We start from the raw sequence: 116,538 nt of genomic DNA on the forward strand, positions 1-116,538 counted from the left end.
AAATAAACTCAGATCTTCTAAACCATCTAAATATAGAGGGATGAAACAGTCCGGCTAAAGATTGTGGGTTGACAGAAAGGCCAAAAGTGGAGTTGTGCCTCAGGTATGCAACATTAAAGGTGGAATACACGCAATACGACATCCTGAAAAGAGCACAATTACTCAACAGCTGAAAGGTAAATTGGGCAGATGTTGGGGGAGATCAGGTGACGTGGGCAGGGTGAGCATCAGGCTGTTAACCATGAGTTTCCATGAGGCAGAGAGGAGGCCGGCTCTCTTTCAGAGGCAGTCTTTCAGGCAGATGTTACGGAACCTGTTCCTTGTCCAGATGCATTGGCAACTTTTGGCTCTCCTCTCCCTTGTTTGTCAGACGCTTATATTGACATTAGCTGCGAGAAAACGAAGTGGTAAGATCATATCTGCTTTTAAATGATAATGCTTATGTGCCATCAACTATACACTTACAAAAAGTACCAAATACTATAGTTTATGGACATGTTACAGTCTCAGAAAAAAGGTACAACATTTTTAGTGGGGCGCTACCTTTTCAAGAATATCAAGAATTACGATTAAGGTTCCAATATGTACTTTTATGGTACTAATGTGTACTCTTTAGGGGTAAATAAGACATAAAAGTGTCTCTTTGTTTCTGAGATTGTACCATGTTATTCTTCAAGTTCTTCTATATGAACCATGGCGGTGAAATTAATGCGCTGTAGGACTTTTTTTTTTTTTTTGTAATGGTAAATGCAAAATGTGTTCCAATACCAAATATTGCATGTTTACACAAATGTTGATTTGTTTAATGCAAAGAATAGTTCCGACTCTCATGTCTGATTGGATGAGCCAGATTCAAACTGTGATTTATACAAATACAGTTGTGTGATTATTGGTAGAATTATAAAGTAATATGAGGATACTTGTGAATTATTTAGATTTTGTTTCATTAAATATGTATATTTATTGAACACCATTTAATGACATTGATAAGTTACTTGAGGCTGTGTGTGATACAGTGATTTTCCCTGGCTATTTGAAGCATAAAATTGTAATATGGCACAATTCTATTCTAGTTGTTGTGATTTGGCATCCTGTTGAAATAAGATAATTATAAGAGATTATAATTTCACATGGAAATCACTTTCAATCTCCAGACATTTTTTATGATCCCAAAATATATATTGTAACAAGACAATAGGTTTTATTTAATATTACTTGGTGCAAATCTAAAAAGAGAACAAGTTAATTGTGATCTGTCATTTAACTCAACACTCAACATCAAGAGTATAGTTAGTGATATTGTTTATTTACAGAGGCAATAGTGAATAGCGCACTTTTAATCTGAAAATACGTTTGATAAAGTAAAATAGTCATTAGCTGCATGAATCTACACCATTGATTAAAAACTCTGAAAGACAAATGTTTGTGTCTACATGCAGTGACATGATGGAGCAGGAAGATTTTGATGTGCGTTAGACTGTTGTTAGGAAAGAAAGAACTGGTGCTGTGTGTTGCTGTTTAGTGCTTTTGGCACCATTATATGCTAGGTATTTGTTTCTAACTATTAAGACTTCTGTTTATTCTGCATGAAATCTTTATTTCCATAGTGTTCATCCAGTGGTTCCTTTGTATTGGATTGTATATAATAGGCTTGTTTGATTTTGGAGTTATATTTTACTAAGTTGTAGTAATTATATAATATCATATGTTTGTTATTATATTTTATATAAAATGAAATATGCCGTAAGAACCATTGTTGACTCAGTGACTCCTGAGACAGTAAATAAGTGTTAAACATACAGTATGACTTTACCAGTATGAAGTGTTACAGTTATGCTCTGAAACTTTATACCTGCAATTTAAATGGAAAATAAATAAATGAAATGGTTTTGCATTTATCTAGTATCAACTGACAGTTGTACACAGGTGCATCTCAATAAATTAGAATGTCATGGAAAAGTTCATTTATTTCAGTAATTCAGCTTGTGAAACTTCTGTTTTAAATAAATTCAATGCACACACACTGAAGTAGTTTAAGTCTTTGGTTCTTTTAATTGTGATGATTCATCTCAACAAATTAGAATATAGTGACATGCCAATCAGCTAATCAACTCAAAACACCTCTAAAGGTTTCCTGAGCCTTCAAAATGGTCTCTCAGTTTGGTTCACCAGGCTACACAATCATGGTGAAGACTGCTGATCTGACAGCTGTCCAGAAGACAATCATTGACACCCTTCACAAGGATGGGAAAGCCACAAACATTAATTGAGAAAGAAGCTGGCTGTTCACAGAGTGCTGTATCCAAGCATGTTAACAGAAAGTTGAGTGGTAGGAAAAAGTGTGGAAGAAAGAGATGCACAACAAACCAAGAGAACCACAGCCTTATGAGGATTGTCAAGCAAAATTGATTCAAGAATTTGAGTGAACTTCACAAGGAACGGACTGAGGCTGGCGGCACCACACACAGACTTGTCAAGGAATTTGCTGAACCACAGACAATGTCAGATGCGTCTTACCTGGGCTAAGGAGAAGAAGATATGGACTTTTGCCCAATGGTCCAAAGTCCTCTTTTCAGATGAGAGCAAGTTTTGTATTTCATTTGGAAACCAAGGTCCTAGAGTCTGGAGGAAGGGTGAAGAAGCTCATAGCCCAAGTTTCTTGAAGTCCAGTGTTAAGTTTTCACAGGCTGTGATGATTTGGGATGCAATGTCATCTGTCATCTGCTGGTGTGGATCCACCAGCCAAAGTCACTGCATCCGTTTACCAAGAAATTTAGGAGCACTTAATGCTTATTTTGGCTGACTAGCTTTTTGAAGATGCTGATTTCATTTTCCAGCAGGATTTTGCTCCTGCCCACACTGCCAAAAGCCCATGACCATGGTGTTTGTGTGCTTGACTGGCCAGCAAACTCACCAGACCTGAACGCCAGAGAGAATCTATGGGCTATTCTCAAGAGGAAAATGAGAAACAAGAGACCAAACAATGCAGATGAGCTGAAAGCCACTGTCAAAGAAACCTGGGCTTCCAGACCACCTCAGCAGTGCCACAAACTGATCTCCTCCTTGCCACGCCGAATTGAGGCAGTAACTAAAGCAAAAGGAGCTCCTACCAAGTATTGAGTACATGTACAGTAAATGAACATACTCTCCAGAAGGCCAAAAACTCACTAAAAACTTTTTTATTGGTCTTATGAAGTATTCTAATCTGTTGAGATGGGTTTTGGTTAAATGTGAGGCAAAATCATCACAATTAAAAGAACCAAAAACTTAAACTACTTCAGTCTGTGTGCATTGAATTTATTGAATACATGAGTTTCACAATTTGATTTGAATTACTGAAATAAATGAACTTTTCCATGACATTCAAATTTTTTGAGATCCACCTGTACGATGTATTATACATGATGAGATTAGGCATGTACACCGTGTGGATCATATTTATGTGCATATTTTCAGCAGAACTCAGAAGACTGAAATATAGACCAGTTGGTAATAAATCTTGATGCACTGCGGCAAGATCTGTCGGTTTATTTACAACTGATTTTCCAGAATAGTCACGAAGCATTAGATCTAATTTATGATGGCTGAGACTTTACTCTGCTTCAGTATGGGTTGCTTTAGGTATTGATTTTTTTTTCTTCTAAAAAAGCTAAAGAATAAACCCCCCTGAAGTTTTGCTTGAAAGCTTGAAATTAAAGCAAAGATGGTTATATTCTGCATATACTGTATCTCTCTCTCTCTCTCTCTCTCTCTCTCTCTCTCTCTCTCTCTATTTATCGTAAAAGCACAAGCAAAATAATTAAATTGCAAAATAGTTTGAAACCCTTGTTACTCTTTATTTTTATGTAACTTACCATTTATGTGCCTACACAAACTAGCACTATTTGTTTGTAAAATCTGCAAAAAACGTAAAGTAAAATAAAATAAAGAATAGAGATGTTCTACAGAGCAAAAACACACAGACTTTTCTCAGTTCAGTACACTGTATCAGAGCACATTCAGTCACTCATAAGTTTTGTAGAAGTATCTGGCCTTCATTTCTCAACTGTATTTTCCCCATATTTTCTCCATTTCATTTGATTGACATCCATGCAGAAAATAGTGAACAATATATAATCGAGAACTCAGCAGAAGCATCTCTGCTTGGCTCAACGACGTCCTTTGAGACTGGTGTCTCTCTTTATTTCCCAAATGAAGGACATGAAGATAAAAACCATCTGGCAGTTTCCTCACATCTCCCCCATGCAAACCCTCTCCAGTGGCTCAGCGTGACACAACACACGCAGATGAGAGGCTTCAATCTCCAGTCTCGGGCTTTAGCATTGGTCGGATTTTTATCGTCTACCAGGAGAAACTTGATCGAGTCTTGATTGCATCATTTATCACAATTAATCATGATAATGCACACATCAAAACTCAAATCCTGCATTGCTTGAATGCACACTGCAGTAGTTTCTTGAGTTTAGTTAGGTGACAGAAAGAAGCTGGGCCCTTTTCAAGAAGCTACAGAGACAGACAGACTTATGGTCTTTAGAATGTCATCTCAAAACCCTCAAATGTCACCACAGAAAGTGTAATGTGTCACATAATGTGACTGCACATAAATCCCAGTGTGCAGTCTTAGGCATGCTCCCTGTTTGCTAATAATGACTTGAAATGTTTTTCAGAGAGCTGGCGACAGGACTGCAGGAGCTGTCTGGAGTGTTCAAAGGAAAACGGCTGTCTGCGCTGCTCTGAGCGCCTCTTCCTGTTCCTGAACAGAGATGGCATGAGTCACCACGGCTCTTGTGTTCACTACTGTCCCTCCGGACACTTCGGCCTCCGAGCCAAAGATCTCAACCGCTGCATGAGTGAGTCCATCCTAGAAAACAGTTCATTTATATCAAATAATTGTACAGTAATATTTGTAATATACACTATATGTAATATAATATCAGTAACATCCAAACCTCTTAGAAGATATGGAATTCTTTATTATGGTTATGTTTATTTTATATTTATTTCAAATTAATATAGTATAATATTTAGTAAAATAATAATAATAATAATATTTGTAAAATATGGCCTTATTATTAAATCATACATATATATATATATATATATATATATATATATATATATATATATATATATATATATATATATATATATATATATATATATATATATACAGTAAAGACCAAAAGTTTGGAAACACCTTTTCATTCAAAGAGTTTTTTTTGTTTTCATGACTATGAAAATTGAAGATTCACACTGAAGGCATCAACTATGAATTAACACATGTAGAACATGTGAAACAACTGAAAATATGTCATATTGTAGGTTCTTCAAAGTAGCCACCTTTAGCTTTGATTACTGCTTTGCACACTCTTGGCCTTCTCTTGATGAGCTTCAAGAGGTAGTCACCTGAAATGGTCTTCCAACAGTCTTGAAGGAGTTCCCCGAGAGATGCTTAGCACTTGTTGGTCCTTTTGCCTTCTGTCTGCGGTCCAGCTCACCCCTAAACCATCTGGATTGGGTTCAGGTCCGGTGACTGTGGGGGCCAGGTCATCTGGCGCAGCACCCCATCACTCTCTTTCTTGCTCAAATAGCCCTTGATGCCTTCAGTGTGACTCTACAATTTTTATAGTCATGAAAATAAAGAAAACTCTTTGAATGAGAAGGTGTGTCCAAACTTTTGGTCTGTACTGTATATATTCTCACTAATATTTGGTATTTACTCACATATTAAACTTGGTCTGATGTGTAAAAACAATATATATCCATAATATAGAATTTCACAATTGTAAACTAAAAAAAAAAGCCTAACAATACCACACACCTTATATAAGACTATAATCCTCAAACATATTTCTCCCAGAATGCAAAGCTCCCGAGTGCGAGAGGTGTTTCAGTAAAGACTTCTGCACCAAGTGCAAGGGAGGATATCTGCTCTTCAAAGGCAAATGCTTCAAAAACTGTCCAGAGGGCACATTTCCTCAGTCCACAGACTGCGTTGGTAAGCACTTGACTTGTTTGCAGACCTTCTTTATGGGGAGATGGCATTAAACTCTCATTACCATACTGAAAGAAAGCTATCAGTCATGTTTTATTTGACACAAATAAATTCACAACAATTACATCAAGATGTTTTCTCATATGTGGCAATGAAAAGCAGCAGATACGGACTTGTATTTGGGTTGCATTTATCAGGGTATTTATATGCCGTTAACTTGATGTTGTGCAAATACTTGGATACTTACTCACACAGTAGCTTTGACCCCCAACCTAAAATGTATACTAACTGTAAGTTATCTTTGATGATAGTGGTCCTCACAGAATTTTTTTTTTATCGCACAATTCTGACAATAGCAATATTAATGTTGCACAGTTCTTCATTCATTAAACAAATGCAATTTCAGCAGTTAAATAGCCCTACAACTGTTAACCTAATAACAGTTATGTAAAACTGTTATGTTATTATTCAGCTCAAGTCAGTTCAGTGCTGATTTAGTTCAGTTCAGTAGTGTTGATTTTGCAGAGTTCATCAAGATCAGGAGTAGCTCACCCAAAAAGGAAAGCTGTCAGTCAAAATAAAAGAGATTTCACAGAATAAGTATTCTTTATCTGTTTGTACTCCAGAAGGCTGTGTGCTCAGTCTCTTTGGGCTTTGGGGTGAATGGAGCTCATGTCAGCACAGCGGCCTGAGCTGTGGTGTCAGATGGGGGCAGCAGAGCAGGACCCGTGAGGTGTCCAGAAACATGCCTGAAGAGACAGAATCACTCTGCCCACCTCAGACTGAGAGCAGAAAGTGCAGGATTAAGAAAAAGAGTCCAAAAGGTGATTCATATTTTTAAATGTTCATGCCAATTGCAGAATAAGCCCCACTTTTAGCTGATCCTCTTTAAACTATCCACATCAAGCCTCTTTATTATATATATATATATATATATATATATATATATATATATATATATATATATATTAATTAGCCACTCACACTACACTTAACTGAAACAAAAAATCCAAACATTGTCACTATAGAGAGTTAAAATGGTTCCATGACTAAATTTGGGAAATTGTGTTTTGTTTTCATTTGATGATCTGCTGGAAATCATTTGTTTGTAGCAATCTTCATTATGGCTGGCAGATCAAATGTCTGGTGGCATTAAGAAAATGAGGCGTGATATTTTCTCTTTCACCTTCACTTGCCCTTAATGGCACTCATGTGTGACAAAAAGACTGCATGACTATCATTGTAATTTCCTTTGCTGTCATTTTCATACGAGAAAACACTTTCGAATGGCATACTAGATGTATTTATGGGAGAATATAAGGTACAGTATACAAATTTTCTGCATGCATGCAAGATGTGCACTACAAAGTACAATGCATAAGAATGATGTATCCAACAATACAATGCACTCAACTTGATATCATTGGACTAATAAAAACAGTTTTAATTGGAATAATGATTGGCAAATAATATTAATATTATAAATAGTGGTATAAAGCAAAAACTATATGTGTATGCTATAATGCTAAATAAAAGGTTAATACACTATCATTTAAACATTTAGGTTCAGTAAGGTGTTTTTTAATTTTTTCATTCAGCAAGGATGCATTTAATTGATGAAAAGTGACAGTAAATACACTTACAGTGTTACTGAAGATTTATATTTGAAATAAATGCTGTTCTTTTCAGAATCCTGAGAGAGATTAAAAATCCCAGTTTCCACAAAAATATTATAGTTATATTTATTAATTATTTTCAACCTTGATAATTATGGAAAATAAAATAAAATCAGCATATTACAATGATCTCTTCGGGATCATGTGACACTGAAGCCTGAGTAAAGATACTGAAAATTTAGCATTGCATCACAGGAATAAATTACATTTTTACATATGTAAAAATAATAATAAAAATAAATAAATAAATAAAAAAGGTTTTAAAAAGTTATTTTAAATAAGAAAAATATTTCACATCATTATAATTTCTAGTGTATGAGATAAATGCAGCTTTGGAGGGCAGAACTCCTTAAAACCCCCAGACTTTTATATAATATAATACCAGAGAAAATCTTATTGTAGCAGAATTCAACAGAAAGTCTACTCAAAAACAGTATAACAAAGTATTTCTACTTACTATCCACATCAGATGTTCTCCATCAGTACCATTGTGGTTTATCTCTGAAGTTGACACCTCAAAGACTTACTTATGGTGTGACCAATGAGAACCCCATGATTTAATTTAGTCCTAGGATGTCCTCTAGATCATTTCCTTTCTTCTCAAGTTTCTTGGTCTTCAAGTGTAACCCTGAGAGTTAATGAAAGTCAGGCAGCACATCTCAGAAGGGCTCACAGCAGAAGATTTGCCAGTGTTTTCTGTTAGGACCCAACAGATGACCAAACTTACCTGCCTAAATGAGAACCCACAAACCTCTGATCTTAACATGGAGATAGATGTTGGGTTTAGTGTTAAAGGGTAGAACAGACCGCAGTGAACCTAAAACTGATGATTCGGGGCTCTAAATATCACATGTTAGTGCTTTGTGTGTGCATAATCAGAGAAAATAATGAAAAAGTTAGGAAGCTTTAATCATAGCAGGTAAAACACAGGTTAGAGAATATCAACAGATAAAAAAGACTGGAGAGAACCAAGAGGAGAAAAACAGGAAAAATTGCGAAAGTGGCTTTCTTGCCTAACCGTGGTGTTTCCCCGACCACAGACCCCATTCCTTAGGCCATAATAACTGTTTACTCCTGTTTTATGATGCTCTTATTATGTTCCCTTTAAAAAGACAAACATGGATTATGATTTGGTTTTAGCGAAATAAAATGTTGCATAAATAAACTTAAGCACCCACCTCTGCACACTATTTGTTCCGCTTTTGCTCCAGAATATTTTTTTCTGAGGATGACAGTACATACCACCCTGAAGCTCCTCTGTTGTGGATTTTGAATCTTAAAGTCAAACCAGACATGAACATTTGAAGCACTGTGAGGAACTCAATGAAGCATTCTCAGGTCATGAGCTGTCCATTGCATGACAGTGACAAATTGACCACTAACACAAAAAAATCAAGATCAAAATCCTTTGAAAAGTCAACGGCTACCTTTTATATAAATAAATCAAAGAGGTTTTTTGATGTTTAGATTTTTTACTGTTTGTTTTATTTTATTTCAGGAGTGTAACCGGTCACATTTTTAATCAGCTCTTTGTTCAGGGTATTCAGGTACTTGACACTATGTTTCTAACTATTAGAAAATAAAAGTTCATTTTGCTTATTATTTCTGGACATCTCTCTAGGGATTCCCCATTAAAAATAGATTTTGTGAGTCACTCCACATGACTCAGTAACTGGTGACAAAGTAATATTTAGAGACTGCAGTGCAAATTTTTTGGCAATGTGTAAATTCATGGCCCATCTTTTTCTTTTTTTTTTATAGAACCCAGAAATCCACATTTCATTTTGATATGTTTTTATACTCCACCGTTAAATATGAGGAGAGTCACCATAGGATAATTTATTTGTGGTTTCTTCCTTCCTTCATCAATGGCTTTTTTCTTTGACACTTAAATGACGTCATGTCAACATGTTCAAAACAGAAAAATAAAAAAATATATATATCAATACACAAAAACATCACACAGAATGTCATTTCTGTAATGTATTAAAAATGTCACTCTGGCTAGATTATAGAGGTGATGGACATACTGAAGTACTGAAGTGATCAAACTGAATTCTTAATGCTGTACATCAATAATAAAGGACATATATGGTGTTACTGCCTACATTATTTAACTTGAATATGATTGACTGTTTTATATGGTTTTATCTTGACAGACAAAAAGAAAAATGTAAGGAGAGAAGGAAGAAGAAAGGCACAGAAAATGCTGAAGCTCTTTTGGAATGAAACTGTCACAGAACCTCCATGGCAAATGTAAAGAAACGTTTTATATATATATATATATATATATGATGAATAACAGATGAACAGCTTTGTGTGGTTTGAGCTGTATCTCCACAGCTTTCTCTACATGCCTTGGGCTTTTCTGTGTTTTCCAACCACATACTCCTCCCTATATTTGCACTTTTTTGGTATAATTGCATTAGAAAAAATAAAGAAGAACAATGTAAAGAATTGTGTGAAGAGATGCTAAGATCATGACCTCGAGCCATATGATTGGCTGTAGACATTTCATGTGACCCATGAGTGGCAAAAATTTATTTTTAGACATGAAAAGTGATAAATCAATGTGTGTGTATCTGTATACATGTATATTTCTGAGTTAACTTGCCAGTATTGTGCATACTTTGTCTAAACAGCTTAAATTAAAGTATAATATCGTATTATTTTCTTAGAGCCTCAAATGTACCACTAAACTCATTGTCTCTGTTTTTTCCTCTTTTGAAACTGATTATTGTTCCTCTGTGAGAACTGAAATGTTCTACAACATGCTGCTTTTGATTTGAGAAGGATGGGAATGTGCTGATTTGAGTGGGATTTATTTGTGCTTTCCTACGCAGTATTCTCTCAGGCGGCTGAAATGTATTTACTGGAGAAATCACAGTTTTGCTCAATAAAGCAATTAGACCCAAAAGAATGTTTACTTTTTTCCCTCAAGACGAGGAGTTATGAAAACGATATAGAAGAGATAGGGATCACGTTAAAATAAAAGCTCTTTCTGAAGTGGATTGCAGCTGTTAACTTGTCATCATACGGCATTTTATTAAATAAATAAATTTAGGTAAGTAGGCTATAATCTCTTAACAATTTATTTCTTTCAAATACTAATTCATTAAAAAATGCTTACATTTTGTGTAACAAAATTCTGTGATTTATGAATTGTTCCATAATTTTTTTTTAATATTTCTTTTTCTTTTTTGAAGGCTCATTAAGAAACCTATAATAAATATTAAATGCACACTTTAAGTTGAATTAGATTTTGTTTAAGTGTCAATAAACAAAGTAAAAATGGAACAGCAAACCCCGACTCCCCCTCACATGTTAATAACCAGAAGTGTGTTTCAGTGTGATCTGTGTATAATTCTCTATTATAGATCAGTGGTTTCAGCCAAATTTTAAATTGCTTCTAGTCTTTTATAACGGTTACAGTATTAAAAAAAAAAAAAAAAAAGTATTTTTCAGCATTAAATTTATTAATTTCAGCATTCAGTCCCAGTAAAATATTTATTACATTTTTTTACAATTTTTTTTTTTTTTAAACCAACATTACTGTACCAGCCTCGGTCGCCGTGATTTTGCCAAGTAAGACATGTTCCTGGATCAACATTATTTTTCCAAAAATATAGACTTAACCCAATCCCTAACCCTAATCCTAACCCGAACTATAATTTTTTCCTAACATTAGTGGGAAATGATAGCTGATTAACAAGGATGTAGAAACACCTAACTCTGGTTGTAAAGCCTAAAACAGATATTTTCTGAAACTTTATATCTCAATTCTGATTGGTTGATTGGAATTTTGTTCCAGGATGAACAAGGATGTTGATCCAAGACCATGTTGTACTTGTGGTGAAATCACGCTAGACTCTCCTCTTAAGAGCGTGTCGTTTCATATTCAGCCACTAGATGACAATGTTCACCTGAAATATAAATCTACAGCTACACTACATTCGATGAGCTTTCTATTAAGAATGAACTTCATAGGTTTGGTTTCTACATTCAACAGAGGAACCCAGTTAAGAGGTCATCCGCTCAGTGCAGGGTCACCAGCTTCCAATGAAACTTCGCAACAAACCTTAAACATCTCAGTGGGAGTCTCAGAGAAAACATGCCAAACATAAAGTGAAGTGACACATTATATGCTGTGAGCTTGTTGATGTGCCAACAGCATCCAACCTCACACAGGTCTTCTCAAGAATGCAAACACACTACATATGCTTAAAGCACCTCACGTTTAACTGTAATTAGTTCTGTTTGCTAAGAGAAGCATCACTTATGCACATAGGCTACATTCTACTAATCGCAAGTCAAACCTTTTGTGCAACAAACAAATGATGTTGTCTGTTAGTTGCATTTAGACAGGTGTCTCTATGTGCTTTAAGTAAACTGATTGGACGCCTGTAACATTGTAAACCTACACCCACCCACCATGAGTTAACTTTCAACAAACAGTGCTATTAATAATCCCCTTGAATTTAATGAATATGATCTAAATTTGGTTTAGACATTGCTATGCTATGTGATTGCTAGGATATTTGGGGAAGTTGGGTTGTTTCTCAGTGCCCCAGCAGTTCTGATACTGTGACACTACTCACTTAGAAAAGTAAAAGATTTATTAATAACTAATTTCAATACATTGAAGTTAATATTGCAATCACTGATCTTTATATAGGATAATGACTGGATTGCTCATTGCGTTCTAAACTGCTGACAGACAGTGAAACTACTGGAAGTGTTCAAGCCCCCATCTTACCCCATCTGCCCTACCGGCAGAGAATTAATCAGTCACACGGAATAATTTATTTTATTATTTTTTTTTTTTTAAGGTGCATTGCATGCAATGAATTTTTATTTCAGATGTTATCAGCAATGCTTATGGTCTTTTTGGGGTAGGATATGCAATACTTAAGTCATTAAAGTGGCCGTTTCTGTTATAGACTGCCAACATCGTTAACATTAACGGATCCAACACTTTTTTAGGTAATATTACGTAATTAAGAAATTATTAAACATGAATGAACATTAGTAACATTAATTGATTTGAAAATTCAGTGAATTCAATAGCATCAATTTACTTCATTGCTATGTTGTACTGAAATGAAAATCTTAACTTACCATGCATCATCTGTCATGGAACACTAACAAAACAAGATGACCCAAGCACAGCATTATAATGAAAAGTAAAAGGCAGAGTAAATCTGCATGCAAAACAGAGAAAAGAGTATGTCGTAGTAAAAACCATCAGCCATCAATTAAAGACAAAGAAAACCGGGTAAATGAGAGACAGCTGAGTGAAATGAGACATGATTGTCAAAGCAAAGAGTGATGGGAACTAAAGTCCAGAGAAACAAAACTAGAAAGTGAGCCCTCTAGTGGCTATAAAGGAAACACCTACTATACCCTGTAATGCCCTCACCCCCTACAGAGCGGATTCCTGATGCTCCACGAAAAGTCAGTGAAAGCCAGGAGGGACAGGAGCTTGGCAGACTGCACAGGTGGAGCAGAGAACCACCTCAATGGAACTTACAGGGCCGATGAACCTCCTAGCAGTTCAGGTGGTACTGCAAAGAAGAGCAGAGAAAGGTTAGTAGCAACCTTGATGGGTGTAACGGAACAGCCAGAGTTCCACCACAGTCTCCTTGGTCATGAAAAGGCAGACAGATTACTGGAATGGACACCACTGCCCAGAGGGGAGTTGAAGTGGATGTCACCTCCTCAAGGGGCTCCACAGCAGAACCCATCACCTTGGGAGGAACTAGGGCAGACTCTGTCGTAGACAATTAGACTGGAACGAGTTCAGGAGTGATATAGAAACGTGAGTAAGCTCTGGAGTGAATTCATAGACTAGAGTGGGTCCAGAAGTGAATTCTGAGGACTCCCAGACTGGATTTTAAATCCGGAATGGATTTTAGAGTGGACTCCCGGACTGGAGCAGACTCTGGAGTGGACTCTGAAGATTCCCAGACTGAAACAGGCTCTGAGGCAGGCTCCTGGGCCAACAAGCAGGAAGATTACATGGGACCAGCAAAACAGAGAGCTTAGGTGGAAGGGCAAGGAGCCTGGTAGGAGCTGGCAAGGCAAGGAACATGGGTAAAGCCAGCAGGGCAAGGATCATAGATGGAGCTGGCAGGACAGGGACCCTGGGAGGAGCCAGCAGGGCAAGGATCATGGGAGAGACAAAAAGAGAGGAGTGTTCAATAACTTCTGGGACCACCAGGGTCAGGTCCTCCAGGACCACCTGACTTGAGATCACGAAGTCGACTTTGCTGCCCTCCTCTTCTTCCTCCGCTTAAGTGTGGGAATAGATGACTGGTTCTTGGCTTGATTAGATTAGTGAGGTATGGGTGGGACGGTCCTGCAGAAGGACTCTGGTGATGGTGACTAACTTCCAGAGCTGCAAATATCTTAAGAATTTCTAGAAATCCAGACACTTCAGTTCCATCTCCCACTGTAATAGGGTTTCATCAATGCAATGATTAAAAATGTCCTTAATGTCCTCTCCCTCGTACTGCTAGATCTGTTCATGACTGGTTGATTCTGTCTCAGAGCACTCACAAAACAAGATGAACCAAGTGCTAAATCAGGCAAAAAAAAAAAAAAAAAAAAAAAAAACGCATCATAGTTAAAAAAAAAACGCATCATAGTAAAAAAAAAAAAACTTCCAACAACAAACAGAAAAACCGAAAACAAACAGAAAAACAGAAAACCGTGCTTATATGGAGATATGTTAACAAGGTAGACACAGCTGAATAAAATGAGATATGATTGTCAAAGCAAAGGGTTATGGGAACAAAATGGTGGATATAAAGGATACACCAACTAGACTCTGCAAAGTCATCTTGGAAATAAAGGCATGTTTCTTTGAGTCCATACTGTATTATTTCTCTGAATAAATTATGATGTTTATATTTTTAATATCCTGATTGAGCTGATTTCAAAATTAGCAGGAAAAATATTTATTCAGATTCACTTAATTTGTTTAATGAAACTTTTTGTTGATTATATAATTACACCAGTTGGTGGTAATGACTACTTTTTGTGTGCTATAAGCAAGCCATTTTCATTCATTCATTTTACAAACCTAATGAGAGGCAAAAACTGTTTAAGCATCATAATCTTTTTCCCAGTTTCTCTTCCAATCGGTTAGCATTCATGTACGAGGTGCTTAAAAAGGGAGAGAGAGACCTCAGTGAACATGTCAAAAACAATTTGTGCACACACTTTTAACCTAGAAAATGTCCTCTTTACAGTTTAAGTCAAGGCAATGTTAAACTATACAGGTACTTCATTAGAAATATGCAGTTGATATTTCCTTGAAAGTACCCATATATTATACACATACATATAGATGCACAGTACATATACATACAAAACATAATCTCATAGATGATGAAAACATGGTATATTAATATTTTAGAAGGAATGACTTTTGTTTTCAGGATTCTTTGATCAAAAAAGAAAATACAGATATTTTGTAACATTACAAATGTCACATTTAATGAATTAAATGCACTTTTGTTGTTGAATAAAATTCCCACATAAATATAAAACACTGATAACAATAAGAAAGGTATCTTGAGCAGCAAACGAGCATTTTAAAACGATTTCTGAAGATAATGATGCTAAATTCAGCTTAACAAATTATATTCAAATAGAAAATAATTTTAGATTGTAATAATAATATATCTGTATTTTTACTGTATTTTTGATCAAATAAACGCAGCCTTGGTGAGCCTAAGAAACTTATTTCAAAAACATTATAAAAAATAAAATAAAAAAAACAGAAAGGATTTAAACGTCATTAAGATTTATTCAGCCTTTAAGCACTTAAATATGGAAAATGTATATCGGCAAGTATACATTTTTATTTAGTTTAGACCTTGACATGTCAAAGATTGCGCAAATGCATGAACATATAGGCTATAGACACACCCATACATAGACAACAATGCAAAGCCTCTATTTGACTATAGGAATATAGACATTCATGAATTATTATCATTGCTCACCCTTGTGTTGCTTTTAGGGCAACATTCTAGAAAATGTTTTCCCACTGTCAAAATGCAAAGTGTAAAACAGCTCTTGTGGGACAGTGTCAGCTTTGACCTGACCAGACATCAATCGCGTGCTGCCCTTTTCTGGGGGGTTAGGATGTTTCGGTGTTCATGTTTATGTTTGTGTGCACATGTGAAAGAGAGAATGCTGCGGACAGCGTTCATGAACCAGTTGTGCTGCAGTCTGTAAATTACGTCTCTCTGGGGAGCAGTGCTCTTAGCTCCAGGAAGTTTCCTACTCAAAGGAGGATTAATGAGGGAAGTTTGAACACTCCACAGACCCTAGACCCTTAGAAACTCTGACCGTATTTAAACATGCCCCTTCAAACTTCTCTGAAGAGACTAAGGCAGATTTGGTTTCTGTGTTGACTATGCTGATGTGAATCTGTAACTTTGCAGGTCGTCATTTAGCAGAGCTTTTTTAATCCCAAGTGACATTTATGTGCAAGCTGATATAATTTGTAAAAGTAAAAAAAAAAGAAAAAAAAAACACATTTAAAGGAATAGTTCACCTAAAAATAAAAACTTGCTAAAATTTACTCAATCTCAGGCCATCCAAGATGTAGATGAATCAGAAATTTTGCATTACATCATTTGCTCACCAATGCTGGCAATGAATGGGTGCCGTCAGAAAAACACTCCAAACAGCTGATAAATGCATCACAAGTAACCCACACCACTCCAGTCCATCAGTTAACATCTAGTGAAGTGAAAAGCTGCATGTTTATAAGAATCAAATCCATCATTAAAGAGTTTTAACTTGAAATCATCACTTCTGGCCCAAACAAGTCCATAATCCACAATCATGCTTCCTCCTGTGAAAAAGTCCATCCCCTGTTAACACTGACATTGATTTTATATACGTTTCATCACTGTCCCACTAGAGCAAAAGCAATATAAATCAGAATAAACTAAACAAATCCCTCCCTGGTGTTTTGTGAACTGGAACAGGGAATTACTATAATATCATGTTTGAACAGTCATCACACCCACCACTCCAGTGAAATATTCCTCTAAATTTAAAATGATACTTTCCTTAGCATAAATATTAATCTTACTATTTATGCAAGCTATTTTACAGCTCTTTCGTCCTGCTGAGCTTGTATTCTGTTATGCAAATAGTATGCCATTATGTTCATTTGTTTTTCATGATACTGTTTATAGTATAATGAAAACCTTATACTATACGACACAAACATGGCATTCTTTTGTAAATCACATATTGGCTGGTAGTCACATCTTTCTTTTTAACAATCCTATTTTTCCCTTCAGTCTATTTATAGTGTTTGTAATGCTTCCTCGGAGCAGAAATGTCCTAATTTAGTGTTTCTGAACAATTTACAGCCTCCTTTTGAATCATAGCATTAAAAAAATATGGTTTTGGCTACTGTTTAAACATGCAAATGACCTGTGTTTTGACTGGATAACCTCTTTGAAGGTGAAGTGAAGCAACAATGATTGCTAATAGTTTTTCTGACAGGAAAAAATGTCACAAACAAGTTATGAATATATTCATATAATGATATCTAAAATACAATCATTATTACAAATTCATCATGTCATCCGTTAACATTTTAGAACAAGGCCTTTTTTTTTGCAGTTTAGTTTCGGTGAACCCCTGGGAAATTTTCAGTTCTTAAAGGTACAGTATGTTGTATTGTGCAGGGAAATGTTTTTTACCCCTCTTCAAATTCAGCTGAGATGATTTTGGATGCTTAATGTATCATCCTCAAATGCAATCAGCATCTACACTAAATATCAGGGAAATCTAGACTAATTAAAACAGTCACTAGTCTTGACTTTTCTCATGCAGCACATACATTAAAATGCCGCTCCACAGTTGCACAATTGAATCATAGCTGAACAGAAGATGAGAGATAATAAACATGTCCTGCCATTCCCGGACACTTTTATCTCAGATGTTGATTACTATGACACATTCATTGTTTTCAGATCAACAGAACACATGTAAGTGTAGCTTTTCCACATAAAATTAATGATTTGCCGAATGATATATTAAAGGACATATAGTGTGCACAACATCACGTTTAAATTGCTGATAGTGCACTCCTCCAGATAAGATTGATTGCTTTTTCGTTGAAACTGTTTATATTTTCTCTTTCGGTATATTTAGAAGGTCATTCCTTAAACCTTAAACACATTTCTCGCTGGCTCGCGTTTTGAGATTGCAAATCTGGTCCAAGCTGCCAGCTCCAGTGGTCACTCCAAAGGAAACAAAGCTTGTGGGGAACGTGTTTACGAGTGGTTCTGATTTCACAGACTCCAATCTTGTAAGAAAAACAGAGATAAGATAGGATTTACGCAGACCTTAAACACAGCCAAAAAATCCAAATGGCAACACTCGACAAGTAGTTTAAACACACCAGCTTTAATTTGTTTAAGAGGACCTGATGGAATCGCAACAGTAACATGCTGATTGTTGGCTTTCGGAAGATAATTGCGATTCACAATCAAGTACCTACTGCTTGATAAAACAGCACCAAAGGCTAAAATAAACAGAATAATCAAAATGAGTTATTAAGAAGACGAGCCCGAGGTTGCAGTTAAATAACAATGGGTTTGTGTTGTCATGGGAACTGAGCGCTGTGTTTATGAGAGGACTCTAAAATTGTCAAGCTCAACACGGACATTTGCTGCATGGTGACCTTCTGAAGTTTCCCCTCTTACAATGTCCAGCTTTAAAGACATCCAGGCTAGAGTTCATGGTCATTTCTTCCTTGTGCATGTTTTATGGTGAAAATCCAGTCCAATAAACGCAATGGACGATGAGAAAGACAATCGCCACAGTGAAATAACAGTAAAAACGTTGATGTTAGTGTCTTATTTCGGTTATATTCTCTTGAAGTAAACATGGGTCGTTTTTCCCTATTGTTATATAGGATAAAATATTAAATTGACATTTTTAAAAGATTCACCTGTTTGATTAAATAACATATGTTGCTATTCTTACTACCATGGAAAAAAAAAACTTTAAATGTGACAATATTATCTTATATATATTATATAACATCTAATAATATTAAAATGAGAAACTTTGAAACTTCCCCAATATTCTGTTAATTTCCTCTCCACTGTTTAAATAAATAATTATGATAAAATTAATGAATTTGAAGTATTTGAGATTGACTATATCATTAAGAGCACTGTATAGAGATCATGTATTTTTGTTGGCCAAAACTAGGAAACAGGTTTATATTTTACTATGTCCTGAAGTCACTAGATTTTCTGAATGGGTTTTTGGATAAATGTCTGAAATAGATATTTTCATGTTTTATTCCAAGGCATAAAATATCAGTAATATCCAATTGTATTTGTTTTTACTTGTCTTGAAAAAGGCAGCTCTGCAGTAATCCGAAAGTAATGGAAAAATCCTTTTGGGTTTTCTTTGAGGAAACCTTGATGATGTAAAAAAACACATAATCATAGCAGTTCCTGTGGCACATATACAGTACTTCCTTAAAAGTGCACAATGGAATTCTGTGCTCTCCGTTCAATTATAACACATGAATATTCATTAAGACTAAAGTGAGTTTTATTTTAAAAAATTATATCCAAGGACAAGAAAACTCAACACACTTGTCTTAAGTTTTAGTATAAGGGTTCACTTCTATTTCATATCTCACCGTATAAGCTGTCACATATCATCATTTGTGGAAAACCTGCTCAAAAACCAGTCTAACTGCAATGCCAGCGAGCCCCTGAAGAAGTTTGAGGTCAAAACCAAAGCTAAGGCTCCCTCAGGAGTATTTGACCACTGTAGATCCCATACATGATTAAACAAGCATGACAATGTGATTGAAAACACGTTCTAGCTCTCTGGCTGCAATCATCACCTTGACTTGCTGCAAGCTTCGGACTGAGGATAATGATTAAAAAGCAATCTAAAGCAATTAGCCATATAGCTACTCTGTTTCAAAATATATCAGCCAATTTGTCAAGATTTCATCATATCTGAATGATTGGGCCAAATAGCATCCAGTTGATTGAACTTTCTGAGAACTGAGATATGCATCAGGGTATTGGGTGAATAATTGTTAGGGTTTCCGTTGGCAATGAAATTGGACTTGCATAACGAAATGCAATCACAAGGCAGAGTTCAGCTTTAGACATTTTAACACATTTTGGGATCATCTTACCTAAATGTTTTACAGTTTACATCTATTCATTAATCTAAATGTGTTTTTATTCAGAGTATATGAAGATGCATCGCACTAGGTTTGACCTGATGATTTCAATCTCATTGGTTCTCATATTTTTTAGCAAGTTGGGATCATATGAGTTTCAGAAGCCTTTGAAAGTAGAGCACAAGCCAGATTTGCCTACTTTTTTTATTAGTATTGTGTTGCTTTTGTCCTTTCAGAGCCTGAAAGCTGAGAGTTTCAAACAACGAAAAAATATTACAGAAATGTACATTTTGAATGAAATCTTAGCAAATAGTAGACAGTTCCAAGTAATAGTTCCAAAAATGAATAGATGCTGAAAATATATGCTGAAAATACACTCACCCTCTGCAGTGAATGGGTGCCGTCAGAATGAGAGTCCAAACAGCTGATAAAATCACAATGATCCAAAAGTAATTCACATCAGTAAATCCATCAGTTAATGCTTGTGAAGCAAAAATCTGCATGTTTATAAGAAGCAAATCCATCATTAAAAGATATTAACTTTAAACCGTCACTTCTGGCCAAAATGTGGATGGATTGAGTTCACAATCAATTACAATGTTACCTCCAGTGAGAAAGTCCATCCCCTGTTGTGCTTTTCGATCAAAATCAATCAAACATATTTGTTAAGAGCTGTTTTAGTATTTTTTGGCTTGTACACGGTGCATGATCTGTGCATATTTCTGTCCTGATTCAGACGAGACAACATTTTAACTATAGAAAGCAATATTTTGGATTATGGAGTCATATTTTAGCCAGAAGCAATGTGATTATTTGTTTATTATAAACGTGCAGCATTTGCACAAGATGTTAACTGCTGGACTGGAGTCATGTGGATTACTTGTGGATTATCGTGATTTTTTTATCAGCTGTTTGGACTCCCATGGCACCCATTCACTGCAGAGGACCCATTGGTGAGCAAGTCATGCAATGCTAAATGTTTCCAAATCTGTTCCGATGAAGAAACAAACTTATCTACATCTTGGATGGCCTGAGGGCGAGTACATTTTCAGCAAATTTGTATTTATCGAATGAGCGCTGTAATTCTAGCCCTTTAATAAGATCTCTTTTTAAAGCCTGCTCAGCAAGTTTCTGCCAGCCTAATGAAGGCTTTTATGAGGTCTTTACGGCACTTCCATGGGCAATCATAAACGCTACCGAATCATCACAGGGGAAGTGAATTAATCATCCTTATCATCACACTCAGACAGGGCAAACTGAGAAGTTGTCACACTGTTCTGATGGTTTTATTTTTGTAAGGCTCCAAGAGTGTGTGTGTGTGTGTGTGTGTGTGTGTGTGTGTGTGTGTGTGTGTGTGTGTGTGTGTGTGTGTGTGTGTGTGTGTGTGTGTGTGTGTGTGTGTGTGTTTGTGCAGGTGGAGAACATTACTGAGAGAGTGAGGCACGTCTTGACCTTATCTTTGAAAATGAGAGTGAACAAGAGTAAAAAAGAAAGAGCAGATGCCAAAAAAATTTAGAATTATGGATTATACCACAATATTGCTTTCAGTTCGTCTAATCTTACAGACATAAATGCTATCTGAACTTTTAAAAAATTGCTAATATGTAAGCAAATATCTACTTAAAATATATCTAATTAGTTTTCAAATTTGACCATTTATCACATTTGGAGTCCTACTAAAGAAACGTGTGTGTATGTTTCTGACACATGGTGCCAATTTAAGGAGTTTCTCAAACATTTTAGCTGTGTATTTGTAAGGTAATTCCTTTGAAACCAGGATCGTTACAACAAACCTTGCACATGCTTGCATGACCTAAATGTCATATGTGCCACAAAATCACTGTTGAGTTTCAACAAAGCGCGCTTTGATTCAACAGAGGCTGAAAGAGCGAAATTAACCTTTAGGATCATTAACTATTATCATCATCTGTACTATAAACAATGTCGTAACTTGGAACCACGAACACATACATGATAAATCAGCAGTTTACTGATAAATTATGCAGCCAATTTCTAGTTGGAAGCTGGCGGTCCCTTTAGGCATGATAAGAGCTTTCATTATGAGTATCAGCAGTGTTAATGCTGCAGAGTCAGACGTCAGACGTCAGACCCCCAAAAAACATAACATAACATTTCCCCCAACAATTACCTTGGGCCGGAGTAGTTTGGGTCATGCCTCAAAGTTTACTTTGTGGGACAACGGGTTGTGTGTGCCTTCAAAAGAGAAAATGGAATGTTTGTTTTTAATAATAATAATCATAATATTTGTAGTATTTTTAAGTATTATTTCATAAATATTTTTATTTTAGATTTTTTTTTCATTTGAGATTTTCTTTATTTTAGATTTTATCTCCCAAAACACTTATACAGATAACAGACAAATGCAAAAAAAAAAAAAAAACGTGTAAGATAAAGAAATAATTAAATAATAAGTAAAATAATTACAATAAAATAAATAAATACAAATAAAATGAGTTATCTTAAAAAAGTTTTAAGATCTAATCTTCAATAAACTAATTACATCTAAGATTAAATTAAATATATTTGCATTTCAATTTAGAAAACAACTCAGTGTGAAGTCTACAATGAAAATAGAATGAAATTAAATCCATATAAGTATAGCTTTTAATAATACTTGTTCTCATATATCAAATTGATCATATGGGGAATTTCTTAGATTAAACGATTTAACATCAAATGACCTTAGCAAAAAAATAATCAGTATTTAAAACTTATTTAAAACGAATCCAACCTTTATAAAGAAGTTTACATAAAAAAGGCAAAGCAGCATCAGTGAAAGTGGCTTACAACACCGTCTTAACAAAGCTGCAGGGCAAGAGGTCCTCCAGACACCAGAGACGCCAACCAATCACAGGGCTCGAGCAATGTCCGACAAATCACATTAATGAGTATCCATTTGGACTTTTATCTCATTCTTGACCTGTGCATCATCCTTTTTAATTGACTTATTGCATATATTTTCTGGCCGTGAAAGTTGAAACACCCTATTAGGATTATTTCTACAAAATCAGGTCTCTATGATTCATTAACGCCTTGTATAACTGGTCTGTAGATTGCAAACAATCTACACAATTAATGCAATTAAACGCTACAGTTTGAGGGATGACAGGGGCTCCATAAAAGGACAACGCTGGAACTGTCCAGAGAGATGACTGTGAGTGAATTTTCAGGGCAGATGATTTCTGACAGGGAGCTGTTTTCTCTCCCCTGGTCATTTCTGGTCTGAATTAAGCTCTTTTTATTGTTGTAAAACCGAAATTCTACATTAGGTAACTAAATCCAGTGGCACTGACTGAATCAGGCCAACAGCCAAAGCAGTGCTCATAAACTGCTATTGTACTGTATAATGTGACATTTCCTGATTAAACTGTAAGTGGGCGGCTGAAAAATAACATGAACTTTTGTTCAACATCAAGATTTTAGGATAAAGTTACGTGCATGTGTAAGGGAAAATATGTATTTTAGGTGCTTTAAAATGTTCACCATGTCAAACTCAAATGCCATTTGTGTGTCCCCATGATTTACTGATATAATGTACAGGATGTTAAAATGATTCACATTATTTGACATATTATCTTTTAACTTAAAACATATGTAAACATCTGTTTTTTAGTTAGCATTTGCAATTAGCATTTAGCATTTCTTTGGTTAATTGTTTTCTTTTATTGAAATTTCAATGTAATTCACTGCTTATGTTTATTTTCATGTTCTCGTATATGTACAAATAAAAATATGTCTTTATGTATTATTATTTTATTTTTTTGCCACATTATTAAGACAGAATTAAGTTTATTTTATTTTAAAATAAAAAAAACTATATTCACTAAACAGTATGTGCTATTAGAATTAAAAAAGTAAAAAATACTATAAATAATAAAATAGAAAATAGAAAATAAAACTACTCTTTAAAAAACTGTAAATAATAATACCGAATTTTTTTATGTGCACAAAAGGCACGTCTAATATCATAAAAAATGCATGCATAAAAATGTTAAACTATTAAAAAGTGATGTTTTAGATGTCGTGTAACATGTTATACTAAAGGACACTACATGTCACCCACACAGTTTACTCCTGCTAAACTACATAACATTTATTGGACATTAAAATATAGTTGATCCATGGCAATATCAAAGGGTCAGGATTACACAGATGCTGGAAGTGGTTCAAAAACCCTGATCCGTATCATAAAAGTGCTATGTCAATCCCGCCAAACACTTCACATAAAACTGAGCTGGAGTTCAATAAAACACAGCTACCCTTGAGTGGAGGAGAGCTATGCACAATGTGTGAAAACAAACATCGGATCAATCCGGCTGTGGTATTCCCAAAGGAAAGGTGAATAGCAACGTGTAAAGTTTCACCTACAGAATAAGGGCCCTTAAGTTTGCATGATTGTTAGGAACATTCTGGCATTGGCTCTCTTTTTCGCGTGTTTCCCATGAGAATGATTTCAGTCAGGGCAAAGAGTCACTCGGTTTGACCTCTTTCCCCAAGAGCACAGCCTCACCACAAACTGAACCAAAATAAGAATTAAGAAAAAATAAACAAGTTGGTAAGGGGCATAGTGCATTAAAAAGTCTCATGAAAAGTAACATCAATTTGCAGCATGAAATGAGTCTGCAAAAAGATTATCTGTCAGCTCATAATAAAGTTAGAGCCACAAACAATTTTTTGTGCATCTATCTATCTATCTATCTATCTATCTATCTATCTATCTATCTATCTATCTATCTATCTATCTATCTATCTATCTATCTATCTATCTATCTATCTATCTATCTATCTATCTATCTATCTATCTATCTATCTACCTGTCTGTCTGTCTGTCTGTCTGTCTGTCTCTCTCAAACGCCAACATTCAAAGGTTTTGTCCTTAAAAAGTGCATATCCTGTTAAATTTACAGTTACTGTAATTTTACTGTAATATGGTTTTTGTTCTTCCTAACTATCAAAGTTCAATGCATATTTTTTTTCTACTTCAGTTCAAATTCTTAAACAGAAATAGAATTTAAAAAGCATTCTCCATCCATTTCTCAATGGTGCACATCCTTTTTATTTCTTAAGAGAGAATTATGTGGAGAATTTGGCATTAATGAGCAACAATCTGACCCATAACCAATTTCAGAACAGCTCTAAATGTGGAGAAGAAACTCTCTATCCTCCGGGCCACGGGAGTGAGGAAATGCTGCAGAAGAGACGAGAGACAGAACGTGTGTTAATAGACCTCCCTCAGCCTCCCCCCGCTCCTCCACACACTCCCTCGCTCCCAGATAAGAGGGCAGAACTCTCTCGCTCTGGTCATTTCACACACCGCTCTGGGATAGGAAGGAGAGTTCTCCTCTTTTGTTTACTTTTCTTTCGTGTTAAGAGCCTACAGATTGGGAGACTCATTTAGACAGGCTGTCTCCGCTTCTCTGTGAATTTTTTCTTTGACTTCTTATCTATCAGTGAGTGTGTGTTGTGGTTACTCAAGGCTCAGTGCCTGTGTCCATTTCTTCAGGGGAACCTTGTGAAAACCAGGAGATTCTGGTCCAGCAATCCAACTGTGAAGAGAGAAGAAGAGTCAAAAAAGCCTTTTCATCCCCATCCAACCATGTGTTTTTCCAACTACTGAGTTGGCACCTTCTCTTGACCGCAGGTGGCCTTTGCTTTTGCTCCCGCTGCCATGAGGTTTGCCAGAGGTGGTTGGCATTTGGCACTGCTGCTGGCGTCCGTTGGCCTGGTGAGTTCCGGAAACGGAACCGGTCAAGGGAGACGTGGGGGAGGCGAGAGGCGGAGGAAGCTTCACCGCGTGCAGCAAGGCCAGTGCAGCTACACCTTCATCCTGCCGGAGATGGAGAGCTGTCAGAGCGGAACCAGCGTGGTTCAGCGGGACTCCCCGCCGGCTGATGGTGAGTGGCCCGTTCAGAAGCTGCAGCATCTGGAGTCGGCCATGGAAAACAACACGCAGTGGCTGCAGAAGGTGAGAGTGACCTCATAATGAGACACAGGTGACTTCTGTTATTACGTCCTTCACTTCCTCAAACCTGGCACTGTTTCAGTAAGGCTGTAATGCTGCCTTCAAGTCATGTCGGGAATAATATTTACGAGATGCGAGTTTTTTCTTTTTATTCTCAGCTTTCCAAGTCTGAGGAATGTCCATTGGCAGAAGCAATCGGTATTTATCATAATTAAGATTAAATTGTTAATGTTGACTGTGCAGTGTAATTTGTACACAATTTAGCTTACTGATGGTGCAGAATAGTGGAAAAGCTTTCTAGAAAATACTAGCAGGTTTAAGAGGTGACAGGCTTCTGCAATAAAGCTACACTTCCAATCATTCTCTATGGCAATACTGGAATGCCAAAATCCAAGATAATACATAAGTTACTCACCTAATGTGCATCCTTTTATGCACTAGCATAAAAAAGTTATGTCTTTGAAAAAAAGAAAAAATAATGATGAAGTTGGACTGTAATGCTGCCAGTATTTCAAGTGTAGGTGTAATGTTGCCTTCAAGTCATGTTAGGAATGACAATATTAATGACTTGCAGACACATTTTTCCAAGTCTGAGGAATGGCAATTAAAAAAATCAAGGCAGAAGCAACTGGTACTCATCATAATGAAGTTTAAATTGTTAATGTTGATGGTGCAATTTAGTTTGTACACAGTTTAGCATACTAATGATGATAAATAGAGGAAAAGCTTGCAAAGAAAGAAAGATCATACTGATCATTTAGCTGGTTTTGAGGGTTGAGGCTTATACAATTACACTTCCCATCATCCTCTCTGTCCATGCTAGAATACTAAAATGCAAGATAATACATAAATTACTCACCTATTGTGCATTTTTTTGCTGCACTAGCACCAGAGAAGCTTTGTCTTTGCTGTAATGCTTGCTTCAAGTCATGTTGTGAGTGATTGTATTTATGAGTTGTGAACGCCTCAACTGTCCAAGTCTTATGCAGGATGATAAATAAAATAAGAAAATGGGGAAAGCAATTGGATTTTTTCATAATTAGGTTTAAATTGTTAGTGTTTTGAAGGTGCAATTAAGTTTGTACACAGTTTAGAGCAGAGGTAAACCTTGCCAGAAAGTACTCCTCATTTAGTGGAAGTGCCAGACTGATACATCAATTACTCACTTAATGCACTTGTTCTGCTGCACTATAGCATAAAAAATGCTTTGCCTTTGAGAAAAAGAGGAAAATAAATATGAAGTTGACCAATATTCTTAATATTTTCAGACCTTGAACTCTAATTATTACTTTTAAACTCATAATTAAGAACTTACCAGAAGGACTTGTAGGAAGCCTAAACACTGAATTAGTGCATTGCATTCTGACAAGGAAGATTTAGTGTATTAGAATTTAATTATAGATTATAATTAACAATATGCAATGTATTCTGCATTCAGTTCTTATAATAAAAACAAATATTAGCCTATAATTTATTGTGTAAAATGAATTATCTAAATAAAAGGTCACTTTAAAATGTAAAGGTAAATTGTCCCTGTAGTTGAATGTGGGTCTTAAGCATAATAAAATAATTAATATAATGACCAAACTGCAGAATTTATGATGCATGGCATCATTTAGCAAATTATCGTTATCAGACTACCGGTCAGAGCAAAGGCTTACACCCCTACTCCAGATGTAAAGACCTGTAGCTCATTTGTATTCAGATGGCTGATCTGTAAGGGTGCAGATGCTGGCCAATTGGCCAGGTGTAGATGTTGGCTGAGCTGGTTTGAGAAGCTGAGCGATGCAAATACATTTATCAAAATAGAATGGAAAGAAGTGGTTGAATACTCAATACTGCATTGTTTCCAAAAACATGACCTGTTGAGAGGCGACTCAGCCATTTGACGGATTCCAAGACCTCCAATACTTTTGGAACTGTCATGTGTGATTTCCATTAACAGGACTATATTTGCAGCTCCAGCTAAGTGCATTGACCAAGCACAGTTTCAGAAATCAAAGTGAGCTTGCAAGAACTTCCACATCTGAATAAACAGATGAAACACTGATTTCAGTAATAATACAGAAGTGGCAATTAAAAGGAGCCAGATGACAAAACCAGAGAAGCATTTGATCTGCATAAGTGACTGAAGAGTGATTTATTACTCCATTCAAATGTGAAGAATGCAAGTTTTGATTGGCACTTCAAGGGAACTTTTCTCAGTGACATTAATTGAGCTAATGAACAGATGAAGTGCTGTGGTGTAGAGTGAAAGTTTGCCGTATGTGAGCATGTTTTGCATCTGTCTCTATGTATTCAGTGCACCACCCAAGTTGACAATCAATACGGCTCAAAGGGAGATGGCTTGCACCTCCACAGGAAAGAGACGCGACCCTTGACTCTGTTTAAGAAGAGGTCAGATTGCGATAAGAGTCATTTAATTATAAACACTTGCTGCTCTTGTAACATTCATGCATTTTTTTTTATTAACAAAAAAAAAATAAAATAATTTAAACTGGATAAATATGCTGAGTTGAATGTAAGGTATTCTGTAAGCTAATTAAAATCCTTTGAGGGCCTGGTACAGCTGGTGTTGCTCCGGCTGTATAATTGGACAAAATGTTTATGGAGGAGGAGTGTTTAGTTTACTGGCAAATGACTGAAACTAAATGGACATGCCCTCTTAGAGCTCCTGCTGTTCACCCCTTACCTGATAACTGCATTCACAAGCAATGGGAGACATGCCATGTATATGACACCATTAACAGGAAAGGGTGGGGGGGGTATGGAGTATAGGAGTGCATGGAAAGCATGAGGAGCTATTTGAAGTCTTTGCTTATTTTTTGTGTAATGGCCGTAGACCAAAGATCTCCCTGGAAAAGAGTTTTTCAAAGGCCAAGGGATTAGTGATTGTACGTCCCATTTAGAGCAGCCTGAGATATGGCAAAGCCCCAGACCCCTTTGAGAGGGAGCCTCACTGGATGCTGAATAACAAGAAAAGAACCTTCAGAGCATTAAGGCAAAAAGCTGAATTCTGAATTAAACCTTCACTTCTATTCACAGGCTTTTTGGCTTAATGCTCTGATTGGTATATAAAAAAATATATAAATGGAGCTGAGGAAAAGAAGGAATTGTTAACGTGAAGCTGTGAAAACATCTTTATTAAACAGGAAAAATGTTGATGGAGACAAGTGAATGTGTTTACGAGCAATTCTTTTAATCATTCATTAACCGATTCATTCACAACGATTTATTCATCAAAGCAACACCGGCCTAAATTCTTGCTTGCTGAAATAAATAAAAATGCTAAAACTACTAAATTATTACTTTATTCAACAACGATACATCAAAACTGATCAAAAGTGACCGTATAAAAACAACTAGAATATTATGATTACTTCATAGTAACCTAAAAATCCTGAAAATTAAATGCATCATGATTTTCACAAAAATATTGCTGTTACAACTGTCAACATTTCGAATAATAAATGTTGCTTTTTATCACCAGATCAGCATATTAAACTGAGTTTTGAAGGACTATGTGACACAGAAGACTGGAGTAATAATGCTGAAAATTCTGCTTTGCATCACATTTAAATTGCATTGTTTTTAAATGTGGTACCTAATTTTAAATTGTAATAATATTTCACAATATCCCTGTTTATGTTAGATCAATTAAATGAAGCCTTGAAAGTTAGTGTTGTCACGAACTGGTGCACAAAGAAAAATCGAAATGAGATCGAAGATGAAACACAAAGACTTTAATAATCCACAGAGAGCGTAATCCACACACGTACACATCTATGTAAACTCAACACCAGACAACCAAAGCCTGAACATTAATGTTAACGAGGATAATGAGGGAACTAAGGAGACACACCTGGACATAATGACATAATCAAGGGAAGACAGAAAGTAGGTCATACTGAGCACATAGGGAAGGGAACACATGGAGGGAAAACACAACATAATGAGTCCAGGGGTGTGACAAGTGTATAATATATATGTATATATACACACACACACACACACACACACACACACACAACTTGTTCAATGTTTGGACTAAGTTTGGAATAAGTGTTGATTTTGAGACTATAATCTAGTTTTATGCTTACATCAAAAGTTTAATTAAGTCCCAGCTCTCCTCAGTAAGCTGTACGGTTTGAGGTATGATTCACGTCTGTAGTGCAAATTGTGCAGGACAACCACACACCAAAGTATTATACTTATCGTTAGGGGTTTGTTCAAATCCCTAACCCTAAATCTGAGCAATAATAATAGTGATGCTTGCCTAATTGTTGGCAATGCAGCACAATGGCAATGGTCAACAGGCCTCATAACTGAAGACCTGCAATTTAGTAACAGTTATGCATTAATCACTCGGCAATCAATGCTCTTTTCCAAGGACGCTGTAAAAACAACATTTAAAGCCAAATGTAGGCCTACTTTAAGCTGTTTGAGCAAAGGTGGCTCAATTATTTCTTCGTAAAAGAGAAAATGAAAGCTAGAAAGTAAATACTAAAAGAAGAGGAGAACGGTAAAACTTCTCAGCATGTGACTGGTTTAAATACATGCTGTTTTTCCTAATGCAACATCACATTAACAAGCCTCCGGCGTCTCAGCTAATAGTTTTTTGTTCTCTGGCCTATTGTGCATATCAGTCCTCAGTGGTGAACTGAGAAAGATAGAAGGAGCAGAGCAGAGGATGGGAAAACACGAAGCCTGCTGAGTTTACAATGTATCGGCAGTGTCTTTAATGAGCCTGTAAAACGCCACAGTTGCAGGGTTTCCTTGGGAGTAGAGCGAGGGCTGAACTGCTGATTACTGCTGCTATCAACGTACCGAATCTGAGCCGTACACATCAAACGCTCACTCAGAGCACATGTTTCTCTGAGGAATGTTCTCTAGGAGCTCGAAATAAAAGTCATACCCTTGTGGGACAATCACAAATATGTTAGGGAAGCCTGAGAATTGGAGATTGTTGCATTGATTGTGACATAACATTTCAGTCCAAGAACTAGTCATTTCTGATTAGTTCTCTTGTTTATTCTATAAAAATCTATGATCGTTTTCGAATGATTTCTTACGCCACAAACGCCTCCAAATTGCATTCAAGTATTTCAATGTCCACTCTGAACTCGGATCTCTGCAGAAGTCCGGTGGCACGGCGAGACTTTGAGTTTGAGTAATACACACAATGTGCTAAATGTGTGCGTTCTTGTCTCTTATAAATGTCGTCTCTATTTATGCCTGCTCCTATATTGAGTTTGGCTCAGATCACAGCAGAAGGCTTCGCTTTGTTAAACAAACATTGCGCTCATGTTTATCATTCTTGGGGAAGTGTCTTTGAGAGCAAAGAGAGATGCAGGGCTTGGGGAAGAGCTGGACATGGGCTCTCTTGTGTTGCTTTCACTGACATCAGTAAACATTAGGAGATCTCCCTTGGAGCCAGGACTCCTACAGAGCGACAACAGCCTCGCTGATAGAGCTGAACTTCACAGCCGCTTTGGCACCAGCGCTGTATCTACTGAACACATTCAGCTGTCATTGAAATATTACTGCCACGGTTCAAGACCTTACATTGTTGTTGTTTTGCGCCCTAGTTAATTTATATCTTACAATTTAAATTGTATTTCTTGTCATTTTGATTTTAAATCTCCCAGTGTGACTTTAAAAGGTTAGTTCACCCAAAAATAACAATTCCGTCATTAATTACTCACCCTGATGTTGTTCCAAACCCATAAGACCTCTCTTCATCTACAAGACAAAGTATGATATTTTTGATGAAATCCCATAACTTTATGATTCTGCATAGACAGCGACATAACTACAGTGTTCTATGGATATAGTTAAAACAGTCAATGCATGTGTCGTGGTACTGTTGTGAATGCATGTTGAAGTCTGATGCAGAAGAGAAGAAATGGTTGAATATATATATATATATTATTTTTTTTTATTTTTTTTTAAGGCGCACAAATGTGGGTGCTATAATGAATCTTATAGCTTCATAAAATTATGGTTGAACCACTGATGTCATATGGGCTATTTTATTGATGTCCTTATTACGTTTCTGGACTTTGATCGTGGTCCATTGCTGTCTATTGAGGTTCATATAACTCTAACCTTTTAATATTTCGTATTATAAACTATATAAGAAGTCAGTCACATTGTGAGATATAAGCTACATGTGATCTGTAAGTTACATAAAGTTGCAATGTAATACAATGTATTACCTTTTTTGTTGTCCATTTCAAATTGTTTTTGTCTGAATAAAAAAGTTTTTAACTCTGAAAGTACTGTAAAAGTAAATAAATTCTAAAAGTAACACAAAAGTTTACTTGGTACTTTCAATAAACAGTTTTAGAAGCTAGACATTGATCATGAATTCTTTTATGATAAGGTTAATGTTAAAGGAATAGTTCACCCAAAATGAAAATTGTGTTATCATTTATACACCCTCAGGTTGTTTTAAGTTTCTTTTATAAATAAAATATCTTGAAGAATGTTGGAAACTGAATAGTTGATGGTAGCCATTGACTTCCTTAGTATGAAATAAAATACTGTTGTACCCAACAGAAGAAAGCAGCTCAAGTAAATTATGACAGAATTAAAATTTTTGACTGAACTATGCCTTTAACTCTTTTGTGTGTGTGTGTGTGTGTGTGTGTGTGTGGCATTTGTAAGTGTGTGTGTGTGTGTGTGTGTGTGTGGTTGAACTAGTGTGAGTCTACTGACTCAAAATAAGATTTTAGGACCAATTATGGAATAATGGGCGCATACGACGGCCTTTTGTAGAATTGAAAACATAGTGTTCTTGGCTTGGCCAAGAGGATCTCATTCGTCCGCCCTTGAATGTACCCTGACTTTTACTGTTCCCTTTTGCTCAGCGGATGCCTTTTGAAACAAAACAAGCACTTCATCAAATACAAAACTCATTTTTAAACCATGAATCATCTTTTGGTCTGTTAATTTTCTAAAAAGTATTTGTATTTGATCACATTCTATTACATTTTGTCCAATCAGAAGATACTGGATCTTTTTTCCTCCACATTTTTGATAAATGTGATATCGCATTGAATTTGCTATATGTGAATACTGATATTATTCTAATTAATGGACTTTTTTGACATGCATTTAACTATACAATCATGCTATTATATCTTAATCCTAGGACCTTATCATGCTTATATCCTGGAGTTTGTCTCAATAATGATAAGGGACCAAAGCAAACATGGTTCCAGTAAGCATGGGCTGCATTCAAAGTGATTTAGAGACACAAACTCTGTTCTTTGTCTTGCATTTCAAATGTCCTGAGACATGTGCTTATGGGTGCTTGAGTCATCACTTCTCATTTTTTTCTCTCATGTATGCATCTACATTCAACATCATCCTTCTTATGTAAAAGCTTTTTTTCAGTTGGTAACACTGGGCAGAAATTACACACGTTAGCTTTAAGATAGACATCTATGTTGGTAAGATCATTTCACCGACAAGGAATAGTGAATGAAAATGTTCTGGAAAGTGATTTTATTCCTCTCTGTGATAGTACAACAACATGTAAAAAAAAAAATCTAAAAATACATTTAATAAAGTAACATATTGTGAACCAAAACTAAATGAATTCTTTCATTTTAATGTTAAAGTTGAAGCCTCCAATTAGACTGAACCTCAAAAACCAGATTGCATCCCACACCTGGAACTAAAGCTGAATCTAATTCCAGAACATTAGCTCATTGTTCTTCCTTCAGCTGAGTTGTGCAGATTACAGATGAGTGATTAGAGTCTTGAGGTTTGCTGTTTGTTCTTATGAGGCACAGTGTTTTGTCTTGGGTTGATCAAAGGCATTTTTTCTAAGTCAACTCATACTAACCGGTAGCAGCAGTTTACCCCCACCACAAACACCACATGCATGCAGTGCATTACATCCTTAAAACTGTGATAACTGTCTTCCTAAATTTCCTTTAAAAAGGCTTTTTAATAATAACAAAAGCACAATTTAATAAATGTGCATCCTGTTTTAGGGTCAAATGTGTAGATCACATGGAAATAGATGGTTTGAACCTATCCCGTCCCCACTTGAGAACCCATTAATGTTGCAACCCTCAACAAGCCCAAAAAAAGGAAAAAGTCTCAAGTACTAAACCATCTGTTGTGCTTTTCCTTGTTCTCTTACAGTGTCTTCTTACACGTTTTTTTTTTTTTTTTTTTTTTTTTTTTTTGCTGATGTGAAGGACTTTCATATAAAATGTGGGCAGATTCAGTCAGAATTTCCAGCGTCACATTACACAATTGCAATAATCCATTGTATGGAATAAAAGTGATGCTTTTACAAGAGATGCTACAGATGGGGCTGTTTCTTTCTCCAAACATTCTAAAATCTCAAGCGTTTCCATGGCTACACATCAATAATAAACAAATCTGTAGATGGATTTTACAATACCTATCTTATAAGGGCAATTTCAGCTGTTCAGTACATTTTTGTGTCAGATAAAGTTTGGTTTAAAAGTCTGAGGCAATAAAATCTTAATTATACTGGAAATAAACTGAACCCCTACACCCCGTGTATTCAGTAACACTTTCCATCCTGTTACTTTTTGTAATGCCCCTTTAACAAAAGCTAGTTCCTAATGACATGATCCTCTAGAAAGTGATATCATTTGGGGGGGTCAACAGCCCAAACATGATAAATATTAGCAATGGATCAAATACATTCTAATGTTTTGTGATATTAGATACTCTAAAACATCCATCCTGTTTCATTAATTTGTAGAAATCACTTTGATTATAGCAAAATAGCAAAATATTAGCTTCAGTCTGCCATCTTCATAAGATAACTTTGACTCCCTCTTCCCCTTTATTTTCATCCTTTAATAAATCCAGTTAGATGTTTAGACCACATGAAGCACATTTTGGGTATAATATCTTAACTGTTTACAAAAAGGAAAAGACTGTAATTCCCTCATACAGTATATTACCCATGCCTTCTGTCGTCCGAGGTGGATGTTCCTCGGCCGAGCATTAGCCCACAGTTTGTTTGTTTATGTTAGAGAGGAACTGCAGTTCTCGCTGCACAGCTGCACCCCCGTCCACCACAGGGTCAACAGCCCCTCTCTGATTGGCTGCAGCTCCATCTCAATTGTAAAGAAAACATGGTTGCCTTCCAGAGGAGCAGTGACTCTGCTAATCATAATTGATGGGAGAGTTTGGCTCAGTCAAATATAGTTTTAACATTTTCACCTCTGAGTAATCATAGAAAATATTAATTAAGCAAGCAGCAATTTTTGAAGTGGCTTGTTTGGAGTTATCTTGTCTTGCATTAGGTATTTTAATAGAATTACATAATATGGTGAATAATTCATTGTATTAGAGCATATTTGACGAGAAAAGTCAGACAATTTATGTTTAAACTGATTAAAGCTTATAAAATAAAAAATTAAAATAAAATAGAAATGAAAAAACAATACAATTGCTATAAAATGAAAAAATTAAATGAAAACTGTGTAATTAAAAATAAATTAAATAAAAAAATAAAAAAAAATCTTAATGGAAATAAAAATATTAAATAAATATTACTATAATAACACTGGTCGGTTGTACTGTCCAAGTCCTGGTTCTATGATGATGCATCAGCTTTTGCACAAACAGAGTTTTATTTGTTTAGCTGAACATCATGCACTTCACACTCACATGATGAACCCTCACACTCAACCCTTAAGCTATTAAAACAAACAAGGTTCTCATCGGTACTAACTAACATTAAAGATTCAAACTCATTATACAAACAATCTCATAAATTGAAAATACACCCTTCCCTGAATATAACAGAAACAGTTGCACAACATCCTTAAAAAAATAATAACAAGAATTAACAATGAACTAAGACAAAGTCTAATTTAATGAATCATTCTTTTAAGTCAAATCTTCTCAGTGAATCAATTCTGAAAGCCAAATGATTCATTCCCAAAATTCAGTGGTTATTGAGAATTTGAAGTTATTTGTATTGCCAGTTGCAGATCGTTTTCAACCTTATCTGATTGCATTACCAGAAATGGTGACTTTGTGCAATAAAAGTGTAAAATATGACATAATATGATATCCACTATTCCCTTTGCTTATGTTCTAGACAGTATGATGGATTACTTTCTTCCCTGAAGGTCTGTTTGGCAGATCGCATTATCAAATTGTGCTGTAAAACGTATATGTACTTTGACAGGCAAATCATATACTTAACATATATTTAGCACAGCTCTGGATTTTGTATTTTTTATCCATAATCTTTGAAACTTCACCAGATGTGATGGCTTTACAGATAATAAAGCCATAAGCAAAAGTCCAGTATAATCATAAATTTGGCTCACCACAATCCTCTTTGGCTGATTTATGAATTCAACAGACGGAAGCTAATTCTAGTGTTTAATACATCTGGGGACAATCTAGAAGAGTTTACAATAAAAATGACAGTTTTAAAGGAAAAAAAACTGTCAGTTTTAAAATATAATGATGAACCATGTCATTAGAATTTATGTATGCAGAAGACCAGAGCTAGTTGTCACATCAGATGTATTGCTCTCTCAGTTTGATGTTTCACTTGAAATATTGACTACAGAAAAGCTCATTTACATTGTTATGGTCCGGGAAAGATGCAATTAATTCAGTTTTAATTTTCAAAGCCACATGCCTTCATCGTAGTATGTGTGGCGTGTTATGTTTTCGACTGTGCAAACTAATATATTTGAATTCCGGTTAGCTCAAACACAATGATTCATTCAGGAGGTTTTTATGACGAGTCATTGAATCATTCATTCAACTGATTCGTTAAAAATGATTCAGGAACAAAATATTGCTACTGCGTGTTGATCGGAGTCGAATAAAAATTCAGATTAAGATTAGTTTGAAACTATTTATTGCACTGGGGCAGTAAAAACTGACAGATAACTGATATTGTTGGGCCAATGAATGTAAGTTATGCAATTTAACTTTTACTATTAGATTAAAATATTGTTTAAAACAATGCCACATTCGTCTTTGAAATTCTGATATTAAGAAATACTACACAACTTATGTGGCATTTCTTAAATGTTTAACAATAGAAAAAAAAAACAGGAAAACAATAAAAAATTACATTGCAGAAGAGAGAAAAATGTCAATCTGCTAGATTTACTATGTTAATATTTATTGACGGTGCTTCTCTGTGTGACAACTAGCCCCGGTCTCTTTATACAGTGTCAGTCTGGAAAGATTGTTGCAGTCATCAGTATCTGGTTGTGTGTGTCAGTGGGATGAATCCATGCAAACGTCAGTGATGTTGAAGTCTCCAGTGGCTGTGGCATTGGGGTGTCTCTCTGTAACCACGCTGATAGAATTAGCAATAGGATGTTCTCAGACTGGGGGCTATTTTTGGGGCATTCAGTACAAGAGAATAGAGACTAGATCTTTGTGTTCTTTGAAAGCCTCTCTGTGTTTTTGTGTGTGTTCTGTTTGACCTCACTCTGAATGTTTGAGCAACTGAGTTGTAGTATAAAGAGAAAACTGGAAATATTCCAGACTGCACACATATGTACTGTATATGAACATACTCACAGGGTTTTCCCTTTGACATCAGGCTAAACACTTAAGCCATTGAGGAACACATAGCTTCCCACTCTTTCTTTTTCTGAGTATCCGGGCTCTCTCTGGACGCTGCCTGTGTGATGAATGTTAATCATAGTTCAAAAACATATGATGCATTGTTGATGATAAATGATTATCTAATTGCTGTCTGAGGAAACTTGTTGATGCAGTATCAAGTGAATTTGAGAGCATGCTGATACTGTTCACAAATTATTTAAGCATATTAAGCTGTTCGAAGGACAAGCTGGCAATATCCCTGTGTCCAGTCTATGTGCACATTCCTGTCCCGTCACCGGCACACTGTCATAATGGGTTAGTGGCTCAATGCCACCACAAACAGCCCAACCATCAACATTTCCATTTACAATAAACTGACACTCGGAGAAAAGATTTAGTCTAGGATATCTGTTGGCATTTCTATCATAATTTGGAACCAATCCTAAAGGCAGTTTTCTTGAAGAGTTTCAGTGTAGCACAAAACAAAACTAAATTGTTTTGGAAACATCGTCCCCAATAGGAGTATTATATTTCTAAATCATTTATTCTTTTATTTATTTCACATTTTATTCATTGATGAATAGAAAGTAAAAAAATAATAATAGTAATACATATACTGTATGTATATATATTTAAAATGAAAATCTAGAATTATAAATGTCTTTATTATCATGTTGGGTCAAGTTATTGTGTCCTTGCTTAGTAATGTGAAAAAGTATATTTATTCAAAGACATAAATTTATTCATTATATGTATTTCCTCAGAATCAAACAGCAGTATTTCTTCGATTCTTATTTGAGCTTATATGCTCCTTTAGGATAAAGATCATAGAAATTCCAACAGGAATTCCTTTACTAAACATTCCTTTCCTTCCATTTAAGATGTTTTCCAGAGATCTGTGAGTAACATTGACTGATACAGTACCTCTCTAGTAACAGACCTGATGGACTCTGATGTGGACTGCATGTGCAGATGTACCCATTATGACCTTTGTTTCAAGTCCTGACCTGTGAAATATAAAAGAAAAGAAGGAGACTGTCTCAGACAGGGGAGATGGAATGTACATCAAATGCACGTTGTCACACCTGGACTCATTTAGTGTGTTTTTGCCCGTGACCCAGTTTGTGTCTTTCCGTGTTTGGTTTGATTAGTTCCCAGGTGTGTCTATTCTATTCCTCATGTGTTCCATGTCCCTGTTAATTTAGTCATGCCATCCACCTGTGTTTCCCCAATTATCCTTTTGTACATAAGCCTTGTCCTTTCAGTTCTGTTTTGTCAGGTCTCCTCACTTGTGACTAACTCACTCACTTGCGTGTGTCTATCGCTGTGCTCCATGAGTTATATATATATATATATATATATATATATATATATATATTAAAAGCCTTATTTCGTTTATCCTCGGCTCCGTTTTTCTTCCGGCAGCGTAAAACCGTGACAGAAGACCCAACCTTAAAAAGAAGAAAGTATAAAACTGCGTGTTTTTCCCTCCGTTTTGTTTTCGTTTGTTCTACAGTCTTTTCTTTTCGTAGTTTCTATGGATCCCCTCTATAGCCCCGGATTCCTCCTCCTCATGCTGGAGCAGGAAGGACATTCTCTCGAGGATCATACCAGACGGTTTCTTCTATTAGCCAATGACACCAGCTACCCGGACGACGCGCTCTGCACCTTCTACAACACCAGCCTGAACTCCAAGTGCAGAGCGTTGTTGCCCGAAGATGGTCCTCGGGAGGATTTCGCCGCATACGTGGAGTGGACTCTGGCAAGAAATGGCTCATCTTTCACCATCTGCCCCATTGAGGATCTCGCTAGTCCCACTCCCGACCCAGAGACCAGCCAGCCACCATCTCGCTACACGGAGCCAGAGCCCACCGCAGCCGCAGAGCCCGAGCCATTCACCGACAGGGAGCCGGAACTCGAGAGCGCGACTGACCAGGTGTGTGAGCCGGCAACACCGTGCATCGTGGGAGTCCTCGTGGATATCGAGGGCGTGGAGGAAAGCCCTGCCCACACTCCTGCGACTGAGGGTGAGCTGTATGCAGTCTCTGAAGGTCATATGGAGCAAGTTCTGGATCTGATGGACTGGTCTATGGAGGTAATCCCTAATATTCCTGTTTCTCCGCTGGTTCCGTCCAGCCCTGTATACCCTCTCAGTCTCCCACTCCTACCTCCTCCAGTCATTTCCTCTGCTCCATTTCCGCTGGTTCCGCCCAGCCCTGAGTTTTCTGTGTCTCTGCTGGTTCTGCCCAGCCCTGAATCTTCTGTCTCTCCGCTGGTTCTGCCCAGCCCTGAATCTTCTGTCTCTCCGCTGGTTCCGCCCAGCCCTGAACCTTCTGTGTCTCCGCTGGTTCTGCCCAGCCTTGAACCTTCTGTGTCTCCGCTGGTTCCGCCCAGCTCTGAATCTTCTGTATCTCCTGTGTTCCCTCCCGGCCTCCCTCTCCCACCTCCTCCGGGACCTGCTGGTCCCTCTGCTCCACTTTCGCTGGTTCCGTCCAGCCCTGATCCTCCTGTCCTTCCCATCCTTCTCCTCTCTCCTCCTAGACCAGCCAGTTCCTCGTCATCCCTGCTGGTGCCAGTCAGTCCCGCAGCTGACCCTCAGTCCGAGCCATCGGGGCGCGATGGTTCGCCGCTGGACTGCCAGTCTCCAGCTCCGCCTTGGTGCGTTAAAGCCCTGTCTCCGCCTCCAGCCTCCGAGCCCTGGACTCCTCCTCGGTCCTTCGACCCAGTGGCTGCGCCTTGGCTCTGAGCTCCCTCGTCTCCACCGTGGCCTGTCATCCCACCTGCTCCACCGGGCTCCCTCGTCCCTCCGGCTCCACCTTGGTCAGTCGTCGACCATCCGCCGCCTCGGGACTCCTCTCCTCTGGTTCCACCTCGTCACTCCATCCCTCCGGCTTTGTCAGGCTCCTCCTTCCCTCCGGTTCCACCTCCATCCTCGGTCGCTCCGGCTCCTAAGAGGTCTGCCAGGACCCCGCCTCCGCCTTGGTCGCCTGAGCCTTCTGCTCCACCTAGGCCCTCCGGATCCTCGAGGTCACCCTGGCTCTGCGGCTGTGCTGCTCCATCTTGGGCTCCTCACCCACCGGTGCAGTCTCCGCCTGTCGGCCCCCTGGTGTCGTTGACCCCTCCTTCACCATGGCTCCTCCTGCTCCTGTCTCCTCCCTGGCTCCTTCCTCCGTCTCCTCCCTGGCTCCTCCTCCTGTGGTCCCTGTCTGCTGGCCCCCTCCTGGGAGTCCGTCCTCCACCGGAACCTCCTCCCAAGTTCCCACCCACGCCTCCCTCTGTTTCTACGGTGCGAGGACGCACCTACCGGGAGGGGGGAGTACTGTCACACCTGGACTCATTTAGTGTGTTTTTGCCCGTGACCCAGTTTGTGTCTTTCCGTGTTTGGTTTGATTAGTTCCCAGGTGTGTCTATTCTATTCCTCATGTGTTCCATGTCCCTGTTAATTTAGTCATGCCATCCACCTGTGTTTCCCCAATTATCCTTTTGTACATAAGCCTTGTCCTTTCAGTTCTGTTTTGTCGGGTCTCCTCACTTGTGACTAACTCACTCACTTACGTGTGTCTATCGCTGTGCTCCATGAGTTGTATATATTAAAAGCCTTATTTCGTTTATCCTCCGCTCCGTGTTTCTTCCGGCAGCGTAAAACCATGACACACGTCTGTCCGATGCATTGGCTTTTATTTACGTGCAATTTCAGTTGCATTCACAACTGTTGCAAGCTGAATTATTTCAAGTGTGTGGGCCTGAAGTGCCTACAATTAATAAATTTTTAACATATAGGCTACTGTAATACAAACCTCATTTATAGATAGTTTGGAAGCAAGAGTGAAGTCAAATGTACTATTCTCAAATTCAGCTGAAACACAATCTTTTTATATAGGGCTGCCCTAAACTACATCTGATCATGTATTTTATTAATTTAGTTTGAGTTTACTAAAATAATTATGAAGCTATATATTTATAAATTAAAATTAAATGGAATAAAACACAAAACTGCTTTAATAGAAAATATATATAATAAATGATTTTAAATATTAATAAACACTATACCATTGTCTCAATGGTACTAAAATAACATTGGTATTAAATGAGACCCAAAGTGTGTGAATGCATTCTGTATCTGTTTAGATAATGAGTGACATTTCTGACTTCGTTTAGCTTTTGTATGATGAATAGATGGACAAAATGGAAAGGTAGGTGGAAAAATCAATATGCCTCTTTAGAAAAACTGAGAAATTGTAAAGAACGTGTATAGACTCACCAGCACTGACTTTGTCCATCTGCTTTTAGTTTAAAGGGAGATGTGTGATCAGGAATGATTCGTTGCGGGTCAGACCTGCTTCTGCTCACTATGGCCTATTTCAAGCCACAATTTAGTACAGTTGGTCCAAGAATTAACACAAAACTTCAACTCAGAAATTCCTTGTGACTAAAGCAGTCCTGCTAAATTGAGCTCAAATCCAGTCATGTTAATCATGTTAGTCATGTTATTTGTTGTGCTCTTTGACCCTGAGTTTCTGTCTTACCACGTTGTCATGCTGAAGCAAGAAAGGTCAGGTTTGTCCGGTCAGCAGCGAGGCGTGCTGGGGTATTAAAGTGGAAAGACAACATGATAAAATTAATCTATGCAGCATACAGGGTGCTGTATAAATATCTCATATTCTGAGACATATTTCTCAAACCTACAGGTTTACCAACTTAAATCCATAAAAGGATGTTTAAAACGTAATATCCCAAAATATTAAATAAATGGAAGGGAAAAAAGCCTCTGTAGCTGGGACATTTTGAGTCTTGTCACAATAAAAACTAGAAGACTTTTTTTTTTCCTTTGTTTTTCTTTTCTTTTTTTCTTTTTTTGCAAACATGAAACACTACATTATATATATATATATATTTTTTTTAAGTATGGAATAAATGTTTGTAGAATTATGTTATATTTGTGAAGACTTAGCAATGTCGCAGGATAAACACATTTTGGTTATGGGATGTTGTAAAGCTGAGCAAAGCTATAACAATGACAAGCTAAGTTTCATGTATTATTTGTGATGAATACTATAACATGTTAGCTATGTTTCGAGTGGAATACTAGTGCACTGATTCTTGCATTAGTATGCTAGTTGTCACATGACCTGATTTTATTCAGAGAAAGACATCCAGTTATCATCTTTAGAATAAAAATTGTTATTTTGCATTATTAGATAAAATTTTTAAACTTAAGTTTAGAATTGCGTATTATTACATTACTTTTACTGTCTGTACTCTACATTCTCCAAAAAAAAAAAAAAAGACAAAGCTGGGGCAGTACCCTGAGTTACAAAACCTGAAAGGTACATATTTGTACCTTATTTTCCCCTATTTATTGTAAAAATATCCACTAGTATATACATGGACCCCATTTGAAAGGGAACCACCCTAGTTAAAAAAATCTGATTTGTGGGATAAAAAGTCAGAATTGAGAGATACAAATAATTTCAGTACTTTTTTTTATTCAGTGGTGGAAGCAGGCTTCCATAGCAATATGTCCTTTTTATCATTTCATTTCTGTTTTCCATTTTATGAATAATATGGAACTATACCAGCAATTTTCATATTTGTTTCTAAACTTTTTACAGGAAAATGTATAAAAAAAAATTCTATAATAAGTGAAAGTGACATACAGCCAAGTATGGTGACCCATACTCAGAATTTGTGCTCTGCATTTAACCCATCCAAAGTGCACACACACACAGCAGTGAACACACACACACACTGTTAACACACACCTGGAGCAGTAGGCATAATTTATGCTGCGGGTCCCAGGGAGCAGTTGTTGGTTCGGTGCTTTGCTCAAGGGCACCTCAGTCATGGTATTGCTGGCCCGAAACTCAAACCCACAACCCTAGGGTTAGGAGTCAAACTCTCCAACAATTAGGCCACAATTCCCCACTGTATATAATAATTATATTTGTTTTTGATGTCGTAACTAGATACCACAAGCTAAAATGACTAAAGTGACATGGATTTGTATTCCATGCATTCAGAAAAATTGCACACGGAGCTCAATACTGTATTTAAACTGCAGAAGTAGTATATTAGTATATAGACACACTGTAGCTCTCCAGTGTATATACTGTATGTGTGAGGTCACAGCTGAAGACAGGCCCCTGACCACCTGTGCTTGAATCAGAGTTTTTCTGCTTGTCATAACAGAGAGGAAGTTTAAATATTTTTGATAAGGGCGGAAAACCCTTCTTGTATAGACCACACAGATTTTATGGAAAAATTCCTTAAGGACACGAGACAGAACCAGCACTTTCCTCAACGCAGCCTGCCAGAAATGTTTCTGTCGCACCTTCCACCAAATGTGCTGCTAAAACGCATACAGAAGATCAGTATCACTATTATCATGTAAAATGTGAAAATAATCAAGATACATGTTCCCGTTCACTCTCACAAAGAAAAACAGCCTCGCACTGCAGGTCATCCACCCCATCAGACCTAATTTGACATGATTTGTTGTAAAATCTGGTGCGGTGACCCAGAAAAGCACTAAAGTGAACAGTATGCATTAAAGATGAACATGACTCTTCCTTTCTCAAAACTTGTATCCTAAAGCTGCCAAAATAAATAAAGCAAAAGACAGTCACAATAACTGACTTGTGGCAGACTGGTTTTAAACTTGAGTGTGTGACCTGTCCTGCACCATTTGTGCTATGAACATGACTGATAACTCAAACTGTTTGACTTGTTGGTTCCTTTCAAAGCAAGAAGGTCTAGTATTTTTACTTGAAGATGATTAAAATATTGAATATAAGTGTAGTTAGTCTTAACTATACTTCAATTGTTTTAAACTTAAAACAAATTAAAAATATGCCAAAATATAAGTTTTAAATAAAAGTATTAAATTAAAGATGCATTCTTTGACAACAAGTCTCTTATGTCATGTTGCTTCTCAAATAAATTATCTTGTTTCAAGAATGTCTTGATGAAAATATGGGATATGAGTATAAAAATAAGAATTTTTTTCTTTAAGAAATTAATGCTTTTGTTCAACAAGGATAGATTCAGTTGATCAGAAGTGATATTAAATACATTTATAATGCTACAAAAGATTTCTGTTGATGCAAATAGATAATGTAATAATATTTGTTATAATTGTAAAAATATTTGACAACATATATTACTGTTTTGTTGGGGTTATTTTTTTTATCAAATAAATGCCGGGCAATAATAGTCTTATACTTAAAATGCAAAATTTTTTGGAACATGTTACCAATCCTAATATTTTGAAGAGTATTGTGTAACAAAAATTTGAAATGGAGCCAAAACTTGTTCCTGCCCTGTGATCAGAAACCTGTCAGTAACATATCTCCATAACTTATTCATGCTCTGTAATTAATAACAGAACAGTATTACAGATAAAGTCTGAGAATTAAAAATAATTTTTGAGGTTTTGGGCCTATAGCAGTGGACGTCCAAGCAAATCCTGACAAGAGGGAAACAGAACTCAAGTAACACAGCCACTAAAATCTGATCGTAACCTGAAATGCAGAATTACATGGGCTATTTCTGACATTCATAAAGAGTGAGAAACATGACACAATAAAACTATAACATTCCCATTATAATTCATGCAGTTGTCTACACTGCAAACCGCTTTCTTGCAATGTAAACATAGCAAATCTCAAATTTCAAGATTGATGAGCGAACAATCAAATGTGTTAAAAAGGCTAAACATTGAGAGCGATTTTCCAGTGTGTTTGTTTGAGTAGTTTTACTCTGTTGCACTTACATAAAAGGGATAGTTGACTCTAAATTGAAAATTATGTCATCATTTACTCACCCTCATGTCATTCTGAACCCATAAGACTCTAAAAAGCAGTAATTTATAGCACAATGTTAAACTGGTGAAAGTGGAGGCTGACCGCATCTGCTAAGCAAGATTTTCATTGAAAAATGTCAGTTTGTTCCTCACACGAAGCTGTCGTATGACTTCAGAAGACATGAAATATACTGCACACATCATATGGGCTAATTTTATGTATAATTATAAGTTTGTCAGCTCCTATGGCCATTCACATCCATTGTATACTAAAGAGCAGTGTGAACATCCTTAAAATCGTCTTATTTCATTTTTCACAGAAGAAGAAGAAAATGTATACATGTTTTAGAAAACTACATAATATTGAGTAAATGATGACCTGTTTATAAATGTACTGGTGAAACTGAAGGCTGACCACATCTGTCAAACATGAAGTTTACTGAAAATGTCTGTCTGTTCCTCACACAAAGCTGTCATTTGACTTCAGAAGACAAATTGTCTATGCTTTGCACAACCTGTCCTCCAACCAATACGCTCGTATAGGTCGTTTGTCCAAATCCCTGAAATACGACCCATCAGAGCGTATACTATAATTGCGCCCCTATCGGCAAAAGGCCGTTTTCATATTAATGTTTTGTACTCTTTTATTTGCACTCTGATTTGCGTTTCGTGTAGCTCAGTTGGTAGATTATTGCATTATACTTTGATATGTAATCATGCTATCATGGGTTCGATCCCAGGGAATGGATGTGTACGTAAAATGTATATGCTCAATAAATCATAATTTAGCATGATTTCTATGAGGGTTAGGTTTAGGGGTGGGGTTAGGTGTGGTCATTCGAATGAATAAGCCACCTAGGAAAATATGTACAAAATACTGTGAGATCGGTGTAAAAAATCCACACATTGCATTTAAATAAACATGCGTTTTGATTGGTAATGACGTTATACGTCATTTCACGATGACAGACACAACGTGATACTGTCATTATTTTTACGCCCACTAGAGGCTGTTTAACTTTAAAACTTAAATATAGGTCGTAATAAGGTGCTTGCACCAATGACCTATATGGTCGTTTTTTTGTTGGAGGACAGGCTCGCTTTGCAATGCTTTTCAATATTAGTGGCCAAAAAACTTTTTATTTCAGTTGCCATTTCTTGCCATTACTTGCCAAGCAGCACTTGCTATTTTAATTGAACTAAAACTGAACTAAAAATTTTAACTAATAAACATGAAAACAATGCAAAATAATTAAACCTTATCTTATATTTAAATGAAAACAGAAAATAAAATAAAAAATACTGATTAAAAAATAAAAAACTGTCTCAATGATAAAACAACACTGTTTCTTTCATATTCCACGGAATAAAGAAATTCATACAGGTTTGAAAATGGTAAGTAAATGATGGACGGTTTTTCATTTTCGACTGCACTAACCTATTTAAAAATATACATTTACTGCTTTTAAACACATTTTTGCAGTGTCTTTCGAACATAATAGTACGCTTCATTAGTTTTAACTAAACATTTTTCTTAGCATATTTCCTCCTCTGTTTAGAAAGAGATTTGCTAATCCTCTCCTCTATTATATTCAATAATCCTTGTTAGGAAATGAATACCTTACTGTAGCTACAGGAAACCTTCCCTATAATCCACTGCATTCCACCAGACAACCATAAACAAATTCTGCGGCTCACGTCTAGGAGGTTTTGCTTGAGTGTGTCTAGAAATCCCCCTGCAGGATGAAAAAGAAGAGGAAGCTGCTGATTGTTTTGTAGGTTGGTGTGCAGTAGATGTCAGATGAGGGGACCGGGATAGTAGAGGACTCCAGAGGAAAGATCTACATGCTCGGATGTTTGCCTTCGAGTTTACTTTGCTACTGATTTAATGAGAGGGTTAATCAAATAATCTACCTGGGTCTTTCTGAGAAGATTTTGTGGTGGAGATTGACTTAAACTGATTCTTTTATTTAGAAAGACAACAGAAAATGGCATTCACAACTTATTTTACTTCTGTAAGGATAACAACATGTAATAAAGGACTTTATTTGATTCATTGGGAAAGGATTGCATCATAAGAAGTAGTGCCAGACCTGAATGTGGCTGTGTAGGACTTTGACGTCACCTGATATAAAAAGTTGTTTCAGAGTCAGAGCAAGTTAATACATTTTGATGAAAGATTACGAAGACAAACAATTTTTTTTCTTTAAAATAACATGCACTGATGAATCTTATGTAATAAGAATATGTTTTAAGAATGTAGATATACAGTCTACTTTGATTTCATGTTGACTTAAGAGTGTAGCATTTTTGTTGTTTTGTTGGTGAATTAATAAAAATGTATGCAATTTATTATTATTAATAATTTATTGTGTGTATAATATATATATATATATATATATATATATATATATATATATATATATATATATATATATATATATATATATATATATATATATATATATATATATATATCAAATATAATTATTATTTATTTTATTTTATTTTTTATTTTTATTTATAATTTTTTTTTGCATAAAAGGCCATCAGAAATACTTACTGGAATTTATACAGTTAAGTTTTTGAAAATGGTGTATGTGTCTGTGTGTAATAGCACTGTTGGGGAGCAACTATAGTTACATATAACTGTAACAGAATATAATACATGCTTATTTGATGCTTATTTTATTTCCTATATTTTTTTGTGATTGTGATTTTGTGGTGTCTGTGCTTTAATATTAAATTATTATAATCTTAATTTAAGTGATGAAGGATTTAGAAATGTAGAAGACTAATCAAATGTAATCAGTAACATTACTTCAATAAAGTAATTTAAATAGTTACACTACTTACATTTTAAGTCGAATAGCTTGTAATCTGCAACCTATTGCATTTCCAAAGTAACTTTCTCAACACTGCAAAATAGTTATTTATAAAAAATAATTGTTTAATCATTATAAATTAGTATCTGTCCTCATTTAACCCATACAATGTTGAATATATATTCTAGCTGCACAGAATCTGAGCTGTTAACAGAAAAGTTATAGGTTTAAACCCCAAAAGGGTTGATCCATGGACTAGAGCAAAACACTTAACCCCAGGTTGTGCCGTAAGTGTCATTTAAATCACTTTGTCAGCTAAATGACAAAATAGTAACTAGTTTTAAAACAAAACCATGATTGATTGTCATTATGAGAGGCCATCACGAAACACTTACTGGAATTTATGCTGCTATGTTTTCGAAAATGATGTAATCAGCATGAATCTTCATGAAGCAAACAACCCAATACAATCGTTCTGAAGTGATCTCTTATAAACATCTGTGGAACATGTGAATGATGATCATCTGTGTCGTGACTGCACGCAGATCGCCATGACTCAGCAGAAAAGATCTCCGAAGAGCATTACCCTCACACTGGTGGTGTTTTACAGTACATTCTAAAAGGAAACATCCCAGGAAGCTCCAGACAGTCACAATGAGATGAAACATCTGGTTTTGGTTTGCACTCGTAAAGCTGATCCAACTGAATCCAGATCAGCGTTCCCAAGCTGGACTCGTCCTATGTGATTTTAATCCAAGGCAGGAAACTTGGGTCAATTAATCGGTCAGGGCACACTGCGTCTTTAGAGAGTCAACAACAACAGTAGAAGAAAACCCAACCTTTGCATTCTTGTTTATGTTAATTAATTTGGTAAACCAACCATCATGTTTTAATTATGACTACCATACTCATAAAAGTAAAGGTTCTTGTGTGGTTCCATCAAGTACTTCCTTCCATTCCAAATAAGGATCTTTAGATTTTGAAAATGTTGTTCACACAAAGAAATAAATGGTTCTTTAAAGAACTGTGCACTGAAAGGTTCTCTGAGGAACCAAAAATGGTTCTTCTATTGCATCACCTTTGGAACTTCTTTTTGGAACTGTTTTGAAAAACATTCATGTCAGGGCACTGAGTGCACTTTGGAGTGATTGATATTGTAATATCACTTTTATAAATGTCTAACACACATCTCTCTGCATCAAAAAGTGTTTTCATTCTCCATGTAAGTTCTGACAGACCACATCAAGCGCATTGATTTCCCCCAGGGTTTAACGTGTTTATTTCCATTGTGATAAACTTATCCTTCATTAGTCCTTCTCTCAGGGTCCATGCGGTCTTGGTGATTCTATATTTATTTTTGCAGAGCTCAGAGTCTTTTGGGACTGAGAGGGTCACTATACCTCACCTTTGCCTGGCACTGGATCTTCTCCCAGTGGATTTAAAACCCGCTGGCTAGGGAAAAAACAGTGGGTTTGATCAACTTTCCAGCTTTTGAGTCCACACTGTTGAGTGCTTCGCAGAAGGGAGCAATGAGGACACATCACAGCTGCAAGAAGGGGCCCTCGTAAACACCCTTCTGAATCTTGAAATGACAAATGGGAATTCTAAACCAACCATCATGTTTTAATTATGACTATCATACAATTTTAAAAATAAAGGTTCTTAAGGGTTCAATGGAGAAGCTTTAACATCCATGGAACCTTTCCATTCCCCAAATGGAAAAAAAAGGTTCTTTAGATTTAAATTGTTCTTCCAACTATGAAAAAATGGTTCTTTTACGAATGTTTTACTGAAAGGTTCTTTGTGAAACCAAAAATGGTTTGTCTACTGTATATGGTATTGCTGCAAAAATGGGTAAACCCAACATATGTGCAATATTCAATATTATCTGAGACCACAGTTCTCTTTCTTTGCTCAACAGTTAGAAAACTACATCCATCAAAAGACAGGGATGGTGCATTTTCAAGCTGATGCAGTTCATAACCAGGCGGCCACTATGTTGGAGATTGGCACCAACCTGCTCACCCAGACTGCAGAGCAAACCAGGAAACTCAATGTGGTTGAAGCCAAGGTAATCTCATTTCACATTATAGAAATGCATGAATGCGTACATCATAATTTTTTATTAAATATGAGATTAAGCAGCACAGCTGTTTTCATTGATAAGAATAAGAAGCTTTTTCTGAGCTGCATATTAAAGTCATTTCTAAAGTTGATTTCTAAACACCGAAGTTATATATAATCATATTAGTTTTTTTTTCTACATATAGGCTATGTATACCGTATTTGGGGCACAAAAACCACACTGAAAATCTAAATTCAAAATGATTTTAAACCTGGAAATAAACAAAATTGTTTAAAGCTTCAAAATGTAAAACAGATAACGTTGGACACAGCTGCCATGAGCCCTAACAGTCTCTGAAACTGCTTCACAGTGAGTGACTGGCCTTCTCTGACTCTCTTGACTGATGTGAGGATCGACTCGATCCGAGCAGGAGACATATGGCCTGCATCGTGGTCGAATCCCATACTACGCCTAGATAGGTGATTCTCTAAACTGGAGAAAGTACACTCTTCTTGGCATTCAGTCTCAAACCCAGCTCCCCCATATGGGCGAGAACGACACCTCGATGTCGACCCGCCATCTGCTCTGATTGAGCTAGAATTAACCAATCGTCGATATAATTTAGAATCCGGATGCCCTGCATACGGAGGGGTACCAGAGCTGCATCCACACATTTCGTGAACGTGCAGGGTGAGAGTGCAAGGCCGAATGAAAGTACTCGATATTGATAAGCTTTGCCCCCGAAAGCGGACCTCAGAAACTTCCTGTGTTGTGGAAGGATGGATATGTGGAAGTATGCGTCTTTGAGATCTATCGTGACAAACCAGTCCTCGGATCTGATTTGAGCTACAACCTGTTTGACAGTAAGCATTTTGAACTTCAGTGACATAACTGAGAGGTTTAACTGATGTAGGTCTAAGATCGGACGCAACCCCCAATCCTTCTTTGGAACTATGCAATATCGTCGGACTTGATCCCCTCTCCCTCGTCTACGTCCCTCAGCAGGTCGGCCTGATATGCTTGAAGGACGGCCATGGTGTGAAGGCACGCCCCTGCCTGACCTGCTGCCACATAGCCCTTGCCCACTAACGCTGATGTCGTTCTTAATGCTTTTGTAGGCAAGGCCGGAGCCTTCAGAGACGACGCCGAACCGGGTGACAGATAGCCCGCAAGCGTCTGTTCAACCCGTGGCATCGCTCTGTACCCACGCTCATCGAGCCCTGTCACATTCCCATAATACTGCGAATCAGGGCCGAAGAGACGGGTGGAATATGGGTGTTTCCACGACCTCGCTATTTCGTTGTGGAGGTCGGGAAAAAAGGGAAGGCTCCGGGCTGGAGGTGATTGTCTGGGCCTGAGATGCCGCTCATCGAGTTTACTTCTCTGCGGTTCATGTTTTTTCTCTGGGGGCCAGTCTATATTTAACTTCTCGACTGCGCGAGTAACCACCTCCAGCAGCTCCTCATACTGGGGCGAAAGGGGTGGCGAATCCCTACCAACTGTCTCCACATCCACCTCATCAGACGAAGAGAGGTGGAGTGTCGACCCCTCGCCCTGGGGGGAAGAAACCGACGAGCGTCCTTCCGATCCCAGGGTTTGGGCGCCGGATCTAGCAGATGAGGAAGGAGATAAGGACTGGCCCGTCTCCATTCCCTCTGCCAGATCCACCTGCGAACCCCACGAGTGCAGCAGCCGCTCTGCCTCAGTAGAAGTGGGGCCAGAGCCGCAGGGAACGCTGGCAAAGGCTCCCTCCTCGAAGAGAGCCCTCCGGGATCGAAGCGTCCGCATTGGCAATCGTTCACAATCGTCCCTCGAGAGCCGACTCAGCGTGCTTCGACCCCAGGCAAACCACGCATAAATCATGTGTGTCTCCAGCCGTGATGTAGCGCTGGCATGGAGGAACACACAGAGTTTATAGTGCGATTTGGTTCGCCCTTCAAATGTCTGGTCTTCGCTTTAGACTTAGGCATCTTAGTCTAATAATACTGGACAGACAACAGTAAATAAGACTTACAAGACAGACTTATGAACATGCACACACAGAACGCTTGCTGAAAGACGTGAAGCTGAGGCCAGCTGTGTGGCACGTGCCTTTATAGCTTTCTGGTCGCTACGTCACCCCGTCCGTGACGTCACGCTCTTCCATTGAACTGATTGCACACGATATTCAGAGTTGTTCTTGCCAAAGGCGTTCCCCAAAAGCGCTTGACGCAGCTCGAGTTCCCGAAGAGGAACATCATGTCATGTTTGCAGCTGCTTTAGTTGTCGTTAAACCAAAATTAAACATCCGTATCCATGTTTTTATTCAAAATGTTGTGCTTATTGTAATTGTACATTTTAAAGTAAATAAAACATTCTATAAAACTGTAACATCTCATGTATAAAATCATATAGATTATATTTTTTTGTAATTTCTCATTCTTCATTTCACTGTGTTCCACTTGTAGGTTATGAACCAGACATCAAGAATTGCTATTCAGTTATTAGAGAATTCACTATCAACAAACAAACTGGAGAAGGAACTCTTAACACAGATTTCAGAAATCTCCAAACTTCGAGACAAGAACAGGTAAGACTTATTAATTTAATGTTTATTTCTTAAATTTATTTCTGTTTCAAATACAGTCCAGTGTTTTGAAATGTATTTTCTATGTTAACATTGGCAGAAAATGCTTGTCATTGAAAGCACTGGGATTAATTTCATCTTCTACATTCATTTTACAGCTCTACACTTATAATGTTTGTCAACAATTCCCTTATTTTTTGTCCATTTTATTTCCCCTAAAATATTGTATGAGAAACATCAGACAAAATTATGCTTGAGTGAGTCATAACTGAGGACTGCATTATTTAATTGTGCTCATTACAACCGCCGAGCAATAAGATCTGAGTCATTTTTAAGGGTCAGATTGCATCTGCATCTGCATGTTCGCACAGTGTACAGCAACTTTTGTCTCTCTTGTCATTCTCAAAGCGATATTTTCCCATACCCGGCGAGACGGAGAACACAGCAGGGGTAAAGGCTTTGTAAAGGGAAATAATCAGCAACTTAATTGATTGTTTATAATGTTTAATAACTACGGAGTAAGCACAGCACACAAAGCAGACCCCAGGCAAGTTTCCTTTGCACACTTACAAAGCCGGACAAAGGGTTTCCCAGAAAGCTTTGTACTTGGCTCTCGCTAGATTAAACAGATAACGCTTGTTGTCATTCAACTTTGACGACCAATTGAACTGTGTTGCTAGCAATGTTTTGGTAGCTGCATGGGGGCATCAGACATAATTATAATGGACCGCTACGTTTCAGATGATTCAGTATTTCATATTTCCCGAACGAGTGAGAACAGAGAGTTTTCGACCTTTCCAAGGCGACTTACGGCGGTACGAGCAAAAGTGTTCATAATTGCTCCCAGAATTGATGCGGGTTTAGTGAGGGTCAGCTTCATAGTATAATAGCAGCAAACAATTACTCAGCATTGTTTACACACTACAAACTCTGGCAAGGCATTTCAGCAGTCCTTGCCAATCGATTGTGCGAAAACTATTTGTGTAATCAAACATATAAACATAAGCGTCGAGAACCACTGGCAACCAAAGCATGTTTAATGTCTATCTACTGTAATTTAACAAAGTAAGCATCCAGTTACATGGCTCACTGGAGTTTTGATTTGCTTTCCAGTTATTTTCGGCTTCAAACCCTCGGGTAGTGTTATTTTTCAGTGCTCACACACACTTGCTCACTAAATCACACACAGATTGAAGCCGACAGTTCTTTAGAAACTTGTTTTTGTAGCAGTGGCTCATTGTTGAGTGATTCCGTGCTATCTCCCCTGATCCTGACACTAAATCATGAACCTATAGTGCTGATGGAAATACTGTATCTCCTTTTCCTAAAGGCCCAGAGTTTCACATGACACAGCAAGCCACTAGACAGTAGCTAGCAACAGCTAGAGTAACAATCTAATGTTAATTGGTAATTTCAAGATGATACAATATATGCTGATATATAATGCTTATATTGATGGCAGTTTATGTAAGCTGTGTTGTGTGCTCAAAAAGTTGTTGTTACATTTGAAACAAAACAAAAAAAATAACTATGAATTTATTTATTTTTTTAAATAAAATGTTTTATGCATTTTGGCTGTTCACTTACATGACTATGGGGTTTTGGAAGTCTGAAAACTATGACAAAACAAATGTGTGAAAAAACAGTCCAGTGTTCAGTCTAAAGTTATTTGCACATGCGTCTAGTGTGCAAAGTGTGCAAAGTGACATTGCCAACTACTGGCCTGGCATGTTTTTACCACGACTAAATCATTAAATGTCTGCAAAAAATACAACAAATTCTAATTCTGCAATCGTTGACTTACATTTACCCTCAATTACATTTGAAAATGTATAGGGTATTTTATCTTCTAGGGCGTTCTGGCTTTGTGTTTTGAGTGGTTGTTAGGGAGTTCTAAGTGGTTACTAGGGTATTCTGTAGATAGAGTGTTCTGAGTACTCTAACCTGTTGCTAGGCTGTTTTGTGAAGTTGCTGATGTCTTAAAAGTAATAGCAAACTTCTACTCTTAAGAATGTCTAGTAAAAGTGGTGAGCGATTGGTTTAGAGCCAAAGATTAATACTTAGGTCTAAATGTTTGATAAACTGATAAACTCCTATAGGCTGCAAAACACCATTATCCATCCTGTAAACTAAAGTCCCGAGGTAGAGCCCTAAGGTCTCCATTTAGTATTCATTCCTGCACTATCTAGGAATTTCTCAGAAACTGATGCTTTGAAAAAGTGTCTTTTTGACTTAAACTATTGGTATTAGTTTTTTAAATGAATGCATTATACATTGTTTCCACCAGTTATTTGGAGAGTAAAGTCTTAGTCCTGGAGTCGAAGCAGAGGACGGAGCTGGAGGACATGAGGGAGGAGAAAGAGCGACTGCAGGACCTGGTAAAGAGACAGACAGCAGCCATTACAGCTCTGGAGAGACAGCTGAGAGTGGCCAGCACCAACAACTCAGTCCTGCAGAGACAACATCAGCAGCTCATGAAGTCTGTGCACACACTTATTGGCATGGTGTCTTCAGGGACAGGTAAAAATGCACACCTTCAAAGGACATGTTCACCAAAAATAATTAAGTTTGCTAAAAATGTACTCATCCTCAGGTCATCCAAGATGTAGATGAGTTTGTTTCTTTATCAGAACAGATTTGGAGAAATGTTGCATTGCATGACTTGCTCAGCAATGGATGGTCTGCAGTGAATGGGTGCCGTAAGAAGAGTCCAAACAACAGATAAAAACAATAATCCACAAGCATCCATACCACTCCAGTCCATTAGTTAACATCTTATGAAGTGAAAAGCTGCAAGTTTGTAAGAAACAAATCCATCAAGTGTTTTAACTTGAAGTCATTCGTTCTGGCCAAAATACTGTCCAGAATCCATAATAATGCTTCCTCCATCCTCTGTGTCCTCTCACATCAAAATCCTTCTGGACTGTTATCACTTGTATCCAGTCCTTGATCTGTGCAGGAGATTGTCTATCAAGCCATAGAAGTGCATTATGTTGGCATGTTTCACTTCATATTCTCATAGTCATATTCTGAAAGCTAAAATGCATTTTGAATGCCATTTCATGTTGATTCGATTAGATTTGTCGCATCGCTACAGACTTTCACTATCTGAGAGGTTAGAAAAATGACTCAGTACCCAGTTAGAGTACAAAGTAAGGTTACACGTCTGAAAATGACAGACATGTCTGATTCTTGGGCTTACCACAGCTTTTAAATCTGGTGGCAGATTCTTAACATGACCTGAAGGATCTGGTTAATTAACCGTGACACTAATGATAAATCGAGCAGCCGTGATTCATGGAGAGAGAGGGGATAAGCTCTCGCTAGTGAAGTCTTTGGCAGCATGCTCCCATGTCTTGGATGAAGTTCAATGCGTCACAACATGCACTGATAAGCTAAATCTAGACTGCAGCATTTAATGCGGACAGAAGACATTTCAGTTTATAAATGTCTGCACAGAGGTTCAGTCGAAGAACTAAATGTACCAAATTTTCTAAATAAACTCTCTCTCAGATGCTTGACAAACAAACACATTGTGTTGAATGTTTAAATGACTCATCCCAAAACTAGGCCACTATGGGCCTGAAAATGTGAGGTCATGTAATTATTATAAATCTTGTTCTTTTGACAACAGTAACCACATCGTTTGGTTTCATCACATTGTGTGGCAAATCCACAATGCAACTTTATGATTCAGCACAAAAAACGTGCATGTATTAGTTTTATTTTAGTATTATTGAGATACTATTACAGTTTATATAGTGTGTCTTCTGTTTTGTTTACAATTTAAGTGTTTTGTCATGCCTTTTTAAATTATTATATTCATTAAATTTTGAACAAAAATGTTTATACATTTTTGTTTTAGTTGTCTTGGCAACTAGCACAAATAAGTCATTTTAAAAATATTTAATAAAAAAAAAAATTCACTTAAAGTTAATTTTATTTTCAAGTAAAAAATACAAATATGGTTTTAGTTTTTTATGCCAATGAGGTCAATTGCAATTCAAATCAGTGTTATTTTAGTATAATTAATATGCTATCATAGTATCTATTATTTTGATTCAATATTATATTTCAATTTTTCCAAGTAATTTTGTTATTTTTGTCACTTTTATGTTTTTTTTTTTAATGTCTGTTCTATGTCTATTTCAGTTTTAGTTATTCTATTTGCCAATTAGCTAGAATAAAATAATATTTTATTTTTTCAGTTAATGTTCTTTGGTATTTTTAGCTTATAAACAACACTGAAAACAGCTTCATGGAACACAGCAGTTTATTATAATAAATAATATAGAGTCTGGATTCACATATGAGTACAAACAGAGTACTTACTGTATGTTAACGGCTGTGTCAAAGCAGTGTTTTATTGGCTGATTGTCTTTCTTACCTTCGCTTCAAATCAATTCTGATCCCCAGAGCCTCTGTGTTTTCCCTTAAAGGCTTCTCATCAAATGAGCAGCGTTTCAGAGACTGTGCCGAGGCCTATAAATCCGGTCACAACACCAGCGGAGTCTACCACATTTACATCGGAGACACGACCGAGCCAACCAAGGTGTGGGATGCGTTCATCCACAAGTATGAGGAATCAGTGTGATGTATCTCGGCTGTGACATACAGAACGAGGAATGTAAGAGAGTGAGCCTGAGATGTTACATATGCTTCTGACAGGTCTTTTGTGATATGGTGACAAGCGGAGGTGGCTGGACGGTGTTCCAGCGCAGGGCCAATGGAAGTGTGAGCTTCCAGAAAAGCTGGAAAGACTATAAACTGGTGAGTGGACATAGACGTTAAAAGTCTGCATAACATTACAGCTGACTGTGCAGGACTTCCTCGCATCACTTCAGTGTACAGACGAACAGAACTTGTTACATTTGTAGAAATTTATGAAAATCCCTATTGATTGTGTTGAAAGAAAAGGGTAACATTTAAGAAATGGTTTTCTGCATGTGCTGGGAAGACGTGATAAAAAGTTTGGCATTATTCCGATGACATAGATTAAAAAATCAGCCAAAACAGGATGAAGCACGGTGGCTAAAATTGTAAGTGACAGATTGGCGTCATTGGTAGTAGCTGAACTGTTTGGTACATTCTGTATTTAATAGCTGATATTTTAAGTGCTTAAATATGCTGAAATGGATCGAAAACTGGCACGTCTGTGAAACTGCAGCAGTGAAAATCAATACAGCAATTTTCTACATTTTGTTAATCTTGCCAAATGTCATTGTGAGCCTTTCTTTCTATAAAGAGCTGGGAAATAAAAGACGATGTACCTATTTAATTCAAGGAAACAAAACAGCTGTTTTGTGTCTAATGCTGTGTTTCATTTAAAGTTGGAAATGTGATATTCCTGTGTTGTCCAGTAATAAGAAGATAAAGGAGATGATCATATGACTTGCTTGCACAAGGAACTTTGACTCACTGATGCATTAAAGTGTGTATAAGTAACTACTGTATGCAACCTTATGTTTGAAGTTTCAACCTCAAGTGCCGCTTTATTGCTTTCCCAAATAGGAAGCTTGAAATCTGACTTTACAAGATGAATGGAACGCAGCATTGCTTTCATTATATGTTGTTCTCACAGGGATTTGGCGATCCTAGTGGAGAGCACTGGCTGGGTAATGAAGCTGTTCACCTGATCACCAGTCAAGCCCAGTACTCCCTCCGAGTGGAACTTAAGGACTGGGAAGCCAATGGCGCATATGCTCTGTATGACAAATTCCAGCTGGCCGGGGAAAAACAGCAGTACAGGTATCATCACCAAAACTTTTTTGTTAAAGACAATTTGTTAATATCCAGCAATATGTCTATCATCATCTTTCTCTTTCTCCAGACTTTTGCTAGGGAGCTATAGTGGAACAGCAGGACAGCAAAGTAGTTTAGCATCAAACGACACAGGCTTCAGCACCCGGGACGCTGACAACGACAAGTGTGTTTGCAAGTGTGCCCTTTTGATGACCGGAGGTAAGCTACTGCGAATATTCATATCATATCATATCAGCCAATACAGCTTTCAAAGCAGCTTCACAGTAATAACTTTTTTTCAAATATGAGATCATAAAGCAGCTCTGGAGAAGACAATAGTGTCATCATTCAGGTCAAGTCAGTTCAGTACTGATTCAGTTCAATTCAGTTCAGTTCAGTGACAAATGTTGTCAAACAGTATCAAGGTCACAAAATTAATCAATTAATTCACTGATTTAATTCAGCTATAAAGCAGTTCCACAGAAGACAATAGAATCAGAAAGTGTTGTTCTCATCTGATAGTGTCAGTCCAGTCAAATAGATGATATTACTGAATATAACTTAGAGAATATTCAAAATTATTGCAATAATGTAGCAAAATGTTGCTGTTCACACAGGTATCAAATGTCCGTCAGTTAAGTTTCTTTTTGCATCTTTAATTTTCATTATTTCTATTTGACAAAAACATGGACAAGGACTTAAAAACAGTCTTGTCACATCCTTGATCTTTTGGCATAAAATACTTGTTACGTAAAGACTAATCTGATTGTAGATAGGCACTCACCAGTGCTTATTGAATGCAAGCCATCTACATTCATAACCTCTAAGTCACATTTCTTCACTTGTAGCCTGGATGTGAAGCCGAAACGGTCATGCAAAATCCCTCTGATCCTCTTCTAATCGAAGAAAACGCAAGCCCATCGTAGAATTATGTAAAACACGTCCAGAGTTCAGACGCATGTTCAACGCCCGCTATGCAAACAATTTACTCTATGGCTGCACTCGCCTGCAGATCCCACACCTCTGGGGTCCAAGATAAACAGCTTTTAATAGCATGCATTGCGATTGGTTTTGAAAGTTGTTGGAGTTAATTACCGTCGAACCGGCTGGAGACCTTTGAGTGCCCTTTATGTTTGCATTTCAAATGGTAATCAAAAGATGGAAAGGTGGATCCATCTGTGCGGCCTGTCCAAACTAAACATGAGTTAAGGGAGGTGATACTGATTTAATCAGGGTTAGAGAGACGGTGTCCTCTCTGAAGAGTGAAAGTCTGGTTTTTATTGAAGAATTAGTTTGCTTTGACAGGTCTTGCTGAGACATCGACCGCACAGTGGGAATAACATACCCTTTAAAACACTGACGGACTGTAGAGAGAAAAATAAAAGACAAAATATAGATGAGAAAGAAGGATCAAGGGCTTTGATTGTTTTGAGGAGATCCTGCCATCATTTGCTCTCCCTCATGTCATTCCAAAACCAGTATGACTTTCTTTATTTTGTGGAATGCAAGATAAAATATTTTGCATAATCTTTTTTTTTTTCTTGTTCTGCAATGAAAGCATGTAAGAACTAGAGTCTTTCAAGCTCCAAAAAGGACAAAAAGCATCATAAAAGTAGTATAAGCAAAACAATTATACACTTTATAATCACTTAATACCAAATAGTTTCCATAAATAAATAAAACATCTTATCTATCTTATCTTGTAATAGTTGTTTTATTTAACAAATGATCCTGATCCAAGTCCAAAGTAAACACCTTTGAGTTTATAAAGCTGTTTCAAGTATTTACCGCAGTCTCTTTTATTTGTCGTTCTTTCAGGCTGGTGGTTTGATGCTTGCGGTCTGTCCAATCTCAATGGAATCTACTACACCGTGGGTGACAACTTCCGCAAACTCAATGGCATTAGGTGGCATCACTTCCGAGGACCCAGCTATTCGCTCCAGTACACTTCCATGATGATCCGTCCAGCTGATTTCTGATTTCTGATTCCGCAAGCTTGTCACACTGACAATGACAGGACTTGAAAGTGTTCGCTTTGGACATTAAAGCAACAAGGTGGAGACAAATAACGATATAATTTAATGGATGGACGGTGATGTTTTTACTGCAAATCCGAGAGCTGGAGTGGAGAAAAGTGATCAGACTGAAAAATCATTACTATTCCACAATTTTCTTTTTTACACATGCAAACACGCTTCTGCTTCACATTTACTCTTGTCTGAATTCATGTGTGGCTTGTAACCTGAAACACTCGCAGTGATGGTGACAGAATGTGGGTCATCGATGAGGCATGATGTAATTCCAAAGAAAAACCGTTTGACCTTAATGAGTCTGGAACTGTACTAGATGTTCCAGATGAATAACCTTAATTTCAAAGAGGTTGTATTCTATTTTGTAAAAGATAATAGCTGTTAGCGAGGCAGCTGACTAGTTACACTACCAATCAAAAACTTGAGCTTGGTAAGATTTTTGTATGTTTTTGAAAGAAGTCTCTTATGGTCACCAAGTCTGCATTTATTTGATCAAAAATACAGTAAAACAGATTTATTTGCAAAATATTGTTATAATTTAAAATAACTGTTAAAATATACTGTTTTTGTATGAATTTTCAGCATTACTTCAGTTTTCAGTGTCATATGATCCTTCAGAAATCATTGTAATATACTGAATTGCTGCTCAAGAAACAATTCTCAATATTATCAATGCTGAAAATTGTTGTGCTGCTTAACATTTTTGGGGAAATCGGATACATTTTTCCTTTCAGGATTCTTTCATAAACAGAAAAATCAAAAGCATTTATTTAAAATAGAAAAATATTTTATAGCATTGTAAATGTCTTTTCAGTCTCTTTTAATCAATGTAATGCATCCTCGTTAAATAAAATTGTACATTTCTTAAAAAAAAAAAAAAATCTTACTGACCGCAAACTTTTAAATGGTAGTATGTATCTTAGCAAGTCAGCAGGTGCGACTGACACATTACATACTTACATGTATATTTTTAATAACTGGATATTTTTTATATTTTGCATCTCTTTCTTTTTTATTATTATTTTTGTCATTTTTAGGCCAGAAACATACTCTGCACAAGCATGTGAATGCGAACGCTTCTCCAATGTGTCATAATTCATTTAATGTGTGTCATATTCTTAACATTGCTGTAGGGTGCTCTTAGTGGGGTTAAGCATACTATCTCATGTATGGTCTTGAAGGAGCAACATCTGAAAGGAAATCTTGCTTTTGAAGGTAATTCGGTTGCCTTCTTTAGTGCATACATTTCTTAAAACAATTCAAAAACAATGTGTTGCATTTGCCCGCTTGCATAAAGTGTGTTTCTGGGCTTATAAATGTTGTACTCTTGTGATTTGTATGTTTTGTGTGTAAAAAAAAAATACTATATTTTGTTTACTAATGTTTTTAAATGTGTTCTTTGTGACCAGTTGTTTCTGTTTCAAAACTATATTGCCATTTGTTTTAAAGAGGATGCACTTTAAGGAGTACAGTATGACGGTCATGTGGTTACACAGCAGATATATGCTTATATGAGTTGACTGTTCCTACAATTGTACAATATGAACAATTTTATAAGTTGCTGCTGTGGTGTTAATACTTTCTGACCATGGACCTTTCATCACATATTATTAGAGTTTGATAATAAACCCTGCAGATCAGTTCTGGAGGCAAACTGGATAACAGCTTTTCAACAGTGGAGGTTTATTTTACTATTCTGAACCAAAAGTGGAAGACGCCAAAGGCTTTCCTGTCTTTTTGCGGTTGGAGCTTCCTAGTTCATACTGTGTTTTTATTTAACTGAATCCCAGTTTTCTGCCAAGAACAGCAGGAGCGTATGGAAGACATTCTCTCTTGATCAGTCTTCACTCACTTTGTAAAAACGTCAATTTGTCATGTCAGATATACATTTTTTTATTTGTTTTTGTTTTAAAGGGTCTTCATGAGCAATAAAGTGCTTCTTATATAGACATTTGGTACATTCTTTTGCTCTTAATCGGTTTCATGCTGTAACATGATCTGACATTTCATTGGAGTCAGACTGTAAAAGGGTTAGTTAATCAAAAAATGAAATTTATGTAATTAATAACTTACCCTCATGTCGTTCCAAACCTGTAAGACCTCCGTTCATCTTTGGAACACAGTTTAAGATATTTTAGATTTAGTCCGAGAGCTCTCAGTCCCTCCATTGAAACTGTGTGTACGGTATACTGTCCATGTCCAGAAAGGTAAGAAAAACATCATCAAAGTAGTCCATGTGACATCAGAGGGTCAGTTACAATTTGTTGAAGCATCGAAAATACATTTTGGTCCAAAAATAGCAAAAACTACGACTTTACTCTACGACTACGAAGATAAACGGAAGTCTCACGGGTTTGGAACGGCATGAGGGTGAGTCATTAATGTCATAATTTTCCTTTTTAGGTGAACTATCCCTTCAACATTTTATTTACGATATATTTATTTGAATAAATTATAATTAATCTTTATAATTAATAATCAAAGTAGAATTACTTCATTCAAAGTTATCTGGTCTTTAATAATATTCTCAAAAAGTTTTCTGCAAAAACTGTATTTATTGTTCATGGAATGCTTTATTCCTGAAACTTTTTAAGTGGACATTGGTTTAACATTTTTCTAATATTTTTAATGTTCAGAGAACATTCAGAAGTAACATTTTCATAATGTGCTTTAGAATTTATGTTAGATGAGCTTCTTGAGGGGAGAATACAAGGGGAAATATAAGTGGTCATTTCACAGATGAAGGTGCCTCTAAAAGAAATAGCAAATATAATCTATTATAGTATCATGAAATAGCGATTTAAATGTGGTCCTTGTAAGTCTGAAATAATACAAGGCTTTCTCTAAACAACAATTGATGCAGAAAGGTGCCTAAGCAAACAGTTCCTTCTCAGGACTAGTTTAGGACCAGCACATGACCAGCTTAAACCAGCTCAAACCAGCAGTCTTGCTTCAAAACGTATCAGCATATGCTATTTTTTTTATTTATCTATTTTTTCAACAGGGATGTGAGAAGCTAGAGACAGATAACTATATATGTGCCGTAAAAATGACCAAAAATCTTATTTGCGAGCAAAAACAAGAAACAAAGCCTGGAAATGTTAGACTCTTGCCAGCAGCATTCAAACACATGTAGCAGAACTGGTCTGGCAGTTGTTTTGAAGAGCAGTAATTCTCTAGCTCCATCTGCTGACCAGTCCTGTCGCATTAAGTCTAAGTAATGTATGATATCAGTTTAGCACAGCGTCTATAATGGATTATTCTCAATGTTAATGAAGTATTTTTCTATATCAGTTTCAACAGTTTTTGTGGTCTGGAATGAAGAGCTGTGTTGCACATTCAGGTCAGAGCAGTACTGTATGTGAAATAAAATTGGCTGTGTTCAACACACTCTTAGCCCTTATTTATCATTCTTCTCTCTCTTGTTCCTTTTCTCTCTCCTTCTCGCCCTCCCTTCCTCCTGCGACCTGGATTCTGTCTCTTTTTTTGCTCTAGCCCTCCGGCTCTTGTTCCTCTGGAGAAGCTCGAGGGAAATCTAGGTTTTGATGTCTAAACAACAGAAACTTCTCTTAGGTTATTGTAGACAGCCACAGTTTATTTTTATCTGACTAATATTTATCTTTACAATACATATATTTAATAAGATGCCTGCCAAGACATATGTAACATGATATTCCATGTATAGACGCTCATACTTCACCAGCAGAGGGCAGATGGTGACAGCGGTTTATTAGTAGGAGGTTAAATGACCAAAGATTACCCAGGGTCACTGGTGTGGAGTTAGGTTTTCATTTCCCCAACATAATACGTATTAATAAACGGTATAAAATATGCATAAACATTCACATAATAACGATCATATTAATTAGGTTTTTATTCACAATTAAGTATACATAGGTGAACTTTAAATAAGTGTACTTTTAATATTGGTTCTGTTTAGTTTTTGCTATATCCCCAAAAGCTGCACCTCTTATAAGCTTTTAGTTACTTAAGAAATGTGATAATGATTTCAGTAGATGTTTCTTCATTTGTTTCCCTCTTCATACATTTTTTCAAAGTGAATAATATAGCAGAAAATAGCAAAAGCCATATCTTAATGACATTGTTTTCCAGGAAGTGACATCATTTTGGAGGGAAACCAACAGTGCAGACATTGGTGAGTATAAGCAACTGATTTTATGAGTTCTGTAATGTTTCATGGTGTTAGTTATTATGTTACACTCTAATACAGCCTGTGCTATTTGATTAAATTATAGAAATCAGGTTGATAATTTATGTTTTTTTCATGCTATTGTGTGTGTGTGTGTGTGTGTGCACACGCGCGTGTGTGTGTGTGTGTGGTTGTCTGTCTATATTAATTAATAGAGCTTAACCAGATTGTACAATATTTTTGATAATTTGCAGTATAGCACCTACAATTTACTTGTAATTAGCATGACATGCTCAAATATGTCCATACTTTATTTATTTAATATTTCCATGTTACTTTGCAGAGACAAAGTTAAGTGATTTTTCTCTTTTAGTTCCATGTTAGGCCTACATATGTTTGAATTTTGTGGCACTTTTGTACATGATTTGTATATTAACATGTATCCTAGTGCAGTACATTTTTCATAAAAACATGAATCTTGCTTGGTTGTTTACATACTGAGAAGGGAGTCTAAATGATTTCCTGCTGCCAGTACAGCTTAACTGCTATTGAGTGGGGAATATTTTTTTAACCTTACAGTAATTTAGTTAGGTAGAAAGCACAATTCACCCCGGGCACCTTGTCATTGATGTCCCATATGCCGTTAACATGGAAAACTGTCTGCAATGCTGGCATGCTAAACACTTTTCCAAAACAGTGGTTGGTAATGCAGCTGTCCTGTCCCATCATTCCTAACGCAGGGGGTCTGTAAATGCACTCAGCTTTAGCTATTCTAGATGGATCGTAAACATTCTAACTCAGGGGATGCTGAGGATACTGAGACCGTACTGCTGTTTGGATCTATTTCTGTGTGGATTCATGTATCATGGCTGCTTTCATGGTAGTCTGTTTTTTATGCATTCATATGTACATCACTTTAGAATCAGATAATGGAGTCTTTTACTGTCTGCATATGTAAGTGCATTCATTTTAGTATTTCACATATAAGATGTTGTACATATATTTTTTTAAAAAGTTAAAAGAGTTAAAAAATACCAGTTTTATAACGTAAATGGGAACCAATGATAATATGTGAGAGATGTGTGTATATACAGTATATGTATATGTGTTTGTGTATATACACACTGCTATCCTACATAAAATCATGCTAAATCAATGGTACTTTAATACAGTGACATTACCATTTAACGTGTATAAATAACATGTAGAATTATGGCTACATTTTCAGCCAATGTTTATTGGAAATATTTGTCAATATTACACTTTAATACTTGTGTTGATGCCCCTGGTAGTACTATAGTATTTTTTCTTATAAATTGATGTTATTGGCCCATCAGACTGTTATAAATGTGATGTCACTACAGTCTGAAATCAATAAGTTATTAGTGCTTCACTACTGACAAACTGATTCATTAGTGTTAAATTATACATGAACCACGCAGAGGAATGTCAGTATGAAAAAGCTGGATATCTCACTGTTACTTGAATACATTTTATTTATTTATTTTGCCAATATCCATGGTTCAGTTCTTCAGATTTCTAGGAAAGTCTAGTTCATTTGCAAATATATGAACATATAGGACGTGTTAGAGTGAATAAGTGGATGGTAGTTTAAATAGCGCTGATGTCCAAAGCATGAAACCTCATGACAGTGACAGAATTGTGTGTACATTACAGAGATGCCTTCTGCATATGTTTGCTAACTTGTGTTAACTGTGGTCAGATTTGGTATGTTTTTACATGGATCAGAATAATGGCTGTGTTTATCTGAAACACTGTGTTCTTGGTAATGTTAACAACCTTGGCACATACGGTTTGATATTTAAAACAGAGCACACACATAATTAAACATGATAAATAAAACATATGTTATGGATAACATTATATGATTTATTCAAATTATTTTGTGCTGTGCTGTATTTTTCTAGTAGTGTCTTTAAGTTTTCTGAGGTAATACTAGACATGACACTATTTTTAAATGTAACATTTGTGCCCGTCACCTTTCACGACATGTTTCCAATCTGCTGTCCAAGTGGTTATAAAGTAAATATATGCAGGTGCTATTACAGGCAAATCAATAAATCATTCAGATTATGCGGAGGCCTCTGTGGGGCAACGTGACAGACTCAAAGTGTGTCCTACAAACACAGACCCTGTGATCTCACTCACAGGTGAATCTCACGTCTGTCGAGAACACGTTCAATCAAAAGTGAAGCCTGTTTTTAAGAAAGTTAGTTTTTTTTTTTTTTTTTGCATTGTGAAACTCTCAATGCCATAATGAATTAAATTAAATTAAATTAAATTAAATTAAATTAAATTAAATTAAATTAAATTAAATTAAATTAAATTAAATTAAATTAAATTAATCATTACTGTATAAGACTGTTTGGTTGATTTACTTATTTAATTTATAAAATGTATATATATATTTCTATATTAAATTTGGAATTATGTAGCTATATATAAATGAAAACACAAAATACAAATTATTAATAAAGACTATAATATTATGTCAATGATGCTAGAATTACAATACAAAAACGCATAATTGCTCATATTTTTTAGCTTTAGTAATTTTATCATTGTACTAACATTGTCATTTCTGGACCAGCCTGTTAATAAGTAAGTATGCTTAATATTTTGGTGTATTTAAACAGAATAGCATGGTGATATATATATAATGATATATATATAAGCTTTTGTATTTTATGTTTATCTTTTTATTTTAATTTTTTTATTGCATTGAATTGCATAGCATTATTACTGACCCATGGTACCATAGTTTTTCGGCTAAAATCTTGTGAATTGCTAATATTTCATCCAAGGCATGTGAAGAAGTGTGGCGGTAACAAACCTCCGTCCTCATGTAGGCAATAGACTTTCCTTCACACGGCTGTACCATTAAACTGGCTGTGTAATTCTAGATGATCTTCAGGAAAATGAAAACGACAACATATAGAATATAGCATCAAAAAGACAAATTATTTGTAGCATTTTCCCGCTTTTGCTTTCCTCCAAATTGCTTTTGATCAGCACACTGTGACAGGCCGCAGATTTTATGCAAGACAATTTCTTCAGTGTTAGACAGGAAGCAATGGTTGCTCAAGACTAAATCTGTACGTGAAAAAGAAAAATAGCATGCAGGATAATCTGTCAAACCTCATCAGACGTATTCAACAAAGGACAATCAGTGACTTCAGTCTGCATGCGGTCGGGGGTCGCGACACGTTTGCGATTCAGACCTGATTGCATCTATTGATATGAGAAAGACATGCAAGAAAGCAATAGACAAAAAACGGATTTGAGATTCAAAACCCAGAGGGGGTGAGATGGGAAGGTGAGAAGGAAAAATGGAGAGGGAGGGTTTATTTTAGAGCATTTGCGTCTTGAGCAGGTGCTGGCTGCGTGCTGAGAGTGTCTGAGGACAGTTTGAGTATCTGATCTGAGTCACAGAAATGACTCACAAACCACACCAGTCCTCATCAACACATAGAAAGAAAGAGAGAGAGAGAGGAGGGACGTCTTGGTGTCTTTTAACACCTTTCGCGGTACCTGGTGACTCTTATGTAAGCTTCTTATTTCTGGCTTGTTCATTCAGATTCACTGGATGGCTAAATTAGGTCGTCAGTGTGGTATAATGGCATCTACTGCTAAAGTGCTCTGAGAATGAAGTTCTGGTTTAAGAATATAACTGCAATTCCAAATGTCTAGCCTTGCGTAATTGCAGTATCAGTATCAGTACTGGCTACTTTGTACATTAACATTACAGCATACGTTTACAAGAAAATACTATTTTAGGGAAATACTTATACTAATTTATCAAAAACCTTTTCTTCATCATTTTTGTTTTTGTATACTTCTTGGAAAAAAAAAACAACAACTTTTGATCCATTGCAAACTTTTAGCAAAAAAACATCTTAAATATCATATTTAGATTTTATTTAAAATTTTAGTAACTCAAGTACAGTTTTCAACATGAAAATATATATATATAAATATATATATATATATATATATATATATATATATATATATATATATATATATATATATATATATATATATATATATATATATATATATATATATATATACAGTACAGACCAAAAGTTTGGAAACATTACTATGTTTAATGTCTTTGAAAGAAGTTTATTCTGCTCATCAAGCCTGCATTTATTTGTATTTGAAATATTATTACAACTTAAAGTAATAGTTTTCTATTTGGATATACTTTAAAAAAATATATATTCCTGTGATGCAAAGCTGAATTTTCAGCATCATTACTCCAGCCTTCAGTGTCACATGTAACATCCAGTCTATCAAATGGTCATTTAGAAATCATTCTAATATTCTGATTAATTATGAGTGTTGGAAACAGTTCTGCTGTCTAATATATTTGATGAATAAAAGGTTAAAAAGAACTGCATTTATTCAAAAAAATCACTTTTTATCAATTTAACACATCCTTGCTGAATAACAGTATTGATTTTATTTTATTTTTTTAAAGAAAAAAAAATAACTGACCCCAAATTACTGACCAGTAGTGTATATTTTTATTATAAAATATTTATATTTTAAAAACATAGCTTCGTTTTTTTCTTTTCTTTTTTTAAACTTTTTATTTATCAGAGTATCCTAAAAAAGTATCACATGTTCTGAAAAAATATTAAGCAGCAGAACTGTTTCCAACTTTGATAATGAATCATCAAATTAGAATGATTTCTAAAGGATCATGTGATAATGATCCTAAAAATTCAGCTTTGCATCACAGAAATAAATGATAATTTAAAGTACAATCAATTTAAAAACAATTATTTTAAATTGTAATAATATATCACAATATTACATTTTTTTTCTGTATTTTTGATCAAATAAATGCAGGATTGATGAGCAGAAGAAACTTATTTCAAAAACATTAAAAATAGTAATGTTTCCAAACTTTTGGTCTGTACTGTATATATATATATATATATATATATATATATATATATATATATCTCAGCATATATATCAGTATGTATTTAAAAAATGCTAAATTCATATACTGTTCCACTTCAGAGAGCCACATCTTGCTGTATTTGGTGACAGCAATCCAGGCATGCTATACCAAAGCTACTGACAAAGCATGGTAAAAAACATTGTGGTGAATATATATAGTTCAAGGGTATTTTGTGGGTCAGGTTGTCTGTTAATAGAACAGAGACAGAAATATAAAGTGACTTCAGCAAGTCTATGTAATTCTAATATCATTGCTAGGTGGTAACCCATTATTATTAGAGTCTCCAAAACAAGAAAATATAGTCCTGCATTCATAACTTTATCCTGACATGAACTGAGACCATGACTAAAAAATGTGTCAATTCCATGGTACTTTTTTGTAAGCATGAACTAACCAGAACGTGTGAACATAAATAACATTTCAGAACATAAGGTTGTCCTTCACATCATTTAATATGAAATACTACAGAATCAAGCATGTTTTTGCTGGCTAGCAAAAGCAGAGACAATTAGCGATACAGCTGTGTGCTAAAATGCAGGGTTGGTTTGTTTACGAGGACCAAACGGAGCGCGAGGACACTAATTGTCTCATCCAAGCTGGTTTCTAATGATACCCAAGCTGTCAAAGCACTACTGCTGTGTGTGCTAAAGCTAGTTGTGCTGTCAGTGAAACGACTGACTACTGTGCAGGGTTAACGTCATAGCCTAGCACAGTGTTGATTAGCCCATTACTCATGGTCTGTTAATGAGACGACTGTGTGAAAGAAGAAATGACTCTATGTGCAGTTCAATCTTTGCACTAATGCCCAAGTGAGATTAGACATGCATTCGGGTTATTATTGGAAAATCAGCCCGTTGCATTTATTATAAAGCACATTTATTGTAATGTGTTTTTCGTTGCTAATAGCTTTATCATTTGGTGTCGTGCGAGTTGTACTATACTTCTAGGGCAATTGGGCCTTAATAGAGTTTTCTGCTACGTTACATTTAAATATGAAAATATACAAAGGTACAAATGAGATATGAGTGGAAGACAAGGCTTTCATATAGAAATTTTAGTACAGTTATTGGATATTTTGCCTTGTTAGAGTCAGATTAGAAACATTTGAGTTCATGGTGAGACTTGGAAAATCTGAATACAGATTTGATGTGATGTTTGAATCTCTTTTAAAACAATAGGCAGACAAAAGTCTTGATTTGTTATCCTTATAATTCAATTTTTGAGATTAACGATTGCAACATTACAGCTATTATTGAGAAATCTCAATTACATCTCCATTGTTTTTTTCATTCCTACAAAAAGCCATTTATGTCTCGGAATGAGTTAAATATGAATTGTCTGAGGTTTTGAATGCCTTGCTTTTACAGATACATTAAGAGATGCTACAGTGGTCAGTCAGTGAAGCTTTTAATGAACATTAATGTGAGTTTGTTGAGCTGCATTGTGAGCCGGTAAGTGCATCCAGCTGGTGGTGTTAGCGGTGATATAAGTGACGGTTTCTTTCCTCGGTACACTCCTCCGTATGTGAGTCACCAAAAGCCAGAGGAAGCAGGAAGAGATGAGAACAATATCCAAATATGACAGTCGTTTTATTTGTGTCCCAAAGATTCAGGGATCTTGTGTGGGAGCTAAAAACAAGCAAAACATTTAAGAGGCAGGAATATATATATCACACGCAGATTTCTGATAATCCTTGAGCAATTAAGGTGTAGCATAACTTGGAGTTATCTAGGGCGGGATTCACGTTAGCAATGTGAACTGGGTCACGACTGGTTTTACATTTTTTACATATGGCGACCCAACAAATTACTAGACTAAATAGAAAGTCTTTAGAAATTAAACATTGACATGTATTGATATTACTATGCATAATGGCAAAAATAAGGCTGAATAAGAAAATTGTTACAAACTTTTGGTTCGTAAATGACCCTCAAATTGCATTTTATTGCTGTACTGTGTGACCTTATCAGTTCAGCAGGTTTCACATATAATGCAATGCAAACTTGTTCTGCGTCACAATGCAGATGTTTGCATTACATTTTTCAACTGGCGGCCAAACAATGTACCAAAATTATTATTTGCATAATTAGATCTAACAGTATGCACAGTTATTAACATCTTTTCATGTCGACATCTATATAATTTCACCAGCTTCTTCCTAGAAAATGTTGCAGAGTTTGATTTAACATGCAGCCAACAACATCAAAAATATGGGAAGTATATTTTACTATCCTACCGATGCAGTAGCCATTAAATTATTAGTTGCATTTGAATATTTTAATTTAGCTGTACATGACCTAATCAGAACAAATCTGCAGGAAGTTTTTGGATGGTTGTTATGAACTGGTTGTTATAATGGTTAACCTTATGAAAATGTCTTGCAGATTAATACTCTAATAATACTAATCACCATTTTATCTGCAAAGCAGTATAAATGAAACAGAGTCGAAGTGCAAATCCAAAGCTCATCCTAAGTTTCCTTCAGCACGACTCCTGCTTTAAATAGCTTGGCTTGCACTTTAAGAACAAGCCTGTGTATCAATCAACAGAAGCACGCACATGCACATATTCAACACCCAGTCTGCAAAAATAGATCATCACACTGGCACGTTGAACAAAAATATGCCATGGCAGTGGAGAAAAGCATGCATCTGTAGCCATTTCATCAGGGTCTGTAGGCGTCCTTGAGCGGTTTTAGGGTTTGGTGAGATCATGGGTGCATCTAAAACAAGAGACACAGTCAGATGTGATGTCAGGAGTGATTTTTGCACGGTTGGACATAAGGTGGCCACCTGTTATTCCACTGGGGAAATTCCATTAGCATGTTTGGGGTCACAGTGGACATCATGTGCATCCAGAGGAATGTCACACCGCCCACTTTTAGAAGACACTTCCTCTTTCCATTCATATAAAAGGCCCTGGTGACCACCAGCAGCGTCCAAACGGATTACGAACCTTGAGATTTGAACCTCTCCAACCAAGAAACACCACAAGAACCATGAGTACTGCTGCTGTCCAGCAAAACCGGCCTTTCAGCAGAGCCGTCAGAAAGATCAAGGTGGCTTCGACGGTGAACAGCCTCGCCAAAAGCTGGCAAAGCTGGGCGAACAAACATACCGACAAGCAAGACACGATCCCAAGTGGATGGATGCCTGATACCATCATTGAAGATGCAAAAGAGAAGCAGAAGGAGAAGAGTGAGATGAAACTCTTGGTTACGCCTCGCGTGGTTTCGGTGAACAGCGAAGAAGCTGCAGACGACCAGATCAAGACCGTAATGGTGACTAAAGCCATCACACCAAAGTGTAACGAATACGGGAAAGACCTAGTGAGCGTCATCAAGGAGAAGATCAACACCAATCAGCTTACATCAGAAGATACCAAAAACTTTCTTGGTAATGAATCTCCCACCAGAAGACGCTACTGTGGTGGCAAAGCAGGGACTTTGGCTAAAGTGCTTGGACAGAAAGAGGAAAAGACAATGGGATCCCGAAGTAGCGGTTCAGATGCTGAGGACAGTGGTCTTGGGGAGGAAGCGTCTCTGAGCGACAACAGTGATCAGAATGAGAGCGAACCGAAGAAACATGTCAACAGACACAAGGTACCTTTATCTGTACAATGCATGCTAAGTTCTATTTTTACTGAGTGCAAATAGATAACCTAATTGGTAAATTTTTACTAACTCTGCCTAAAATTAGAATGGCCTGCTTAGAAATGATAGCTTTAGTTTAAATTGCATAGAAATTGTGTTCACACTTTGTGTGAATTGCCTGTATTACTATTAGCACTTAGTGTAAACAACTATTTTTGTTTGATATTTTTATACTGACTAGAAGTCACAACAGATCAAAATGAATTGCTGATAAAATAAAAAATCACACAGATAAGTCACATTGTGCAATTCACATTTTATTATAAAATAAAAAAAAATTTATAAACAAATTCTATAAACATGTATTTTAGTGTTTCACTTTATTCATAACAGAACAAAACTCAAATATGTTTAAAACAAACAAAAAATTATAGTGCCATTCAGTGCTCTATACAAATAAACTTTGACATGTTTGCGTGCTTGGCATTAAAAGGCGAATATTAATTATAGTGCATTTTAGATGACAATTTTTTGTAAAATATATTATATAATGTTAAGGTTATATTCCCAAAAAATACACTACCCTTTTTTTTTACAGCAGTGTAAATAAATAGGAACTGCCATGTTTTCTTATTTTGAATGTAATTTGATTGTCGCTCCTTTTATAAGGAAATGTTATTCTGTTCACACTGAATTTGGTTGTTATGTGAGTGAAAACTGAATTAACTCTTAAAAAGTTCATGTAGTGGTAGCCACATTTACATTAAAGGCATGCATCTTTTTCATTTTGTGATGTACAATGTAAAATCTAAATAAATAAATAAAATAGAAAAATAGGAATAAAAAAGAAAATAGGGCGGGAATTTGTTCTAGTGAGTCTGATTGGTTGTCTTGAAATGCGGTTGTCCTAAAACTCACAAAATCTATATAAAATGTGTCTTAATAGGGAATCTTTTAGTGTTTTTGAATGACTTTGAATGACTTGAATTGCTGAATATGAGAAACTGCAAATGAACAGATTATTTATTCAAGGTTTTAATCAAAAAAGGATTTCTTGACCATACAACATATAACAGTCCAACTATACTTTCACAGCAGCATAATGTTCCATCATAGACTCAGTCATGTTCTGCCGCAATGGAATATATGTAAATAAAAACAGTGATGGATCATTTACATATGACCTTCACAAAGCAGCATGCTCACCCTCAGCTTGATGAGTGAGATCCATCACAGCTGTGTCACCGTGGTATTTGATTCACCAGCTTGCGTTTCACAGGACGCATTTGTACGGGTTCAGATGACACCCATGTGAAATAAGTGCGCCTTAAAGACATCCTGAGAAATATTTAGCAGTAATACTTAGGTATGTCAGATAGACAGTGTGATGTGACTGTACGGTGACAAGCCAGGTTGTCTACACCTTAAATAAGATTGGAATAATATATTATTGTAAACAGGGATTTTTTTTTTAAGTCAACAAGAAATCTAAATTACAAACAGATATTCCTAGTCATATTATGCAAGCTAATCTGATCTGAGCCATTGATACATTTAATTTATAAATAAATATTTCATATTAATTATAAAACTCATTTATTTGCATTATTCATTTATACAACATTGTTAATAAAAAAATGAATTATTTTATCTATAAAATCTATTTATGAACTATATTTATATATACATATTTGTTATTCATTCTAAAATATTTATTTATTTGTTTAAATTCATCTTATTTTATTTTTGCATCTAATTCTTTAAAACATACACTATGTTATGTGGTTATGTGGTCCTGAATAACATCTGAATCTTGTCCTCTCAGATTAAAATAGCCACGATGAACGACTTGAGGAGCAAGTGGCAGCGGTTCGCTGAAGACCACATTGAAGGTCAGAAGCTCAACCCTTTCAGCGAAGAGTTTGACTATGAACATGCCATGGCTATTCGACTCCACAAGGGCGATGCGGGATACGGGCGGCCCAAAGATGGATCCAAAACAGCCCAGCGGGCCGATCGGGCCCAGAAACACATCTACCGTGAGATGGAGGAGATGTGCTTTATCATACACGACATGGGCCAGCGGGATAAAGAGGGTCGTATCTATGTCTCCTTCGGCCGCCTGTTCGACCGCTATGTCAAAATCTCCGATAAAGTTGTGGGAATTTTGTTGCGCTGTCGCAAACACAAGATGGTGGACTTTAAGGGTGAAATGCTCTGGAAGGGCCAGGATGATGACATTATAATCACATTACTAGTTTAATTTTCCAGAAGGTTGCCAGGATGCAGTGTAAAAGAAGTCATAACTTATTTTACTGAACTTCTTTTACCTTCATTTTTCAGTTGTTTTCAAAATACTGTAGCTTTTCCACTACTTTTTTTTCAACAAGTAGCAGTGTTACATGTCAAAATGTTGCAAAAGCTACTCAAATTCTGAATTATAAAAAAAAAAAAAAAATAGTGTAAGTGGTTATAAACTGACTACTTTCAACTTGAGTGTAGTTAAACGACTTTAAATTAGATTCTAGGTATCGAGTTTCAAATTAGCCCTCTATTTATAATTTTATTTAGCAGGATGAAATGTTAGAACCTTGAGAATGTTCCAGAAATCTGATGAACTCCCTAAGATGAACGTGCTCTTCTGTCTGCATTCTGGTGCATGACGTGTTTTGAAAGTAGATTTAGTTTTAGTGTTGAGGAGCTTCATATTTGAGCTGGTGAAAGGGCAACTCTTCGCTCACAGTTTACACAAGGGAATATACCGGGATCTCGTGTTTGTCTCCTCACGCATCAAACATCAGGCATCCTCTGAATGCTTAGTACACCAGCCTTGATGTCTAGACCTGGTTTGGAAATCATCTCATGTTTCATGCTTGTGAGAATATAGGGGTAGAATCTGTTTTTGTGCTTTGGTGCGATCAGTATTTCCCATCTGAACATTTTGGTCATTTGCGTCTACTTTCAGTCATTTGCTGTTGTTTTATTGTTCAGAGTTTGTGGCTCATTTGAATTACCTCTTTCAAAATGAAAGCATGATAATCTTCTTACAGAAGATTTGTTATAAATATTTAAATATATACTGTCCTATGTAGTTTAAAACAACTAATTTATTTATTTGATGTGGATTTTGATTTTTTCTGTCAGTAAAAGATGAAATAAAACCACATTTATGTTTAACTGAAAATACAACATTGTCCTAATTCACTATTTCAATTATTTGTAGATTGTAGTTTTTTTTTTTTTTTTTACATATTTTTGTGTTTACTTTGCATTGGGGACAAAATGTATTCTTGGTAGAAATATTAATGTTTGCATTTAGTCATTTAAGGTTTTAAACAAAGCAACAGTAATATAAATATAACGATATTAAAAATATTACATAACTGTAATATTTATAAGTATATAATATATTATTATTTTGTATAATTCCTATAATGTATTATTAATATCTTCTATTAATACTGCAAATGTTATGTATAAAAGTAACATTAATATTGCTTTGTACAAATTAAGTAGCGTGTGTATGTGTTTGTGTTTTTGTGTATGTGTATATATATATATATATGTACCATATATATAAAATGTATCACTTCTATTATTATAGAATTTTAACCTAAAGACTGATGTCATCATCATTATTATATTTATTTATTTATGTTACAAAAATGCAAATATATATATATATATATTATATAAAACATGTATGTGAGTGGGATGCATACTGTGTGATGTGCGTAAAAGAGATCTTTATTCTTTTTAATTACATCAAACAGGGACAAGGTTATTCATCTGTTCCTTTGTTAGTGGACACACACACACACACACACACAATAATAAAACTCAACCAGATGCCCAAAATACCAACATCCAGCTCAATTCCCAAATCAAGAGTGCTTGATCTAATTTTCCTTGATCTAGCTCTTAAAAAGCCATTTCGTCTCCTGATAAAGACTTGAGTGCCGCAGACAGACAGGCTAACTAACACTCAGTATCTGATTCTCTCTGACGTGCACAATACGCTTAACGTTATGTGTTATGTTATGAGTCGAAGATTATCAGATGGTTTCAGGATAAATCTCCTCCTAAACCCATGAAGCATCAGGCAATCATCAGCCAAATGCGTGTTTTGTAAATCAGAGTGAGCTATTTTATTCTGTATAACCATTTTCAACAGAGTAACAATACACTCATTTGTGCATTAATAAACAGTGACATTATTTTACGAATTCAAATTGACATATAGCAATAAGGATTTAAACAATTATCTCCACAAAGAAAAATATCACAGCATCCAATTTTTAGGAATATGTTGATCATTTTGCCCAAAGTACAGTTGATATGGTAGATGGTTATTTAGTTACAAAATTGTGTGTGGTGAAAAACGCGAAAAGGCCATGACTATTTACCAGATTAAAGTAAATACAAAAAGAAACAGAAAGACAGAAAATGAATAGAAATAAAAGCAGAATGACATTCTTCCGTGCTCGTTTCTCCGCCGTATCGTAAACGTTAAGACCTCTGGTTTACAAGTTAAGGCTTTACAAAAACTACTGTGGAAAGGAGATATTTCATTTTAAATCACATATAAATCACATTCTTTTATAACATCTGGAGTGCATTTGGTGTTTAAAAGTAATTATATATCCAATCCAGATTTTAAAATATCAGCAATAACATCATGCTGATAGAAACAGGAGAAATGTGTTGCTTACAGCATAAAAAACTCAAATGTCAGTATTGACAAGTCAGATCAGACCTTGAAAATGTATTATTTTTCTGCCCACTAAATGCAAGGCGTCTATTTACAATAAACAGCCCAAAAAAACGTTTTTTTTAGTTCATATGTAGTTTTTCAGAAAGCAAGTCTATGAACAATGCAATGGTGCTGTATTAAATTGATGTATATTAATATATATTGTCTATATTAATATACAATGCTAAGTAATATATTACCCCAAAAGGTTTTTCTAAATCATCAACACATCTTTGTAATGGCACTAATTTCATGAGGATCTCAGACATTCGGCGCTTCGTCTAAAACCATGGATCTACTACATTGCTACATGGATGCAGAAGTTTCTAATATAATGCAGAGACAATCTGGCTTTACTCCCTGTAACAAATAAATAGACCAAAAATTCATTTAGTTATTGCTTTTTAAGACAATGAACATTAAAACCTTTAAAAGGAATGTGGCAGTGCTTTATATGGCCTTCACAACATGAGTGTGTTGAGGGTGTTTGAGGTACATTTTTCAGTATTAATTGAAATCGTCACTCCTGAGCTTCTCGGAGAGGAAGGAGTCTTTAAAAAAAACTTTTGTCTACTGTATGGTAAATAGTGTGTTTTCTTCACAAATAGTCGTATTTTGATGCTGGACGTAGAAATTCTTGGCTATGCAGAATGCTGTTTCTTCCCTTTCTGTTCTGGCGTGTAGAAATGCTTTGCTTTTCATCATTTCAGGACATATGAAAACATTTGTATCAGTATTTATTACTCCCCGACGCTCAGGACGACACACAGCACATCTCAGTGCGATGTAACAGCATTTTCGTTTGATCGTCCGCTGCTACATGTTTGCTCGACTGCCAGCGAAAATGCTCGATAATCTCGTATCAATCGATTTCATGCAAAATCTCATTAGATGGTGGCAAACTAAGATGCCTTTCATGCGTATGCTACTATCTAATGCTACAACCTTATCATTGCTACTAAAGGTTCTGCATCCCGAAGTCAGAAATAATATCATAATGTAAAGAAGAAAGTGAACTTTGGCTTATGCCAAACTAGCAGTTGCTTACAAGAAAGACATTTAAGATTATAAAGTGCAAAACTAAATTATCTTTTAATAATTAGTGATATACTCTTAAATATTGGCCTTGGTAATTAATTTGACCAATATTTGATCTTTTTTTATTCTTTTTTCTTTTTTTGATTTACAGAAGTGGTCATTAGACCTTCCTTTTCATTTAAAAAATAATGGATTGCTCACCTTTTTAGATTTTAATTAATTAATTTTATGTACATGTTATCATAAAATGTTATTATATACTGTATGTATATATTATGTCTGTTTATATCACTCTTCTCTTTAGATATTGGTTTCAGCCATTAAAAATCTCATATCTATCATAATTATAACTGTAAGTATATCATCTACTCACATTTATTTCATAATCACTATGTTTCTTCAGCATATTGCATCCATTTTCATTTTTCCATATACTGTTAGTGGGGGAAAACGTACAATGACATGTCACCGTTTGCGAAAAGATAGTCTTTTTAAATATGTGTCTGCGTCGATTATTGATTCATAAAGCCTGTAGTCACCGAATATAGACACTAGCCACAAATAAAGCCACTCGCTGGCAGCATTGGCACTGTTCAGTAATGAGAAAGACGAAACGGAAGAGACACGAACAGAAAAAGATCCGTGTGCCAACGAAATCATGAACTACAAACATCGACTCTTTCAAACTACACATATTTTTAAGACGTATAACTATTCCTGTATTTTTAATTACACAAGAAGATGAATGCAAACCCACACTTTTATTACCATTACATTCTTCTCTCTATTATGTATCATATTGCACAAACCCATCCGTTGCACAAACGTTTACCTGCGTTTAGTTCTAAATGGAGGACGTTTCCTCACACAGACCATCACAAGCTAATGTGTTGAAAGCTAAAATAAAGCCCAGACATCTGGTCTGCATTCTCTGCCAGTCCTGAAGTATTTTTTTTTTTGAGCATTCCCTCTGTGGTCAATTCTGGAATATTCCAGAAAGGTCATTTGTTCGGAAGAAATTCTAGAACATTCCAGAAGGTGCCTGTGCCACAGTCATGCACAGCCAGCACTCTTAGGATCGGGGGGCTGTGAGAGCCCTTCCAGAGAAAAAGAAATCTAGATGAGTTGTTAGTCTTATGAGCGTTCGCAGCACGGGCCGACGGTGCTCTCCAGAGACAGCTGTGAGCAGTGGCGGATCAGCGGCGTCATTGTGGGGTCCACCATAGAGGAGGTGGGGAAAAGCTTGTACCAGCCAATCACCATGTTTGTCAAATCCAGCTCCTCCAATAGGATGCGTGCCACGCCCATGAAGCATTTACGATCCATCCGGCCGTAGTTTCCCCAAACGATGACCTGTTCATGAGAAATGGAAGTATTATGTTATCATAAGGAACAATGAAAAGTACTTTTGACAACAAGAAAAATTAACATTTTAAATGTGTATATAACCCTTAGTTCATTTCAAAATTCTCAATTTGAGTTCATTACATTTAGTTAATTCCATTGTTGTGGGTTAATCTCAGAATGTAATAATATATATATATATATATATATATATATATATATATATATATATATATATATATATATATATATATAAAATCCTTCTAATTCATAAATTCATAAATCGTTAGTTCCATGAATCCAGATGAAAATAAATTATGTAGATTTTGATTATATATAATCCTAATCCATAAATTAAAAATGGTCATTTTAAATACATTATAGATCAGAATTATTATTTTTTTTTTCTAATTCTTTTAATCTGGATAAAATTTGAAATGTATATATTCCTTGTAAATTCATAAATTCATAATTGGGTAAATTCATTTTGAATTTGACTGGTTTTGACTGGTACTTTCTAGACTAGACTAGAGCAATTATTAAATATCTTTCTTGTTCCCCCTTTTTTGTTACATATACATGGCTAAAATGTGGCTAATATTTCTACAGGGTAATTAAATAATACTGGCATTTAAAAAAATAATTCATTAGGCTATTTTTGGTGCCCCCTCAGCACTTGGTGCCCTACGCACAGTGCGTGATGCACGTGGTGGGAGCGGCGGCGCTGACCACAAAACCAGTCATAAGGGTCAATTTCTTGAAACTAAGATTTAAACATCATCTGAAAGCTGAATAAATGAGCTTTCCATTGATGTCTGGTTTGTTACGACAGGACAATATTTGGCCAAGGCCTGACTATTATAAAATATTGTGTGCAAAAAAATCAAAATATTGAGAAAATTGCCTTGAAATGGATTCTTAGCTTTGCATAGTATTACTAAGCAAAAAATATGTTTTCATATATTTACTAGAGGAAATTTACAAAATATCTTCTAGTAACATAATCTTTACTTAATATCCTAACGATTTTTGGCCTAAAAGAAAAATCAATAATTTTGACCCATACAATCTATTTTTGGCTATTGCTACAGATATAGCTGTGCTACTTATGACTGGTTTTGTGGTCCAGGGTCACATATAATCCTTGTAATTAATAATTCCTGATTCAAAATTTTGTATTCATAAGCTTTTTTTTCATGAACATTTTTGAAAAAGCTTAAGCAAATCCAGCATAACTTCATTCAATTTGCATAATTCATTTAAAATTCAAATTGTAGATCATATTTTTTCTTAATTAAAGTAATATAAATTAAGTGTTTTGCACTACAGTTATGATAATTGTGAAATGTGCTTTAAATAAAATAATATTACATTTACAAATTACACATTTCTCTCTCTCTCCCTTTTTTTTTTTTTTTTTTGACGCAATATGACGTGTACATTCTCGACAGCTTTTGTGTGATTCATACATCTTGCAGCACAAACTGAATAATTTGAATTTCCAAATATGATAATGAATGTGTGGAAAATTTGGAAGAATAATTTAGCCTACTGTAGATCAATCTGAAAGTTCCCTGAGATTCATTACATAATGTTCATAATGACGGATGTTTGGATGGAGGATGCTGTACATCAGTGAATAAACACATGCAAATGATGTTTTTCCCGCCACCCGATGTTCCTGAACATCCTGCAGTCTGTTCTAACTTTAACGTTTGTTGTGACAGGCTTTCATAAATGTTGTCCTTAGAAAAATGTCTAATTCGGAGAGATATGAAAGGTTTCCCCCTATTCCTTCAGAGCTGCTAAAAATAAAGTGTTCACTGCTTTGCAGTTTCTCCTGCAGCTCTCTCTGCAGTTGAGCTAAATGATGGAGGGAATGCATAAGAAATGATAATTCACTGACATCACGTCACCTACAGGGAAATTACACCATATTGGAAAAGACGTGGGTAAACTTTGCAGTAAATTAGAGCCTATTTTCTTTGTCATTTAAATAACCAACCAGACAGATGCCTCTAAAATGCTTGACACATTAATATTAAATGCATTAAGAAATTCAAGTATTCTAGGATTCGTTTGCTGGTTTGATTCAGGTTTATAAGGCCAGCAACACTATTTCTATTCCTCATACTTGCTAAACATCACCTAACAATGCTAAATATTTAAGCACTTGGTGGACAATAAAATTGAATCCCTCTGATGCATCCTCTGGTGGAGTTTTACACAAGTAACCCTGATTGTCTTCATTAAAGGTAAAAATGGAGTTTACCTGTACAACCTTTCCCTGCGGGCTCTCTGAAAAAACAAGGACTTGGTTGTAAAGGGGATCTAATGATTTCCGGACAGACTTTGTCTTCTTCTTGGCAATGCAGATGCCATTTTCCAGAAGGTAGACTTTAATGTAGGCCGCTGAAACGGGAAGAAGGAAACAAAACACAAAAATACAATAATTCAAACGGCATCCTTGAAATCCACAAGATATTGAAAGCCACTTTGAAGAGCCACTGAATAAGACGTCTCTTTTCAGTTTTCTGTCTTTTTTCCAAACACACATGCTCGCTTTTGGATAATGAATGCTCAGATAAAAAAAAGAGAACAATCTTGTGAGAAACTTGTGTATTTGAAAACCAATCTATAATTATTTGCAGTCAGATTTGGCTCACCTGGAGGGCCCTTAGATCCAGGCTTCATGATGAGTCCTCGAGCCTGAATGATCTCCACCTCCAGCTGTCCGTTCCTCTCCATCAGACCGATCTCAACATCTCCTGCACACATTAATATCCACGTTAACGAGCGTCAAGTGACACGTGGGCGAGTGACATTATTTCTCCCTTTTTGAACAGCATTGTGTTGATCGTAGTTATTTTAATATGTTGGTAATACAGTTCCCTTTGTTAACATTAGATCCACATTAGTTAACATGAACTAATAATGAACAACTAACAAAAATGTATTTACTAAAAAAAAATATTTTAAATGGCTAATCTTTCTGTCCGTAAAAGAAAAGGACAAATTATAGCCTGTTGACTTGAACTACATGTGATGTAGAAGTGCACTCACCCATTGAAGTTGTAGCTAGTGTCTGTCTGCCCACAAACTGAGCAGGTCCCATCCCATCCAGAAAGTCACTAAACTGGGCGTCTGATGCCAAACACATTCCACTGTAGTTCAGACTAAAGGGAAGAAAACGCCAAAGTGTTACTGTGGAAGTTAACTCATTTTATTCATAATACACATTATTGAGCGCTGGAGTCTGTCTGCTGGATGGAACATTAAAATAATGTAGAGCATGTTTGAGTACTGACAGCCTGAATTAAGCATGTGTGTGTGTGTGTGTGTGTTGCTTGTGATGGCTTTGAAGACTGACATCATATGAGCACGCATGACACATATTATGACGGTTTCCTTCACTCTGCGATGACTGAAGTGACAATGGCATGGCTCTGTGATGGGACGGGATCGATGGGCGGAAGGCACTTCTCTTTTACGTAATGAAGATAGACAGCCTATATGACTGACAGTGAAGCTCAGCTCTGATAGTGGCCAGCGCACACGCATATAATCACACTGCTTTCCTGCTCCTACAGGCAGATTTGAGACAGCAAAAATTCATCACTTCAGTGTACTGTGTGTGTTTTCAGGAGATGAGCCGCATGCTCCGTGTCATATTCACCCTCATGACCTCTCGAAACAGGAGGTCTGGCCTTCATCTAATAGCACAACAGTGACTGTCCACTTTTTCATCAGCCTACTGGAATTATTTTTCAGATGAATTTTCTCCCACTAAAACATCTTCTAGAAAGAATTCTAAGCCTTAAACGACACCAACAAGATCTTAAAATTCCTAATTTATTATATTATAATAAATTATAATATTATATTATATTACAATAAAATGAAAATAGCCATGTACCTGTTTGTCTCACTTACGAAGCAATGCTACTTTATCAACCTCTTATTTTTCTTTTTATATGTAATTTCTTTTTTACTCTTTAGCTAGATCTTCTTAAGGAAACGGACTTCATTTTAGCTATCTACACAGGTGAAGAATCCCATATTGCAAATCATAGGTTTTCACTTTGACAGAAGGCAGCCGCTTGTGCTCGGATCAGATCAATTAGGTCTAATTTTTTTGTTGTTGTTGTTGTAACGAGATCATTTTTAGATACAGAAACAGGTTGTAATGAAAAAAAGTGTGTTTTCCTTTTGCAAGCAAAATAAAAATGGGGCCAAAGAAGGCAAAAAGGTGCGTGTTTGAGCAAACGTGACCACCCATAAGGTGTTTTTACATTCTAAATGTTTTGACTGACCAATGGCAGATGAGGGGTGAGTCTTCAGAAAACCTGTTCAAAAATAGTCAGTCGTTTTTGCAGTTCTGCACAAAAATGTCACATTTCTTCTTTATTAATATATATTTGTATATTGATTTTAAAAAGCTAACCTTGGTGCTCTACATGACTGTCATTCTCTTGCTCTCCTTCAGTCCTCCTTTCAAACCGTCTCTCCCTCCTTTCTCCATTCCCCTTCCTGTGTGTTTGTTCTCAATAATCCTCCACACTAATGTGGACGGATTCATAATTAATTTTCTTTCATGCGGTCTGACCTCGATTCTCTCCAGTGCCCCTCCACCCATTCCCGGCTCTGTCTCTTTCGCTTGCCGTCTCCACACAGGTTTATTTTTTAAATGTTATTGGTAGGGTCCAGACAATCCTGATGCCTAATAGTCAGACCGAGCATCCCAAGAGATGACATTTTCATCGCCGCCTGTTCTTTTGCTCGTTTTTCACTCCATCCTGTCTCTTTGTCCCACGTCAATATCTAGTTCATCATTTAGTCTCTCGTCTGGTGTCTCTATCCACTCGTCTCTCTGTTCTTCAAGGAACAGTCATCATTTACTCTCAAGATGTCACTCCAAAGCCTTTTGGAACACAAACGGAGAATCGTCCCACACAGTCCATATAACTACATTAGAATCAGAAAAGTGGACCATACAACTTATTTCCCAAATCTTTCAGTTAAAAGATTAAGAAAATAATTTTACTTGATACAAAAAGCTGCATAAAATATTAAGACTTGTTTTCAGAGAACATATCTTTTTTTTCATATGATTTGAATAGCAATGTTGAAAAGAAGACTTAATATTTTATGCAGTGTTGCATATTTAGTAAATTTTGATTTTTTTATGTACCTATTCACTATTATTCAGTATAATACTTTTATTCAGCAAGGGTGCATTAAAGTGATAAAAAAAAATTACAGCAAATTCATTTATAAATGTTAAAAAGATGTATATTTCAAATAAGTGCTGTTTGTTGTTTATTTTTTATTTTATTTTATTTTTTTTACATTTTTTATAGTAATCCTGAAAAAAGTATATTAAGCATTCCAATAGAAAAAGTTATTTTGAATGATAAAAATACCTCATAATTAGAATAATAATACTGTTTTTATTGTATTTTTCATCAAAAAAATTAAGCCTTGAGATGTCTAGAAACGTTCGAACATTCTTACTGACCCGAAACGGTAAATGAGACAAATAAAGGCTAATTAAGAAATAAAAATAGAAAATATAGAAATAGAAATATTGAAAATACACACACACACAAACATATATTATTATTATTTATATTTTTACCAAACTTTTTTTAAAGCAAAATTTAACCTAAAAAAGCTAAATGTGTGATGCCATTGTTGTCAAAATGTATTGCTGAATTAAAATTTGTTATTGAAACAAAATCTAGACATATTGTAGGTTCTGATTTTCCTATTCAAGTAGACAGGAGCAGTACTTGGATAAAAAAATAGCTGCTGAAAGATGGCAGCCAAGCGAATTGATTTTGAAAACAACTTTCTCTCCATCTGTTCATCTCACAAAGTTATCTCATATGGCTTCAGAAGACTAGGAAAAAGACACACAAGTCAGACTACTTTTAAGGTCTTTTCCTGTATTTTGTTCATTATTCGGACCAAAATTTGACAGCTGTGGTTACAAGCTGTGTGCAATTTCTTCAAAACATCTCTGTTTGTGTTCCACTGAAGAATGACAGTTGGGTTTGAGGATGAGTAGATGATGACAGAATGTTCATTTTTCCTTTCCCCTCTTCTTCTCTCACATGTGACATTTCATCATTTTTTCTGGCAAAACGGAGAGTCAATATTAGTCACTGGCCCCTGCGTGCACTGGCGTCAGCAGTAAACACACACGCATTACTACAAACGCTTCGGAGAGTGACAAATACACCTATCACCGCTCCACATATTACACACCACATTCTTGATGTCACTCGAATAAACATTTGTCTGTGTTATGTGTTAATCATGGCGTCTCAGTGCACTGCGCTCAATTGCTTTATATATCACTGTCTCCATGCTGTTCTTCTGGCGCTCTGGTATTCATTGCATGCAAACATTTTAACCAGATGCTCTGTTCCTGCATGCAAGTACAAGAGTTATTGTTTTCTGGAAAAAGTGAAAGGTATGTGGGAAATGTTTATGCATCTGAAATAGAGTGCAGACTTATTTTTAAATGACGTGGAGACCGTGTTATTTTAGTATCAGTGAGATACTGTTATAGTTTTTAGCAATATTTTGTATTAGTGTTTATTTTTCTATTTACTTTTTAATTTTAGGTCAAATTTAAATTTGCTGTGTTTTTGTCTATACAGTTTTTATTTAAATATATAATTATATATCAAATGTTTTTTTTTATTATGTTAGAATATCAAATTAAACTAAAAAATAAAAGTTTTTTTTATTTTATTTTTTATTTTATTTATTTTTTTCATTTTTTTATGGTTTTAGTTAATTATAATAACTAACATGAAGACAAACTGACATTCAATTATATTTATATCTCTCAGATTTTAATCTTTTCTATTTGAGAAATTATTGAATATCGATCTCAACATCTTCATTTTCTACAGAGGCCCCAAAAAGTATTTGGACACTTGCATGTAATGTATGAATTTTACTTAATATGAAAAAGCATTTTAAAGAAGGACAGAACATGCCTGGTTTCATGCAAATCATTTCACAAAAATACGTTTGCTAGGCTTTAAATAAAAATAAATAAATAAATCAGATATACTGTTTATAATGAAGTATTTGGACATTTTTTGGGGGGTGTCAAATGTCAAACCAGTGGTTATTTTTTGCTATAGGAGACCTGTGTGAACGTGAGGGCATTCACTTTTGCACTCATATTTATGTCACTGCATTTCAGTTTTTGGCTGTTTAAAAGAATATATTTTATTCAGGACATTTAATGTGATTATATTTTTTGTCCATGCAGTATGAGCAGTTCTGCTTTTGGCGTTATAATTAGGGCATTAGATTGCTGCTTTCAGCTTTCTAGGGCATTTTGACAGGTCCATTACATAAATGTCAGTAATGTGACCTCTTTCGCTCTTCTTGCTCACCAAATAAGACTTTTTTTATTGACAAAAGTTGGAGCTGTGGAGGTCAGAGATGCAAAAAAATTAGATTTTTTTGTAAGAGTATCAGAGAAAGTGGATCAGATTCATACTATTATTTAGCAAAATCACCTATTAAACCACTGTAAAGATGCTTGTATACCTGTACAACAATTGCTGCTCACTTGTATTGTAAATGTACACTACTTTAAATCTATTGATCTTTGTAAGATTTGCAATGTGTTTTGAGAAAATATACTATAAATTGAAAAATTAAGCGAAAACTGCATAGAAATAATGCTCTGCAATATTTTAATATTTTGTACTTTATGTTTTAGTAATTTTTGCAAGCCCCATTATTTTTTTATTTACATTTCATAATATTTTATAACTTTTCATATTATGTTTAATCCTAGTTTGTAATGGTTTAATAATGCTCCTTAATGCTTTGTAAAGTTTTTCTATTTTTAAATGTTTTTAAATTGTTTTATAACTTTTTGGTACAGTTGTTTGATCTTGTAACATTTAAAGTATTTAAAGGCAAAAAAAAGGCAATTTAAAAACAATATCTAATGGAAACAAATAAAATAAACACTAGATATTGAATACATATTACAGAAAGAAGAAAAAAAAAAGCCACTGCATTAAATCAGCCTCTCTTTATGACTTTCCATCACAGTTGTTTGTCAAAGCCCAGAATGACAGTGAGTGTTTATGTAAAATACATTTTACTCTGTTATGTATTCATAAGATGCATAAGATGCAATGTAATATGGTCAAATATCTTCAGCAGTGGTAGCCAAAACTGTAATCCCCATGCTCCATAAACTGCGCAGTAATCCCGCTGAATTGGGCTGGATTTTACTCCCATGATGGAGCTGCACAGGAAGAGCATCCAACTACATTACGTAAGGTTTGCGGGGAGTTTTTGTCTTGTTTGTGAATTTCTAATGGAGCGCTGGGTATTGGACAAAGCGTTTGAGGGGAAATTAATGCAGTATAGACTGCGGTCGAGCATAACGTTATAATTATGTAACCGAACATGTTGTTTTGAAGTGAATGCACATTTCAGAAGTTTTTGTCATTAATGAGTGGTTCTCATTTTAATGGTTTTGTCTGAAAAAACTTAATGGATATATTTAAAGTTTATATTATCTCGCATCCTCATTTTGGTCTTTATTTTGAACCAAATATCTATTGTTCATATCATCATGTTTTGTATGAAATGTGTACTAGTGCAATCTTTTTTTTAAACAAATACCACTTGCTTTGATATTTATTATCTAATAATAACTTGGCAACTAACTGAAATAAAATATATTTTTTCAATGTTTGTTTGTCTTTTTCTAATGCTATTTTCTAGTGAATGGGAATCTTTTTTATAGCCCTGGTTCAAACAAGCCCAAACCAGATATCTTCTCCATTTAAGTATCCAAACTTGCGCAAAACGGTTTGGCACATTGGAATTAAAGCTAAACATCTTTTGTCCTCCACAGAGCTAAAACAAGACTGCATCACGCAAAACTCAAAACCTGTAGCTTTGATGTGACACTCCAGACAGTGTCCAGATCTGAAATGAGTTTACAGTACATCAACACAGAAGGTCTGAACTCTGGATTTCATTCAGAAATGGAGCCAGCACAGAAAAAGTTTATTACTCAGAAGAAGAGGGGTTCATATGGTTGGTTATGTAACTTATGGGAATATCAAAAAAGAGAGAGAAAGAAAGAAAGAAAGAAAGAAAGAAAGAAAGAAAGAAAGAAAGAAAGAAAGAAAGAAAGAAAGAAAGAAAGAAAGATTGATTTGTCTGGATGAAACATGTAGTTGAATATATCCAAAGGCAGTGTACAGTGGAAGATTTCTAAAGCAATTTTCTCATCTCACCTGCACCTTTCCACAATGTAATATAACACTTTTGCTATATTTATCCCATCAAATGTATCACCCGATCAAGCTGATAACAAACAAAATAACAGACTCTATATTTGTTAGGCTTCTTCAGTTTGAGAGGAAGCAGCCAGTATTGATTTTTGTACATTTAAAGTGAGTCCTCATTGTGATAATGGTTATTTCTATAATATTAGTGAATGGGTGCCATCCCAATAATCCACAAGTAATCCACGCCACTCCAGTCCATCAAATCCATTATTAAAATGTTTAAAAAAACATTCAAAACTTCAAACCATCACTTCATATCCATAATATTGCTTTCTCCATTGAAAAAGTCGTCTTATCAGAATCAGGAGTGAAATATGCACAGATCAAGCACCGTTTAAAAATGTCCTAAAAATATGTCAGTGCATTTTGTTGTGAGATTTTTACTAGAGGAAGCGTTATTATGGATTATGAACCCAGAATCCAGATGTGAGGGTAGTGTCTTAATGATAGATTAGTTTCTTACAAACACGCAGCTTTTCACTTCACTGGATGTTAACTGATGATCTGGAGTTGTGTGGATTACTTGTGAATTTTTGTGATGTTTTTATCGGCAGTCTCATTCTGATGGCACCCATTCACTGCAGAGGATCCATTGGTGACCAAGTGATGCAATGCAAAAATTTCTCCAAATCTGTTCCAGTGAAGAAACAAACTCAAACCCCAATTTTGGATGTAATTTTGGGGTCATTTTTTAAAAAGAAATGTAGTATTTTGAAAAGTACTGATTTATAATACTCACTTTCCCTCCGAGCCATAGCTGTTCATACTGTCCTCGATGGACTCGTGGCTCGCCTGCCGGACCGTACGGCTGGGCATCTCTACGGCCAGCCCTGTCTCTGTACTCCTCTGGATGCCCTTTAACCTGCGGCCCTCTGGGTCTGCAACAAAAAAAGATAACGTAAGTTCACCAAACCAACATTTAATTCATAAGAAGTTTCTAGGTGGTTCTTACTGGAACTTAATCTCTAAGTCCCTCTTCAGTATAATTCTATGATATCATATATCATGTCTATAGCAAAAACTGTGTGGGACAGGTTATTCTGAAATATCCATGTTATTCTTATATTTCTGCCTGAGCAGCAAAGGCATTGGAAAAAGCAAGTTATATCAAATTCTCTCCATATCAGACTGAATAAAAATGATATGACTTGATAACATTGCCGCCAGGTAGAGCACTGGTTGTATAAAAAATAAATCCTTTGAAAAATATAATCTTCTTGTATAATTCAAGTATGTGGTGCCTTATTGAACTCAGAAGGCTTAGAGAACAGATTCACAAAGCCCGGACTTTTCCTAGTAAAGGTGAAGGGGATCAGCCGCAGACTGATCGGTTTACTAGCCCATGACCTCATGAATATATTTCTATTCAGAGAATTTGTTTCCGAGTCATTGCAAAGCTGAATGTCATCTCATAATTGTTTTGGTACTCATTTTTTTGCATGCACTTTATATAAGTCAACAACATGTCCACAACCCTTTCTGAGAGGAATATATATTTACTGTATTTACCATCGTTCAAATGTTTGGGGTCGATAAGATTTTTTCAAATGTTTTTGAAAAAAGTCTCTATGCTCACCAAGGCTGCAGTTATTTAGTAAAAATACAGTAAAAAATAATATAGTGAAATATTATTGCAATTTAAAATAGCTGCTTTCTATTTTTAAAAGTAATTTATTCCTATAATGGAAAGCTGAATTTTAAGCATTATTACGCCAGTCTTCAGAGTCACATGATCGTCAGAAATCATTCTAATATGCTGATTTGCTGCTCAAGAAACATGTATAGTTATTATCAGTTTTGTGGAAATTGTGAAACAAAATTTTTTTTTTTGATGAATAGAACGTTTAGAAATAGAAACATTTTATAACAACATAAATGTCACTATGGATCAATTCAATGTATCCTTGCTGGCTAAACGTATTAATTTCTTTTAGAAATAAAAAATAAAATCTTACTGACTCCAAACTTTGTAATTATAGTATATTATTTTTAAATCAAAATTACTATTAATATTTTTCAGTCACCACTGATTTCATGTTGTTCGTTTTTTTTCATTGATCATCAACTTATTTATATTCTCCAATGGCTAATTAATGCATATTTTAATTTCAAATTCAGGGTTTTTTAATATATATGTATAATGCAGTGGGGTTTTTTTTCATAATGCAATAGCAAGTGAGATTGATAAAAAAAAAAAAAAATTCTGAAAACTGCATGCTATCCGCTGAAATGCGTTTGATCCACACTCTCTGCAGTGATGGGAAAGCAGCCATTTTCACAGCTTTCTCCTGGCCATGAAGCACATGACCTAGTTAGGCCATTCCTAAAAATACATTCCACTTTTGTCTGTTCCTGCATTTCTGGTGCACTCGGCACATGCTAACTAGCATGTCAGTGTAACCTTCCAAAACAGAACATCATGTATCAGGAAATGCACTGGAAATGCCAGGGTTGCTATGGGAGACAAGAGCACTGTGCTTCACTGCATCTCTCTCTCTTTAGCCTTTTTATGTTTGGGGAACATGCCTGAAAAAGTGATTTTACCTTTTCATAAAATCAACACACACACACACACACACGCACACAAACAGCCAAATCCCAGTAAAACTTGATTTTAACATGTACAGCTCCAGAGTGTTGGCACGTTCTGATTGGTTGTTGACATGCTGCTGTGTGGTTTCTTGGGAGTTGTTTAATGGTTTCAAATGAGTTATGAGCAGTGGTACAAAGTATTTTTTACTAGCCTACTTAAGTACATTTATTAGCTAAGTATCTGTATTTTATCAGAATATTTTTATTTTGAGAAACTTTCCTTCAATAGATTTCAAAGCATAATTTTTTCCACTAGATTTCTTAAAACATTTCGTACCTCACTATTTTGAACTGGAGAAATCACCACCCGCTCTGAGACGCGATATCGGTGCCTGATTCATGAACGAGCTGATTCTTTTCAGTGAACCGGTTCAATCGGTTTGCAATTCACACTGAATTATTCATTCGCAAACTGGACTGAGAGGATTGCAGCCGTTCTCGAGTCAACAACTCACTGTTTCAAACCATTGAGTCAGAGTGAGTCGCTAGTAAACAATTCAGTGGATTCACAAGTCTGACTCAAAATAAGCAAAAAAACGGGTAAAGGCTGAAGGGATAGAGTTGCATCTACTGGGCATGTGCACACAAAATAGCATCATTTTTGTCACGTTGTATTTTTGCATTATTGTAAGGAGTGAGTTTAGTATTGGGAAGGTGTAGACGTTAACAAAAACACAATCTAATAGGTAGAAAATGTAATGTATAGTTGGTTGGTTTTTCTGGCCGTAACTGTATCCCTTTTAGCCACAACCCCAAAAATGGGAGATCTTTGGAGCTTGGGTGGATGTGTGATTGATGGCATGAAAAATAAGTAAATATATAAAAATCATGAATGTCAATTGTTTGGGAACTAAATTTGTTTTGAAATGGCAAGCTGTTTAAGTGTACTGTATGAAGTGCTTACCGTTTTATTTTTTTAGTAAAAATGTACTATAATACTTAATGTTCCTACATCTCCAGTTTTCATAGAGTTCTTCTTAAAATGTTATACATTTTGAGCTTTATATTGTCTCTGAAAACACATTTAGTTTTGTGTGTGTATGAAAAGCACCCATATTTTTTTTTTTTTTTTTTTTTGACTTTGACAGACTTTTATTGTCATTCAGTATACAACAAGTGTGTACAGAACGAAATTTTGTTTGCATAGGCCACAGTTTCAGTACAATGTAAATGTATATAGTCTGATCATTAGTTTTTTATAGCCTAAATTATATGTATATAATTAATAATGTAAAATAATTGAATATAAAAGTATACAAGTTATAATTACAAAATAAACATTCACCGATCAGTACTTTTACTTTTAATACTCAAGTGACTTTAAAGTAAAGTCAAACTAAAGTAAAGCTGGTGACTTACGGGGTAGTCTACTTACTTGATGCTTTTGCTGAAGTAAGCTAATATTTTTTTGGTATATCTGTATACTTCTACTCAAATATTTGATACTTTGTCCACCACAAGTTAGGAGTGTTTTTTTTTTTTTTTAAATAAGTATGAGCAGTGATTTTTCACTATAAATACTTCATTTTGACATTAATTATGTCTTGTGTAAGTGTTATGTTTCCGTTCCCTGGACATCTCACTGGCGTTCTCTGTTCTGTGAAGTATTGTGCAACCACAAGGTCTCAGCGACTGGATCCCCTGACAACAGATAAAGTATCTCAATTTATCAGAATGGCCAACACTCATTAATCAAAGTGACATTCATGAATATACATCGAACAAGAAAGAAATAAGAGGCTTTTCTAATAAGCCCGTTTAGTTGCTATCTCATCTTGCTTGTGCTTTATGACCTATGCTTGTCACTTGTCAGAGCATCCAAATTTATTTTAGTTTGAATACAAGACCAAAGAGGCTTATAGAAAAACCTATTATAAGACTAAAGACGAAATCTTCAATAAAAGCCTATTGTTAAAGAGTGATATGCTAATTTAAATGCAAATATAGGTGCATCATTCACTTAATTAATTGGCTCATCCATAAATTCTTTTTTTTTTTTTTTTTGTCATTTACTATCTGCCATGTTGTTCTGAACCTATTTTTATTTGATTTTATTTAACAATAGGAGAAATTATTTTCCATCAAGAACTTTCAAGCTCCAAAACAGAAAAAAGGGTTATTTATGGGCTATTTATGTCCTTTTTGGAGCTTAAAGCTGTAAAAAAAAAAAAAAAAAACAGGCACCAAGAACATTTTATTTTGTGTTTCAGCAGAAATGACCGACATATTTTCAGTTTTTGTGTGACCAGTGTCTTTAAGAGCATCATGATTTGCTGTGTCTCTACCCAAGTCCCAGGTTAACAGGAACAGCATGCTCTTAAGTTCGGTCTGATTTAAACATAGCTTACTGAAGATCATTAGGGCAGACATTAATTGTGGTCTAAATGAGCATGTCAGTTTTCTGGTTTGTCTATGCTATCGATCATGCCATTACCTCTCATTACCCCAGCCTGCCTTAATTACCTATTAACTCTTTGATAAATCAGTAGCACTAGAGGCCTATTGATCTACAGTGATGTTGATAGACGCCTGGTTTGAGGCTATGACCTCTGCCCTCCCTAATCACAGCTTCTGCTTTTGAAGCAATTATCCAGACCTTTCTTTCTTGCCAATTTTCCAAGCAAAACACTGTTTTTATAATTACTTTTACTATAACTACTTGTTAATGGACGTGGTTATTACAAAACCTGAAATTGTAAATGTCTTATTTCTTTCCCTTTATATGAAGCTAAAACATGATATGTTTTTTTTTATATGCACATCATGATATTTCTTCAGTTGTCTTTATTGTATAGCAATATTTTATTTCATTTTATTTTTTTCCTGTACAATTTTTAGGTTTGATTCTCAAAATTTTCAGAATTTCAGCTCAGTATGCCATCAGAACATAATTAAAAATAAAACAATCAAGATGAAATTAAAGTGCAGATTTTAAGCTTTAATTAAAGGGGTTGAACAAAAATATTGAATATAAATTTCTTAACCTTTCCTCCAATTTTGATGTGAATACCCTCAAAATAAACCCCTAAGAGTGTGCACTTTAAGCCCATATTCGTTATATAACTGTAACTTGAATATATTTTCAAGTTGAATTTATTGAATATATTTTATATATATATATATAAATGATAAATGTTGCCTGTGTCCAATGTGGACCTGTATAGAATATATATATATATATATATATATATATATATATATATATATATATATATATATATATATATATATATTTGTATTTTTTTATAACCTGGACATTTTTTTATCATGTAAAGTTCACATTTTGAGGTTTATTAAATCACAGCGGAAAAATCTTAGAAATTTCTAGAAAGTTTTTCGAAACACTTATAAAACATTCTTATTATGTTATTTAATTTTATTTTATAATAACCTAGATACAGTATGTAAGGGTTGCTTTTGGATGCTCATTTCCCTCTCTGCTCCACATATGAATGTGTTAAAATCCTTTAATAAGCATAAAATACTGAAGTGTTTATCATGTGCTGGTTGTTGGATGAGAACCCATCTGTTTAATCACAGTGGAGGATCTGATCATACACAGATGCATCCTTCTCAGCCAAAAATCATGCCAAATATTTACTCAAATACTGCCCTAATTCAGCTCCGATGTTTTGCCTGCAGGCTAAATGAGACGTGAGCTTCAGGAGACAGAGAACCCAGCTTTGATCTGAGCTATAAATGGATGCAAGGGGGGAAAATGACCTCAGAAGGTCATTTATCAGAAGCAAATATATGAGAGTTATATTAATATACCTGAGATATTTCTGGGATTTTATGAGTTTGATTTTTCATACTGGAGCTTCAGTAGCTGCAGACCAGAAACAAGAGTCTGTTCACGGCAGATTTTAGATTAAAACATCTGTCTTGTGCGTTATAATCCAAGTTATTTTTTTATTTATTGTTGTTCATTTAAATATATCTATAGTAAACTAATTTATATATTTTCTTCATTTGATTAGCAGTGAATTGACAATTTTGTGTAATTTCAGAATGGGTCTTCTGCAGTAAATGGGTGCCGTCAGAATAAGAGTCCAAAGAGCAGATAAAAACATCATAAGTAATTCACACCACTCCAGTCCATCAATTAACATCTTCTGAAGCAAAAAGTTGTGTTTTTGTAAGAAATTAGTCCATCATTACGACGTTTTACCTCAAAATCCAAGTTACCTAATATTGCCTTCTCCAGTGAAAATGTAATCTGGTCTGAATCTGGAAAGAAATATGTACATCTGAAGCTCTATTTACAAGGCAAAACAGTTATAAACAAATATGTTGGTGGATTTTAATGTGAGAGGACAACAGGAGATTTACTTTTTCACTGGAGGAAGTGGTTAGTAGATTATAGACTCACTGCAAAAGCAATGGTTTAAAGTTTAAAATGTCTTAGTGATGGATTTGTTTCTTGCAAACATGCAGCTTTTGGCTTCTTAAAACGTTAAGATGATGGACTGGACTGGAGTGGTGTGGATTACTTGTGGATTATTGTGATGTTTTTATCAGCTGTTTGGACTCTCATTCTGACGGCACCCATTCACTGCAGAGGATCCATTGGTGAGCAAGTGATGTGATGCTAAATTTCTCCAAATCTACATCTTGGATTGGCTGAGGATGAATAAACCTTCAGCAATTGAAACATTTTTGGGTGAACTATTCCTGTTTTTGTTTTTTAACGAGATGAAAAGGGTGAAGTCTTGTTTTGTTGGGAGTGGTTTGTGGATATATCTAATTCAACTGGAGTTCATTCAGTTAGATTTATGCTAATCAAGGCATTTGAGCATTTGAGTGTATGGTTTACAATAATGTTCACCCAGAGATTACTTGATCGTAGACTGCCTCAGAACCTTCCATCTGAATATATTAAAACATGTAGAAGTTTCTGGAGATGTATGAATTTTTGATTAAGAGATAAGAGTGCATATAATATATCATACCATCCATTACTTAAATGAAACTCTACGGATAAGTAAATCTTACCGGAAATCAGCTTTCAGAGTAATATATTAAACAGTACTATGAAACCACTCTGCCTAAAATAAGACATATCCATTTCCAATCAATTACAAACCATTTTTCTTTATAATATTGTGCACTGAACATCGTTTACAAGATCGGGAATGCAAAAAGTACATTTTGATTTCATGTTCACTATTTATTTGATCAAATATACAGTAAAAACTGTAATAATGTGAAATATTATTAGAGTTTAAAATGACTATTTTCTACTGTAATATATTTTAAAATGTAATTTATTCCTGTGATGTTTCAGCATCATTACTCCAGTCTTCAGTGTCACATGATCCTTCAGAAATCATTATAATAAGCTGATTTCATTCTCAAAAAAAAGAAAGAAAAAATCTTATCAATATTAAAAACAGATATGCTGCCTAATATTTTTTGCAAAAACAGTGATTTTTTTCAGAATTCTTTGATAAATAGAAAGTTCAAAACAGCATTTATTTGAAATAGAAAACACAATGTCTTTAATGTCACTTCTGATCAACCTAATTTGTCCATGCTAAATAAAAGTATTGATTTCTAAATAATAATAATAATAATTAAATCTTTTGTACAGAATATAAAATTTTGATAGGCTTTTTTTAGTATCTGTTGCATATTTGGCATGTGTTTTTTTAGTTGTTGCACTTTTTTAGTATTTATTATTTGGCAGAACGATAAATAAAACCACAATGACAATAAAATACTTAAAAAATAATATAAGAGTAGAGATGAGAGGTAAACAAGATCAGAAATGAACACACAAGCCGGACTCCAACTCATATTTCTTGCATGTTCACCACAGCTCCGAATTAATTTCCTTTCAGGACAATGTGTCCATTCAAAATGTGGGCCACCGGATGCTGTTTGAAATACTTCAGTCATAACGTGTAGGCGGCAGTAATTGTGTGAAGCTTCAAACAGTCTCGTTCTGCGGATCTGCTCTGAGTGGCTTATATAAATGCTATAAAACAGACGAACCACGCTGTGATTTACTACACAAGTCAACTGCTACTTAAACTGATGTGCTCGCTGAATGCTTCTGCCATGCGGCATATTAAAAACAAATGCAAGTTTGGTTAGGATTTTCAGTTATGGTCTTCATTTGTTTCAATGGGTGATTAGTATTATAATAGTGCACACCTGTTATATAATTATTCCATCATTATGCAATTTTCATGGTAATTTTATATACTGACTCTTCAATTTAACTGCACAAGTGAATAAATTAAGTATGAAAGTTCAAAGTTATTGGAAGTAATCCCTGCTCTAGGTAATGTGATTATTTTGTTCCAGTGATGAATGACAGTGAATCTGATGAAAAACTGTCAAGAACTGGGACATATTTTACCCCAAACTTAAAAAAAAAAAAAAAAAGTTATATTTTGCATAAAGAAAATTAAGCCAAAAATACTGTATTGCAATAATATGATTTTAATTGTATTTATTGTTCAGAATAGTTAAAACATCAAGAAAATAGTGACAATGCACTATAAAAACTTAAAAAAAAAAATATTTCAACTTAAAAATAAAAATTATAATTGATGTTTTTTACCCAAGCAATTATATGCATAAAGTTTAAGAGTAACATTTTAATGACATTTATTATAAAGAATAGTTAAAAAATAATGTCACAATGCAAAAAAGAAAATATAAAATTTTCAATGTTGTAAAAAAAAATTTGTTTGTTTGTTTTTGTTGTTTTACAAGAAAATACTATTTCAGTCTACTTTGACATTTCAAACTTAAAATAAGAAAATTAAATATAAGGTTTGTTTTATATTTGTATTACATGATATTGTTTTTAAAATTATATTTAAAAATATTTGGTTATATAAAGGAAATTATGTCTAAAATACTATGTTACAATACTGAAATTCAATTTATATTTATTTTTCTGAATAATAGTTAAAATTAATAAAATAAAATAATGTCACAATGCAAAAAAATAATCTTAATAAACTTTCTATTACACATTATATTGCAAAAAAGTTAAAAAAAAAAATGTTTCTTGTGTTTGTGTGTGTGTGTTGGGGGGGTTAGGGGGTTCATTGTTTCTCATATTTTTTACTCTTTATTTTGGGGTGAAATGTGGCCTGGACCTGATTTTTACAACCCATAATGATTACTGATGGTCAAAATAAGAGTCCAGGACATTATTTTCACTTCCAGACTGTAGTAAAGGACATGACAGCAGGTACATCTGAGCATTTGTGCACAACCATCTGTTCTTGCTCACGCACGTCATTGTATCACTGTGCTTCCCGACTGCATATGCCAACACAAAGCTGGCAGACCAAATGCACCTGCACACTACACTAGCAGAGGTCACGCTGGGACGGAAAAGAGAGATCAATCAGTGCTGCATTTGCCAGGTTTGTGTGTGCATTAATCTGAGACACAAGGCACTTAAAAAATAAAATAAAATGAACTTTTACACTGTGATAAAATGTAGCGTATGTATGTGTATTTCCTGCATTTGCACATTTATTTGCTCGATTTAAAGCTGAAATGTGTAGTTGTGATGCAGAAACAACACACTTTACCTATAAACATAAACCTCACTAAAGGTATCATTATCTTATATCGTATCATTTCTTTCTTTTATATTTTCTAACAGCCATTTTGTGTACAATCTTAAAATGTCATCCCTGTTACAATAATGTTTTAAAATAATTTTTATATTAAAAACTGAAATTGAAACTTGATAAAATGTCAGTATTAAATAGGCTACTCTTTCTACGATAAAAAAATTGCAAAAAATCAGAAATTGCTAGTAAATTTGCTAGTAAATTAAGCAAAAGAATGCAGTTAATACATTAGAAATCTATTCATAATGCACTACAGATATATATATATATATATATATATATATATATATATATATATATATATATATATATATATATAGTGCATTATGAATGAACTAATAGTGCATTACCTTTTTAATGCATTATAATATTTTGCAGATTCATCCGCAACTGGTTTGTAGTGTGTTTTAATGCGGTATACTTTCAAAATGTGTATTTAATAATACTTAAGTATTGTTAAAACTGTGATTTTAAATATAATTATGAGATTATGAGTAATTATGAATACTTATGAGTATTATCATACTATGCATTATAAGGTCCATTATATATATAAAGTGTAACTATAGGGCCGTCATTTGGGCGATGCATCTGGGTGGGTCGCACCGGGCCCTGCGGCGAACACAAACCCTCCCCCCAGCAGAGGGGGACCCCAAATACCACCAACCACCCTAACGACCCCCCGGGGAATGAACCGAGGAAACCATGCGCCTCTTATCAGCTAAAGACGGCTCTGAGTGTTACTGAACATATTAACATGTAGGTTCAGTAGAACAAAAAACTTGATATCTTAGAGATGCTTCAGGAACAATGAATGATGATTATATGATGAGTCAGATTATGGATCGGTGTGAAACAAGGAATTTCATTTTCTGATTGGACAGACTGTTGTCTTCACATTGGCATCATGTGATAGATTTCTCACCCTGGCAGACTTTTTCTCTTTTCCACTTGGGAAAAAACGACAGATTGCTGTCTCACCTGTGCGTGATGGCTGGGAATCGAACAGCACTTCAGCGGCCATCGATTCAGGATCAGTACACAGACACAGAGCAGCTTGTGTGGGCCGATGAGAACTGACCACCGCACACTTATCACATTCACATTTTCTACATAATTGAACTTGTGCAATGGAAACAGATATGCAGTCTCTACGAAAAAAGAACGTAACATTTGATAGAGTGATGCCACTTCAGATTGTCTTTTATGATATGCCTTCATAACCAGACCTATTTGAATGAGTCTCGGTTCAGTCTGATGATATAGTTGCACAAAAAAATAAAAATAAAAATCTTAATCTTGACAATCTAACTCTGATGCTAAAGTGTTCAGGGTAGTTTGTAGTGCTTAACTATGAGTTGTTGCTTACTGCTAACCCTAACAGCTCTAAGTCTCTGTGAAATTTTTTTTAACTGTATTAATTGCATGGCATACCAGTAAATTGTACGGAGTCCTAAACATGGCATGCATGAAAAAAATTGTAGGCTAAATCGTGTGCATGATTTACTATTTGGTCCCTCAATTTATAAATTGTGGATTTACTAATTAGTTTCCTTGATTTGCTAAATCGTGCACATGATTTATAAATTGAGAGAACAAAATTAGTAAATTGTGCACACAATTTAGCAAATCGAGGGAATGAGATAATAATCGTGTACACAATTTATTTATTTTTTCTTGCAAGTCATGTGCGGGGCTCTGCTTAATTGGCATGCAATCACGAAATTTGTTTTATTTATTTATGTATTTTTACATTTCTAAGTACTATCTTGGGACTTGGGAGATATCTCACACCAAATCTGTCACACACACACAAACGATACACATTATCTGATTGTGAAATCATAATAGATCATTGTAATTAAGTGATTTTATATTTGATATATCACTATGTTGATTCCCAGTATATCTAAAAAATGTACTAACCTGCCAATTAAGCCAAATTTATTTTTTATATAAGAGGGGAACGTGTGAAAGGTGACAAAGATTCTTTAGAACAGATTTTCCTCTGACCCTGATTTTAAAACATAAATATAATCACGCATCATCCTTCAGCAGCTTTTAAAACCCAAGCTATGAACACATGCTGATAATCAGTGTCAGCATTAAATCTCATGCACACAGACACACACGCCTTCGTGGACATGGATGCTATGAGTATCAATCATCCTGACCTCCTTCTAACTTTTCCTCTGTCCTTGATTCACTACGCTCTTATGCAACACAGAATGTGCGCCTGCCACCATATGACATCTCACTGATGCCGTGCGTGTGTTTGTTTGTGAGTTATTTTGAGCAGCAGCATCAATGCAGGACCTGTCAGTGTAGGAGGGTTAATAAGCCTCGAGACTTCAGAGCGTTCGCTTTTCTTCGGCAGAGATTTGTTCCTGCGCCGGTGGAGGGGTGAGCCAAGACATGTTGTGCTTTGGGATTCTTAATACACATTGCATCAAACAGCGCTAACAGAAAACAGGATATGAAAGATGAAGTCGGAATGTGCCAAGACAAGCGGTGGGAGGCAACGTTGTGTCTGATGCGTGTCGCAAAGGCTTCGGGCCCTTCGTGTCTACGTGGCTGGGAAGCGAGCGTGTTATATAGGTGTTGAACCCTGTTGTGTGGCTGTTAGATTAAATCTTAACACAGAATGAAGGCAAAAGCTACGGGTGAAAGCAGTCTGAACAGAGAAACTTCCACTCTGTTGGTAAAGCTTGAGAGGACACTAATCAAAAAGATTAGATGCAAAATAAACATGCTGGATCAAGTCCTTTCTATGATCTCACAGCACTCATATTTGTATTTTAACTTGGAAAAGCCCCAAAAATGTCTATATAGCTTATGTTTTGTGTTTTTCTCACTGTAAATATATATTATAACCTGCAATCAATACTATTCCTGACTGATTTAACCCATAAAATGTAATATGTTGGTAAAAATTTATGTATTTAGATAAATTTGACTTTTTAACTTTTGATTTAACTTTTCAATTTTACTGCATTTAGTTGGCTTGTACCTTACATGTGCAATAACAATAAAGTTGAATCTAATCTAATCTAATCAATGCATTCAAAAATATAGCTAAAAATATTTTTTTGCTTATGTAGATTTCCTACATCATTTCTTTAAGATGAGCGAAGTTTGACGCCATTTCCTAACGGGATGGGACGCAACAAGTTTCCACCAAGTTTTTCTGAAAGGCTGCGAAATGACAACATGAAGTCCAGAAACTGTAGGGTAACCATTTGTCACTTTTTTACTCAGAAGCGCCACCTATGTGCCTTGTATTGAACTTCACTTAATAGTGGTCTATTATTCTATTAACATTGAAGAGAATTCCAATAAAACAGAATACTACAAAAATCAACAATTTAAATACAAGAAAGCCTAGAGAGTTTTAATAGAAAATTTGATTTTTTTTAAAAAATAAATAAATAATAATTAACTAAATAAAATAAATATTTTTATAAATACAAAAGAATAACAATACATTTCATATCACATTTTGGCTTATAACATCAAATAATATCTGTGTTGTGTTGCACCTGGTTGCACATGTGTTAGTCTGGATAGATCATGTCTGAGTAAAGATGAGAACACAGCTGTCTTGTTAGAAAGTGAATTGTAACCATTAATGACTCATTATTTAACAGATCTATTAGCCTGCAGACTGCTGCAGTCGCCTCACTGACAGCTTCAGATTCATACATCTGTTTCAGTTTGAGCCTTTTGAGAAAACATAAAGTTTACGTATTGCAATAACACCCATGCATTTCTAATAAAATAGAAGCTCAGTTGCAGGTGACTTCAGATGTGCATATAACACAACCAAAGGACCTTCACATTCAGCACTTCTCTTCTGAAATAGACTGACAAAGATATCATTAACTCCCCTCGTTCTTCTGATTAATGGATCCATCCGAAAAGCATTAATATCATGCGGGAGTTCATTTCTTTTCCACAAGATAATTTCACTTCTATATTTGTGGTCAGAAATGTCCCGGGGTTTGAGCAGTGAGTAATGGGTCTTATTACGAAATCACTGGCGAGTTAATTTATTACTGCATTTGTTCAGCATTTTCCCTTTCTTTCGTAGACAACCTTCTTCTTTATCTACGTTCATAAACAACAGGTTTAAATGGCTTCAAACCATCCCAAATATTATGCCAAATATCAAAACCCAGAAAGCAAACTGTAATTTGCCCTGTAATATATTACTGTTTGGAGTCTTATTTGCTATTCAATCATTTACAGTCATCTGACAGTCAGCGATAGGTGTTAAACTAAAGCACTTGCAATGTGTTTGTTTGTGTTCCAGTAATTAGCATATTCATTAGTGCGATTTGCATTGATTAAGTTGATTTATGCAAGTATGTATCAGCATAAAAAGAAGATGTGGTGAGCTGATTAGTTAAATGACAGACCTATAAGTCTAAAAACCAATAGTGTACACTATAAAGTCATTCACAACACAGCACCACAGGCCATGCACAGTACAGCGTATAATGTGATGCATGCCCACATTCTTAATTATCAAGCAATAGTGCATTATCATGCAAATATATGCAGACTAAAGAGTGAAAATTGAAAATTGAACATCTATATGAGGAACAGCACATGATACTTTAAGCTAAACCAGAAAGTGCTCTAAGTGTGCATGGTTTTGGTTATGAGTGTGTGATGCACACGTTAAACGAAGATGATCACCAGCTAGGCACATTCTTTTCCTCTCAATACTAGTCTCTCTCCTGCAGAGAAGTCTGTAATCAGGCCAACGGTAGAAAGAGAGAGAGTGTGTGAGAGCGTGGGTGGGTGTGTGGATGTCTTGGAGAGACGTGGCTATGTAAAAGGTTTTTTGGGTGAGTGGACGGGAAAAAAAGGGAAACGAGGGTAATCAAGAAAGGAAGAGAGCACACAGGGACAGAGAGAGAGAGAGATTTATAGCATGCCTAGACTAAAAGCACTTGGGAAATTATGCAAAATTGCAGTTCAAAAACACTGCGCACCGAGCAGTCAGAATATTTCTAATGAGCGCTAAATTAACGCCATGATGTCTGTTGATGGATTTGAGACAGTCATTAACCTGCAATCAGACGTAGTTTGAAATGAACCACAGCTATACCTGGAGAAAATCACAGCTATATTAGCATTTGAGTGTCAACACTGTGATTAAATGCCTTCATTAATAAAAACGCCTGTCTGATTAGAATGCCGGCTGAAGGAAGTGTTTTTTGTGAGTGCATATGCACATATTCATCATAAAGATCAATTGTTTTATCATTTCAGATTGCAGATATGGATCTCAAATGAGCAAGTACACAATAAATTTTCTTTATTGCATATCAAAATGAACAGTATGGCATGGCTTTAACATCCAAAGCATGCACGTTGCACTAATAGTTTGGGGGCTTGCAAGACTAGGAAAACCATTATTATCTGTGATATCTGAATGAAAGCCAACTTGCATATTCCCTGGAGTAACCTGGAGTGTTTTGCTTTCAGATATAGTTAATTATGTCTTCATTTATTCAACTTCATGTTATTTCAAAAGAGTTGCAACATTCTTAAAAAATAGCTTATTTAAATTCATACAGGTTTGAAATGACATGAGGGTGAGGAAATGATGACGGCATTTGCATTTTGGGGTCAACTATTGAATCTCATGGCAATTTGTAAATATTTTCCATTTTGGAAAATTGGTGGCTAATTTGTTTGTTTTCATAAGATCTGTGTGCACCCGACTGATGGTTATGTTTAGGGATTGACTTTATTTTCCTGAAAACTGTTGCTGCATCTCTTTTCAAATCCTGCGCCCTCCGCAGGTCACACTTATATGTCATTAAAGCTGCAACATTTTAGAAAAGTAACCAATAAATTCCAAAGTAAGAAAGAAATTACAATAATTTAGGAGTCACAAGAAATAACAGTTGAATGACACATATTAATCTTTGAATGTTGCCAACACGCAACCTCTGGAGGGCGCAGCCTATGAAATGAGATATAGCTTGTATGTTTCTGTACAAATCACATTGTACATATTCATCTAAGAAAATTATTTTTTATCTTTTCGAACTATCCATTTGAGGACACACTGGTGAAAACTCATATATGTCTTGTGGGATTTGAACCCATAACCTTCCAGCTCAGATCCTGACCCACAAAGCCACATCTCAAACCTCAAAATTTCTTCTACTCTAGCTTCCAGGTGTCACAGTTTGTCGCCAAACCCACATCATTGGACACACATATACGTCCACTCACCGCCATCGTCCTCATCGAAGGAGTTCATGCAGGGGAAGTAGATGGCCAGGGCCTCAAAGGACGCAGACAAACTAATGCGACTCTGTGAGCGCTCCATGTAAAGGCCCGGCGTAGGTGCCGGCGTTGTGTCCGCCGGCTTGGGCAGGCGTGCCTGGGCATTCTTCACGCGGAGCACGGCACGCGGCGTCTTGGCTAACTTTCACCGGCCCCTTCGCCAGCCCCGTACAAGATAGAAAAACAAACGGTAAAGCACCCACGTAAGTCCCTGTGGACCTGGTTTGGGTTCAAGAATCCTGTCCAGATGTGATGTCCAGAGTTTCTGGTGTCTCTAAAGTCCTTATTTCGTTTTGTTTCTGTCCAGATCTAGAAGACAGAGAATTAGGATGGATGGAGTCTCATCTCAGAGGCTGATGTCTCAGAGCTGTGCTGGATCTGCTTCAGAGAACATGATCTATTGCTTTTCCCTGTCCAGCTGATCCCTCACCGGGCTGTGCAGTGGATGGACGGATGGAGTATACTGCCGTTTGTCTGTGTGTGTGTGTGTGTGTGTGTGTGAGAGAGAGAGAGAGAGAAAAGAGGAGAAATGGAGAGAGGGAAGGAGAGATGGGACTGTAGAAACACACACAGAGAGAGAGAGAGAGAGAGACAAACAGACAGGGAGAAAACGTTCTTACTATTCTAGCAGTCTGAGGCTGATTCACTTCATTCAGCGCTGAGCTCTTTGTGGAGACAAAAAGTGGGAGGAGACACCCGAGAGCTGTTGCTGGGATTCAGGATACTGGCCAATCACAGGCCAGATGTCAGGATGTGGGCGTGGCTACTGTCTACATGCACAATAGCTGTGAATATCTTTCATCCTTCACAGACATCGACCGTCTCACTCTCTCTCCGCTAACACGGTGACGTGAGAATCTTGAAACATTGGGAAGCTGATAGATTTCAGGGAAGGTTTGATAGCAGTATGTTTTTAGCCTCTATTTCCAATCAAACCTGATTTTTTTTTTAACAGTAAATCACACACATTCATCAGAAACTGCAACAGTTGGATATATATTAAGACCTATCAAATCAATATGTTGTGAATATTCATATTAATTCATTCTAATTTAACCAGAAAGAAAAGTAATCTCACATAAAAAAAGGATCTACTGAATTTTATAGATTCAGTAATAATCATTTATTTTATTGAATATTTCCTGTAAATGTATTTCATTTTAATAATAATAATAATTATTGCTATAGTAATGCAATAGAAATAAATCTAGCTTAACCATCGCCTAAATGCTTGAATATTAACATTTCCTTGCCGTGACATCCAGTTAAGCGCGCAACCTGTCACGTGATAACTGTAATAGCCAATTATAGTCGCATGAGTACGAGAGTAAGCTAACTTACAAAATAGCCATGTCAGTGGTGTGGAAGTGTTTTAACCTTAAAGTCTGATAAGAATGTGCCATATGAATATTTTTGATCGTGGAGATAAAAATGTCTCCACTATCTTCTTTTGAAGAAATATTGTTGTATTATGCTGCAGCGCACATTCTATCAGCTGCAGTTCTGGCACCACAGAATGAATATAACTGCAACAGCCGACATATCCAGTACCATGGACATACACTGTAGGTATTTATGTGTATGTCCAGTACCGCTGCTCCTACACAGAGTACGCAGTAGGGCACCAACTCCTGGGGGGCACCATCCCAGTTGCTAAAAAAATCAGAACTGATGGAAAAAGACAACAGTAGTCCGGCGCCGAGATAAAGAAATGTGACAAATTTGACAACATTAAGTTAATAACGTGTTTTAATGTCAGTGATAATATCACCGCCGCATCTGCCTTAATATTCTATTACAGTTTTAATGTTAAATTAATTCTATTCAAATAACCAAAGTTGCAGCATCGGTATCGGTATCGGAAGTGAAAAAGTGGTATCGGGACATCCCTAATATTTTGTAGAGTGTTGAAATTGATAAAATAAAATAAAAATATTACATGAGAAATGTAAATGGTAAAAGGCATAATAAAGGTTTTGTAATTAACTGAAAATAACTTGAAGTACTTAACTGATATCAATATGATAAAAGTGCATAAAAATAAATCAAACAAAAATTAAAATAAAATCTGAAACTGTAAAAATAGAAACAGCATCAACAAACAGGACTATTGCCTTTGATTCGAAAATAACAGTAAAACATTTTTAAGTGGATAATGTCTGATGATTGGCAACTTAAATGCAGCCATTGACAGCACCTGTGGGCTTCAGCTGTATTTAACCCACAATATTTCTTTTCAGAAGCGGAATAAAAGAATGACACTGCTAGCTGAGAACAGTCATCTTCTGTTAAAGATGCATTTTGTCTTCTGTGTGTCTGGCAGGAGGGACTGAGAGAGTGTGTGTATGTGAGTGTGTGTCTGAGAGGGCTGAAAATGTCACCTGTGCCACCTCAATGAACAATCACAACTCTACTGCATATATAACAAGCACAGGAGCATCACTCATAGTTATGAATGCCTCAAAACCAATGCTGACAATCTTGCTCTCACTTAAAGTGCATCCTGTCAGTTTTTGTATAGATTTAGTCTTTGTATATGGTTTAACCTCAGCAAGTTTACCAGAGTTCATCAGAACTTTGGTTGTATGCATGTTTTTGAAAGATTAACTAGATTTGTACATTTTCTGAAAGTTTTTGTAATTCACATTGCTACGTGGTTTCTGTCAAGTTGCTGTGTGATAACTGATAAGTATTTGCAAGTACCATGGTACAGTATATTCAAATACCAGAGTATTATCATCTGATACCATCATGGTATGTTTTATAAGGAGAAATCACTGGTAATCATTCAGTCACTACAAAAAAGTATTAGAAAGCAAGATGATATTGCCGTTAGCTTTGAACATGTACCACAGTATTCTTGGAAGTATCTTTGAGCACGGATCTTATTGTTACCTAAAATTAAAACAAATAAGAATTGTTTTCATTTGTTAAAATAAAGTTAACATAAAATCAATCATAAATATTAAAAGACACATTTGATATGTTTTATTAGTTGTAAGATACAAGTTAAAATGACTAACACTGAAATACAAAATACATTAGAGATAAAAAAATAAAGATTTTAATAATCTGAAATAAAATAAATGTAAGTTTAAGTACTAAAATTGCTAATATTTTTATAAAAATATCTGAAAATAAATATAAAAATCTAACATTACAAAGGCATATAATAAATTACTAAAGCTTTACAATTAATATGAAAACTGAAAATATAAAAAATAGAATTATAAATATTAATAAACAGTATAATAGTACATATAACACTGCCTTCGAGCACCATGGTACTTCCATTTGATACCATCACCTCACACTGATAAAATTATTTATTTTATATGTTATTATGAATAGTGTCTGTGTCTGTGTGTGTGTGCGTGCGTAAAAATGCAAGTTTTCTGTTAGTATGTGAATTGTGATTAGGTAGGTTATTGGATATAATGTATTACAGTAAAACAATAAAAGTGTCTAGTGTGTGTGTGTGTGTTTATTAGAGTTGTCTTGTTCACTGAATTACCAATGGCAGTTGTGCTGGTTCACTGAACTTTCACCATGTTGTTCCATCTACCAGCGGGACCCCGGGGAAGGGGCCGTCTCGTGGTGATGACATCTTAAGTGCGAGACACCAATGAAACCTGACAGATGCTGAGAGTAAAAAGTGAACGTAAGTTTGTGTGTGTGTGAAAGAGAGAACAAGAGGAAGAAAGACAGCCAAATTAGGGCAGGCTATTTCTCTCCCTTCCAGAAACAACATGTACTTGCAACAGTTGACACTCCTTCTGTTCAAACCCATGGCATAAACCCATTATCATGTTGTAAATATTCCAGAAGAGGGTAAGATCATTGTAATGTTTTTCCTGTGGTGACCAGAAACCCACTTGCACTATTATAACTATTAAATGGCATATCAGTAGTTCATCAACCCATTCAAATGTAGCCCTTTTCCTCAAGCGATTCCAAATAATTTTACAAAAACTGTCGCTTAAAAGATAATCGTAAACGTAAATTGAACGTTTTTTATACAGACTGTTTTAAAAATCCCAAGATCGACATTTTACCAGTGAAGAACGTTCCAGCGGCTGCTCGAAGCTTCGAAATCTTTATGAATCTTTCGTTTTGAATCAAGATTCACGTCAAACGGAACGAGTCACGTGATTTTTTTTTTTTTTTTTTTTTTTCGTAATGTCAGATTTAAAAGGACTACATATTGTGAATATTAAATCAATTGCGTCCTATGTATCGCCATTTAGACTCGCTATTTAATGAAAACTGTAATTTAAACTGTTTGTTGAACATGAATATTATCAACGTTTCAAGCGGTTCAAATTAGTCAGTACATCTTTTTGCGGAGCTATTTGTTGGATTTATTCGACTTTGATTCATTAACAAATGACTCTTATGAACATGTTTATTATATATTCTATAAAGTTAAGCTACAGAACGCTGGTTTCTAATTTGCTTTGATTTTACTTCACAATTCCTGATTCTGTAGGTGTTTTTTGTTTTGTTTGTTTGTTTTTGTTGTTGTTGTTGTTGTTGTTTTTTGTATGTTTCATTCTGAATCAGAAACATGTTTTATCCTGGTCAATTTTATTGTTTAAGAACATATTATTGATGTTTGATGTGATGGTCATAATATATTATAGCCTATTTTCCTTTTCTTCAGCTGATGCCTGCACAATCCAAGTGGATGCAACTTTTCCTGCAAGGAGACTGAACACATACTTTGGGATTAGAGACAAAACAGCAGATGACAACAGCAGGTTTGTTTTTTCAGTTCAGTGGCTTCCTGTACAAACACATCCACTATTATCCTGTCTGTAAAAATAGAAATGTATATCTGAAACAGAACTTTTACCTTTTTTATCTCAAAAGTACGGTGCCCATAAAGTGACTTGACTTGTTCAGTTTACTTAGTTTTGTCGTGGCCACGTGGGAACGTGATAATATGTTGTGGCCACGGGATATTAATTTCTGGGAACGTTGTATTAACTCGTGGGAATATCATATTATGTCGTGGCCTCGAGATGCTATGTTGAGGGAACAACATCCATTTCTCGTGGCCACGACTTCTTATGTTGAGAGAACGATATGTTTTTCTCGTGGCCACGAGTTTAATGCGTAAACAAACCTGCGTGACCATAGCAACCCAAGATTAGGCCTATCAGAGATGGATTCATTCATATTTTATTTTGAATTAAGAAATTATTATATTATTTATACAGATAAAATGTATGCATTTATGACATGTTATGTTAATGTCAAGCATTTACAGCATTTACAGTGCTATTATTTACAAAAGTATTCAGAATGTTAAGTAAAGAGATCGAAATTGAAGCAAAAATGTTTTATATAAATGAAATAAAAACAATATAACCAATAATACAAGGCTAATAATAATAATAATGTACACATATTACGTGGGAAGCACTATCAGTTAATGGACTTACAAGACTGTAGGATGGATAAAAAAGTTTTTATATTTTATTATGCACATGTCGTATTTATCGTCAGCATTCAAACTTCATTTGAATGCTGACGATCTCATGTAATACAGCCCGGTAGCCAGAGCATATGGTTAATATAATAATTACTTATAAAATAAAATATGAATGAATCCATTTCTGATAATCCTGGATTGCTATGGTCACGCAGGTTTGTTTACGCATTAATCTCGTGGCCACGAGAAAAACATGTTGTTCCCTCAACATAAGAAGTCGTGGACACGAGAAATGGATGTTGTTCCCTCAACATAGCATCTCGAGGCCACGACATAAGGATGTCATTACCTCGACAAAATGATCTCGTGGCCACGACATAATATGACGTTCCCACGAGTTAATATGACGTTCCCACAAATTAATATCCCGTGGGAACGTGATAATATGTCGTGGCCACGACAAAACTAAGTAAACCGAACAAGTCACTTTACGGGCACCATACAAAAGCAGGTGAATCAAAGCAAATTAGTGAATAATATATAATCTGAAGAAAATGGCACAATCAAAATAATCTTCCATTAGTATAAGGCCCTTGATTTTGTAGCAACCGTAACTTTGATGTCAGGCTGCAGAACGGATCATTTCAGGTGGCTGCATTGCATCAGGGTTATGTTTGAACATATGACTGCCTGAGATATGTGTTGAAGATGTGTTGCTCCGCGTTCATGAGCTGCATTGAAATTCTGGGTTGCATGATGGAAGGACAAGAGGACAACACTTTCAGGTTTTAGCGTCCATTTGTGGAGGCTCAGAAAGCATCGTTTGATTCCATTAAAGCAACAGTTCACTGGAGGAAAAAATCATGTACTCACCATCCTGTCTCTCCAAACCTGTATGCTCTTATTTTCCTTATTTTTTTCTACTTTGGAAAGTAGAGTCTTCATGCAGCTCTTTGCAATACTTTAAGGTAGATAAGGTAGGGTCAGACCATTTGGCCTTGATGAGAAATATTTTAGTTCATACTGAGACTTTTATGGATGCTTATTTCAGCCACAAAATAAAAATATAAAAACGCTATCTGATAATTTTTTTCTCACAATACTGCTTATATCTAATAATTCAAACATTTTTCTCACAGTTCTGAGCTAAAATCTGAATTTCGAGATATAAAGTTAGAATTGCAAGATTCAAACTCAGAATTATGATATATAAATTGAGAGTTATAAAATAAAAACTCAGAATTGTGAAGAAAAAAAAGACCTTAACTCAAAATTGGGAGACATGAACGAATTGCAAAATATAAACTCAAAATTAGAAAATAAAAACTCTGAATTCTGAGAAAGAAAAAATATGTCAGAATTATAAAATATAAACTCAAAATTATGAGTTTATAACTTGCAGTTGGGAAAAAGGTTCCATATTGATTGCAGACTTTAGTATCTCGGTAAACGTGTGGCCATTGTTGAGATATCTTGTTGAGACACAGTTGAGATTCCTGTTTTTTGGAGAAAATTCTGATGTTTCTTCTCTGTGGAGCAGGGGGTGTGGATGTCCTATATCTTTTGGTCCAATTGTCAGAATTTTTTATTAACTAACCATCTTATTCTGAAAGCAACTTGTAAAAGTGGAGCTCAACTGACATCCAGGTCAAGCTGATGTGGGCCAGGAAACACATTTAAATTTGCAGACTCATTTTCATCACCAGCATCTCTGTTCAGAGCAGCGGCCCACGGTTTGCCAAAGCTTTTTATACTTTAATTACTTAATAGTGCTTCAATTAAGGTAATTACAGTAAGTATATGGTCATTGATAAAAAAAAAAGAGGCCCTTGCTGTTAGAAGTGCCACACACACAAACCCAAGTCACTGTCTGGTGCTTTTTCTTGGGACGTGTCTTATTGAATTTTTGCTTGATCACATAATATTACCAACCAAGCAAAAGCGCTCAGTCTATCACAGTATTGCAAAATCCACTTACCAGATTCACAAAGCGGCGTGTCCATAGGCCAATCCCTCTAACAGCTTTTAATATCCACATAGTGCTACACGTTTATCTCTCTTAGTTTCTCCTAATATATGCTAACTTTCCTTTACTTAAGCCCTCCGTTTTGGCATTTAACTTCAATTGGAGCATGTTTGTTGTAATGTCATGTGGGTCGCCTTAAAATTTGAGATTAACAAATGCACAAAAACCTGCTGAGGTAAGATCTGGGATTAATTCCACAGATTTATGTTATCCCCTGCATGGTCAGCCTGCTTTTGGCATCTTAAAGGGATAGTTCGCTCAAAAATGACATTTGTGTTGTCATTTATTCTCCCATTCGTGTCACATACAACACAGAATCATCATTCTCATTGAGTTTATCCAAATATCTGTGAGCCAAACTTGCATTAGTCATGTCTGTCTGAAAAAAAAAAGACTTTGATGAACTGAAGCTGTTGATTTGATAGACATAAACCCACCATCATGACCATGGCTGACTGATGCCCGTAAACATGAAACAGATGGGCAATCTCCACAGGAAGTGGATGCAGGAGGCCAAGATCCATAGTCAGTCTTATGCTGTGTGGCATTTAGAGCCTTTAAGTTCAATGAATCATGAGTAATTTCAGGTGTTTAAAGGGTTACTCCACCCAAAAATTAAAGTTTTGTAATTAATTACTTACCCTCATGTTGTTCCAAACCCGTAAGACCTCTATTCAACTTTGGAACACAAATAAAGACATTTTTGATGCATTTTGACATCTCTGACCCCAGACAGAAATGTATAATCAACACTATCAACGTCCAGAAACATCAAGAGCAATGAGATCTGTAAAATAATCCATGTGACATCAAGGGTTCAACCGTCATTTTACGAAGATACAGAACGAGAATACTTTTTGTACGAAACAAAAAACATTTCGTTTCCTCCGTGTCAAACAAAGATTAATTAATTCTGTAGAAGTAGAATTTTGTTTATTCTGAATTCATGTTAACTTCAGTAGTTAACTAATAACAACTAATGAAACATTATTGTAAATTGTTTCCTAAACATTGTTCAAATTGTTGCTGCCTTATAGTATTATTTTGGAATAAATATAAAAATGCATAAAAACACTATGAAATGTATAATTATTATTAAAAATATTAAATAAAATAAAACAATATTAATAAAATACAAAATAGAATGATATTTGTTCTCTTTTTTATGCAATATCTATTTATCGAGGATAATGTGACAACACTGAGTTTAACAGGGACAAATATATATATATATATGTGTGTGTGTGTGTGTGTGTGTGTGTGTGTGTGTATGTGTGTGCTAATGCTAATAAATTAACAACTGTGAAATTGTAGCTTGAAATTATAAATAAAATTATCTCATTAAGTTACATTTAATACTTTTTAAACAACCGTTTTTCATCACCAGCATATTTGCTCATTTCTGAATGTCTATAGATATATTTCAAAATTAGCAAATTAGATTAAAAAACTCAGTGTTCTTTAGAGTTGTTTTTAGTTATTCTATTTAGTTTTTATCAAATCCTTTGCTTTTCTTCCTGATATTTTCCAAATGCTTATTATGTAACAGCTTTTTGTTTAGACCCGCATCATTTCAGTTATTGAAACACAGCTTAATCGGCAATCCTGTTGGCTTCACCCTGATTTTTTACGGTAATTCTCTAATCTTGTTATGTTGATGGCTGTGTGAGTTGAGCAACATGCACAGATGTAATCTCGCCCGTTTACTTCTGCTGTCTGTTATTGTGCTGTTTCCAAGGGTACTGATGGTCTGAATGGGCATCACATAAAAAGCCTCGCAGTGCCACACACTGATTCACTTGATGTAGATTTGAAGCAGCTCCTGCTCTAAAAACAGTCCCACTTTTAGGACACTACCTTTGGTTGGCACACGAGAGAGTCCCCTTCGTGTCGGCCTAGTTAAACACGTCCTACACTGAACTCAAGACTGGGTTACACAACACATCTGGAAATTAATCAGAGAGTGTGTTTATAAGTGCAACAAAACTGATAACTGCTCAGCCAGCCACGCATCCAGAAAAAATAAAATAAATAAATAAATAATATAACTGAATTTGATTAGTTAAAATAAAAATAATCTATCTACTACAGGTTTATTTTCCTTTCTTTTTTTTTTTTTTTTACAAAATAATATATATATTTTTTAATTTCTAATGCACTTAATAATAACAAAAGTAATCAAATGTCAAACATTTAGGTTTTTATGAAAAAAAAAAAAATATTCAAAATGTATCTTTTAACTTACAATCTGCAAAGGAGTGAAAAATATGTTCAAATGCTGCATTTCATTTCAAAGAACTTTAAAACAAGATTTTTAATGAATAAGCTTTTCCCAAAATCTGTCGCTGTCTGGATGTAGTAATACAGCTGGGTCATGTTTGCATTTTCTTCTGTCACTGGCCATAATAACTTTAACCTTATAACCATAGGCATAAAATAATATCTTCAGAATCTTCCATCCAGTCTTTGTGTCAGTTTTGCTGGGGATTAAGGGATAATACAAGACTTTGTCACCTTATGCTTGTCAAAAGCAAAAATGCCATGAAATGCATCATATTTTTTGAGCAGACGTGACATGATGGGGCACACACAAAAAACAAAGTCATAGTTTTAGAACCCCATATAATGGTAAGTCAAATATGACAGAGGTTTAATTTTCAGGAGTGTCAGTGTGCAGCTGTAATATGAGTGGATCTGTGCAGAAATGTTCTGAAGTGTTCTGCCATAATGCTGGGTAAAATCAGTCTTTATCAAGCTCTAATGTGAGTTGCTCCAAAATAGGCTCAGACCACCTGTGTGTGTTTACATGCGCAATCAGTGCGCCTCTCGCTGAGATCCACCGCGCCGCAGGACAGCAGCAG

At 35.6% G+C, this 116,538-nt stretch overlaps 4 protein-coding genes across 4 annotated transcripts; 3 read left to right on the forward strand and 1 right to left on the reverse strand.

Moving 5' to 3' along the window:
- The first annotated feature begins 328 nt into the window (after positions 1 to 328).
- LOC113088999 (R-spondin-4-like) lies at positions 329 to 13,450 on the forward strand. The gene is made up of 7 exons (XM_026255899.1): positions 329 to 407; positions 4,668 to 4,850; positions 5,861 to 5,998; positions 6,622 to 6,819; positions 9,831 to 9,927; positions 11,483 to 11,588; positions 13,100 to 13,450. Exons 1-7 carry the CDS (start codon positions 329 to 331, stop codon positions 13,448 to 13,450), a joined length of 1,152 nt encoding a protein of 383 aa, XP_026111684.1.
- An 11,983-nt stretch (positions 13,451 to 25,433) lies between these two features.
- Positions 25,434 to 60,974, forward strand: LOC113103336 (angiopoietin-4-like). Its single transcript, XM_026265972.1, has 9 exons — positions 25,434 to 25,859; positions 49,996 to 50,145; positions 52,587 to 52,708; positions 54,993 to 55,225; positions 57,145 to 57,257; positions 57,374 to 57,475; positions 58,287 to 58,453; positions 58,536 to 58,666; positions 60,266 to 60,974. Exons 1-9 carry the CDS (start codon positions 25,563 to 25,565, stop codon positions 60,424 to 60,426), a joined length of 1,476 nt encoding a protein of 491 aa, XP_026121757.1. The 5' UTR covers positions 25,434 to 25,562; the 3' UTR covers positions 60,427 to 60,974.
- Positions 60,975 to 72,549: 11,575 nt separating this feature from the next.
- Positions 72,550 to 75,653, forward strand: abraa (actin binding Rho activating protein a). The gene is made up of 2 exons (XM_026265974.1): positions 72,550 to 73,227; positions 75,044 to 75,653. The coding sequence occupies exons 1-2, from the start codon at positions 72,625 to 72,627 to the stop codon at positions 75,479 to 75,481; spliced, it is 1,041 nt and encodes a 346-aa protein (XP_026121759.1). The 5' UTR covers positions 72,550 to 72,624; the 3' UTR covers positions 75,482 to 75,653.
- A 1,688-nt stretch (positions 75,654 to 77,341) lies between these two features.
- On the reverse strand, positions 77,342 to 106,968 carry LOC113103368 (regulating synaptic membrane exocytosis protein 4-like). The gene is made up of 6 exons (XM_026265975.1): positions 106,161 to 106,968; positions 90,446 to 90,584; positions 83,417 to 83,529; positions 83,020 to 83,121; positions 82,626 to 82,765; positions 77,342 to 80,362 (listed from the first exon to the last, which is right to left on the reverse strand). Exons 1-6 carry the CDS (start codon positions 106,255 to 106,257, stop codon positions 80,144 to 80,146), a joined length of 810 nt encoding a protein of 269 aa, XP_026121760.1. The 5' UTR covers positions 106,258 to 106,968; the 3' UTR covers positions 77,342 to 80,143.
- Between the last annotated feature and the right edge of the window lie 9,570 nt (positions 106,969 to 116,538).

The sequence above is a fragment of the Carassius auratus genome, chromosome 6 (genome assembly GCF_003368295.1).
Source record: "Carassius auratus strain Wakin chromosome 6, ASM336829v1, whole genome shotgun sequence".
NCBI lineage: Eukaryota > Metazoa > Chordata > Actinopteri > Cypriniformes > Cyprinidae > Carassius > Carassius auratus.

What these genes read in the sequence shown, in the direction of transcription:
- LOC113103368 (XM_026265975.1), bottom strand. Translation starts at nt 106,257, where the DNA reads ATGGAGCGCTCACAGAGTCGCATTAGTTTGTCTGCGTCCTTTGAGGCC. An exon ending in AGCTATGGCTCGGAGGGAAA is followed by an intron (nt 83,530 to 90,445) that starts GTGAGTATTATA and finishes TCTTCCCTTTAG; the next exon opens with TCTGAACTACAGTGGAATGT. An exon ending in ACTAGCTACAACTTCAATGG is followed by an intron (nt 83,122 to 83,416) that starts GTGAGTGCACTT and finishes TAATGTGTGCAG; the next exon opens with GAGATGTTGAGATCGGTCTG.
- LOC113103336 (XM_026265972.1), top strand. Translation starts at nt 25,563, where the DNA reads ATGAGGTTTGCCAGAGGTGGTTGGCATTTGGCACTGCTGCTGGCGTCC. An exon ending in TCAATGTGGTTGAAGCCAAG is followed by an intron (nt 50,146 to 52,586) that starts GTAATCTCATTT and finishes TTCCACTTGTAG; the next exon opens with GTTATGAACCAGACATCAAG. An exon ending in CATGGTGTCTTCAGGGACAG is followed by an intron (nt 55,226 to 57,144) that starts GTAAAAATGCAC and finishes TTTCCCTTAAAG; the next exon opens with GCTTCTCATCAAATGAGCAG.
- LOC113088999 (XM_026255899.1), top strand. Translation starts at nt 329, where the DNA reads ATGCATTGGCAACTTTTGGCTCTCCTCTCCCTTGTTTGTCAGACGCTT. An exon ending in AGATCTCAACCGCTGCATGA is followed by an intron (nt 4,851 to 5,860) that starts GTGAGTCCATCC and finishes TATTTCTCCCAG; the next exon opens with AATGCAAAGCTCCCGAGTGC. An exon ending in ACAGAACCTCCATGGCAAAT is followed by an intron (nt 9,928 to 11,482) that starts GTAAAGAAACGT and finishes ATTTTGTTCCAG; the next exon opens with GATGAACAAGGATGTTGATC.
- abraa (XM_026265974.1), top strand. Translation starts at nt 72,625, where the DNA reads ATGAGTACTGCTGCTGTCCAGCAAAACCGGCCTTTCAGCAGAGCCGTC. An exon ending in AACATGTCAACAGACACAAG is followed by an intron (nt 73,228 to 75,043) that starts GTACCTTTATCT and finishes TTGTCCTCTCAG; the next exon opens with ATTAAAATAGCCACGATGAA.